Genomic DNA, 140,523 nt, shown 5'->3' with positions numbered 1-140,523 from the left:
AATTATACTCAACTAATAGTTTTTACTAATAATTACTCCTTCCATTCTAAACTATAAGACGTTTTTTTTGTTTTTCTAGATAAGCCACTTTTGTTATGAACTTAGATATAAACTATGTCTACAAACATAGTAAAAATAATTTGTATGTAGTAAAGACAATTCAAATGGATCTACGTCTTGTTCGTTTGGCTTATAAGCATATTTTTTTCAGTCAATAAACAGTATTTTTCTCTCATAACAAATTAGTCAAGAGTGCTTTCAGTTATGGTTTATTAGTTAAGCGAACATGGCACTAGTCTTAATCATCTACTCGTGCTGTAGTGTTTATGTGCGTATATAGTTTGGAAAACGGCTTAATGTGGCATTACGTACGCATCATTTCACTATCCACTGCCCAGAGCAGTTACCAACTATATCAGGGGATTCATTGCTCCAACAAGTGATTTTCTTATTTTACCTCTTCTTATAAAATACTGGGTATATTCTTGAGCATTTTGGTATTTATCAGAAGGCCCCGTACTCCCGTGTCCGGCTGACGCCAGTCTTCCGAGTTTTCCATCGGTACAGACTCTTTGTAATCATCTTCGTGACGCTTCGCTCGTTCTCGAAGGCTCCGCATGAGCCAGACCCCTAAGCAGCGCGTATTGCATCCCTAATCAGCAATCAGTACTTAACGCGTACAGCCAGTGGTAGGATAGTCCACTGGGACGCTACCCACTTGGGTTGAAATCCTGGTGTCGCACCTATTTTTTAGATTTTACAGAAAAATCAGGATACACGTACGCGTGCGCGTTCAGTGATACTGCGTATTTTCCGTGCACTGTAGCCCAGAGAGCCTCCCGATCTCTTCTTTGCACATGCACGATCAGTATGCGTGTAGTGTGAGTGTGGAGCGTGTGGTTGCAGTGCGTCCAAAGTTGTACCTAATAAAAAAAACAATCCAACACTCAACTATTGAAATAGTGGGGCCCACATGCTTGCATTAAAAAATGACACCACACCTTACTTCCTAGCTGGGAAAGCAATCATTTTTTAATCAGCTGGTCTGCTCGCACGCTACAGTGCTCGAATCAGCTGGAATCAGCCAGCGGAACGGCCAGCAGCCAATTCGAATTTGAATTCAAAAAAGGACGCAAACAGGATGGTGTTCCAGGCATTTGAATTCAAAAAAAGGCACCGGTAACCAATCCAATCAATTTATAAGTCTTGGAAAGTTCATTTGTACAACAAGTTGATTACAGACACAACAAACAACTCATGCAAATCCGGTTGAATGGCCTAATACACTTCTAGCAACCTGAAGACAGCGCACATCAAAGGGCTACAATGAAATCTGGGAACTTGCAAAGCCGGTTCCTCTGTGCCATCTTCCTTCCTTTGCTGCACCAATCAAAGGGCTACAAGGAAATCTGGGAACTTGCAACCTGAAGGACTGTATGCAGGTACTTGTCATGGTTGTTATGTCAAATATGATGAAGCAGTTATATACTTTCATATGTTGGAATGAATTCATCAGTAGGATAGACCATTGCATTCAGTTAAGTTAACGGAGCAGTAAGCTTGCATTGCAGATGTTTTGAAACATACATCAGTTCATTTCATTAACCTAAAATTACACCATATGCATTCCATGCAAGGCCACAAATTGCAGTAACGACATACAAATTCCAGTCAGGTACAAAATCACAGGAAAACGAAGATAGCCATGCAAAAGTCACATACCCAACCTTCCATCTTCGTCATGGCATCCTCCAAACCACATTCACCAACGCCTCACCCACCTGGCTGCACCTGCACATTCACAAACTAAGATTTGACCCATATAATGCACAAGTAAAGACTTGGTTACAACACTATATTAGCAAGCCCATCCACAAACCTGCTCCCCGCCATTCACAGCTGCACTCCTCGACACGTTTAGTCCAAGCGTTATCCAATCGCGTACATGACGCATATCATCAGAAGCATTTGCAGCAACCCAGTCAACTGACAATTGGGTGATTTCCCTCACTGGTCTTGGTGGTAACTTATCCCGCAAAAAATTATGCAGCCCAAAAGCAGCCAGGATTATCTTGTTCTGCTTTTCCCTAGGATAGTGAGGCACTTCTTTCAAAATTTTCCACCTTGCTTTGACCACCCCAAATCCCCTTTCAATCACATTTCGCAAACTTGCATGATGGAAATTGAACACCTCTTCGAATCTCTTGGGCCGCCTATCCTCAAACTGCTTCAGGTGGTACCTGGTGTTGCGATGTGGGCCCAAATAACCCATTCTCCTGCGTAACCCTAGTCGACCAAGTAGAACCTACCTACACAACACCAAACAAGTTCACAAAGGCAGAAACACAACATATTGCACAACAACAAAGAAATGTACTCCAACTAGTGCAGGCCAGTCAACTAACCTTCAGGTGGGTGCGGAAAAGTCGGTGTTGCCCACGCTTGCCTAAGGACGAACATGTCGTGTACTGCCCCCGGCATCCCCACACCAACATATGTGAAGTGCTGCTCAAAGTCGCATACTGCTACCACATTTTGGCTAGTATAGCCCTTCCTATTAATGAAATCATTGTGTACGGTCCGATCAATGAGTACCTTAACGTGTGTGCCATCTATAGCTCCAATGCAACCATCAAACAAAGGAGTGTACTTGAACTGTTTTTCATGAATCATTCTGTAGTGCCTATCTTTAGGCACTAGAACCGTGTTAGAAAAGGACACCACAGCATCCAACACTTCACCAAACTTGGTGCTAACCGTGGCCAATGCCCTACTAAATCTATCTGCCATATCGCGCTGTGATCGCCGTGTGCCCATAGCCCAAAGGAACATCCCTAACCCCTCTATGGTATCCATTTCTTGAGTCGCTTGAAGGCCATGGTTACTAACTAAAATGTTATGCAACTCCATGAAAGATTCAGGGGACATGCGAAAGTTAGTCTTGCACCTTTTGGGGTCAGCTAGGGTTTTCTGGACAAATGACGCACTGTTTCGTTCTTGGACACCTAACCCAGGAGGGTGCACTAGAACCTGACTCTCCATCGCAGCTACATATCCGCCATAGGCAGCGGCCAGCGCTGCCACATCCCAGAAATATGTGCTTAAGTCACTTGAATGTTCACTGGTGTCGTCGCTGTCAGCCATGGTTTCAGCAACCTGATTGACCACCACAAACAACAAACAACCATCTCAGATTACATATAGATTAATGTAGAGTCCAACCAATCTGTACATTTGGTTCACAACAAATTGTACAAGGTAGATGTTGCCTAACCTCAGTGGTGCGTTGTCGTGGTTGTAGTTGCTACCTAACCGAGGTCCGTTACTGCAAGACAGGAAAGCAACAAACGATCAGTCTTCAAGTTGAAGAAGGCTAAAAATAGAAATAACACAGTAACTATTAATTAGTTCAAGCAAACACTAAATCATACAACAATGCAGCACGATTATGACATCATATGGTCCACAAACCATTGCAGATTATTACAAACATAGTTCCAGACGCACTTAACGTTACATTGAGGAAAATTTAAGTACGAAACAGCATGCTGAAAACTGATTGTTCAACTACTACACACGAAGCATGTTATTAATGGTTGTCGGTCTGCATGCTATGCCTCCAAGTCCACTCGATGTACTTCACGCAATTGTCCCTTTCTTCAATGTTCTTGAACTGCACACGGCACGCCGGTTTTTGGAACTGATGTAATGCCATCATAAACAGCTCTGACCCTTCTGGCACACCATCTTGACGTAGGATCTGCATCACTTCTCTTTGCTCCTCTTGTTCACGGCTTCGTCCTCGCTCACGGGAACTCCTTGCAGCAATACTCTCTGATAAGCTGTGCATGTACTCGCCCAAGTTGCAAGACCTCTTTTTTAGAGGGCTCGTAACAACATGGTCCATGCTTGACCGTTTCACAGAAGTGCCGACACTCAAAGGGCCGATGTGTTCCTGTGCCATCCTTGGTGGAGTGCGTGCTGCATCATTAAGACCACCGGACCACATGAAAGTCCCTCTATCCCTGGTGTGGGACCCGAATAGAGTGAATAGCTCATCCAGGAATGGCGGTGGTGCGGCAAGGTCTTGAGGGTCAGTGGGTTCCTACAAGGATTAGTCATGTTAACCAATGTAACAAACGAACAGGCCTGCGCATCGTTGCATCAATTACCTCGTCTTGGCTGCCATCGTGGGGGCCTTTCTGAGTGTCCTCATTTGAGTCGAACCAATCATCATCACCCACAACACGACCCGTTGAAGGATCACGCCCGAGTCCAGTGCGGTTATTAAGTGATTTCCATGTATTGAACTTGTCTTTCAATCTACCCAATTTGTTGCTGACCTACCTGTTCATGTAGGAGAAGCCTGAATTGCTAAGCTCTTAGTACACGTTCTTCCAACCTTCCCTAGTTAACCCTTTCTAGGTGAAGTTGCATTTGTCCTTCTCTGCTATACAGAGGTCCAGCAACAACTTGGTAGTGGGAAGGTCCCAAGTGGCACGTTGGCGGTGCATCTGTTGGAAGTGTATTATGTCCACACTGATTTTGTATATTCGGTACGTATACAAGACATGCTATGAACCAGGCACATAACAGGAAGTACAAGATGCGGAATGTAAACGCATGTGAACTTGGCTTCGTTGGAAGCTTTGGTTTTCTGGGCCTTAGGTTGTAGCGCGCACCTTCCGGAGGAGAGCACGAGGAGGAGGACAAAAGTGCCAGTGTTGGGAACGAGGAGTAGCACCAGATGGATACGAGGTTCCTAGAGTGGACAGGACAACGCGGGGGGGGGGGGGGATTGTGAGCAACTAAGAAGTGTATTAGCAATTAGGGACGACGATTGCAAACAAATCTAAACCTAGACTAACCGGAGTCGTAAGAACAGCGGGAAGGGTGTGCTTAAAATGGTTACGTACTGGATCTGGCGAAATCGACGGCCGATGACAGGTCCAATGAGGCGACGAGGGCATGAACAACCAGATCAGACTTCAAATCGGCCGGATCCCGGACACGCAAGGATCCTGTTGAAACGAAAGCGGGATGTCAGAGGTCTTTGACGGCCAGATCTGAAGGGGGGAGGGACGGAAAAGGCGGCGACGACGATGAAATACCTCGAACAAACCAGCGGCGCCGCCAATCAACGACAGATCGACGGTAGGGACAGGCGACGGGTCGAGGGGGGGGCAGCGCAGATCCCGGCGTTTGAGGTCGATTGACGGCCGTAGGGTGTCCAGTTCGGGAGGTGGAGGCGTTGGGGGTGGCGGGGAGCGGCAGACGGAGACGCGCAGCGCCGCAAGGAGTGGAACCCTACCGAGCGAGCGAATGGGGGAGAGGGAAACGATATAGCGCCGTCGGGGCTTGTATACCAGCCGAACGGCGGGAGCAAGCCAGCCGAACGTCTATGCTGAAAAGGCCTTAACCATCAGCCGAATTCAGCCCGTATCAGCCAGCAGTGGAGCAGCCGAACGGGCTGTTGTTCGTTTAAAATAAATCTCCCATTAACCATTAGCCAAATTCAGCCTGTATAAGCCAGAAGTGGAGCAGCCGAACGGCCTGCAACACTCAACTATTGAAAGAGTGGGGCCCACATGCTTGCATTAAAAAATGCCACCACGCCTTACTTCCTAGCTGGAAAAGCAATCAACACTCAACTATCGAAAGAGTGGGGCCCACATGCTTGCATTAAAAAATGCCACCACGCCTTACTTCCTAGCCGCTTGCACAGACAACAGGTCATTCTACGGCCTGTTCGGCAGGCCCTAAACGATCGTGGATTATAAGCTGGAATAGTATTTTTCTCACACCAAACCAGCCAAACCAGCCAGCAGTAAATAATCTATGATCCAGCCCAGCCAGCCGAACAGGCTGCTAGTTCCCAAGCCCGGCCCTAGGGCAGGGCGAGCGGGGCAGCCCACGGCTCCACGCCAAAGGGCTCCACCAGGTATATATATATATATATATATATATATATATATATATATATATATATTATACTATTTACATTAAAATTTAGGAAGAAGAACGAGGGAACTCGAAGCTTTCATGATTGTGTCATCAAGGAAACGATTAAATGTGAATTGGTATCAGCTGATTTGGATGTGATATCAGAATTGGCTATTTTATAGATGACATCAGCATACGACGTTAATGGGCTATATTTGAGTGGCGTCAGGAAGATGTGTCGGACTCTACAAATAAGAAAAATTAGGGTCCATGTTATTATTAAGTTAGGAAGTTTTCTTTTATTCCAAAAATTATAATTAGTCATATTTGAGTAGGATTCATGTTTAGGTTCCGAATATAAATATTAGACCTTGGTTATTGTAAAAAAAGACAAACATTCAATCAATACAATCTTTTCGACTTTCTCCATCGCATTAGGAGTAGGAGTACTGTAGATCTCAACGAGTTCTTCAGTAAACAGGGCTGCATCGACTGATCGATCTCCAGTTTGCTTGTGAGTACCGTCACGACTTGTATTTTGCTTGTAAAGCTGCATCAGCTGATTGATTTTTTATGAGCCACAATATAAGTTAGTTATCGATCTATATCGTAGTTTGTAAAGCTGCATCAGCTGATTGATCTCTTACGAATCATAATATAGATCAAAATTATCGATCTTGTGTTGAATAACCTGTTATTTAATGCAATATCATTAGTTATCGAATCTGCTAAGATTAGTAAGATTTTCCTTGCTGTTTTTGGTTGATTCACCAGTTATCGATCTTGCTATAATTAATGTTTTATTAATTATAACAAAATCACCCGATTGAGATAGAGATAGATCAGCATTATATCATCTTAATTGGTCGTCCTCTGATCAAGTCACGTTTCAAATCTTATAATTGATGGCTTAATTCCGCTAGATCGGTTGTTTTATCTCTATTCCAATCAAACATAGTATACATCCAAAGACATGTTTCAATCTTGAATAAACTCACTAGTTAATGAGATCTAATCTAATGATACTACCATAGCTACATCAATTCAGTCGAACCTCACTGGTAAGACTTTAGATTAGAAATTATTGATTAGTGGTCTTGTTTATGATCAAGATATGTACTCTATTTGTTTGCTATGACTACATCGGCTATTTAGCCTATTTGCCTATACTCTCACGCATATAACATATTTTTATGAATCTGTCAACATATAGATGGTTTTATTGGTTCTTTTGCTTTAGTTTGTTATCATTATCATAGCTGCATCGATCTGATCGAACCTCATTGTTGATGATAATAGATTAGATTCAAACTGTTTGTAGATTCATCTATATTAGACAGTCGATTTGTTCGCATGTTATACTCTTTTTATGAATACGTTGGATATCGACTATTTAGTCGATAGCCTCATTGAATCGGCTATCTAGCCGTACATTTGGAACTGTTTGGTGCAACACCAACATATTCCACCTTAAATTACTGATAAGATTTTCTCTCCTTGTCAATTACAAGTCAAATTGACTGGCACTTTATTGAGTTTTCAGAATCGGTTGGTTCTATGTTGAAGCCAAGCGAATCTTTGGGCTCGTTCCACTCAGATCTTCTGGCTTGTTGTGTGTTGATCACATAGCCACATTTTTGTCAACATATACTTTGTATGGCTTTTGGTTTAGATTTATCCCAAAAATGGATGAACTTAATGTAGATAGGTTGCACGTAGATTACATAGGCGAGAGAGAGGAAGACATGCTGGGTGGCATGGGATGATATGATTATGTCAAAGTTTCTTGGTTGAATGGGCTTCTAAGATATGGGGCTATTCAATCTTGCTTTGTTTGCGAAGCAAGCTTGGCGGATCCTTTAGGAACTGGCATCTCTAAGCGTCCGGATTTTAAAGGTAGTTTATCTTCCACAAGGTGATTTTTTGGAGGCCAATTTTGGATCCGTCCCCTCTAAAATCTAATTTTGGATGGTAGGGAAGTGCTTCAACTAGGCCTGATGAGGAGAATCGGCATAGGTTCGCCTATGTCAATTTGGAATATGGACTGGCTACCGACTGAAAGTATACGGTGGCTAGTACCCAGCGCTCGCCCACAACCCCCCCACCCCCAAAGCTTGTGAGCGAGCTAATCGACAGCACATCGGCAGCTTAGGATCAAATAAAGCTTCAGAAATTGTTCACACAAGCTGATATTGATGTGATTCTTAATATCCCTCTGTGTCATCGGAGTCAACCGAATTTCTGGGCTTGGCATCATGATAAGACATGAGTTTTCATAGTGAGATCCACATATAGAATGCTTATTATGCAGCGTGCTTTGTCGAAGAATGCAGTGTGCTTTGTCGAAAGAGGAGTGGTCGTCCTCGTGGCAGGTCATGGTGCCCTCAAAGGTATGAATTTTTTATTTGGCGGCTCGCAAAGCACTCATTGCCATTGGCAGATGTTCTTCACCACAGAAATATGGCTGATCATGGCCAATGGCTTTATGTGGAGCCCTTGATTCTTGGAAACATTCCTTGCTTGAATGTAATATGGTGAGATGTGTATGGGCGTTGGAGAGCGAGGAAATCATCGAACACCTTAGGGAGATGTAGGAGAAAAACTCAAGAGGTTGGTTGGTGAACCTGTTTGAAACAATGCCCCATGCCGATCTTATTCGAGTATTGGTAACTATGTGGGCAATTTGGTATGCAAGAAGGAAGGTGAAGGCCTCGAAAACAAAGGCACGTGCATCAAGAAAGGTCCTAGAGATGAACACATGCACGCCGAGCGAAGCCAATGAACCATGTTACAGACGAATGAGAAGGAGCCAAAGCCCAAAGTTGAAGATGTCCGAAAGATTAAGGCGCTAGGAGCTAGAATCGAAGCCTCGGAAATTGGAACATGTATAGGTTAGAGTCATGCGTGTGCTCTTTTCTCCATGTCCTTTTTTCCCACAGGGTTTTTGGGATGGAGTTTTTAGTGAGCCGTGCACGTGCAAGTTGCAAAGGGCGATCCTTACAACCAAGGTTTGAGCTGTATTGTGCCTCTTCTTGTATGAGCATCTACTAATTAATTCATGTAGTATCAACCATAACCTAGTAGCTAAGTGGCTACTATTGGGGGAGCTTATATTCATATGGGCCAATTCCCCCTTAAGAGGGCCAATAGGGGTTGATGTAGTGTCTCATGAATTCCATCCCTACCAAGAGGGCGATTGTAAAATGTCATTGCCTATATATATAATGCCAAGAGCATAAGGGCAAGGAACTCTCCCCTCACTCACTATCTTGTTTCAACTATGTTACTTTCAGTTAATAATTGTTCAATTCCTCGTGTAATCAAGAAATTTGTCTCAAAAGAAATTAAATGGTTGACAACTTTATGCATCGAGGAACAACTTTTTCAATCTAATATGCATAATAAATTAGTTTATAAAAATGTTTTTGTATATATTTCATGTGTTTATTGGTAACATTATATAAATATGAGTGTTATTGATATGGTTACTTATAATAAGGGTCTCGATTTCGCTCTAGGTCTTAGAAAACTTAGGACCGGGACTGCTAGTTCCTATGTTCCCTTAGCGTGAGCCAATGGCCACTACGATATGATAGCGTTTGCACAGTAATGTCTTAGAATCGGACTATTGATGTTTGCTGTGCCAAAGAAACGTGCTGTGCATGGGGCCATGGGCACAGACAACAAAGAGATTGATGTAGGTACAGAAAAGAGAGCATGAGCGCAATTTGAGTCAAAGTTGACTTTCCGATCGAGACCGTTTTTATCCTCTGTCATGGGGATACCGCAGAACCCGGAGCTAAACTGCAGGAGGGAAAGCGGCGCCACGTCATCTGTTACCAGCAGCTAGAGGGGCAACATCACCACAAGCACCAACTCAATCGCATTCATCCCTAGCCAGAGCGAGCAGGATGGCCGGCCAGACCCTCCTCTCATGTCAAACGAAGCCACCAGCCACGACATGAGAGCGTGGGCTACCAACAATGCCGCCAAACACGGTAGATCCGATAGATGCAGTAGCACATACTGATTCCTGGACGGCGTCGAGCCCCTGCCCTACCTACGGACGCCGCATTGCCGCAAACCATCGACTCATAACCCTCAGGTAGATTATGTTCACCCGGTACCTAGCCGATAGGCTCTTGTTCGACCTCTCCAAGCATGGCAGCGACGTCCATCGCATCGACTACACCTTCAATCCCTCCCATAATGCATAATAAATTAGTTTATAAAAATGTTTTTGTATATATTTCATGTATTTATTGGTAACATTTTTATATAAATATGAGTATTATTGATATGGTACTTATAATAAGGGTCTCAATTTCGCTCTAGGTCCTAGAAAACTCAGGACCGGGACTGCTAGTTCCTGTGTTCCCTTGACATTAGACAATGGCCACTAGGATATGATGGCGTTTGCACAGTAACGTCTCAGAATCGGACTACTGACCTTTGCTGTGCCAAAAAATGTGTTGCGCGTGGGCCCATGGGCGCAGACAACAAAGAGATTGATGTGGGTACAGAAAGGAGAGGGTGTGAGCGCAATCGAGTCAAACCTAACTTTTCATGACCGTTTTCATTGCCGCAAGAGATTGACGTCGTGCCCTACCTGCGGACGTCAATCAAGTCGATGGTTTTCAAGAGAGGGTACAGAAAGAGATTGACGTGGTATACCGTAGAACCAGATTCAAATCAGCGTCACTCTCGATTCTCAAACCCCGGAACAAGGGCACCGCACGAACCGCCCTCTGCTCCTCCCCAAGCGAACCAACCAAAGCAACAACGCCTCACCTGAACCCTCCACACGACCATGCTGGTGGGGGGAAGAAACCCTCAGGTAGATTCTGTTTGCCCGGTACCTAGCCGGTAGGCTCTTGTTCGACCTCTCCAAGCATGGCAGTGACGTCCATCGAATCGGCTACACCTTCAACCCCTCCCACCATGGCAGCGGAGGTCTTACCAAAATCCACATGGAGGAAGAAGCGTTCCCAAAAGGGTAAGCTCATATTCAAGCTTCTTGACTAGGGATTAAAACAAATTGGATACGAACGGATATCACTAATACTACATTTGTTTTCATATTTCTGTCCAGATTTAAATTCAAATACGGATAGTGTCAACCAAGCCGGACAGAATACGATCGACATCATAAATATACGATTTGAGTATTCAGATATAGATATAGATACGGTATCAGATGTTGAATATCCGGACTCGGATACAGACAGATTTAAACCTCTCTAAACGGATTCGGTCTCGAATACGGTCAGAAAATATCTGTACCATTTTCACCCCTATTCTTAACCCACTATAGGTCAGAACCCCAAAGCCACCGCTGACCGCTAGGAAAGCGTCGCTGCACAAGGTGAGGAAGAAGAAGACGGAAACCGGTGATGGTGCCGTCAAAAACCCCGTGCGTCGTTGACTCAACCTGGAGGAGGAAGCTGGTGATGGCGGCGTTGGCGGAAACCCCCTGCTGGTGCGCTGCAGGCTCGACCTGGACAACGCCAAGGTCGACAGTGGTACACCGCTCGACTTCTTTAGCAGGGCCACACTCATGGATAGGGGTGGAAATGAAACAGATACAAATAGATTTCGGATATTGATTTTTTGCTCGACACGAATATAGATTCAAATATTCTCAGATATGAATACAAAAAGAGTAAGTCGGATTCAAATTCACATTTGGATATCTACTCAATTTAATTAATATCAAGTATCTTTCATTTCTCGGTAGTTTTGGAAGAACAATGTCATTATATGAGTAAAATTTAAAGTAAGAGTATATAACACACATAGCACATCGAATTTATCAACGAAATATTTTAATTGTTAAATATATAAAAATGGAAATCTATAAATAAATAATTATTTCAATCATATATAAAAACATTTACAAGTAAATTAGTAAATTAAAGTATGTAAACATATCGTTCAACAATAAAATAACAAAATAATGCATTAAAATATAATTTATAATAACAAATATATATATATTAAAACTAAATCAAGATAGTATTAAGCTTAATACATATTTAAATATTAAATTTCATATCATCATTAATCATTTGTCATAGAGGTAGCTTTTAATAGTTTCATCATGTGCATAATCCTCATGAATACGAATACAGAATTTTTTGAATGCAGATCTAGGATTGGATAGAGAAAAGCTACAAGAAACGGATTCGGATACATCCATTTCAGCATCATATCATAAACGGATGTAAATACGGATATCCATATTTAAGTTTTACTGGATATATGAATTCGGACAGCACGGATAACTGGACATCCATTTCCACCCCTACTCATGGACAACCTGAGATCCCTTGCCAAACTCACCTTGGGTGATGACGTCAAGAAGCCACCCTGTACGTCAGCATCGTCGAAGATCAGTCTGTGTTCCTACAGCCGAGCACAACTGATGGAGAACATGAGGTCCCTCGCTAAGCAAAACACCCTGCTGCTACCCCTCGCCGTCATCGACACCTCCACCACCTCCACGCCAGATGGGCTGGGCACCACCAAGGGCAAGAAGATGTGCACTACCACCCTTCACTGCGGCACTGCCACTGCGCGGCATTGTTGCTCTGGGGCACGGCACTACCGTGGACTGTGCAGGCTGTTCTGCACTTATTCTGTCCTTCCTCTCAAACTGCACACACTCATAGCCATTCACTATCTTTCTTCTATTTGTTATGACTCCTTTTGCGTGGCCGAGCCCATGTTTGATTGAGGGATGCCTTCCCTTCTTGTATTGTGGCCCTTTTGGTTCATCCACCTTCTTGCCACTAGCTTGAGCTTTGCCATCCATGCACCCTTTTCCTATAATCTCATTGAGCCTTGTAATCTCTTTTCTCATAGCCTCCATGTTTGCAAGGTTAGTGGAATAAACATTCAAATCAAGATTATAGCATTTTCCACAACCTTGGCTAGTAGAGGGAGTAGAGGTTTCCTTTGCCTTAGATGAATGTGAGTTGCTATCCCAAACAATGCCATATTGCAGCTCAAGTTCTTTGTGCTTTTCATCTAAGTCACAATACTTTTTCTTGAGAGCATTATGTGCTTTCTTTGTGATAGCATGGTCTTTTTGCTCTTTGGCCAAGGCCTTGCACAAGGATTCCACCTCACTTCTCTCTAATGCAAGAGCTTCCTTACTATCAATGTAGAGATCATCTTGTTTAATAAGAGTTTCCTCTCTAGATTCTAGCTCAGCTTGGATACTCTCTAAATCCTCCATTAGCTTAGTGATGAACAATTTGATCTTTCCACCAAATTTTAGTTATGTAGTTAATTTCTTCATGACTAGATCCATCATCACTAGAGCTATCACTAATATCACTACTAGAGATATCACTAGGTGGAGGAGGTTTGGCTTTGGATTTTACCTTCTCACCCTTTGCCATGAGACAAATGTGAGGGGAGTAATAGTCATCATCGGACATGTTGTTGAAGAGCCTTGGTGTAGGATGGCTTGTGAATGGTTACGGTTGCAATCTTCTCATCCTCTTCACTTGTGCTATCTTTAGTTGAGTCCCATTCATGTCCTATGTGAGCTTCTCCCATGTACTTCTTGCTCTTTCTATGGTCAGCCTTGTCCTCCTTCTTGTCCTTCTTGTATTGTTGTCTTTGATCTCATGTGGATATTTAGCAATGAAGTGTTCGGTGCTACCACAATTGTAGCATGTCCTCTTCTTCTTGTTTGGAAACTTTCTCTTCACTACCTTGTAGCCTTGCCTCTTTAGTCCCTTTTGATATCTCTTCAAAAAGAGAGCAACATCATCAACCTTCTCATATTGTCCATCATCACTTTCATCTTCAATTGATGATGATGTAGTCTCTACTTCTCTTGGACTTGCTTGATTGCTTTTGGCTTGCTTGTTGATCTTGGACTTCCTAGTAGAGCCTTGCTTACTTGATTTGTTGGCCTTGAGAGCTACATCCTTGATCTTCATGCCATCTAGCTTTGCTTGCAACTCACCAAGTTTATTCCTCTCATTTTCTTATTCTCTTTGCATGTCAAAGGTCAAGATCCTCCCAAATACATCATTTGGTGTGAAGTACTCAAACTTCTTCTTGTCTCTAATTAGAGTCACTACGGTCTCATTTCTTGGTGAATAAGCTTCTAACATGATTTTGACTACCTTGTGATCATCTAGCTCATCATCACCATAGCCTCTAATCTTGCCAACAATTACCATCAACCTAACAAACATCTCTTATGGCCCTTCTCCATCCAGAATCACAAACCGATTGAGCTTGGCCATCAACAACTCAATTCTTGCCTTCCTCACTTTGTCAACCCCTTCATGTGCAAGGTGCAAAGTGTCTCATATTTGCTTGGCAACATCAACACCCATCACTCTATTGTACTCATCACCATCCAATGAGCTAAGCAATACACTTGTGGCTTGACCATTGAGATGAATGATTTGCATTTTGGTTGGAGTTGGATTCTTGGGATCAACCAATGGCTCAAATCCATTACAAACAACCTCCCAAATGCTAGGGTGAAGACCTATAAGATAGGCTCTCATCAAATGCTTCCACTTGGCAAAGTTAGTCTCATCAAAATGAGGTAGCTTGCCCTCGGGTACATTGATGAAATACCTTCGATCATGGTTAGTCATAGGCATAGAAGAATAATTAAAGGATATGGCTACATATTTGTTGTTGGAGTTGGCTTCACCCTTTCCTTTCTTCTCCTTGCCCCCCATGGTCACTTGGTAGGACTCATCATCATCTCCGTCTTTGGAACTACTTGATATCTCACTTGATGTTGCATTGGTTGCCTTTGCTTCTTCTTCCTTCTTCTTCCTAGCTTCTCTTCTTTTCTTTCTTGCTTCTCTCTTGAGATTTCTTTCTTCTTTTCTTTACTTCTTGTCTTCAAGCCTTTGTTGCTCCTTCTTTTCTCTTGCTTCTCTTTTTGCTTTCTTTGTTGCCTTTCTTTTTCTTCTATCTTCTTCATATTGAGCTTTCTCACCATCGGTCATCTCAATCGGTGGGAGAATGGTGTTCCTTGTTGTAGATGCACTGAGCTCACTGTTGTCGGCCTCGTGCAGGCCTACGTCTTTCGGATCGATGTCCACAGGCTTCACAATACTGAATCCTCCTCCTGGCTCCATACCTCATGCGGTGAAGCGTTTACGAGGTAGCCTGCTCTGATACTACTTGTAGGATCTCTAGTTAGCCTAGGGGGTGAATAGGCCTGTTAAAACAAAACTTGAACAAATGTCAAATTCGACCCATGGCACTGCCGCTCTTGGCCCATGGCACTGCCACACTGTGGCACTACCGCACCTATAGACAACTTCGAATGACAGTTCAAAGTGTATGAATTGAAACTTAGATCGGAGAAATTACTGAGCTTCCTGCAGGTGTATGGATCATAGATCAATAGCTAGAAGTGGTAGGAGAAGCACAAGCAAGTATGAAGGGGACCGTGACGCCTAAGAGGGGGGTGAATTAGGCAACTTAAAAATCTACTTCTAAAATATGGCCTCTTTTTCTAACCCTAGCAAAACCTATGCAAAAGATAAACTATCTAAATGTGCAACTACAATTTTGCTAGTGTGTTGCTATCTCTACTGCAAAAGGAGTAATACAATCAATGTAAATGCAGAAGCTAAAGAGCAAGGTAGAGATATGCAAACTCCCATCAACGACTCTAGTATTTTTACCGAGGTATCGAGAAGCGCGCAAGCTTCCTCTTAATCCTCGTTGGAGCCCCTCGTAAGGAATCCCTCGCAAGGGCCAAGCTCTCGGTCGGGTAACTCCGTGGATAGCCTCAGGCCTTCCCTACGCGCAAGTGGGTCTTCGACGTGCCTTCTAGCAAGCCTCTCCCGGATGCTCCCCGCTGTCTTCACTATCAAGCTTCCGGCCGAAACGCCGCGGGGCTTGTCCCTCCGGTACACGGTGGCAGCCACACCACAAACACGGTTGGTGTGATCTCATAAGACTACAAGCCCCTCCAATGTACAACAATGGTGCACGCAAGCACCAAGTGGTAAAAGGTATGCAAACCTCACTAAACACTAGGCCTAAACCTAGAGCAAGCGCATAAGCGGTGGTCTAATCAACCTAAGGACTTCGCAAAGCACCTACGCTAATAACCTAATAAATCACTAAGCACTATGCATGTGGAGATCACTAAAATGGTGTATCAACACCCTTGGTATGTTTTCTCAACTCCACACATCTCATTTGGCCAGTTGGGGTTGTATTTATAAGCCCCACTAAGAAAGTAGCCGTTGGGGATGAAGTCCCGCTTTTCTGCTACTAACTGAACGCTGGAGTCGTCCTGATCGAACGTGTCCGGTTGTCCCAACCATTGGAGCTACGAACAACTGATCGGACGCTGCCAGCGTCCGGTCACTTGCCACCGGACACGTCCGGTTGCATTTTCGCTGCTCTTTACTCAATCGGACGCTGCTGTCTGCGTCCGGTCAGTTTGCCGCCAACGTCCGGTCAATGCTAAATGTGTTGCCGGACTGATGAACAGTGCCATCGGTGCGTCTGGTCATTTTGCTTGTTCAGCATCCGATCGCTGCTGCTGACACCTGCTGTTGCTGAGTCACTGATCGGAGCGTCCGGTCACTTTCTTTCAGCGTCCGGTCCAGCATCCGGTCACCTCTGTGAGTTCATTTCTTCGTGATCTTGCGTATGACTTAGTTCCTATCTTCGTGCTTGGACTTTGCTTGATATCTTAGGTCTTCTCTTGTGCTCCTAAGGTCTTGCTTAAGGTATTGATCATCGGATCATCACATCGCCTTCGTCTAAGTCACGTCTTGCATCCTATTGAACTACAAAACAATCACTTGCAAATTCATTAGTCCAATTTGGTTGTGTTGGTCATCAAACACTAAAATCTAAAGTAAATGGGCCTAGGGTCCATTTTTCTTACAATCTCCCCCTTTTTGGTGATTGATGACAACACGACCAAAGCAAGCAAATAATAAAAATTTGGAATTTAAAAACTATCTACTTGCTAGGATGCAATGCAAAGGACAAGATTATATGATGCTAAAAGATGCTCCTTGTAAGACTTTATAAAAACTTATCTTGCCATTGCAAATGTCCCCATGTGGTATTATGGATTTAAGCTTTGCTTCCTAGAAATTCTCCCCATTACATAGGCTAATCCATAATCCACTATTCTCCCTTTCTCGGACCATTACCACTTGTAGACACCACTTGTAGACCATTACCACTTGTAAATGATCTAGCTTTTGGTCCTACTTATTAATGCTTGCTTTTGGTCCTCTAAATTCTCCCCCTTTGGAATCAAACACCGAAAAGGAAGACATTAGTAGCACAAGGGAGGGTCAAACTTTGTGATCCTTTGTGTATAGAGTGAAGTAGATCATAAAATTTGACTCTCACATTATATAGACTAAGCTCCCCCTAAATATATGCATACATATGATAAAAGACAAAGCATATGCATAATTGGCAAATTTTTGCTCAAGGGAATTTAATCTATATAATGCATGGAGAACGCATATAAATACCAAAATGACATCAACATGATGATATCGGTTTAGAAATACCATATGTGGAAACCAATTTGATTTCTACCACTTGCAATAGGTGGTGGATATTTGAAGTATGATGCTTAACTCCGGGGACTCCATTTTCCTTGCAATGAGACTACTACACATGATAAGCTTGAAAAGATGTTAGTCTCAAAGCATCCAACTTGTAGAGTAACCTCCCCCTAAATTTGTGCACACAAGTATAAAATACTTGTAGGAAATATGCACATTTATTTTAGAATAAAAAATACCACATGAAAGATGACATCACATAAACATGAGAGTCATTTTCGAAGGCGATATTCGGGAGAGATTATTTACAATTTGGACTTTGGCACATATTAGATGAAAAATCAACAGACAAGCTATGTGTCGTGCTCCTACACGATTTTAAACCATGTAGGATTGCTCCAAGGAATAAGAATGGAACTGAGCAAACCTACCTTATGATATACCTAGTGTATGTATGACAAAAGATATAAGAATGCAAATGCAAACCTAGGCATAAAGAGTAACTAGATGCTTAAAGATACTAATTTGTAAGAAAATTAAATCTAGTACCGATGGAAGCAAATATAATCTAGTTACCTAACATGAGAAGGGGAATTTGGGTCCATAGTATTCACTAACCCACTTGGCAATAACTTTGTCCATCATGATGCACCCCATGAAATGCATCCACACTTTGCCAAGTCTCCAAATTCCCCGTAGTCCATTGGACTTCTTACTTCCCTTTCAGAATCCAAACCTTTTTGGTGCTCTTCATGTTTGAAATGATCTCATTTGACACCCAAAAGCGTTTGACCCCATTGTTGGCTTGCTTGTTCACCTTGATGGCCACCACCTTGTCATTTTTCTTCTTCAAAAGATAAGGTGTGGAGGCCTTTTTGTCCACCTTGTTGGTGTAGGTGTTGGAGAGCTTGCTTGTTTGCTTCTTCTCTTTCTTCTTTCTCCTCCTCCATTCTTCACCTTGCACTCATAGGACTTGTGACCTTCCTTGTGGCACACGTAGCAAACCATGGTTTGTCCTTCATCAAGCTTCTTCACTCCCTTGACGGTGTTATCTTGATGAAGTTGGGCTTGCTTTGCATTGCCTTTCACTTGAGTCAAGTCCTTGGTGAGGCGAGCTACTTCTTGCTTGAGTTGCTCATTCTCCTTTGCAACCTCTTGTGTGCATGTATCTACAACAACTTTCTCAACACAAACTTGGTTGCACAAGGATGAGTCTAAACATAAATCATTACAAGAAGTATAGGCATCCTTTTTAGACATATTAGAACTTTTCTTTTTAGATGCCTTGGTAGGGGTTGCACTAATGGCTTCAAGATTAGCAACTTTATTAGTTAGCTCATCACAATGTTTGCACATGGTTTCCATTTTAGCAAGCAAACTTTTATAAGCATCTTGTGAGCTAGCTAATTTTTCATTTTTCTTAACAAGTTGCTCATCATTAATTGTGCATGCATATGTTGTTGCACTAGCCTTAAGTTGCTCAATTTTAGTAGATAGTTCAACATTGAGATTAACAAAATTCTCATATTGTTCAAGCAAAGTTTTATATGCTTCTTGTGAACTATCTAGCTTTTCTTTTCTTTTTCCAAGCTTCTTTTGTTGACTAGTGCAAACTTTAGCATAATTGAGATTTTGTTGCACAATTTCTTCATAAGAAGGCATTTCATCATCACTATCACTCTCACTAGAGGATGAGCTTTCGTTACCTCATGCCATAAGGCACACACGAGAAGAGCTTGATGATGAGTGCTTGCGCCCTCGCCTCTTGTGATAGTGTTTTTCTTCACTTGAAGAATCATCCCTTGTCCTTATTGATGTGAGGGCTTGTTTCTTACATGCCTTCTTCTTTGTCTTGGGTGTGGGCTTATTTGGACAAACTTCCACAAAGTGCCCCAACTCGCCGTATCCATAGCATTCTCTCTTTCTTTGCTCATTTCTTTGATTTGTGAAAATGAGATCTTGAATTTGGATGGGCACACCCTTGACATTGAGCTTTTGGATCATCTTCTCCACCTTGTTGATTAGTTTAATTGATTCTTCATCAAGGTCAGAGGTGGAGGAGGAAGATTGATCATCATCACTTGAATCTTCATCATCATCATCATCATCCTCGTCCTCATCTTCTTCTTCATCTTCACTTGAGGAGCTTGAGCTTGAGCTTGTCTCAACTTGCTTGCCTTTCATCTTCTTTTTCTTGCCACATGCGAGAGCTTTGCCTTTACCTGATGAAGAGGCTTCTTCTTGACCCATCTTGCGTGACATTTCAAATGCCACTATCTTGCCAATAACTATGGCTGGGGTCATGGTGCTCAAGTCCTCCATGTTGTGAATGATGGTGATGATGCTTGCATATTTCTTTTGTGGGGGCACGGAGATGGTCTTCCTCATGATGTCCGCATCATCTAGATTTGTTAGTCCTATTGAATGGAGCTCATTGATAATTAGATTCAACCGAGAATACATATCATGAACAAGCTCATCATCATTCATTGTAAAGGAATCATAATTTTGTTTCACTAGACAATGTTTTTGCTCACGGACATTAGATGTGCCGTCATGGAGCTGTTGGAGTTTTAACCATATTTCATATGCCATATTTAAAGTGAACACTTGGTTAAACACATCCATGCTAAATGATTCAAACAAGCAATTTTTTGCTCTAACATTGAAATGAATTTCCTTTTCATCACTCATTGTGGGTTTATCGGGATTCTTAATGGGTTTCATCCCATCACGAGTGACTCTCCAAACTTCTAAATCAACCACCTCAAGGTAGCAAGCCATTCTAGCTCTATAATAAGGGAAGTTAGTGTTGTCAAAGTGCAGAGGCCTAGAGGTATCCATCCCAGCCACTATAAATAGCGTCGGCTCAACGGCGGTTAAGCCAAAGGTCTAAATTGAGCCAACTGGCTCTGATTCCAATTGAAGGGGACCATGATGCCTAAGAGGGGGGTGAATTAGGCAACTTAAAAATCTACTTCTAAACTATGGCCGCTTTTTCGAACCCTAGCAAAACCTATGCAAAAGATAAACTATCTAAATGTGCAACTATGATTTTGCTAGTGTGTTGCTATCTCTACCGCAAAAGGAGTAATACAATCAATGTAAATGCGGAAGCTAAAGAGCAAGGTAGAGATATGCAAACTCCTATCAATGACTCTGGTATTTTTACCGAGGTATCAAGAAGCGCGCAAGCTTCCCCCTCATCCTCGTTGGAGCCCCTCGCAAGGAATCCCTCGCAAGGGACAAGCTCCTAGTTGGGTAACTCTGTGGATAGCCTCAGGCCTTCCCTACACGCAAGTGGGTCTTCGACGTGCCTTCCAGTAAGCCTCTCCTGGATGCTCCCCGCCGTCTTCACTATCAAGCTTCCAGTCGAAATGCCATGGGCCTTGTTCCCTTTGGTACATGGTGGCAGCCACACCACAAACACGGTTGGTGTGATCTCACAAGACTACAAGCCCCACCGATGTACAACATTGGTGCGTGCAAGTACCACGTGGTAAGAGTTATGCAAACCTCACTAAACAGTAGGCCTAAACCTAGAACAAGCGCATAAGCGGTGGTCTAATCAACCTAAGGACTTCGCAAAGCACCTATGCTAATCACCTACTAAATCACTAAGCACTACACATGTGGAGATCACTAAAATGGTGTATCAACACCCTTGGTATGCTTCCTCAGCTCCACACATCTCATTTGGCCAGATGGGGGTTGTATTTATAGGCCCCACTGAGAAAGTAGTCGTTGGGGACGAAGTCCTGCTTTTCTACTACTAACCGGACGCTAGAGCCGTCCTGATCGGACATGTCCGGTCATCCCGACCGTTGGAGCCACGAATAATAGATTGGACACTGCCAGTGTCTGGTCGCATTTTTGCTGCTCTGGAACCTCTCTGTACTCGATCGAACATTGCTGTCCTACGTTCGGTCGGTTTGCCACCAGCATCTAGTCAATGTTGAATGTGTTGCCGGACTGATGAACAGTGCCATCGGTGCGTCTGGTCGTTTTGCTTGTTCAGTGTCTGGTCGCTGCTATTGACGTATGTTGTTGCTGAGCCACTGATCGGAGCGTCCAGTCACTTTCTTCCAGCGTCCAGTCACCTCTATGAGTTTGTTTCTTCATGATCTTGCGTACAGCTTGGTTCCTATCTTTGTGCTTAGACTTTGCTTGATATCTTGGGTCTTCTCTTATGCTCCTAAGGTCTTGCTTAAGGTGTTGATCATCGGATCATCACATCGTCTTCGTCTAAGTCATGTCTTACATCCTATTGAACTACAAAACATTCACTTGCAAATTCATTAGTCAATTTGGTTGTGTTGGTCATCAAACACCAAAATCCAAAGTAAATGGGCCTAGGGTCCATTTTCCTTACAAAGTAGATCGACCACAAACCCTAGAAATCACCTTAACAACAATATGAATGACAAGAACGTAAATCAAGCAAATGGTGACCCAATGATTTATCCTGTGGTTTAGCTCACCACCAAGGCTTGCCTAAGTCCACGTTGTTGAGGTTAGCCACTATGGCTTAGGGATTTGCAACCCTTCCTCATTCTCAAGTCAAGAGACCTAACTCTTAAGATGAGGGGTGAGTTTACTAGCTTCAAGAGATGGTTACAAACCTCCTAAGGCTACCACACAAGTTGGCAAGCTCCACGGGTGATGCTCTAGCCGGCTAGGAGCTTAGCTCCAAGAGTAACAAACACAATCGCCAGCCAAAACATGAACTAAGTGCTCTTTAGAGTTGGGGAATCAGTGAATCTGCTCTCTAATCAAGTTTGAGACCTTTTTTTCTCTCAAGGATTGATGGGGAAATAACAAGGGAAAGCTTGAGAGCTTTAGGGCACCAATGGAGGAGAGAGAGAGAGAGAGTGAGCACAAGTCTGTTCTCCATCGGTCTGATGGGATGGAGGAAGCAGAAGACCGTTGTGAGGGTGAGGGAGAGGTATAAATACCTCCCCTGGTCCCAATGGTCAGATAAGTCACGGTAGTGCCATGGCCTATTGTAGGGTCGAGATGGCGACTAGAGGGGGTGAATAGTCATTACTAAAACTTAATCATGTCGGCTAACCGAAACAAGTGCAGAATTAAAACTATCGGTATAGCCAAGACTACACCCCTCTATATATGTTCTCTAGCACCTCGCTAAGATCCTAATTAAGCAACAAAGGTGTCGGGCTAGCTAGAGCTCAACTAACCAATTCTAGGAGCAAGGTCACATAAACCTATACCACTAGTACTTGAAGCAATGAGGGAGCTCCTACACATGCTAGTAAGCAAAAGCACAAAGCCAACTAAGCTCACTAGCAATGCTCAATAACAAGGCAACCAATACCAAATTAGAGAGTGTAAATACTTAACTACACAAACTAAGCAATATGACAAACAAGGTTACACAAACCAAATTAGCCACGCAAGGGAGCTACTTCTATGCTACACAAGCAAGAGGGTAACTAGTGAGCTACACAAGCTAACTAATTACAAGAGAAACTACACAAGCACAATGTATATAAAAGTAATCACAAGCTTGTGTAAAGGGATTGCAAACCAATGGGAAGAACAAGGTTGACACGGTGATTTTCTCCCAAGGTTCACGTGCTTGCCAACACGCTATGTCCCCGTTGTGTCGACCGCTCACTTGGTGGTTCGGCGGCTAATTGGCATCACTGGCCAAGCCTGCACATCGAGCACCGCAAGAACCTACCCTAAAAGTGAGGGTAGCTCAATGACATGCTCAACTAGAGTCGCTTTTAGCGGCTCCTGTAGTGCGAGCACAATGCCCCTCACAAAGCTCTTCTCCGGAGCATCGCACAAGCTTCTTGCGGGCTTTGGCGGAGACCACCACCAAGCCATCTAGAAGGTGGCAACCTCTAAGACTAACAAGCACCATTGGCTTGCAACTCGATCACCTAGTGCCACTCGAAGCAACCTCATGATGCAATCACACTAGAATCGCTCTCTCACACAATCAGATGATCACTATCAAGCATATGTGAGATGGAGGGCTCCCAAGCACTCTTAAGCATGGACACAAAGTCCCCTGAGGTGCTCAACACGAGCCATGGCTGAGACCACCTTCTATTTATAGCCCCATAGGCTAAACTAGCCGTTACCCCTTCACTGGGCAAATTTCAAGACGACCAGACGCTCCAGTCAAATCGACCAGACGCACCCTGCCAGCGTCCGGTCGCTCTACTCCGTCCACGTGTCGCTCTATGTTCAAATGGAGCCGCTCGATCTCAACGGTTAAGTTGCGACCGCGCGCTGCACAGTGAATGACCGAACGCTGTTGCGCCTGAGTCTGGTCATTTCCAAAGAGCTCCCCAGCCTCTGTTTTGCGACCGGACACATCTGGTCCATCATGATCGGACACAGACCAGCGTCCAATTAGTTCTATGCCCACACACCTAACTCCAGCGCCGCCTACATCACCATACGTCAGCACTGACCGGACACAGACCCTGAGCGTCTGGTCACTCTTCGCGCCAACGTCCAGTCACAAGACTGAGACCGCACGCTCACTGCTGCCACTGACCGGACGTAGAACCCCAGTGTCCGGTCACTGTGTGACCAGTATCCAGTGCACACTATGAAACCCTGTCTTTTCTAAATAGGACATCGGTGGAACCGTTGGACTTCCGCACTCTACGGGCGGACACTCCGCCGATGGAGTTTCAAACCTTTCTTGCCTTCGTTCCATCACCAAGTTGATCTACATCAACTCCAACTTCATCTCCTTTGTAAATGTTCCAACACCACCAAGTGTACACCACCATGTGTTTGTGTGTTAGCATTTTCACAATCATTTTCCAAAGGATTAGCCCCTCGACTTGCCACGCCACTCAATCCTAGCGATGATGCAAAGTTAGATCACTTGAGTGGCACTAGATGACCGATACGCAAACAAGTTTGCCCCTCTTGATTGTACGGCCATCTATCCTAAACCCAGTCATAAACTTCTCTACACACCTATGACCGGTGAAATGAAATGCCCTAGGTTGTACCTTTGCCTTGCGCATTCCATTCCATCTCCTCTAATGTCGATGCAACACATGCACCAACACGATCAAGAATGATATGATCCACTTCATATCATCATGTGATCATATTGGTTCATCGATCCTGACTTCACTTGCTTTTCACCGTTGCCTTCGTCCATCGGCGCCAAGTCTTGCTTAAGCTTCACCGCCACGCGGTCCATCGCTCCAAAGCCTCCAACTTGCCCTTCATACTTGCAACCAGTCCATCAAGCCAAGTCATGTCTTGATCTTCACCTTGATCACATGACTCAATGTCATGTCTCATTTGCAATGAGCTCCTTCATCATCACATGTGTGAGCTTTGCAACATCTCCAAGCCATTTTCACCTTCATGGCATATGTTGCTCACACACATGTACCTGTGGACTAATCACATGTGTATCTCACATAAACACAATTAGTCCACCTAGGTTGTCACTCAATTACCAAAACCACACAAGGACCTTTCAATCTCCCCCTTTTTGGTAATTGATGACAAACTCTATAAAGATATGGAAATTAAGCTCTTTTGAATTCATGTTGCTTGCCCAAGCAATTTTACCATGTGAAAATGATTTTGGACAAGTAACACAAACCCAAAATAGTAGTATTAGCTCCCCCCTACATATGTGCTAGAGTGTTTGGTTTGAAGCTCGCACATATGCATAGATTGGAATTGTGGGAGAGTAATTACTACAAAATGATGCTAAGGTGTATAGAGTAAACCTTTGAAGTGTGATACCAATCGAAGTTGCACCTTTAAGTTCATCCTTAGCACCATGGTTAGCTAGATAACACTTGGAAATAAAAAGCACTAGATACCTCATGAGATCAACATTAAAAGTAAGGTACTAGCATTACTTGAAAGGCATACCAAGTGTCTAGCTATCATCCTATGCATGCTAGTTTTTATTTCATCAATCAAATTCTACAACTAGCATACATCACACAAGCATGCATATTGAATTTAAGAACTTATGCAATGCAAGCGAGCACATGAATATGCACATATCAAATGCAATTTATCATAGTTCATGAGCTTGCTCCCCCTACTTGTGTGCTTCGCTTGTCCAAGAATTTTGATCCATCTCTTTTCTTCAATGTTGCTCCCTCTTTGTCCATGTCCATGTCCAACCTCTACTTCAATATCTCAATCTCTCCCAAAGCTTTCATATCTTATCTTATCTCTCTTGTACAATCTTAATCTCAAGGCTTTCATATCTTTATACAATCTCTTCCCCTTTGTCATCAATTTCATAAAATGTGTGCTTCTTATTGATGCAAAGGTATGCATTTTGGGGTAGATGGTTGAGGCTTGAATCTTGCATTTTTTATGGACATCACTTGATTGTTGGAGTGACACCACTTGTAGATACCACTTGTAACTTGTACCACTTGTATCTTGTGTAGGGCTTTCTTGAGATACCACACATAGGATCTTTGATCTTTATATTAATTTGTGGGACACCTCCTCCTATGTGATAGCATGAGTCATCCATTTAATACACTTGAGCACTTGTAGGTGAGGGATGCATTCTTCATTTGATGGTCACTTAAAGTTGAGGATCACTTGTGGAACCATCATCTTGCATGATTGATACCATGTGTAGATGTAATACCACTTGAAAGAATCTTTTAGTATGGAACCACTTGTTGGATTTATCAATAAAAAATCATTTCTTGAACATTTGCTATCTTCATGAGTACCACTTATAGGATATCACTTGTGAGTTGATCTAGACATCACTTGTATATTCTTGATGAAATACTTGAGTCTAGATACCACTTGTAACAAATAAACTAGATATCTATTTGCATTGTTGTCTTGTGCTTGTACTCTTATCACTATCATGAGCTTCTATGGTTGACTTGAACTAAATTGATTTACCTAAGCTTCCAAGTATAGTTTGAACCAATGACAAGCTTCTTCACACCTCTTACAAGGGTTGTCTTGCCAATGTTGTACTTGTCTCTTGTTAGCAATCCAAATTAAATCAAGTACTTGGGTTCACTAGCTCATGAACAAATTCATATACTAACCACTAGATCAAGTAATCATTCAAGCAATAGTGGTAGGCTATGAATTTAAACATTTCATTTGTTATGCATGATCCTATGAAGCATGTACTATATGTACTAACTGCATACTAGTAAGGAATGAAATGATCATGCACATTACAATGATACCTTTGCTATGTTAGAGTAGAGGATAGTCACATAGATTCCAATTCATTACTCCAATAGCAATGTGAAGTCCAATTATAAGCTTGGTAAAGACCAATAGATACCATTTTGAATTCCATTATTCACCCATATGAAATGAATACCACTTATGATCAAGTGCACTTTCTTATTGTGGTTGGCTTGCTTCTTCTTTTCATCTTTACTTGCATAAGAGCATCAATTTGAGAATGCCACTTAAAATATCATGACTAGCTCTCTTTTAGGTGTTGCTTGCTTTTCTTGATCAACCCCTTTTGATTGCTTCAACTAAGCATCTCAAATATTTCTCAGATCACCACTTCCATGTTAGCCTTCTAAGTACCACACTTGGTTTACCTACTCATAGGTGGCAAGCCGCTACACTAGGGAGAAGTGACCTCTCTCCAAGAACCATTCTTGATACTCACTTGAAATAACTTGATTGATTGATCCAAGTGATGGACTTAACTTGATGAGTAACCTCGATTCCTTCTTTAAGTCCTTTTCTTTCTACTTGTTTAAGTCCATTTCTTTTCACCAAATGATTTCCAATAGTCACTAGAACTCAAACTTCATCTTCATCTTGAGCTTGGTCTTGATCTTCAATTTGAATACCACATATGTGCAAAGTACACTCCACAATCAAATGACCTTGTACTCTTTACTTGTCATGCTTCTAGATCATCTCAAAACCAAACTTAGGTACCTCAAACACTTGTAAACATGTTTCCAACTTGAGGACCTTTCAATCAAAGTGACTCTAGATCAATCCAACATTTATCACTTTTCTGGCAGATTCTGTACCCTTCAAAGAAATAAGCATATATCTCAAAGTACAAATCCAAATACCATGAAATTTGGTGGAGATATGCTTAACTAAGTTATCTAGTAGATGTAAAAATTTGAGCTTTGTTTGACTTCTAGATTGCTACCAGATTTCAATTCATCCACCACTGCTATATGCTAAAAACTGCTGCACTATAACTGACAAGATCTACTCCAAAACCAAAGCATCTCTTATCGAATTCTCATAAAATTTGTACAGCATCTTATACCATAAGTTTAGAGCATTTAACCAATTTTTATACCAATCCAATAAGTTTTGATCACTCAAACATGGCTAAGATCATAGCTCACTCAGATTTTCAATATAGGACAGATTTCAATCACTTGAGTTATACTTCATCAAATATAAATTAAACTTAAAACTAACTTGTTTTAATACTTCCATAAGACATATATCCATTCAAACCACTTATTAAAAGTCATCTTATGAATTTATCCAACACAAATCAATCAAAACTTGATTACTAAGCAATTATCCATTCAATCATCTTATAGCAAGCAACATTGCATATTTATCCAATCCAATCAACTCATATGCATCCAAATGGAATGATCAACAAGAGATATACCTTGGCTAGCTCATGATCATCCAACTAGCAAGCTTCAACTCAATTATTTGCAAGTCATCAAATATATCCAATGAATCACCAACAACTTGAATACGACACTTGTATGTTGATAGCACTTGGACTTCACTCAATTTTCACTTGGCATTAGGTTTGGATGTGCACTAGACTTCATATCTTGACTCAACATATGATGATCAATATGAAATCAATTGAATCAAGTCTCCAATACCGATGGTACCTACAATCAATCATCCACTTTTTGATGGTACCCAAATAAGTTTGGGTCCTCTCAAGTTAGGAGCAATATACTTAGGCATAGCCTTAGTATGAGTAGCGGGATGTTTTGCAATAGCAACCATAGAGGTACCATTATCATCCTTCCTAAGCATAGAATCATCATCAATTGAAATAGGCTTAGAAGTGTTACCTAGAGGACATGAATGTGCCATGTGTCCCCTTTCCTGACATGAGTAGCACTTTCTCTTTGATTGAGCCTTCTCTTCCTTGCTCATTTGGTGCTTCTCATTGCCTTGCCTCTCATGGATTGCTTGAGCCTTCTTCTCAAGCTTGGTAGGACACTTAGAGGCAAAGTGTCCCATACTTCCACACTTAGAGGCAAAGTGTCCCGTACTTCCACACTTAAAGCACTTGATGTGAGCATAATCTTTCTTCTCATCTTCATTCTTGCTCATCATCTTGGCATCTTGAGTTTGCATTGTATGCCTTGCCTTTTCACCCCTTCTTGTTTTCTTCTTCTTTATCATCAAATCACTACTATCTTCATGGTTGATCTTGATTTGCTCTTGGGGTGTCTTCTCTTGCTCAACTTGTGGCATTGGTTGAGGCTCTTCTAGTTGCTTCACCAAGTGCTTGGTTGGGCACATTGAGGTAAGGTGACCCTAAGTGCGGCACTTGAAGCACTTCACATGCTTGAGCCTCTCTTCTCTTTTATCTTCTTGAGCTTCTCAATGTTAGGGCAACCATTTGCAAGGTGTCCCGCTTCATGACACCGGTAGCACATAGTATGAGAGAGCTTTCTTTGTTGTAGCTTCTTCATCTTTCTTTCTCTCTTTATTTCGCCCTTTGTCATCTTCTTCTTGAAGCCAAGGCCACACTTGTCACCATAGTTTCTTTGAGTCTTCAACATGTGCTCAAAGGTGACTTTTGAGTTGTAGCACCTCTCTAACTTGTTGCTCAATTTCTTCACTTCATTTTTGAGCTCATTATTCTCCTTCAAAAGGTTAGTCTCACAAGATATAGAATTAGAACAAGCATCTATTTGTGAAGAACATGGCATTTCTAATAAATCATCATAAGAGGTGGATATATGCTTCTTGCCTACATCATAGGGGTTAGCAACAATATATGATTGATTAATTGACCCATGTAATGATCTCTCACTAGTTTCAGTTTTTCCATTAGAAATCTCCTTAGTGAGAAAAGCATGGTCTTGTACCAAGTTATCATGAGCAACACTAAGTTCCTTATGAGCCAATTTTAGCTCCTCATGTGAACAAGTAGTAACATAAAGTAGATGCTTTTGTTGTTCACATGTGTTCTTTAGAAAAGAGTTTTTATTTTTCAATTTCTTGGTTTTAGCCATCTCTTTTTCTAAAGCTTTGATTATGCAACCATATCTATCTAGAAGCTCCTCATATGAATCAAGATCAATCACATTTGCATTAGATACCTTAGTGTCACCTTGTGACATGAAGCAATGTGATATAGTTGGAGAGCTTGAAGAAACATCACTCCCATACCCCGAGCATGATGCATCATTATTACCATCAAGTGTGCATGGAGTAGCATCATCATTGGCATCACTTGTGGCATCATCAATCTTGTCAAGTGATCTTGTGATATGATCATTATCATCATCACTTGACCATGAGGTGGAGCAATCTTTCTCAATCACCACATTGTGATCATGATCGACACACTCATGCACCTCCTTCTTGGGCTCATCATCATCATCGGAGACCGTCCCATACTTCTCATTGAGATAACTCCAAATCTCATGGGCGGTCTTCATGTCAATGATCTCTCCAAAGATGTTATCATGCAAGGATCTATACATGATGTTAGTAGCTTGGATGTCGAGATCTAGGCATTTCTCTTGTGCTTGAGTTAGATTATCTTCATCCAACACATGAGAAAAGCCTACATCTACCATCCACCACATTTGAGGGCAAATAAACTTAAAATTACATATCATCCAATTTTTTCATCATGTAAAGTGTGTGCCATAAAAAATGTATAGACAATCAATATCTAGCCCATAAGCCACCATCCTCTCAGGTCAGTGAAGACCACAAATGAGAGACCTAGCTCTGATACCACTTGTAGGGTCGAGATAGCGACTAGAGGGGGGATGAATAGTTGTTACTAAAACTTAATCGTGCTGGCTAACCAAAATAAGTGTAGAATTAAAACTATCGGTATAGCCAAGACTACACCCCTCTATATATGTTCTCTAGCACCTCGCTAAGATCCTAATTAAGCAACAAAGGTGCCGGGCTAGCTAGAGCTCACCTAACCAATTCTAGGAGCAAGGTCACACAAACCTATGCCACTAGTACTTGAAGCAATGAGGGAGCTCCTACATATGCTAGTAAGCAAAAGCATAAAGCCAACTAAGCTCACTAGCAATGCTCAATAACAAGGCAACCAATGCCAAATTAGAGAGCGTAAATACTTAGCTACACAAACTAAGCAATATGGCTAACAAGGTTACACAAACCAGATTAGCCACACAAGGGAGCTACTTCTATGCTACACAAGCAAGAGGGTAACTAGTGAGCTACACAAGCTAACTAATTACAAGAGCAACTACACAAGCACAATGTATATAAAAGTAATCACAAGCTTGTGTAAAGGGGTTGCAAACCAACAGAAAGAACAAGGTTGACACGGTGATTTTCTCCCGAGGTTCACATGCTTGCCAACACGCTACGCCCCTATTGTGTCAACCGCTCACTTGGTGGTTCAGCGGCTAATTGGTATCACCCGCCAAGCCCACACATCGGGCACCACAAGAACCTACCCTGAAAGTGAGGATAGCTCAATGACACGCTCAACTAGAGTTGCTTTTCGCGGCTCTCGTAGGGCGAGCACAATGCCCCTCACAAAGCTCTTCTCCGGAGTACCGCACAAGCTTCTTGTGGGCTTCGGTGGAGACCACCACCAAGCCATCTAGAAGGTGGCAACCTCTAAGAGTAAAAAGCATCACCGGCCTGCAACTCGATCACCTAGTGCCACTCGAAGCAACCTCACGATGCAATCGCACTAGAATCGCTCTCTCACACAATCGGATGATCACTATCAAGCATATGTGAGATAGAGGGCTCCCAAGCACTCTCAAGCATGGACACAAAGTCCCCTGAGGTGCTCAACACAAGCCATGGCTGAGACCACCTTCTATTTATAGCCCCATGGGCTAAACTAGCCGTTACCCCTTCACTAGGCAAATTTCAGGACGACCGGACGCTCCGATCAAATCAACCGGACACACCCTGCCAGCGTCCGATCATTCTACGCCATCCACGTGTCACTCTACGTTCAACTGGAGCCGCTTGATCCCAATGGTTAAGTTGTGACTAGACGCTGCACAGTGAATGACCAGACACTGCTGCACCTGAGTTCGGTCGTTTCCAGAGAGCTCCCCAAGCCTCTGTTTTGTGACCGGACACATCCGGTCCATCATGACCGAACGTAGACCAGCATCCGATCAGTTTTATGCCTGTGTGCCTAACTCCAACGCCGCCTACATCACCATACGTCAGCACTGACCAGACGCAGACCTTTAGCGTTCGGTCACAAGACCGAGACCACACGCTCACTGTTGCCACTGACCGAACGCAGGACCCTAGCGTCCGGTCACTGTGTGACCAGCATCCGGTGCACACTGTGAAACCCTATCTTTTCTAAATAGGACGCTGGTGGAACCTGTAACACCCCAGGTGTTTGCCTTCCACATTTGCACTTGCATTTCATGGATATGAGCATCATTCATTCATTCACAAGCTTATATCACATGAAACATGTCTTTGAAACATTGCAACATGTTGTATATTTCATGTGTGTTGTTTCTTTTATGAAATGTAAAGTGTGCAACACTTAAGTGCAACATGTGCCACTCACTTAGTGAAACAAGGTTAGTTAATACTATGCAACAAGATCATGAAACATGTGAAACATGACTATGAAACATTTGCAACATTTCTTGTGTTTTTCATTGTTTCAGTACATATCTTGCTTGATTCTTGTGTGACCAATGCATGGTGTGGCTAAAAATGCTTGTAAGTAACTTAGTTACACATAGAATGTCTTTTGGAACATTGTTCATGTTGATCATTTTGCCTAATTAGGTTTCCAAGTCATGGTTGACCAATTTGGACCCCTAGAGCCCCTGTGTTTGACTATTTAAAAAGTGTAGCTTAGGATGTTTGCATGTCTGAGCAACCTAAAGCAAAGATGTAGAGAATTATATAAGGAACAAAAGTTATTTTATGACCATCTCATGAAAATGTGCAGAACATGCTCAAAAATGGCCCACAAGTCAGTTTTGAGGGCTATTTGGAAACTCAAAAAATTTCTAAGTCAAAAACAAGTTTTTAGTTTCATTGGCTTGACTTTGGGGATGATTTTACTCATGATTCTTTGGGAATTAGGTCTTGGTCTTTTAATAAGAATTGTAGACTATACGAAGGGCTACAATTTTCATTTAGAATGTTTTCGCTAATGACCAATGGATTAGGAGGATGAGGGCCATCAAGTAACGCTGTCAGGCTCGATAAGGTTAACTGAATCAGCGTTTCAGTCAAGCTACAGTGATCTCTGTTTCAGAAAATGCCCGACGCGTGTGTGCCGTGCGTCGCCGGTCGCCTGAGCTTGCTGCCACGCGCCGTGTGCCTCCTGGCGCTGCTGGCCGCGACAAGAGCACCCCACGCGCCTGCCCGACGCACTCGCCGCGCCATTTGCTTTTCCTTTCTCCTTCCCCGCGCGCTGCGCCAAGCCACAGCAGCCGTCCGCCATTACCGACCGTGCGTCGCCGTCGTCGTGCGCGTTTGCCACCGCGAAAATGGGTTGCCCCGTCCGCCTGTAGCCTCACCGTGGTCTCCTCTATCTTCTCCACCCCACCGTCGGTCCGATTGCGCCGTGGTAAGGGCAAAATCACAGCTTCGTCCCACCGCCGCCATGGCTGTTCTCGCCGGCGTTGTTGCTCCATGCAGACAACTGCCACCATGACCCTCCCATCCCCTCCTCTGCCTCACGCTAGATCCTAGGTGCACTGCTGAAGCTCGTAGCGCCTCCCGTTCGAGACGTAGCGCCGAAGCCTCGCCGGAGCCGGCCGTGCCGTGGCCGAGCGCCGCCGTGGCCATCGCCACCCCCTCTAGCTACGTCAGTAGCTGCAATAAAGGGTTCCCCTAGGTCTGCTTAGGGGAGGCGAACAAGTTGGCACCATTGCCTTCGCCGGAGAAGCCACCGGCGGCGAACTACGCCACCGGCCGTTCCTCCTCCCCTGCTTCTCTCGCTAACGCGCGGGCCCCTCTTGTCAGCACCGTGGCTGAGGCGGGAGCCCAGCGTGGGCCGCACCAGCGCATGTACATGGGCCACCGTTTCCTTGGGCTGGCCCAGTAGCTGTGTAGGTTTTTCCATTTTGTTTTGTTTTATTGTTTTTCACAGTTTTGGGTATAGATTCAAAAATATGTAACTCAAGTTTGGTAGATCCAAATGTGATGGTTCTAATTTTGTTAAGTTCCTGGTCATGTCTAGTATTTAATAAAAATATTATATGAGCACATGGTTTAGAAATTCTGGCTAAATTAAATAGGACTTTGAAATGTGTTTTTGGATACATGCAAACTTGTTTGAATTTTATCTTGAGTTTCTGTGGTCCAAAAATGATGAAATTTTGTGGGTAATCTATTATTGCTTAGTAGAATCTCTAGTTAAAATTTTAGAGCTAGTGCATGTATAGTTTTTGAGTTATAGAATTTCTTTTTATCAATGGATGGATCTTGTGTGAATTTTCATAATTTTTCTATAGATCCAGTATAGGTAAAATTTGGTGAGTAAGGTTCTTAGGCTAGAATGATGCTAGGAAAAATGTGAAATCTGTTGCTTGACACTTTTCATTAGGGTTTCCTAATTATGTCATTTTAAGCCATTCTGCCTTACCATTTTTGTGTAGGCTGTTGTACTTATTAAAATGGTGTGAAATTTTTATGGTAGTCTACTTAGGGCATGTAGTGTCTACTGTAATGTTTATAGATTTAATGGTGTAGTTTTCATATATGTTTACTATTTCCTCTAATTAAATAAATAAATTAAGAAAGGTATTAGAGGAAATGTTTTGGGAATGAACACCCTACTTTCTGGTGTTCTTGTAATATGTGTGACATGTGAGTAGATTTAGTTTTGTCCAATTATATGTTTACATCATGAGTTACTAATTATTTCGTTTGCATTATGTCCCTCTGGACAGATCTGGGGATTTTAGAAAGCTCCCCATGATATTTTGGTTTTCTGTGATTGTAATGAATACAAGAGTTGTAGATAATTTATGTATCTAGCTCTTATAAAAATTTGAGGGCATTTGGCCTAGTAATTTAGAAACTACAGCTGTTTAAAGTTAGGTTTCAGTTTTTGCTTATTCTCTGCCTTGTGAGGGTAGAACTCTGTTGATTGATGAATTCGACCTAGTAAAGGTTTGAATCATGCTCTGAGGTCTGAAAATGAATTGTAGACAATTTCATAAGCGTTCCAGATTGTCTTATTGCATGTCAATTAGATTTATAAATCTCCAGTTATGGCTAGTTTACTGTACCACTACATAGTCTCCATTTTGTTGAAATACAAATGCTTGAGTGTATGCTTGTGCAATGTTCTCGTTGATTGTTTAGGGGTTAGCCTAACTTGAGAATATGCTTAGGTGCAGGTGTTAGGTCATTAACTGAAGATGAGCAATTATACATTAGGTTGTATAAACTTGGTAAGTAAAGTGATTTGAATAGGGCTTAAGTTGAAATATGCAAACTACAGTGAACATGTGCATTCCCCGAGCATCCCTGACATTCGTTCATGTGCATCCATAATATTTATCTTGCACAATCATGCAATAGGTGTGCCGGAGGGAGTGACGTTGCTGGAGTTTGAGGGAGCCAACCAGGAGGAGGAGCCCGAGGTGTAGGAAGCCGACGAAGCAGTCGCCGCGGAGGAATTGCCCGAGTGCCCTGACCACCAGCCTTCCTCATTCTTGAAAGGCAAGCCCCAGAGCATATTAAGCCTCCCATATTTTTACAAATACATTGAGTATCTTTTATTGTTGATGATGCATTAAGTATAGGAATTGGTTGGAACCAATTGCTGCATTATATATCCTTCCTTGTCCAGATATCACACTGGAATCCTATTTAAGTTTAGGAACGGGTTAAATGCTTAGCCATGCTTAGTGCGGTAGAAGTCAGGTGATTTCCTGTCACTTGCGAGCTTTAGGATGAGGTGGATCACGGTTGGCTATATTTGCTATCGTGGAAAAGAACCATGTGAATAATGAATTAAGACCGGATGAGGTCTTGTGTAGGTTTGAACATAGTGACTCCGTCTGAGTCGTTTAAGGACCGATACCCTATATGTCCTCATGTCATGTTGAACGTAGCCTAACACTTAGCTGGCCGGATAAGTCATTCCGACCACGAAGCCTAGTAGCTCGACTCAGGCTAGGGACGCGAGCAGTGGCGTGCATTCTAGAGGTAGTAAGGATGTGCGGAGAGCTATTGGCATAAGTCCAAGGCGGGTTAGAGTCCCGAACAACCTTGGCAGAGTGGTTCTCTAAGAATGCCGATCTGTTTGGACTCGCGACTCCTGAATTGTACCAAAGGTGACTTGTTGCGACCCTGATGGGGGAAGCTGGGTTTGTGTTTAGGAATACCCCTCCAGCTGGATAGGAATCGATTCGAATCGCCGTCTCTCTCGGATAGTGAGAACTTGACTAAGCAGCGGCAACGTAGATTCAATTAATTTAATGATATGGTTAAATGGATGATGATGATAAGATTGCCATAATGAATACCTGATATGGTTATTAATGTTTGCACCTTAATAAAATGATTGCTTAGTACAGGTGCTAATATAGATGACATGATAATGGCTAAAAAGTCACTGCTAGTCAGGATAAGAGTTGATCATACTACTTATGCTTTTCTGCAAAAAGAAAGTGTCAGCCAGCTCCACTACATTAAGCTATGCATAATCCTTGGTGTCATTTGTTTGGTTTTCGATGGGTAAGTCTAGCTGAGTACATTCCCATACTCAGGGTTTATTTCTCTCTTGTTGCAGATAACCTTCTATATCAGGGATTTTGTAAGTATTGTCTCCACCCGACGGGTGATGAAGACTAGATCATGGGCATGATCTCCGTTCTCTTATCTGAATGCTTTTGTGGGCCGTGATCAGCAAACCAGTATGTGTATTTGAACTCGGTGTGTGAGTTAAACTATTTGCTTTCGCATGTTTACAAGACTTGTTTTGTAATAACGATGACTCTGTGATGATGTAACCTATTTGCGAACGTCTGCGAAATGTTGTAACGTACGATATGTTATGTTGAATTACTATGATCTTGGTTGTATGCAAGTTGGTTTGAAATCCCTCGAGATTTCGGTTGACTACCGGGTTTATATGGGCTCAAGTTCGAGAATTTGATCGTTTCGGCGATTGTTTTTGTACTTGTGCTCTTATAAATTGGTCGGTTCTGTGATAGAACCATCGGACTGTCCACACTCTATGGGCGGACACTCCGCCGGTAGAGTTTCAAACCTTTCTCGCCTCTGTTCCATCGCTAAGTTGATCCACATCAACTCCAACTTCATCTCCTTTGTAAATGTGCCAACACCACCAAGTGTTTGTGTGTTAGCATTTTCACAATCATTTTCCAAAGGATTAGCCCCTCAACTTGCCACGCCACTCAATCCTAGCGACGATGCAAAGTTAGATCACTTGAGTGGCACTAGATGACCGATATACAAACAAGTTTGCCCCTCTTGATAATACGGCCATATATCCTAAACTCGGTCATAAACTTCTCTACACACATATGACCAGTGAAATGAAATGCCTTAGGTTATACCTTTGCCTTACGCATTCCATTCCATCTCCTCTAATGTCGATGCAACACATGCACCAACACGATCAACAATGATATGATCCACTTCATATCATCACGTGATCATATTGGTTTATCGATCTTGACTTCACTTGCTTTTCACCGTTGCCTTCGTCCATCGGCGTCAAGTCTTGCTTAAGCTTCACCGCCACGCGGTCCATCGCTCCAAAGCCTCCAACTTGTCCTTCATGCTTGCAACTGGTCCATCAAGCCAAGTCATGTCTTGATCTTCTTCACCTTGATCACATGACTCAATGTTATGTCTTATTTGCAATGAGCTCCTTCATCATCGCATGTGTGAGCTTTGCAACATCTCCAAGCCATTTTCACCTTCATGGCATATGTTGCTCACACACATGTACCTGTGGACTAATCACCTGTTTATCTCACATGAACACAATTAGTCCACCTAGGTTGTCACTCAATTACCAAAACCACACAAGGACCTTTCACCTATCTACGGCAGTGTCGCTCTGCGGCATAGCCGCGCTTCAGGTGTGGCACTACCGCACCAAGCCAGACAGCAAGGGGTAAAGGAGTGTTGAGCTGGCTGTCTTGGCTGAACTTTGAGGATGCTTTAGTGTAGGATTGAGCCCTTGGTTGCACATATTGACTTAGGCATTGTGTCCTCCTTTATAGTACAGCTTTTCCTATACTCAAATTTAAAATATAAAATGAAATAAACCTCATTTGAGCTTGATGCCGTCACCTTTTGTGATTGGGGGCTCCTCCGTTATACATAACATCCTCTCTAATGATTCTCATGCTTGTCATCTCGACAAATCTCATTAGTTCTCTAATTGCATGGTCATTATTACCAAAACCCACAATTAGAGCTTGATTGCACTTACAGTTATGTTATGTTTCTTCTATGTGAACAAAACAATTACAATATGATACAAAGTTATTGCTCCTATAGGAACAGAGGAGGCCTTCAATGGATTGTAGATATGTAATGTAGTGTGGAACTCCTCACTATTAATTTTGTTATAAAGATAAAATCTTTAAAAATGTTAACAATAAATGCTATTAGTTAGCATATTTTTCTGCCCCTTCTCTTAGGGTTCATTAACCATATATACGTTCATTTAGTGTTTCTCATGAGATAAGATCAGACTTTTTAGATGGAGAGAAGTCATTTTGTTTTTCATCACAATCGATTATCTTCGGATTTGTGCATGGTATATATGTTGTAGAGAATTTGACAGCAGTAGCAGGCGTGCAACAAAATTATCTACTGCATCTCATAACACTAATGAAGATGAAGAGCAAAAATTAACCGGCAAGACGCACATGCCTGATTCAAGCCTGAATTCAGTGGAAGGCAATGACAGAGATAGAGCCCAGTGCAGTTAGATGTTGTCACTAGTGATGAAGGAGCAATTGCAAAGCTATGGATGGATGCATGATCAGAGGCAAACTTGTACATATTAACGAGTATGGATCGGGTAGATGAGTAACAAATAGAACTTGTACCATCCAGGAGAGTGGTAACTACTTTTGCGCAGATTTCACATGTGAAAAACAGCAGCAGGAACAAACTAAAACTAAACTAGTACCGTAAAGATGTGTTTATATTGTTTTATTTATCTCTACTACTACTACTAGCCACTGATTGAGTTCTTCACCCCCATTTTGTGGTGCTTTCCTCTGTCTAATCCATCATCCAAAAACAAGGAAGCGTCAAGCTTGATCCGGCCTGGTGACATTGGCATTGGTGCGACAGCAGCCTCACAGTGCCAACGTCGACTGTCTGCAGCAGGAAACAGAATGTGAAAAGAAGCATGCATACAGGCAGAGCAGCCGGATCAGAGCGGCCGCTCGCTCTCAAGTTCCTGTTCCACAGCGAGCAGCAGCCCATCACAATCCACACGCCTACTCCACTGTCCACTACAAAACCTTGCCTTCCTCTCCATAATTCACAATCGCCTGCCTGGCAGTTTGTATCATCGTAGTAGTGGGCTAGTGGTTCGATCGCCTCGCCGCAAGCACACGTCCCAGCCATGAGTTCCATCGCTGCCTGCACTCCCCTCGTCTGTGTTCTGCTGCTACTCCTGCATTGCCCGGTATGCGTGCCAACAGCACCTGTAGATCGTGATGGCGCAGCATCGGCGTCAGGGGAAAGGCTCCGGTTCCAGCCACGAAAGCTGCTGCAGATCGTGGACGCAAGAGCAGCGCTGTGAACGCTGCTGCTACCGTGGTGGCAAGGGAGAGCTGTGGCCTCGGCGTCGGTGACAGCCTGAAGAAGCAGACGCCGAGCAAGTCGAATCCAAGGCAGAATTAGAAGGAGCTGAAGAAGCCTTCTGATTAATCCAGACAGAATTGACAGAATTAGAAGGCTTCTTCAAAACAGAAAAATCTCATACCGACCGCTTTCGGATTGATTATAGTACCGTTTCTGACCGTTTTCATCCTCCATCACGACAGAACCCACAATAGCGCTTACATACGCGACCACACTAGATGAGCCTGCTTGCGGACGCCGCAAAACATCCCACTTGCAACTCTATATCTACGGTGTAGTGTATGATGATGAAACCATTTTAACCCTCGGTCACCATCTATATTAGAAAATTTTGCAAGTTTCGCGACGCCCTACCGGCCAGATTGTGAAAACTGATCCAATGTATGAACTCTGGAAGCAACGGCAGTTGCAGAAAACTACCATTGCAGAAAATATTGCATCTAGGCACAAGAGACAAAGCAAAGACCTAATCAAGAACATTACGGTGAGATGGACTGAGATAAATAAAGATATGAAAACATCAGTTCAACACACATATATCACCAACTATATTTCTAAGTTATCAAGTACCATGTTTTCCTTCTGATACTGCTTCAAGCAGGACAAACAGCTGCTTGATCACAATATCATCCTTCAAATTTACTAATTTAGGACTTGTTTACCTATTCAAACCAATCGGCCTGAATAGCAACGGCCTCCAGCACCAACGCTATCACCTCCCAGGAGTCGAAAGGGAAACCTTGCCTCGTGTAGCCATTAAGGGTGGTAGCACTCTTCTTCAAGAGCTTGGCAAAGGCACTGCTGTTAACATTATCAGTCCTCGTGGTGGCCTCTAGCAAGTTGAGCAATGGCCAGTACCTTTCGACACGCCTGGAGAAACCTTTGATTTCACTGATTTACTAAGGGGCAATGTCGGTCCATGGCTTAACTCCACTGCTGTATAACCTGTAGAGTATTGGCACTATATGAGATTATGTGTTTTAGAATATGCACTATTGATTAACTGAAAATTAAATATGTGCATAGATTGACAGGATCCTCAATCGATTGCATGGCTACCTTTATACCCTTCATAAAATAGGAGCACATTTCAGTAGTCATGATATTATGACATGACAATGACAGTCTATGTATTGCTTCAAAAGCAAGAGCATCAACAGTGAGCAGCTTGACAAATAAAAGTGTTGGCAGCTGCTCAAAGGTAGATATCATTGAGGAAATTTCTAATGAAGTTCTTTGATACAAGAGAAAAAGAACATGCACCAATAGCCTATTGCAGAGAATGTTCCACAAGGTCACAGGGCAGAGCACTTCTCTACACAACAGGACGGCCCACAAGGATGGATGCAAACACTTGCCAGGTGTGACCTACACAAGGCATATGTATCTATATGTTCTCCGGTGTACCTTGAGTAAATTTTGGTAGCTGCACCAATACTCTGAACACAGGTAAAATAATCATGAAACATTACTCAAATATTGGACACAGGTTACCTCTTCAGGATTCATTGGAATGTTACGATCAGCATCATTTTCAGTTGGCGCGCTTGGATCACGATCATCTACATAATCTATGTCAATATTGGATCAACTTCAGTTGGAAAGCTTGGATCATGATCAGCAAAATGGTTTATGCTAATATTGTATCACTATGATCGATCAAATGTTCAGACATAGGAAGTTCCTTACTAGCTTGTAGTAGAAACAGAAAATGCAAAAACATAAATCCACCCCACCTGTAGCATCAAGCCAGCTTATTATGATCTTGTACTCCTGAACTCACATTGTCTTGGATCTCATACTAAGTTCTCTGGATCTGCAACGAAATGAACATATTTTTAGTAAATCAAACCGAGATGCAACCAAAGGCGACCTGAAAGGAAGGGGCTGCTGCAGCAGGCGGACACAGCATTCCCACGTCATGGAAGAAGCTGCGGCCGAGGTGAGCGTGAGGCAAAGGAACGGCGACAAGGCCCACACCATCACCCTGGGTAGCATCATGCACAGGCCTAAACAGTACCAGCCCACACCGCGCTGCCGAAGATCATCCACTGCGTGCGCCGTCACACAGCACCGCCGGTCCGCCGCCATGTGCGAGGTCGCGCCGCCCTGAACAGCCAACTGTAGATCCGCTCGCCACTGCCCGTGCAGCTGTGGATAGGTTCGAGCCGCCCAAAGTCGACACCGCACACGGGCTGGAGCAAGCCCGGACCGCCGCTGCGCCGTCCACAGGCATCCCATCGTCCCTGGATGGTGTGTGAAAGGTAAATGGTCTCCCGCCGCGCATCAGCAAAAGCAAATCTGGCCTCGACCGCTCTACCTCGTAGCCCTGCACGCCATGACCCTAGTGGACGCTTGAAGCGCGGGCGGGCGCCTGCCGGTAGCAGCGAGCGGGGCGGCGGCGATGGGAAGAAGAGAGAGAAAGGAGAAAGAAGAATGAGGGGTCGGGGTGGGAGCGCTGGTCACTGGGCAACGGGAGGGGGTCTCTGCAAATTTGCACGCGGGCGGTTTTATGTAAAAAAACATGTCTCTCGTGCAAATTTGCACGCCAGGCCGCCTCCGTGCGCCCGCAAAACTCTCTCGTGTGAGGTTTAAGGAACCTGATCTCTTGCCCGCGAGGAGAGATCGATCCGACTCCGAGTTCTGCAATCTGCATAGCGGTGTGGAGCCATGGAGGAAGCCCGGTACGATACGTACGTAGCCGCCGGTAGCCGCTTCAACCATCTGCTACGTTCGACCCCTCCGATCATGGCTGCGATGTCGATTGAATCTTCTACGCCGCCTTCGACCCCTCCGATCATGGCAGCGGAGGTCCTCCCACGATCCAGATGGAGGAAGAAGCGTTCCCAAAAAGGCAAGCTCAAATTCAAGCTTCTTACCCCACGGAAGGTCAGGCCAAAGCCGTCGCTAACAGCTAAGAAAGCGTCGGTGCGCAAGGCAAGGAAGAAGAAGACAGGAGCCGGCAGTGATGGCGCTGTCGAAAACCCCGTGCGTTGTAGGCTCGACCTGGAGGAGGAAGCTGGCGATGGCGGCGTCGGCGGAAACACCCTGCTGGTGCGCCGCAGGCTCGACCTGGACGACGCCAAGGTCGGCAGCGGCACACCGCTCTGTTGCTTCAGCAGGGCCACGCTCATGGACAACCTGAGATCCCTCGCTAGGCTCACCTTGGGCGACGACGTCAAGAAGCCACCCCGCACGCCAGCATCGCCGAAGATCGATCTGCGTTACTACAGCCGAGCACAGCTGATGGAGAACCTGAGGTCCCTCGCCAAGCAAAACACCCTGCTGCTACCCCTCGCCGTCGTCGACACCTCCATGGCAAATGGGCAGGGCACCACCAAGGGCAAGAAGAAGAAGGCGATGCTGACAAGACGGGTGGCCAAACTTGTCCTGAAGCCTTACAAGAGCAAGCAGCGGGCTGATGCCGCTACTGATGAAGATGAAGACGCCATCGTTGCTGATGACGATGACCCCATCGCCATGGCGCTCGCCATTCGCAACGAGTCCGCTGGAACGGAGCTGATGTACGTGCCGCACTGGGGGTTCGAGTCCGTGGTGCTTCCCGACGCGAAGACGCTGCGGCAGCTGGTGCGCATCACCCCCGCGATAGAGGCGGCATACAACGAGCTGGTGCGATCGGACGAGACGTGCTTGGGCGACGACCTGGACGGCGTCCCTGAGGGCCCTGAGCTGGAAGAGGAGCGCCAACGTTTGCAGGTCTTGGTGGATAAGTTCATGGGGCCTGCACGCGCAATCATCGGTAACATTCATGTATCATTAATTATATTCCTGTGTTCATAACATGTATTATTTGTGTTTTTTTTAGTTATTAACATGAAGGAAGCCCTAACATATATTTTCATGTGTAGTGTTTGAGTTAATTAACACAAGGAAATCGATCCTGAGATATATATTTTCGTGTACACACACAGGTAAAAGGGAGTTTTCGAATTGGAAAGGATCCGTACTTACTAACGTGGTCGGCACGTTTCTAACACAAAATGTCACTGACGTTACATCAAGGTAGGCTAAACTCAAATCTATTCATTTTTTATATAATTATTAATTAGTTTTCAAATTAATTGCTTGGACAATCCTAATTAACTACCATTCTGGATTTTTCAGCAATGTTTTCATGAACATTGCTGCGAAGTTCTCCTTTGCGAAGAATGGAAGCAATGCCGGCCAAAGTACAAATGTACCTTTGATAACAGATTGTGATTCAGGAGTGTCTAAACGACAGTGATAATAAGCACATAAACCAGCTCATTGCATCGCTCAGAACAGGAGAAATATCAAATTGGGACAAGGACAAAGAGCATATAAAGGAGGTGTTGAAGGAAAGGTTTGAAGATTCGACGGCTAAGAAAATTTTACAGGATATTAAGTCTTTCCTAGAGAACGATACTTCTCATTGGAAATACCTGCTTGAGGAAGCCTACAAAAATGGGTATCAGAAGGAGGAAACAGATGAAACAATTGATTGGGAGGCTCTACTGCACGCATCGTTTGGTGAAATTGAAGAATGCATCAAGGACCGTGGAACTCACTGCCTGATGGCATTCAGAATACTGGTACGTATTCACAAACCGTACCATATAAAATTCCAATGCATGCCTTCTCTTTTTATGACACCTAATTTTTATCTAGCACGTTTTGTTTTGAATGCTAGCTAGTATTTCTAACATGTATACCAAGATTTCTAACTAGACTAGCCAATGCCCGTGCATTGCTACGGGTGACAAAACTATGTTAATCAAAGCTGTTGGTCCCATAAGAAGGGTTTTCGAAACAATGTTGGCGCCAATAATAAAGTTAAAGCAACTTGCTACCAACTGAAGCTAGCTGTCTCCCTATTGAGTACATCAGAAAATTTCACAAATGGCTATATCAGCTCATTGTTCTCTGACAGGTTCAATTTGGGTAACTGCTGAATGCACTTGTGCACCAGTCTCCCCATCTTGGGATAAGGGGTTTGTTCACCAAGTTCTTATGATGACAGATCATAGTACCTATCCAATGCCAAATCATTTTTCTCCAGTTTCATCAGATCTCCCTGTCCGCTAGTTGAGCCCATCCCCTCTTCAGAACAATCTCAGACAATGCTCCCAAGAGATGACCAGCACTCTGCATTACAGAAGGGGCGAAATGGAGTACAATATAAGCAAGAAATTTAGGTTCAAAAAGTGTATTAAGTAAGGTGAAAGCATGCAAACGAATTATAAAGTGTAATTGACAGAAAAAAAAAGTGCTACCTATCTGATGTATACCATATCAGAACTAAGAGAAAGGCCTTCCAGTTTGAACCTTGATGTATACCATATCGGAATTATAAACTGTAATCGACAGGAAAAAAAGCTTGCGGCAGAACATTGATCTTTGCGCTAGGATCCTCCAAGCTCCCTTTCACAGGAATCAGCACACAGTCCAAAAGCTTTGCCAGTTTCATTTTCTCATCTAGCTTGCACCAACATGCTCAAATTATCACTCAGAGAAAACAGTCAGCACATCTCAATATCCCCCATTGTAGGCTTTAGGCACTCATTGTCGGAATAGTTCTATGACTAATATAGTAATAACCAGAAATCCTTGCCAGGCCAGTAATTTGAAAGTATCCAGTTTTCCTATCATACTTTACCAAATTGTTCGAGTCTCATGGACTTGCAGCAAAATGTATCTGCAGCAGACCAAAAAAATCCATAAGATCAAGAGCAGAATGGGCAGAGATAATATGTTGTAACATCGACTATATTTGTAACCCATCACCCATGTTAGACACCCTTAGAATCACCTGTTTTTTTTATGCATAATAAATATGCATTAGACCATCATTTCCCAACCACCACTGCCGCAAGTATAAGATCTGTAGGGGAAAAGCTCCTGAACAACAATAACACATTAAGCCTAATTAACTTGCAGCAAATTCAGTGATGTCAAATAGGTAGCAAATTAGCACCAACATTTACAGGAGACCGACTTGTGCCAAGCATGATTCAGACGACATGTAAAACAAGATTTTTGAGAAGGTTCTTATGTGGCTCTATTACATAAGATATCTATTTGCATATTCCATTTTGTAAACTGTAACCACCCTAACATAATACCAATCAACAATAGACTGCTGGAAGTATAAGAACTGTTATGAACTTTTCAGTAAGAAGCTAAAGACATGAAGTTTTAAGTTCAAGAAAAATGACATTTCGGTGTCCCTCAAACCACCTATGCATCCCATCATCGTTCACCAAACCCCTTTATGCTCTTGACCACATATAAGAAAACAAAAGCATGAATTAATTAGAGATTTAATCACAACAATGAAGCATTACAAAAATCACAAGAATCATGCAGCAGCTCATTGGGTCCCCAGTCTGCTGTCAGTGTGCTGTGCACCTTAAATGCAGGCAAAGTATGCTCATGTTTCAGTGTCAAAGTTGACACTAATGCACCTTAACTAATATCAGGGTTATAGGTGAAACTTGAAGGTTTCAGTTGTCAGTTTTAACATAAACAAACATAAGTTACCTGCCAAAGATGCAAGAGAGTGGATACACATTTTCAGCTCCTTAATTATTGTGGATAGCCACTTGCTACTAATCATCTACTGGTTTGATTAATGCAATGAAGTCCTTGATACACTTGCTGTTCAGCACAATATTGTCATGAACAGATTCAACCATGCTAAAATCCGGCAGCCATCAAATAACATGTATTAAATATAAAAATGAAATGGATCCTCCTAATAACACTAATCTACCAGGAGCCTTGCTCATCTCCCACGAATCAGGCTGCTGGAGTTGCCTCCGATGCAGCCGGCCATCGGAGCAGCTCTCAAGGTGCTCTCGCGGGTCACTGGAGCCGCCCTCGCCATGCTCGCGCGGGTCGCTGGACACTCGCATAACCTTGGAGGTGTGCCTGTTGGGGCCACCGCGGGGGCTGAGCTCGCCCGCTGGGGAAGAAAGGGCATCTGGATCCAGTCTCACCAGGGTCACTTGTGTCTCATACTCCACAGGGCTGTGGTCCGCAACTGCCGTCTTGCTACAAAGACGAAGGTGGAGGCGACAAGGTGTGTTGTGGCCCTAGGGTTCGGGGAGGTGAGTTAGGGAAGGGATCTGGAGGATGCTGGCTGCGGGGAGAGCATGGAGCCGCCAGATGGCGCGATAAGCACTGAGCGATGGCAGCGACGGCGGCGCTCGGCGTCGGGGGCGAGGCGAAGGGCGTGGGGGGCTCGCGTTTTTTTGATGAGATGAGGACTGGCTGTCGCGGTTGATGGAGTCAGGTAGGTGCGTGGGGTCGGGGGCGGCAGGGGGTGTGAATGATTCGGTTTCGTCTTAATAGGAGTAGAGATAATAATTTTACAAAACAAACTATATTAAGGCGCATCCAAGAGATCATGGAGACATTTCAATCTAGACTAGATATTTTTATATTTGATTTTTTTACAAGCATAACAGCTAGTAGTTAAAATGTCAATTTCTTGATTCTTTTTCATTAATTTCACAACTTTGTTGCATTGTCCTTATGAAAGCATAATCTTTGTACAAAGTAGTACTCCTTCCTTACATTTCATTTTGTTTGTTGTAATGAGGTTGAAACTAATTCTCTAGTCGATTAAATGAACATAAAGTGTATTATCTGATATTGTATACTTTCTACAGTTTTTACTCATTCGGATCAAGAGAGATCAAGGAAGCATTGACCTCGAGTGGCTTAGATACATCCCCCGTGCAAAGGCAAAGTAAGATACATATATTTATATACTCATATTAGTGCTTTGTAAGCTTACACAAAATATGTGATTCTTTAAGGGACTTCAGCAAAGTAAGACAAATACATTTATAAAATCGTATTAGTGCTTGTAAGCTTACACAAAATGTGTCTCTTTAAGGGACTTTAATTTAAAGAGTAGCGACGCTAAGATATTCATTTTAGTGAATTGATACTAAAGATTTATATTTTTGCAAATAAAAAAATTAGGCACAGAATGAATAAGTATTTGTATTTTCTTTTTGTCCATTCATTCAGGAAGTACCTACAGAGTATAATAGGGATTGGATATAAAAGTGTTGACTGCATCCGTCTCCTATCACTGAGGCACAGAGGATTTCCGGCAAGCTACCACTTCCAAATTGAAATAGTTATTGTCATAGGGGAGTGCATTTGGAACTGACAAAATTATGATAAATTCTTATTATTATTTTAGGTTGATGTAAATGTAGCTCGCATAGTGACAAGGCTAGGATGGGTCCCACTTCAACCTTTAGGTGATTCTATACAGTTCCATATGGTGGACAAGTAAGATCATCTTTTAGTTTTTGCTGTGCACATTTACATACTCGAACTTCAATATTCCTCATTGCCATCTTTTGTCCATTTAAAGAGAACCTGTCATGGCTAAAATTCAGGAGTATCTTGAGCCCTTATTCTGCAATATTCCTTCACACATACGGTAAGTTCTCTAGTTTGAACTGTTAATTTAGTTGCTTTCCTAGAACTTTGTACATGGAATACTATAATATATATAATCTAATATATGATGACAAATATAGGTATGAATTGCATTGCCAACAAATAACATTTGGAAAGGTATGCAAATTGATTTATTTATTTTTTTTGGAAAGGAATGTAAATGGATTTTTGTTTTGTTTTCTCAGTACTGATGATGTGGCTTATTTGCTATGATAGTTAATATGCGTCAAAAATCGACCGAATTGTGGCGCCTGCCCATTTACTGAAGATTGCAAGTACTACAAAAGTCTCTTTGAAATGTTAGTTTCAATATCCACAGTCTATTTAATACATCATTGGTACTATATTGTTGCATTTATGATTTTTCTTTAGCTGAGAAGCTAAACATATAAAGGTTTCAACTAGTGAAACTAAATGTAAAGTTTTCTATTCATCCTACTTATTTATAAAGGTACAACATTTTAATTTGTCTTTTCATAAATATCCATTATTAAGTACACTTTGTTCTAATGAAGAAAATAATGCAATGTGGTGTTTCTTAATAGAGCCAGGCACGACGCCCTTCTGAAGTATAGTCAGCAGGATGAAGGAGGGCAAACAGACATGGTTGAAAGAATACATGATGCTGTAATGGTCAAACCAAGTCATGAACACATGTATCAGTGCCAAATTGAAATGGGAAAAAGTATAGAAAGGCATAACACCGAGCCTATTATTGAGATACCACCAACTCCACCACATGAATACCCAGAATCATCAAGTGAGGAAGAGTATGAACAAGAGTATCAGGAAGAGTATGAACAAGAGTATCACAATATTGTTGATATAGAAGATGTTGTTCCATGCTATGATGTAGCGTTTGATATTCGGCCAATGAAACCTACTGAACATGCAACGACAGGGCCATCACAAGGAACAGATATGATTTTGATCCATCCACATGACAACCCAATCCCAATTCAAAGGAGATACAATCTACGAACAGAGTACCTTGCGTATGGCATGATTTCTGTTTCAATTAAGTCAACAGAAATATGTTATAAAATACCTCAAAAATATGCACATCTATTTTCTGATATGCCACTTTTGCATTTTGTAGGTACATAATCCCAGATGGGCATGAAATCTTGGACACGGTTAGTAGTTGTTAGCTTCATTCTTCTATTCTTTATAATTAATTATGAACTATGCATTATTCTTTATGGAAGTAACAAACTGATAATGACAAATTGCTTGGATTACTAGTTTGAACCAAGGGTTCATGGTGATTGCAACCCGTACCTCTTTATAATTCGTGATTACGATGACCATAGTGTGAATGCTACAATTCTGGTGAGTTGGTGTGCTTTAATCTCATCTACCACTTATTATAACCGTCCGCTTTTGAAAATATTACAAGAACGATGCAATCTTTCTCTTGGGAAACTCCAATTTCAAGATCTATGAATAATTCAAAACTACTTTATTTCATAATAGATACCTTGCCGGACAGCAAACAGAGAAATATTCCCATTGGATGGTACATACTTTCAAATAAATGAGGTAGTACACTATTTTCCATCCTTGTTCTTCTAATAAAGTCACTACTCTATATATATGTCTTCTTACATACACAAAACTAAACTGTTTGATGTTGACTAACTAAATATAGCATTCACTTTTCTAGGTGTTTGCAGATCATTCATCTACCCGTTCACCTATACAAATAAAAAGGGATATTTTTTGGAACTTCAGAAGGTGTAGGGTGTACTTTGGCACATCATTAACTACTATCGCCAGAGGTATATTATTACTTTCAAATAATATGTGATGAACAATTGTTCAATAAAAGCACTAATTGCATTGCATCATTTGCTCAGGTCAAACGCAAGAAGGAATTCAACGTTTATATCATTCAGGTATATAGTTATGTTCTATTTCTTCTATGTGAACAAAACAATTAAAAGATGATACAAAGTTATTGCTTCTATAGGAACAGAGAAGCTACAATGGAGTGTAAATACATAATGCAGTATGGAACTCCTCAGTATTAATTTAGTTCTAAAGATAAAATATTTAAAAATGTTAACAATAAATGCTTATTGGTTAACATCTTTTTCTACCCCTTCTCTTAGGGTTCATTAACCATATATAGACTCACGGGCGCTTGTGTTCATTTGGTATTTCTCATAAGATAAGATCATGACTTTTTAGATGGAGAAGTCATTTTGTTTTTATTCACAATCAGTTATCTTCGGATCTGTGCAGGGTACATATGTTGTAGAGAATTTGACCGCAGTTCTAGGCGTGCAACAATATTATCTCCTGCACTTCATACCAATACCACTAATAGAGTACAGCAAAGAACCGGCAAGAAAAGGCACGTGCCTAATTCAAGCCCGAATTCAGTGGAAGACAATGACAAAGATAGAGCCCAAGTGACGAAGGAGCAATTGCAAAGCTGTGGATGGATGCATGATCAGAGGCAAAGTTGTACACATTAACGAGTAGGGATCGGGTCGAGGAGTAACGAATAGAGCTTGTAGCATCCAGGTGTAACTACTCTTGGGCAGATTCCACGTCTGAAAACACAGCAGGAGGAATACAAACTAAACTAGTGTCATAAAGCTGTGTTTATATTGTTTTATGTATCTAGTACTACTACTACTAGCCACTGATTGAGTTCTTCACCCCCATTTTGTGGCGCTTTCCTCTATCCATCATCCAAAAACAAGGAGGCGTCAAGCATGATCCGGCCTGGCGACATTGGCATTTGTGCGACAGCAGCCTCACAGTGCAAACGTCGACTGTCTGCAGCAGGAACAGAATCTGGAAAGAAGCATGCATACAGGCAGAGCAGCTGGATCAGAAATCCACATGCCTACTCCACTGCATTGCATGCAAACCTTGCCTTCCTCTCTATAATTCGCAATCGCCTGGCAGTTGGTATATATCATCGTAGCAGTGGGCTAGTGGTTCGATCGCCTCGCCGCAAGCACGCGTCCTGGCCATGCGATCCATCGCTGCCTGCGCTCCCCTCATCTGTGCTCTGCTCTGCTGCTACTCCTGCATTGCCTGTCTGCGCGCCAAGAGCACCTGTAGATCGTGATGGCGCGGCATCGGCATCAGGAGAGAGGCTCCGGGGCTCCGGTTCCAGCCGCGGAAGCTGCTGCAGATCGCGGACGCAAGATCAGCGGCCACACAGCTGCTGAACGCTGCTGCTACCGTGGCGTCGGCGTCGGTAACAGCCTGAAGAAGCAGACGCCGAGCAAATCGAATCCAAGACAGAATTAGAAGGCTTCTTCAAAACAGAAAAATCTCATACCGACGGCTTTCGGATTGATTATAGTACCGTTTCTTACCGTTTTCATCCTCCATCAGTCCGTGGCCCACCTTTCTTTAATTTTCCCTCCCATTTTTGGAGTTGTAATCCGTAACAGGTTCCAAGAGCTGATGGCCTCATCCTTGTTCTGCTTTCTTCGATTCGTTCTTCCAGCTTTGACGTGATCTTAACATTTCCCATGGAAGCCCATGGGAATATGGGATGAAGGCAGGAAGCCTATTTTCTCTTCCTACCTTTAACTTGAGTTTTGATTCATATATACAGGGGAATTTTATTTCTCCTCTTGCTTTTCTCTACTGGCTCAAGACTTGTTAAACAATCTCTCAACAGTTCTTTGTATTGTGCCTCCTCGCACGGTCGCACCCGTAACTTGAGTTTTGATTCATATATATAGTGGAACTATATTTCTCCTTTTGCTTTTGTCAGAGAAGCAACTCCAACAAGTTAACACTTGTCGGCCATGTTTGTTTCTCTTATAATCCGTCTTTTTCAGTTTATTTTTTTAGTCCGTTTTTTTCAGCTCGTTTTTTTAGTCAGAACAATATTTTTCTCTCACAACAAATCAGCTAAAACAGTGTTTCGGCTTGTTTTTTCAACGAAGTGAACGGGACCGTCATTAAGAAAAAAAGTTAACACTTCGCTGGAGTCATGTGAACTGAAAATTGCCCGTGGTCAGGAGCAGTTAGTGTCTTACCACTGTTGTAATACTTCTTTTTATATATTATTATCATTTGTTGGCAAGTTGCAGTCATCGAACTTTATTGTGTGCCAATAGATTCCTAGAATTTTTTTTTGTCATAGCAAATATCAACTTAAAAAGGGAAAATTGGTTTCATAGCATGGAGAGATCATGATATTTGGAAAATACCATCGAAAGAATGGACTGTTACCTACAATTGCCGTGAATCCCTCCATCGAGACACCTTTCTTCCCCAATTTAGCGGCCTAGATGGACATGAACATGCTGATGGGCAGCGACACATGCCCTGCGCTGCCACTCATGGCAGCAACGTTGAGGTGCTTCTTCTCGCAGATGGCCGCGGCGGTCATGCCGACGATGGAGAGGACCAAGCCGATGCCGATCTTCTCCAGGTTCGTGAGCCCCTGCCGGCTGGTGATGAGGCTCCGACAGAGCGGGCAGAAGACGCGGTCGTAGAAGGCGGGGGTGAGTCGCGCTCGTCGAACTAGTCGGTGCCGAGCGCGATGAGGTAGAGGCACACGTACAGCACCCCCATCTGGAGCCCTGTGGCCTCCTCTCATGGCACAGCCACGCCGCCGTTGGGTCCGCACGGCGGCGGCCGCAGGTGCCTAACCTCCGTGGACACTGCCAGGAGACACATGCGCACGCCAGCAAACAACTCTGGCCTGGAGCCACGACATGTCGCCAAAACTGCTGTTGTCCGCCGGCATGGCCGGCTCTCGGTCCGCCATCGCTGTTCCCGTGGGTGGAGACCACCAGCGCCTCGGCCAAGGGTACCACCACCTCTGTCAGGACTGAAAGCATCTAGGCCCCTAGTTGGGTTTCGGTGATTAATGACAATACAAGATTACTATGACTAACGTGTGTTTTGCAGATGCAATCAAGTTAGGTCATGGTAATGGGGATCAATTGGGCAATTGAGGTGGTCATGCCCCTACGATGGAAATCATTTCGGTTTTCAAAGGATGGACGACAAGGTTAAGGATGACTAGTTCTAAGTGTCGATTGGAGTTGGAGTGACACTTAGAGTAGTTTAGGACTTTATTTTTCCTTTGGCCGTACTATTAAGGGGGTATGGACGGGTAGCTTGACCTAGATGAGTCTAGTGAGTTAGATGTGGTGCACACTTGTTAAAACTAGCACTAGGTAGCTCCTACATATGCCTAAGATCCAATGGAGCAAACTTCATTCACATATGATCGAGAGTTGGAAGTGAATGGAGGGTCAAATACTGACCGGACGTTGGCTCCGGTGCGACCGGACGCTGGCTGTAGGGTCCGGTCAGTTCATTTGACCAAGGAGATTGCGTCTGGCGCGACCGGACTCTGGAATGGTCAAGTGACCGGACGCTGAGGTCCAACGTCCGGTCGACTCCAGTAAGGTTCCAGAAGAGAATATCTGCGACTAGACGCGTCCGGTCAGTACTGACCGGACCGTGGGGGTTCAGTGTCCGGTCGAATACAGTAAGGTTTCAGTGAGGGTTTAATGCGACCGGACACGTCCGGTCAGTGGTGATCGGACCCTGCCAGCGTCCGGTCAACACTTAAACACTGGTGTGCGGGTTGAACTGACCGGAGCGTCCGGTCACCCCACAGTGGCTCATAACGGTTCGTTTTTTAGGCTGCCTTATAAATAGAAGCTCCACTCGTGTGTGGAGTCACTTTTGCTCATTCCAACAGCTGAGAAACACGTTTGTGAGTGCCAAGAAGAGCAAGGTCCTAGTGAGGTGATTGAGATTTGAGAATCTAAGAGAGTAGCATCATTAGTGAAACAAGAGTAGCAAAGTGTGCATCCACCGTTCTCATTAGGCTTCGCGTGGTCAAGTGAGAGTTCATGCTTGTTACTCTTGGTGATCACCATCACCTAGACGGCTTGGTGGTGATTGGGAGCTTGGTGATCACCCGGTGGAGCTTGTGGGTGACCCAACTCAAGTTGTGAGCGGTTATGGGTGATTCACCGCGATGGAGTGTCGAAGAATCAACCCGTAAAGAGCACTTGATCCTTGCGCGGATCAACGGGGAGCTACACCCTTATGCGGGTGCTCCAACGAGGACTAGTGGGGAGTGGCGACTCTCCGATACCTCGGCAAAACATCGCCGCGTTCTTCTCTCTCCATTTACTTTGAGCAATTACTTTGAGCATTTACTTTGAGCAATTCAATACTTGTTTTTACATTCATAGAATTGCCATGCTAGAGTAAGTTTGGAACATAGGTTGCAAGTCCTTTGTGCGTTAGATTGATAGAAACACTTTTCTAGGCACAAGGGGTTAATTGGGCTAACCGTAGGATTTAATTATTGCAAGAAAATTTAGAATTAGCCCAATTCACCCCCCTCTTGGGTATCTTGATCCTTTCAAGGACTTCTTCCGACCGCGGCTCACCTGAACTGGGCAAATCCGCACCGGTACGCTAGATCCCGCAGCCGCTAGGTGCGCCATTCCTGCTGCTCGCCATGGCCGCCGCGCGGGGAACTCCCACGGACAGCTCCAACTAGGGCCGCCCCCACCAAGCCAGCTACACCGCCGCGTCCGCCACCACCGCACACACCTTCTTCGGCTGAAACTCCATCGGCAACCCTGCTTCACGGGGCCGCCTCTGTCCTGCTCGACACCGGCCATCGACGTGTGCTGCATGGTGAGCCGCCCCATCCGTTCCTTCTGAACCCCGCACAAGTCGTTCCTAGAACAGCCCCTCTAGCTCCCCCACGCACCTGACGTGTACCTGAGCCAACTTGTAGTCGTCGGGTTCGCCAAAAGGGACTCTGAAGATAATCTCTTAAAATGGAAATAATGAATAGTTTCTGTGTTGTAATTCCTTTCAAGTACCTAGTTTTCAGCCTTGAATTCTCCCGAGTTTTGGATAATATAATGATTTACTCTGAACTTAAAACTCGTGGGTAACATATGCTTGATCTAAGTCTTGGTAATTGACGGATATGATATAAGAAGGTCTGAGCTGTTGTTTATCTTGTTCCAAGTGACACCAAAGTTCTGAAGATTTATCTTTTAAAAACACAAAAATCCTACATGATGAGTTCATGTATGACAAAGTTTGAATTCCCACCAGAGCCACACATATTATTTAGGCTAGGAAAACTTCCACATATATGTTGCTTACTTTTGCATTGAGTTTTGTCAAGCTTTGTTGACCCTTATGAGAGATTTGTCATGCTCTTAAAATCAAGATCACATACACACCACCCAAATATTCACTACTCCTACACTGGAAGTAGGCGCAAAAACATGCCTTCCATTTAGATCCAACAAAAAATGTTCTACTCCTACACTGGGGGTGAACACAAAAATATGCTTGTTAGGTTTCTACTCCAAATAAATGCTCTAAGTTCTTGTTGCTATCTCTCAAAAGTTTTGTTGCAGAAAAGAAGCAAGGGCTATGCAAAAGTTATTCATAAAAAAAGAGAGAGAGAAAAAGAGTTGAGAAAAAAAATAGACACAAAAGTGTCCGAGATATTTAAAACAATGGGTGCTCAGATGCTCGCCTGAAAAAAAAAGAAAGAGAGATGAATAAGATAGCCCTAGTTCTCTAGCAATTGTTTCTAAGTTTCAAAAGAGAGATATGTTTTTAAGGAGCAAAGTAGAATTATAGGTTAGCCACCATATATATCCACCACATATATCCACACACAGGCACATCTTGATTTGATTGTATGACTCAACTCTCTTTAGATCCATTGTTTGACTTTACAATATATGTATTGCAAGTATGCTCTAGCTTTCTCCCTACCTATGAACTCCACATAAGCCTTAGTGGTAGGAAGAGAAAAAGGCATAACATCTTTATTGCCTTGGTAAGGATCCACAAATACCTCATATATTGAGAGACTTGATAGTGTCATACAATAGAATCTCTTAGTTTTATTTTGAAAACTTATAAAAACTCCTCAACAATGGTTGAACAAAGAACTTGAGACATAGTGCTTGACTTGATCGTTCTGTCTTTCAATTGCTCAAGACCCAAGTGAAGGCTAAGAAGCCCCATGTTTGAAGGTAATATGGGTAAGTTTGAAAGTCAGATCAGTTTATTCTAATCTGGAGGAGAATTTTTTATTGAACACCCATGTACTTTTGAGGCGTGAAAACATTGTAGCCACTCCTGATCCATTACTGAGTTTGGCTTTGCTCAGGGACTAGCAAAGGTTAAATGTGGAGGAGCTTGTTGACTGTCGTTAACATCAATTATAAACCATCAACATAACCTGCATTTATATTTAATTCCATCACCAAACATAGGTATAGGGGTTTAAACTAATGAATTCAACAAGCTTTGGTAAATATTTGTATGCAGGAGGATTTATCCAGAAAATAGCTCTCAAGACCACTGTCATACATTCCAAACATGCAAACTGACGACAACAAGTGATTTAACCCGCGAAAACTGTGAAAGACAACTCTAGAAGGTTCCAGAAGACACCACACCAAAGCTTGGGTCAAACGGCCACGAAAGTGGGCCGGCCAGCCTAGCCCATAGGTTGGCCAGCCACAGATAAAGGCTTTCGGCAAAGAAGGATACGGCAGAATAAGCTGTGAGGTTTGGATTGGACAAAGCACAAAAATGCCTTTCTATTTTACTGTTGTTTTTTACAATGAATTCTTTCATTTCTAAGACCCGTTGTGTGAGCTACGCGGTTCTACTTGATTTGTCAAATCCGGTAGATTGGTATTCCATTGCAACATTCTAAACCAAGCCAAATTACACTTAAGGAAGGCTTATCTATGATTCAAACTAAAAGCTAACCCTGTCACGGAGCCCGCTCGCCCTCCACCGCCTCGTACTGCTTTCTATGATCTACATCGTTGATTCTAAGGCAGTTTTAGGTCGGTTCATCTAACGGTGGTCGGGAGACTTGACGCGGATCGATGACGTGGCAATTCCTTGCCCCCTACTCCTCCTAGAGTTCTTGCCCATTACTCCACCTCGATTCCTTGGCCGCTACTCTACCTCTGGCCTATATATAGCAACCCCTACCCCCTCCCTCACTAGATCCTAAAACCCTAATTCATATCCTTCTCATCAGGATCAGAGCTAGCTCTCAAGATGTAGAAGTAGAATAGCTCTAGTTGAGAGTTAGGGAGAGTTGACGCATGCTCAGGTTCTAGAGAAATCTTCGAAGCTCAGGTATATTTTTGTATCTTACCTTTGCAAGACTTATGCTTTAATATAGTTATCTTCTCTATTCAATTTTATGTCTTTCATGTGTATGGTTAGTATAGTTATCATATCTTAGCATGGGATCTTCGTTTGCATCGAGTGCTCTAGTTATTATATGTGATTAGAGTAGTGATTAATAGTGTAGACATGGTGTCTAGACTATGAGTTACCTGAGATTGCACCCAACCTCACGGATAGTTGTGGTAGCCCTAGGTGGTGACAGCCCTGATGGCCGATGTAGTCCACCACGTTTGGGTTGGTGTTTGTAGGACCATAGTCGGAGCTTCCTAGTCCCTTTCTCATCCCTTTTTGTGGCTAGTGTTCCAATGTCCCAAAGTGCTATTGTGTGTGATCGCTATATCTACCCATGCTTTAGTTATACCCTCTAGTCTAAACTAGAATAGAACTGAAGTAATAGAGAAGTATTTTGGAACCTTGAACTCAACCGTTGTCCTCTCAATTTAGCTAGACTGCTCATTTATATACCATGGAATTCTCTTATGTGTGTTATTATTCCTAGAAATCACCTCAACAACAATATGAATGACAAGAACGTAAATCAAGCACACGGTGACCCAATGATTTATCCCGTGGTTTAGCTCACCACCAAGGCTTGCCTAAGTCTACGTTGTTGAGGTTAGCCACTAAGGCTTAGGGATTTGCAACCCTTCCTCATTCTCAAGTCAAGAGACTTAACTTTTGATATGAGGGGTGAGTTTACTAGCTTCAAGAAATGGTTACTGAAAGCATCTAGGCCCCTTTGTTGGGTTTCGGTGATTAATGACAATACAAGATTACTATGACTAATGTGTGTTTTGTAGAGGCAATTAAGTTAGGTCATGGTAATGGAGATCAATTGGGCAATCAAGGTTGTCATGCCCCTACGATGGAAATTGTTTCGGTTTTCAAAGGATGGACGACAAGGTTAAGGACGACTAGTTCTAAGTGTCGATTGGAGTTGGAGAGACACTTAGACTAGTTTAGGACTTTGTTTTTCCTTTAGCCGTACTATTAAGGGGGTTATGGATGGGTAGCTTGACTTAGGTGAGTCTAGTGAGTTAGGTGTGGTGCACACTTGTTAAAACTAGCACTAGGTAGCTCCTCAATATGCCTAAGATCCATTAGAGCAAACTTCATTCACATATGATCGAGAGTTGGAAGTGAATGGAGGGTCAAATGCTGACCAGACGCTGGCTCTGGTGCGACCAGACGCTGGCCACAGGGTTCGGTCAGTTCATTTGATTAAGAGATTGCGTTCGGTGTGACCGGATGCTGAGAGGCAGCGTCCGGTCGACTCTAGTAAGGTTCTAGAGAAGGGAATCTATGACCGGACGCGTCCGGTCAGTGATGATCGGACCCTAGGGATTCAATGTCCGGTCGAGTACAGTAAGCATATAGTGAGGGTTTAATGCGACCGGACGCGTCCGGTCAGTGATGACCGGACCCTAGGGGTTCAGCGTCCGGTCGAGTACAGTAAGCATCTAGTGAGGGTTTAATGCGACCGGACGCGTCCGGTCAGTGGTGATCGGACCCTGCCAGCGTCCGGTCAACACTTAAACACTGGTGTACGGGTTGAACTGACCAGAGCGTCCGGTCAACCTGACCGAAGCATCCGATCACCCCACAGAAGCTCATAACGGTTCGTTTTTCAGGCTGCCTTATAAATAGAAGCTCCACTCATGTGTGGAGTCACTTTTGCTCATTCCAACAGCTGAGAAACACGTTTGTGAGTGCCAAGAAGAGCAAGGTCCTAGTGAGGTGATTGAGATTCATGAATCCAAGAGAGTAGCCTCATTAGTGAATCAAGACTAGCAAAGTGTGCATCCACCGTTCTCATTAGGCTTCGCATGGTCAAGTGAGAGTTTGTGCTTGTTACTCTTAATGATCGCCGTCACCTAGACGGCTTGGTGGTGATTGGGAGCTTGGTGATCACCCGATGGAGCTTGTGGGTGACCCAACTCAAGTTGTGAGCGGTTTTGGGTGATTCGACGCGATGGAGTGTCGAAGAATCAACTCATAGAGAGCACTTGATCCTTGCGCAGATCAAGGGGGAGATACACCCTTGCGCGGGTGCTCCAATGAGGACTAGTGGGGAGTGGCGACTCTCTGATACCTCGGCAAAACATCACCGTGTTCCTCTCTCTCTATTTACTTTGAGCATTTACTTTGAGCATTTACTTTGAGCAATTCAATACTTGTCTTTACATTCATAGAATTGCCATGCTAGAGTAAGTTTGGAACATAGGTTGCAAGTCTGTTGTGCGTTAGATTAATAGAAACACTTTTCTAGGCACAAGGGGTTAATTGGGCTAACCGTAGGATTTAATTATTGCAAGAAAATTTAGAATTAGCCCAATTCACCCCCCCCCCCTCTTGGGCATCTTGATCCTTTCAATTGGTATCAGAACCTCGTGCTCACATTTTAGGCTTAACCACTTAGAGCAAGATGTCTCATGGGGATGGACCTCCTCCTATCTTTGAGGGAGATGACTTTCCATATTGGAAAATCCGCATGGAGGCGTACTTAGAAGCTCTAGACGTTGGTATTCTTAGAGCCGCCTCACAAGGCTTTCCAAAACCTCGAGATGCTACTAACTTACAAGGCGATGAGGTTAACTATGAAAAATGGAATGCAAAGGCTCAAAACACCATCTTTAGAGGCCTTTGCAAAGATGTGTTCAACCACGTAAGGAACCACAAAGGCACCCATGCACTATGGTCAGACATTTGTGCGCTCCATGAGGGAACCAAGAGTGAGCATGAGGAACGCTATCATCTTGTGATTAAAAAGCTAAATTCATTTGAGATGCTTCCCAAAGAATGTGCTAATGAGATGTATTCACGTTTGAATCTTCTTGTAGAGGAAGTCAATGGGCTTGGACTTACTCAAATGTCACCATCCGACGTTGTGAGAAAGATCTTGAGTGTCCTCCGCATTGACAAATATGGGCATATTGTGACCGTGTTACACCAAGGTGATCTTTCCACTGCTACACCGACACAAATCTTGGGAAAGATCAATGCTCATGAGATGTACATACACATCATGCCACAAGATGGCTCATCCTCTACCAAGAAGAAAGAGAAGGACTTAGCATTCAAAGCTAGCCAAGACAAGGGCAAAGCAAGACTTGAGTATGAGAGCTCAAGTGATGAATAAGATGAAGATGAAAATCTTGCTCTCATGATGAAGAAAGCCGCCAAGATGCTAAAGAAGCTAAACAAGAGTGGCATCAAGTTCGACGGCAAGAAGAAGAAGTTCTTCACAAGCTCTAGAAGAAAGCCAATCTCCAAAATGGATTGCTTCAATTGTGGTAAACTTGGTCATTTAGCACATCAATGCCCCAAGCCCAAGAAAGACAAGTTCAAGAACAAGAATAAGGGCAAGAAAGATGACTCAAGTAATGAAGATGAAGATGAGAAGAAGAAGAAGAACAAGCCTTATAAGAAGAGAGATGGCAAAAAGAGGGACTTCCACAAGAAGAAGAAGAGTGGAAAGGCCTACATCGTCGGTGATTGGCTCATGGACATTGATTCATCTAGTGGATCATCCAATGATGATAGTGACAATGAGAAGGTGGATGCCATTGCTATTGATCTTCCATCTTCACCGCCACCATCGCCATCATCCTCTACACACCTATGCCTTATGGCCAAGGGTGAATGCAAGGTAACTAATAATGATGATAGTAGTGATGATGAGTAAGCTAGTGATGATGATAGCAATAGCGATGATGATGATTCACCTTCATATGATGATCTTGTCAAAATACTAAGAAAATACACTAAGATCATTAGAAAGAGTAGAGCTAAAAATGAAAAGCTTGATGCTAAAAATGATTCACTCTTAGCAAAGTGCGATACATTGGAAAAGGCTAATGATGAGCTTAGAGAAACTAATGATGCTATATCATCCAAACTCAGGGAGCTCAAATCTTCTAAGAAAGAGCTTTAAGATAAACATGATAAACTTGAGTGGGTGCACAATGAGCTCATCACTAGCCACAATAAGCTAAAAGATGAGTATATAACTCTTAAGATCAATCATGATACTCTTGTTATTGCTTAAGAATTTTTACCAAATGGGCCACATGATGCTACTAACCATGTTGTTAAGATTGATATAGCTACATCATGTGATGATTTGATTGATGAGAGCATTGAGCAAGGATCTAGTGGCAAAGGCAAGCAAGTGGTTGAGTGCAATGACTATGATGAATATGTCAAGCTCAAGAACACAAATGAAAAGCTCATGAAAGATCTTGAAGAAATGAAAAGCCACAACACCATTGTGCTAGAAACTCTTGATCATGACAAAGAGTTGATCCTTGAGAATGAGAAACTCAAAGAAAAAAACAAGAAGCTCAAGGAAGAGAAGAAAGATGATGCTCTAAAGGAAGAAAATAAGAAGCTCAAGTTGGAGAAAGAGCATCTCAAGATTGGGTTGAGCAAGTTTGCTAGAGGCAAGCACCTCCAAAGTGAGCTACTCATGAACACCATCATGAAGATGGATAAAAGTGGCATTGGATATATGGCAAGTGTAGAGAAGAAGAAGGCTCAAGTTCAACAACAACAATCAAAGCCAAAGCCAAAGCCAAAGAGATGTTTTGAGTGTGGACAAGAAGGCCACTATGCTTATGAGTGCCAAACTCCACCGCCACAACCCTTGCCCAAGCATGCTAGACCCTTTGCCTTCAATGCTCACTACATGCTTAGAAAAGACTCTAGTGGAAAGATGAAAGTCATGTTCCTAGGACCTCCTAACAAGAATAGGCCTAAGAAGATTTGGGTGGCTAAGTCACTTGTTGAGAAGGTGAAGGGCCCTCAACAAGTTTGGATTCCTAAAGCTTGAATCTCTTGTGTGTAGGTGAACTGTAACACCCAAAAAATGACATTCTTTTAAAATAGCTAAATATGATTTATTTATGCAAATATGTGTGCATTAAAAGATAGGGAAATAATAAATTTTGTGGAATTAAAATTTAAAAATAAGGTTAGAAACTTTTTGATGCATACATGCTGCTGCATATCATTTTGTGAATGTTAGGAATTTATTAAATATTTCAAAAAGAATTGAAATTTGAATTTAAAAAGGGATTTGGAAAATAGTAGAAAAAGAAAAGAAAAGAATCATTTTTCCCCTCCCTTCTTGAACTTCGGCCCGCAGGCCTTCTCTCCTTCCCCCGCAGCCCAGCGCCAGCCGCCGGCCCAGCACCGCTGCCGGCCTAGCACAACCGCCAGCCCAGCCACCGCACCTTCCTCATGCCCGCAGCCGCTGACCGCCCGGCCCCACTTGTTGGGACCGTCCCCTTCCCCGCGCGGCTCGGCAACCGCCCGCGCTCGGCGTCTGAGCAACCACCGCCCACGACGGGTGGTCATGGGAGCGTCCCCCCTACTCCTCCGCCTTGTTAAATAGCAGCCGAGCCCCCCCCCCCCTTCGTGCCCCCTGCTGCTCCCCATTCCATTTTCTTCGCACTCGCCGTGCACGGAAGCCGTTGCTACCGAGCCAAAGGTGGCCGGGAATCCGCCGTCCACACCTTCGCACGGACCGCCGCCGCCGAGCTTCCCCATCCTCATTCTTCCCCGCGGTGAGAATCCCCTGGCCTCCCTCTATCTTTTGGTACCGCTAGTTTCATTTTTCTTGGCTTCTAGATGCCCTAGCCGCGAGCTCCACAAGCTTTGGCCACCGGCCATGGCGGCCACCACGCTACCCGCATCTTCCGGCCACCGTATCGGCATGGCCGAGACCCCCTACTTCCCCCGCTTACCCCGGTGCTCTCAGTTTCTCATTTGGTGAACCCTAGCCCCCTAACCACGCGTGCCTGAGACCTCCGCGCCGCCGGCCATGGTGCTTTGCCGCCAGCGTTACTGTGCCGGCCGGGTCTCTCTCTCTTCTCTCCCCTTGTTCGATTCTAGCCATCCGTTTTCAGATCAGCGGTCAAGATTAGAAGATACCTCTTCGGAGGTCAAATAGCTAAAGAGACCCTCGGTTTACATCTAATTGAACCCGCAGTCCAAGGCGTAGTTCCCCGAATGCGCATTCTCGTTTGGAAAACGTAAACTTCATGGCTTAAGTCAAAAATACGTTTTCAGTATTTACAGAAATGCCATTTGAACTGTTTCGCTTATAAAATTGTCGTTTTAGCTCCGAATTGATCCATTCAAATCGTGTTAGCTTCGTAATTCCATAACCTACATGTTAGAACCACTGTTAGTGAAGTTTGGAACTTTTTAAATTCATGGTTAGATTTAATTAAATATATTGCTATAGGAAACCCCATTTAAATCATAGCTTTCGCATTTTAGCTCCGTTTTTCGTGAATTTCGCGTTGACGTGATCGTAGTGAGACGTAGATTATTTTCACAAACATTTTATCTTGTTTTCTATACTGTCGGTGTATTGTTCTAATAATAGGAATGTTTGCTTTGCATGAATGCTTTTGGAATGTTGTATGTTGCCGTGTTGGTCGTGTTCAGACGGTGAGGAGAACGTTGGAGATCAGGAATTCTTCGACGACCAGCAGGACCAGCAAGAGTTTGTGAACCAAGGCAAGTATAGCATGGGCCTACCTTGATGTCCTATTTCACCTTAATCAATTACTCATTTGCATGTGTCTAATTTTGATACCCGTAAGGACATCCTAGTGATTGTATATCCTGTTCCTTGTCTCCTATGGGTTAAATGCATATGGGTAGATTGCTAGTGCTCTAACTGAACTTGATAAACATGATGACGAATGATTCTATGGGACTAAGAGTTTAACATGAATTATATCAACTGTTCCATAGGGCGAAAGTGCAAATGACCTTTGATCATGTTGCTCCCAGCCCTCCATAAGGACTTATCTATCGGCAAAAGCTGGGACTGACAGTGCAACCGGGAGAATCATATGGCTCTGACTTTAGCTCAGTAATAGGATCTTTTCTAGCTAGTTAGAGGTTACCTTTTTGGCGCAAATGGGGCTTGCCACGTTGGGTATAGGGCTGCCTCTGTTCCTATGAGTATAGCCGCGATAGATATGTGCCATAGGAAAGGGGGGTTCCTACATCTGCTTGCCAAGGAAACCTAGCAGCCCTAACTTGTTAGGGAAACCTATGAAATGGCTTCATAGTATACCCTGCCCGCTCACCTTGGTAGTGACATGGGAGTAATTAACCTGGGCATATGGGGATCACGACTTGCGGTGAATGTGCACCACCTCTGCAGAGGGTAACAAACTATTATAACAGCCGTGCTCACGGTCACGAGCGGCCCGGAAAACTCGCAGAATAACTGGATACTTGATGATGTTCATTTAAGATGTTCTATGATGATATATGATACACTTTACACTGATATATGTTCTTATGGGATTAAATGGGAGCTTAAGCATAATTTGATAATATCTGATAATAAAAGCTTGTCGTACTAAAAATGCTAACTGCAGTAAACCAGAGTCAATCCTTTTTGAGCTTCATAACCCCATGTTAGCTTGTTAAGTACGGGATGTACTTACACTTGTTTATTTTCTTTATTTGGATAAAAATCTCGGATGGGTAACAGATGACAACGGGTATGAGGATTTCCTGGAGGATTTTTAGGCTTGTGGTCAACTAGTTGACCTTCCCTGTGATGAAGCCCACGAGAGTTTATTATCTTTTATTTTTCCGCCGTGTGATGTAAGACTAAGTTGTATTATGGATGTGATGTAAGAGACACCATGATGATACTTTATATGATTTGTCGACTTGTGTGTGTGACTGTTTCCTGGGCACACATGAGTATTGTGCATTCAATTTTATCCTTAAAATTGGGTGTGACAAATTGGTATCAGAGCCGTGTTGACTGTAGGACGCAAGCCTAGTTAGAAAACGGTCGTTTTAGCATCTTTGCTCCTATGGTTTCTTGCTTACTGTCTTATTCTTGTTATTTTATTAAAACATTTATGCTTTTCATACCTTAATCTATTATTTAAAATTGTTGATTCTAATTCTATCTCACTTTAAATCTATAGATGTCTCATAATCTGAAGACTGCTCGCCTCAGCACCGCCGGCTATTGTGCCATGTTCACCCTGCGTGCCCCACAGGCGGAGAGGGAGATTGTGATCATCTCCGACGACGAGGAGATGGCTACACCAACGCCTACACCTGCTCCTACACTAGTCGCCGTGCCAGTCTATCCTGTTGTAGCTACACCTGAGGAGTCGACGGCTACTTCCCCTACACCTGCACCATCCCCAGTTGTTCCCGTGGTGGAGGAGGAGATTGGCTGGAAGTGCAAGTACTACTTCAAGCCAGCCCCAGAGATAGCCTACTACCACACCCTCCTCACTCACGTGCTGGACGACTACTACCCCGACTTGCACGCCTCCATCAGCTACCACTACGCCGAGTACTAGCATCCATTGGAGGCTACCTTCTGGAAGGTAGAGCTGGTGGTCACCGCTTGGAACGATATCAAGAATGGACATGAGGTGGAGACTGTCCACTGTGCCCCTGCCAGGAGAGCCCATGCTTTGGATGGCATGGAGGATGCATCACAGAACGCCTACAACCACTACCATGGTCGTCGCTTTGAGGCCATGAGGGAGGATCACTTCAGGTTCCTTCCTCGAAATGATCATGAGGGTGTTTGGCAGGTTTTGGCTCCACCAGAGAGTGACCCAACTTTGGAAGCAACGGTGCAGCATATCCACGCTATGCAGGGGGTGGATGAGGAAATCAAAGGAGAACTGTGTGCATCTCAGAGGGCTTAGAGACGTCTTCAGAAGCAAGTGGATGAACTTCGAGCACAACTTGGGCAGCCTTCGATCTACAAGAAGAAGCGCCAGTCCTTCACCATGATTGACACCGCTCCATAGGTGTTAGGTGCCTTGATCTAGATTACCACGTCGTTAGTTCGTGTTTCTTATTTAGTCTTGTTGGTCTTGTAAACTTGGTTGATTAGATGTTTAATTTGTGAACTTGGTTGATTTGGTATTTTGCTTGATTGCTGGAAGTTTGTGGGCATGTCCACAACTTCCTTAGATTGGAACTTTAAGTTTAGAATGAAATCTTAATGCAGATGTCTCGCTTTATCTTATTTCTGCTGTGCTGATTTCTGGAGCAGCCTATGTTCTTTATCTGGTATCTTGGAATCTGGGTTGTCAAAAATTCTGAAATTTTTGTGGAGATAACTAGACCTCTGTATCTTTCAAATGTCTCTGGAATCACGTCAATATCTGTTCATGTTTGTGAGATCTAGCTGACACAAGTTGATGTTCCTGCGCTGACTGGAACCCAGAACAGTTTTGGTTTAGCTCTACTTTTGACCATGTGCGTGTCAGAATTTGTAAAAGTGATCTAAATAAAAGTTGTAGCTGATCTTCTAAGCTTTCTAACAAATCTTGGTACACCTCTATTGGATCTGTGAAACTCGAGTTATAACAGTTTTACTGAACTGCTGAATTTGAATCTTGTCCAGAAAATTCTCAGCATTGTTTCTTATCTTTTGTAAGCACTCTATAATTGGAAAAATCTCTAAATTTTGCATATTTGTTGGAAAACAGATGGCCGCAAGAGGAGGAAGAGGCAGAGGTCGTGGTCATGGGCGTGATGCTCTCATAAATCCACCACCGCCACCTGTGACCATGGAACAAATATTGGGGATGCAAGCGCAGCTAATGCAAGCTATGATGCAGCGCTTGGACAATGAACCTGCATGAGGTCCACCGCCTGTTCAGGTCAGAGATAAGCATGGGGAGTTTATGAAAGGTCGACCACCAGTGTTCACCCATGCCTCAGACCCTATGGAGGCAGATGATTGGTTGTGTGCTATGGAGAAACAACTAAACATAGCACAATGCAACGACCTTGAGAAGGTGTTGTACGATTCCAGGCAACTCCAAGGAGCTGCTCAGGATTGGTGGGAATCATTCCAGTTTGGACGTCCCAACAATGCTCCTATAATCACTTGGTAGGAATTCAAGGACAATTTTCGGTCATACCATATTCCTGATGGACTAGTGGAATTGAAGCAGGAAGAATTCCGATCCCTCAAGCAAGGATCAATGACTGTGGCGGAGTATCGGGACAAGTTCGCACAACTATCATGCTATGCTCCAAATGACATAGCGGATGACAAGGATAAGCAACGCCATTTCCTCAAGGGACTCTATGATGGACTGCAGCTCCAGCTGATGTCTAATACATACCCTAACTTCTAGTCTTTGGTGAATCGCGCTATCGTGATTGACGATAAGCGCAAGGAGATGGAAGCTAAGAAGAGAAGGCTCCAAGGGCAAGCTTCTAGAAGCAACACTCGCCCATGTGCTTATCCCCAGCAAGGTTTCTAGTAGCGAAATCAAGGACCAACTCACTAGGGAAACCGTGGTTAGTATCCTCAGCGGAACCAGTTCCAGCAACGCCCTCAGTACCAGCAACAGTTTGGGAATCAGCGTCCCCCGCAATAGACCAGCAATCTTGCAACATGCCAAGGAGTGCCCAACAATGCTCCTATGAAGAGTGGTGCACCCAATAATCCCAATGCCTGCTACCGATGCGGAGAAGTAGGTCACTATGTTCATCAGTGTCCTAAGAAGCAGAACCAACAAGCACCTCAGAACCAGACCAACAGTCAGAAGTTCAACGCCCGACCACCTCACACTACGAAGGTGAATTATGTGTCTTCTGATGCAGCTCAGGAGACACCTGAGGTCATGCTGGGTACGTTCAGCGTCAACTCTATCTTTGCTACCGTACTTTTTGATTCTGGTGCTTCGCATTCTTTTATCTCCCAAGCTTTTGTTAGAATGCATAGCATACCTTTGTGTGCTATGAAAAAACCCATACTAGTAAATTCCCCGAGAGGTAGTATGCCCGCTTCTTATTGGAGCCTCTCAACTAGCATTTCCTTAAGGGGGGTAGACTTCAAAGTGAAGCCTATTGTGTTGAGAACAGCCAGAATTGATCTTATTCGGGGAATGGATTGGATGAAACAACACCGGGCAGTGATTCAGTGTCAGGAGAAATCTGTGGTTGTGACATCACTCAATGGAGATAGAATCTGTGTAGAAGTGGTAGTGCAAGCTCAGCCTACAGCCACAGTGAATCAGCTAGATGGTGAAGTCAATGAACAAGATCGTGTCGTGGAGGAGTTCCTGGATGTCTTCCCTGATGACTTGCTAGGTATGACACCTGACCGAGACATTGAATTCATTATTGAATTATTACCTGGAACTGCACTAATAGCTAAACGTCCATATAGAATGGGAGTTAATGAATTAGAAGAGCTTAAGAAACAACTAAAAGAGTTGCAAAAAAAAGATTTCATACGCCCCAGTTCTTCCCCGTGGGGGGCACCTATGATCTTTGTGGATAAGAAGGATGGTAGTCAACGAATGTGTGTGGATTACCGCTCACTTAATGAGGTTACAATCAAGAATAAATACCTGTTGCCTAGGATTGATGATTTGTTTGATCAGTTGAGAGGAGCACATGTGTTCTCCAAGATTGATCTCCGCTCAGGGTATCATCAACTTAAGATTCGAAACTCGGACATACCCAAGACAGCATTCACTACACGGTATGGATTATATGAGTACACTGTTATGTCTTTTGGATTGACCAATGCACCTGCATACTTCATGTATCTGATGAATAAGGTGTTCATGGAGTTTCTAGATAAATTTGTGGTAGTATTCATAGATGACATACTAATATTCTCCAAGACTGAAGAAGAACATGCTGAACACATAAGGTTGGTCTTGCAAAAGCTTAGAGAACATAAGTTGTACGCTAAGCGGAGCAAGTGTGAGTTTTGGTTAAGGGAAGTCTCTTTTCTAGGTCATGTAGTCTCCAATGGTGGAATAGCAGTGGATCCAGGCAAAGTGCAAGATGTATTGAATTGGAAACCACCAACCACTATAAGTGAGATTCGTAGCGTTTTGGGATTAGCTAGATATTACCAAAGGTTCATTGAAGGTTTTTCCAAGCTAGCCAAGCCTATGACAGCTCTGTTGGAAAAGAATGCTAAGTATGTATGGTTGGATAAATGCCAGGCAAACTTTGAAGAGCTAAAGAAGAGATTGACTATAGCTCTAGTATTAATCTTGCCCGATTTAAGCAAGAACATCTCTATATATTGTGATGCATCCCGTTTGGGTCTTGGATGTGTGCTTATGCAAGAAGGAAGAGTGGTGGCATATGCATCTAGACAATTGAGGAAGCATGAGTTGAATTATCCTACTCATGACTTGGAATTGGCAGCTGTGGTTCATGCTTTGAAGATCTAGAGACATTATCTAATTGGACATAAGAGTGATATCTATACTGATCATAAGAGTTTGAAGTATATCTTTACCCAATCATATCTGAATCTGAGACAACGTCGTTGGTTGGAATTGATCAAAGACTATGATTTGGAAGTGCATTATCACTCGGGAAAGGCAAACGTCGTAGCTGATGCACTTAGCAGAAAGAGCTATGCCAATGGACTTCAGATAACATCTATGTCAGCAGAGTTGTGTGCTAAAATGAAGTATCTCAATTTGAACCTAGTCACTAATGCAATGGAATTGGTGATAGAGCCTACTTTGGAACAAGAGATACGCAAAGGTCAATTGGAGGATGAAAAACTTAAAGAGATAGCAGAGAATGTAGTGCTTGGAAAGGCACCCAGATTCAGAATGGATAAGAATGGTACTCTTTGGTCTAGGAAAAGGATATGTGTACCTAAAGTGAAAGCTATCTGAGATGCAATTCTGCAAGAGGCCCATGAGTCTGCTTACTCTATACATCCCGGAAGTACCAAGATGTACTTGGATCTCAAGGAGAAGTATTGGTGGTATGGTTTGAAGAGAGATGTGGCAGAATATGTGGCTTTGTGTGACACTTGTCAAAGAGTGAAAGCTGAGCATCAAAGACCTGTAGGATTACTACAACCAATGAAGATTCCTGAATAGAAATGGGAAGAAGTTGGTATGGATTTTATTGTAGGACTGCCCCACACTCAAAGAGGTTATGATTCAATATGGGTAATAGTGGATCGACTCACCAAGGTTGCTCATTTTTACCAATCAAGACTACCTATAATGGTGCAAGATTAGCAGAGTTGTACATGGAAAGAATAGTGTGCTTACATGGTGTTCCCAAGAAAATTGTGTTGGATAGAGGCACCCAATTTACATCGCAATTCTAGCATAAAGTACATAGATCTTTGGAAACAAAGTTGAATTTCAGTTCTGCTTACCACCCGCAAACTAATGGACAGACTAAAAGGATCAACTAGATTTTGGAAGATATGTTGAGAGCTTGTGCACTTTAGTATGGTGATAGTTGGGATAAGAGTCTGCCTTACGTAGAGTTCTCGTACAACAACAGTTATCAGAAGAATCTCAAGATGGCACCTTTCGAGGCGTTGTATGGGCGTAAGTGTAGAACGCCTTTGTTCTGGAATCAGACTGGAGAAACTCAAGTGTTTGGACCCGATGTCCTTAGAGACGTGGAAGAACAAGTGAGAATGATTATAGACAATTTGAGAGTAGCTCAGTCCCAACAGAAGAGTTACGCTGATACTCGCAGAAGAGAGCTGACTTTCGAGATTGGTGATTATGTGTACTTGAAGGTGTCACCAATGAGAAGTGTGAGAAGATTCAATATGAAGGGAAAATTAGCGCCAAGGTATATAGGACCTTTTAAGATCCTAGAGAGACGTGGAGAAGTAGCTTATCAGTTGGAACTGCCTGAGAGTTTGTCAGGTGTGCACGACGTGTTCCATGTTTCCCAATTGAAAAAGTGTTTGAGGGTACCAGAAGAGCAGATTCCTTTGGAAGAACTTGCTATCAAGGAAGATCTTACTTATGAAGAGTATCCGATAAAGATCTTGGAAACTGCCAAAAGAGTTACAAGAAGCCGAACTGTAAAGATGTGCAAGGTGCAGTGGAATCGATATACAGAGGATGAGGCTACTTGGGAAAGAGAAGAGGATCTGAGAAAGACTTATCCCTAACTATTTGAGTAAGCAATCACCCGAATCTCGAGGACGAGATTCATCTTAAGGGGGGTAGAATTGTAACACCCTAAAAATGACATTCTTTTAAAATAGCTAAATATGATTTATTTATGCAAATATGTGTGCATTAAAAGATAGGGAAATAATAAATTTTGTGGAATTAAAATTTAAAAATAAGGTTAGAAACTTTTTGATGCATACATGCTGCTGCATATCATTTTGTGAATGTTAGGAATTTATTAAATATTTCAAAAAAATGAAATTTGAATTTAAAAAGGGATTTGGAAAATAGTAGAAAAAGAAAAGAATCATTTTTCCCCTCCCTTCTTGAACTTCGGCCCGTAGGCCTTCTCTCCTTCCCCCGCAGCCCAGCGCCAGCCGCCGGCCTAGCACCGCTGCCGGCCCAGCACAGCCGACAGCCCAGCCACCACGCCTTCCTCGCGCCCGCAGCCACTGACCGCCCAGCCCCACTTGTCGGCGCCGTCCCCTTCCCCGCGCGGCTCGGCAACCGCCCACGCCCGGCATCTGAGCAACCGCCGCCCATGACGGGTGGTCATGGGAGCGTCCCCCCCACTCCTCGGCCTTGTTAAATAGCAGCCGAGCCCCCCCCCCCATGCGCGCCCCCTGCTACTCCCTGTTCCTTTTTCTTCGCACTCGCCGTGCACGGAAGCTGTTGCTGTCGAGCCGAAGGTGGCTGGGAATCCGCCGTCCACACCTTCACATAGACCGCCGCCGCCAAGCTTCCCCATCCTCATTCTTCCCCGCGGTGAGAATCCCCTAGCCTCCCTCTATCTTCCGGTACCGCTAGTTTCATTTTTCTTGGCTTCTAGATGCCCTGGTCGTGAGCTCCGCAAGCTTTGGCCGCCGGCCATGGCGGCCACCGCTCTACCCGTGTCTTCCGGCCACCGTATCGGCATGGCTGAGACCCCCTACTTCCCCCGCTTACCCCGATGCTCTCGGTTTCTCATTTGGTGAACCCTAGCCCCCTAACCGTGCACGCCTGAGACCTCCGCGCCGCCGGCCATGGTGCTTTGTCACCGGCGTTACTGTGCCGGCCGGGTCTCTCTCTCTTCTCTCCCCCGGTTCGATTCCAGCCGTCCATTTTCAGATCAGCGGTCAAGATTAGAAGATACCTCTTCGGAGGTCAAATAGCTAAAGAGACCCTCGGTTTACATCTAATTGAACCCGCAGTCCAAGGCGTAGTTCCCCGAATGCGCATTCTCGTTTGGAAAACGTAAACTTCACGGCTTAAGTCAAAAATACGTTTTCAGTATTTACAGAAATGCCATTTGAACTGTTTCGCTTATAAAATTGTCGTTTTAGCTCCGAATTGATCCATTCAAATCGTGTTAGCTTCTTAATTCCATAACCTACATGTTAGAACCACTGTTAGTGAAGTTTGGAACTTTTTAAATTCATGGTTAGATTTAATTAAATATATTGCTATAGGAAACCCCGTTTAAATCATAGCTTTCGCATTTTAGCTCCGTTTTTCGTGAATTTCGCGTTGACGTGATCGTAGTGAGACGTAGATTATTTTCACAAACATTTTATCTTGTTTTCTATACTATTCGTGTACTGTTCTAATAATAGGAATGTTTGCTTTGCATGAATGCTTTTGGAATGTTGTATGTTGCCGTGTTGGTCGTGTTCAGACGGTGAGGAGAACATTGGAGATCAGGAATTATTCGACGACCAGCAGGACCAGCAAGAGTTTGTGAACCAAGGCAAGTATAGCATGGGCCTACCTTGATGTCCTATTTCACCTTAATCAATTACTCATTTGCATGTGTCTAATTTTGATACCCGTAAGGACATCCTAGTGATTGTATATCCTGTTCCTTGTCTCCTATGGGTTAAATGCATATGGGTAGATTGCTAGTGCTCTAACTGAACTTGATAAACATGATGATGAATGATTCTATGGGACTAAGAGGTTAACATGAATTATATCAACTATTCCATAGGGCGAAAGTGCAAATGACCTTTGATCATGTTGCTCCCAGCCCTCCATAAGGACTTATCTATCGGCAAAAGCTAGGACTGACAGTGCAACCGGGAGAGTCATATGGCTCTAACTTTAGCTTAGTAATAGGATCTTTTCTAGCTAGTTAGAGGTTACCTTTTTGGCACAAATGGGGCTTGCCATGTTGGGTATAGGGCTGCCTCTGTTCCTATGAGTATAGCCGCGATGGATATGTGCCATAGGAAAGGGGGGTTCCTACATCTGCTTGCCAAGGAAACCTAGCAGCCCTAACTTGTTAGGGAAACCTATGAAATGGCTTCATAGTGTACCCTGCCCGCTCACCTTGGTAGTGACATGGGAGTAATTAACCCGGGCATATGGGGATCACGACTCACGGTGAATGTGCACCACCTCTGCAGAGGGTAACAAACTGTTATAATAGCCATGCTCACGGTCACGAGCGGCCCAGAAAACTCATAGAATAACTGGATACTTGATGATGTTCATTTAAGATGTTCTATGATGATATACGATACACTTTACACTGATATATGTTCTTATGGGATTAAATGGGAGCTTAAGCATAATTTGATAATATCTGATAATAAAAGCTTGTCGTACTAAAAATGCTAACTGCAGTAAACCAGAGTCAATCCTTTTTGAGCTTCATAACCCCATGTTAGCTTGTTAAGTACGGGATGTACTTACACTTGTTTATTTTCTTTATTTGGATAAAAATCCTGGATGGGTAACACATGACAACGGGTATGAGGATTTCCTAGAGGATTTTTAGGCTTGTGGTCAACCAATTGACCTTCCCTGTGATGAAGCCCATGAGAGTTTATTATCTTTTATTTTTCCGCCGTGTGATGTAAGACTAAGTTGTATTATGGATGTGATGTAAGAGACACCGTGATGATACTTTATATGATTTGTCGACTTGTGTGTGTGACTGTTTCCTGGGCACACATGAGTATTGTGCATTCAATTTTATCCTTAAAATTGGGTGTGACATGAACTACAAGACCAGTGGAAGTCATTGGGTTATTGATAGTGGTTGCACTCAACATATGACCGGTGATCCTCGTATGTTCACCTCACTAGATGAAGAGGTAGATGGACAAGAGAAAATAACATTTGGAGATAATTCAAAGGGCAAAGTTAAAGGATTGGGTAAAGTGGCAATATCAAATGATCATTCCATCTCCAATGTGCTATATGTTGCCTCATTGAGCTTCAACTTGCTATCCGTTGGACAATTGTGTGATCTTGGCTTCCAATGTTTGTTCACCGAGAAGGAGGTTGTTGTATCCAAGGTAGATGATAATCAAGTGATATTCAATGGATTTAGATACAACAACTTATATCTAGTGGACTTCACCTCCAAAGATGCAAATTTGAAGACTTGTCTATTCACCAAAACAACACTTGGGTGGCTATGGCATAGAAGACTTGCTCATGTTGGGATGAGCTCACTCAAGAAGCTTATGAAGAATGATTTGATGAGAGGGTTGAAGGATGTGAAGTTTGAAAAGGACAAGCTTTGTAGTGCATGTCAAGCCAGCAAGCATGTTGCAAATACTCATCCAACCAAAGCTTTCATGTCAACCACAAGAGTGCTAGAATTCCTACACATGGATTTATTTGGACCAACAACATACAAGAGTTTGGGAGGGAATCTCTATTGTCTTGTGATTGTTGATGACTATTCAGGGTACACATGGGTATTCTTTCTTTATGACAAATCTGAAGTTGCATCTTGCTTCAAGAAGTTTGCCAAGAGAGCTCAAAATGAATTTGAAGTGAAGCTCAAGAAGATAAGAAGTGACAATGGAAAAGATTTTGACAACACAAACATTGAAGCTTATTGTGATGAAGTTGGGATCAAGCATGAAGTCTCCGCAACTTATACTCCTCAATAAAATGGTGTAGTTGAGAGGAAGAACCGAACTTTGATCACTCTTGCAAGGACAATGCTAGATGAGTACAACACCCCCAAAGCTCTATGGGCGGAAGCAATCAACACCGCATGCTATGCATCAAACCGCCTATTCCTTCAAAAGTTCCTTGGCAAGACACCTTATGAGTTGCTAAATGGGAAGAAGCCGGACGTCTCCTTTATGGTGTTTGGTTGCAAATGCTACATCTACAAGAAGTGGCAACACCTAGGGAAGTTTCAAAGACATTGTGATATTGGTTTTCTTGTTGGTTACTCATCAAAGTCCAAAGCATATAGAGTATTCAATCATGGCACCGGCTTGGTTGAAGAAACATATGATGTGGAATTTGATGAATCTAATGGCTCCTAAGGAGCACATGAGAATCTTGATGATGTAGGTGATGAACCATTGAGGGAGGCTATAAAGAACATTCCAGTGGGAGACATCAAGCCAAAAGATGATGAAGATGATGTACAAGTCATTGATCAACCTTCTTCATCAAGTGTGCCACAAGATGGTGAAAAAGATAGGAGAGTAGAAAATGAAGATACTCATATCTCCCATGAGCAAATGGTGGTACAAGCACAAGATGTTGATGCTCCACAACCTCCTCCTCAAGTGGTCAATAGAAGAAATACACCTCTTCTACAAGATCATCCACAAGATCTCATCATAGGGAGTCCATCAAAGGGTGTAATGACTCGATCTCAAAAACTTACTTCATTTATTGCTCATCACTCTTTTGTCTCTTGCTATGAGCCTACTAAGGTAGAAGAAGCTCTTAAAGATCTAGATTGGATCAATGCCATGCATGAAGAGTTGAACAACTTCACTCGCAATGAAATTTGAACTCTTGAAGAGCGACCAAAAGGCGCAAGAGTCATTGGAACAAAGTGGGTGTTCCGCAACAAGCAAGATGATCAAGGTGTTGTTGTGAGGAACAAGGCAAGACTAGTTGCAAAGGGGTTCTCCCAAGTTTAAGGTTTGGATTTTGGAGAGACCTTTGCACCGGTTGCAAGATTAGAAGCCATCCGTATCCTACTTGCATATGCATCACATCATGAAATGAAACTATATCAAATGGATGTGAAAAGTGCATTTTTAAATGGCTTTATTAATGAACTAGTCTATGTTGATCAACCTCTCGGGTTTGAAGACCCTAGATATCCTAATCATGTTTATAGGTTGTCCAAGGCACTATATGGGCTTAAGCAAGCCCCAAGAGCTTGGTATGAGCGCCTTCGGGACTTCCTCATTGAGAAGGGCTTCACCATTGGGAAGGTCAACACCACACTATTCACCAAGAAGCTCGAGTATATGTTGATGATATCTTCATTTGTCAAGTATATGTTGATGATATCATCTTTGGATCATCAAATGAAGACTCATGCAAAGAATTTGGTGAATTGATGTCAAAGGAGTTCGAGATGTCCATGATTGGTGAGATTACATTCTTTCTTGGTTTTCAAGTCAAGCAAATGAAAGAAGGCATCTTCATCTCTCAAGAGAAATACACAAAAGATCTTCTCAAGAGATTCAAGATGGATGAATGTAAGCCAATCAAGACACCAATGCCGACAAATGGACATCTCGACCTAGATGAGGGAGGTAACCCGGTTGATCAAACTCTCTACCATTCCATGATTGGTAGCTTGTTATATTTAACCGCATCTAGGCCCGACATCATGTTTAGTGTGTGTATGTGTGCTAGGTTTCAAGCTAGTCCTAAGGAAACACATTTAATTACCGTAAAAAGAATCCTTAGGTATCTTAAGCACACACCAAGCATTGGCCTTTGGTATCCCAAAGGAGCTATATTTAAATTGGTTGGCTATTCTGACTCGGATTATGCCAGTTGCAAAGTTCATAGAAAAAACACATCCGGAGGGTGCCATTTGCTTGGTAGATCACTTGTGTCTTGGTCCTCCAAGAAACAAAATAGTGTGGCTTTGTCCACCGCCGAAGCGGAATACATTGCCGCGGGTGCTTGTTGTGCACAAATTTTATACATGAAACAAACTTTGCTAGACTATGGTGTAGTTCTAGAAAAGGTACCTCTTTTGTGCGACAATGAAAGTGCGGTAAAACTTGTAAATAATCCGGTTCAACACTCTCGCACCAAGCACATAGATATCCGCCATCACTTTCTAAGAGATCATGTTGCTAAAAATGATATATCACTGGAAGGTGTAAGAACTGAAGATCAATTAGCGGATATCTTCACTAAACCGCTAGATGAGGCTACATTTTGTAGATTACGGAATGAGCTCAATGTACTTGGTTTTAGTAACTTCACTAAAAATTGAGCTTGTGTTGTCCCTTGCATTCATTGTAATATACAACATGTTTGATTTTTGGTAATGCATATAGGGCTTGTCTAACATGGTTAAGATAACCGCCGAAAAGCGTGTGAAGAAGCTTAACCTTGGATCAAACTTGACAAGCAACTAGATTTACTTACAAGTATTGCATATGCAAAGATGTTGTTTTTGTCGTTTTGTTCCATTTGCCCCCTTATTGCCTATTTTCTTAAAAAGAATTATAGCCTAAGGCAAAATAGTTTGAAAAATATGAGGGTTTGAGAGAGGTCACTCACATCAGTCCCAATTGGTGTTTATTTGGATCTTATTCATGTTGGGACTTGATTGTGAACAGGCAGCGCAGAGGAACATTGATGATTTGCTGGAAAAGAGTGACCAGACGCTGCACCGGACTCTGCAGTCCAGTGTCCAGTCAGTTCACAGGAGGTGAACTACTGCTGAAGGAGTCACCAGACTCTGCCTTTCAGTGTCCGGTCAGAAGACAACTCAGCGTCTGGTCATTTGAAGAAGAAATAGGCTGAGTTGATCGGACCCTTCCTGCGTCCGGTCATGGACCACCGGACATGTCCGGTCGTGATTCCAGAGGAATTGGACCTCTCTAGAATCGACTGGACGCTGGGTGGTAGCGTCCGGTCGCTACCACCAAAGCGTCCGGTTAGTAGATCTCGTGCGACATCAGGACTCTTCTTCTATTTCCTATTCTGTTGCGTTGGGGGACCCATATAACCGCTAGTGTCGTACCTTGCCCCGCATCCGCCGTGACCTAGCCCTAGCCAGCGCCGCCACAGCTCCTCCACACCAGCCACCGCCATGCCCTAGCCGATGCCACCGCAACTCCTCTCGCCAGTCTTCACCGTGCCGCCGTGCCCCTTCATTCATGCTTTGCCCCACTGAGCAGAGCCACCACCAAGCACCACCGCTGGTTGCCCGCGCTGTTCCAGTACGCCACCGAGTTGCCAAGCTAAGCTCCACAGCCCAACCACTCCTACGCCGCCGCCTCTTCTAGAGCTGGTGCGTGCTCCCGTCCACGCCGACGGCTATCAGCGTCTCCCTAAGCCATTGCTCTCCTTTGGTCGACTGTGTTTTTGGTAAGGCAATGTCCTCAACCATGTTGTTTTGTCCATAACCTAGATCAATTTCTTAACACTGATTTCAAATCACATCTAGGGCTGTCAATTCATTCACTACTCAAAACCCTAACCCTAGCCGGTTCTGAGGTTTCCCCCACATGACACGTCTCTTCTTCTCTCGGATTGCCGGTTCATCAGGTAGAAAGCTTGTCGCCTCAATTTCATACCTACATTGCTTGCTTCCTAGGGGTTTTGCATCTATTAGATATATTGTATTTATTTGTATATCCATCTATTCCATCATGCAGCGAGTTGGTGCCGTTGAGGTTCTTGTGGTAGTTGTCAGTCAACTCGGAGCCAAGCTCGCGAGTACGGATCGAGGCCAAGCCTCAAAAGTGTCAGTGGACAGTTGATCTTAACAGCGGCAGTTTTTCTCTTGTCAGATCAGATGGCTCGCACCAAGAACATTGGTGGTGGTCCAGGAGATGACAATCGGAGGCCCCCGCCTCGCTTGCCCGCAGGAACCAAAGGCAAGGCGATGAAGTAGGTTACATCTAAGAAGCGCAAGTACCCTGACGTAGAGACAGCGAGAGCAGCAGCAGTCGCTGAGGCCGCAGAGCGTGTCGAGAGAGGCGGCGCTCGTAGTGGTGTTGTCATTGTAGATCCATAGCTCACACCAGCATAGAGGGCAGCAGTTGAGGAGGCTAAGCGTCATCATGGTGATCCACCTGGGACTATCATGATGGTAGGACGTCGACTGGCTATTGAGGAGCCTCGACCTCAGGTGGAGTCCCAGCAGGAGCCACACCAGTAGCCCCCACCAGCAGAGCCTTAGCCAGCTCAGGAGACTCAGGAGGGCCAGCAGGCCGAGGAGACCGAGCAGGCACCCTAGCTACGCCGCTCTGGTCGTACCAGTGCTATAGTTCCACCGAGGCCAGCTACATAGCATAGGGGTTCACACCCACCGCCTAGACCACAGGGTCCACCTCCAGTGGTACATCTTGACTTGAGGGCCGCCATGGCCAGGCAGGTTCAGCAGCTGAGGTTTGTTGAGTTTGAGGTGTGGTTCCCTCCGAGGAGGGATGAGAGAGCAGTAGAGGGTTTCTATACACCGCTCTAGGAGGATTTCTACAATGCTTATCTCAACAGTGGGGCAGTGTTCAGATCTTAGTGGGTATGCAGTATAGAGTCTATTGTGGCAGCAGCCGGAGAACATATCCACCCCTACTTGTCATATTTGCCGGGGCTGACAGATCTAATTGGCCAGACTGGACTATATGTACCATCTTAGGTTCGGCAGTTTTATGCTTCGCTCTACGTTGACCCACAGCATAACTCCATACACTTTGCATTCAACGACAGAGACTATAGGGTGATGAGTTTTAGGGCCCGGGAGATACTGAGGCTATAGGAGCAGCCTATTAGGTTACATGAGGTATGTTATGGACAACAGGAGCCTCCCAGGCGTCCACATGGTGGTTTGGTGCCCCCTACAGACCTTGTGCGCCATTATTTCAAGGAGCCCTTTGGTGAGGGGTCGAGGAGGAACCCCAGTGACCTTACTCCTACAGCTCGAGTGCTAGAGGCTATCATCAGGAGGACACTACTTCCCAGGTTGGGATACAGAAAGGGTCTGACTCGCCTATAGCTCTATCTCCTTAATGCCCTGATGTAGCAGACCGTGATCGATATTTGGGACCTCCTTCTATCAGAGATGGAGGATACTATAGCTGAGGGCTTCAATGGTCGTAGGCAGCTTCCATATGCACATTGGATCACTTTCCTGATGCTTAAGGCTGTTGAAAGGTCCTTGTTTGGTTTTAGTAATTGAGTGACAACCTAGGTGGACTAATTGTGTTTATGTGAGATACACAAGTGATTAGTCCACCGGTACATGTGTGTGAGCAACATATGCCATGGAGGTGAAAATGGCTTGGAGATGTTGCAAAGCTCACACATGTGATGATGAAGGAGCTTATTGCACATGAGACATGACATTGAGTCATGTGATCAAGGTGGAGAAGATCAAGACAAGACTTGGCTTGATGGACCGGTTGCAAGCGTGAAGGGCAAGTCAAAGGCTTTGGAGTGATGGACCGTGTGGCGGTGAAGCTTGAGCAAGACTTGGCGCCGATGGACGATGGCAACGGTGAAGGGCAAGTGAAGTCAAGATCGATGAACCAATATGATCACGTGATGATATGAAGTGGATCATATCATTGTTGATCGTGTTGGTGCATGTGTTGCATCGACATTGAAGGAGATGAAATGGAATGCGCAAGGCAAAGGTATAACCTAGGGCATTTCATTTCACCGGTCATAGGTGTGTAGAGAAGTTTATGACCGGGTTTAGGATAGATGGCCGTACTATCAAGAGGGGCAAACTTGTTTGCATATTGGTCATCTAGTGCCACTCGAGTGATCTAACTTTGCATTGTCGCTAGGATCGAGTGGCGTGCCAAGTTGAGTGGCTAACATCCTTTGGGAAATGATTGTGAAAATGCTAACACACATACACATGGTGGTGTACACTTGGTGGTGTTAGCACATTTACAAAGGAGGTGGTGTTTGCAGGGTTGAGATGGGTTTGGGTCGGCGCTTTCGGGAAAATGGAATGCCTATTTTCTATTGTGCCGGATGCAAATTCTTGGTGGTTAGCACATTGGAGCAAGGGTGAAGAAGTTAGAAGTGAAAACAAGTTGATAGCGAAGATGCTAGCGTCGGTCAACTGACCGGACGCTGGATCTGAATGCACCGGACGCTGGTAGGCTGCATCCGGTCAGGCTGACATATGATGAAGCAGTAGCTGGAGAGTGACCGGACGCTGGTGCTGCGTCCGATCGCGTTCGACCGAACACGTCCGGTCATGCTCGGGAGCTTACTAGAAATGACCGGACGCTGAGGGTCCAGCGTCCGGTCAGTTGAAGCTGCTGCGTCTGGTCAGCTCAATTAACCGTTGGAATCGGGACACGTGGTCGTCTACGAGCGACCGGACGCTGGGGTCCAGCGTCCGGTCAACACGACCGGAGCGTCCGGTCGGCCCAACCGTTGCCCAGTGAAGGGGTAACGGCTAGTTTAGCCCTTGGGGCTATAAATAGAAGTGGCCTTCGGCCATGGCTAGGTGGAGCACCTAAGGGGACTTTGTGTCCATGCTTGAGAGTGCTTGGGAGCCCTCCATCTCACACATACTTGATAGTGATCATTCGATTGTGTGAGTGAGCGATTCTTGTGCAATTGCATCGTGAGGTTGCATCGAGTGGCACTAGGTGATCGAGTTGCAAGCCGGTGGTGCTTGTTACTCTTGGAGGTTGCCACCTCCTAGACAGCTTGGTGGTGGTCTTTGTCGAAGCGCGCAAGAAGCTTGTGCGGTGCTCCGGAGAAGTGCTTGTGAGGGGCATTGTGCTCGCCCCGCGGGAGCCACGAAGAGCAACTCTAGTAAAGTGTGTCACTGAGCTACCCTCACTCAAGGGGTAGGTTCTTGCGGTGCTTGACGTGCGGGCTTAGCGAGTGATGCTAATTAGCCGCCGAACCACCAAGTGAGCGGTCGACACAACGGGGACTAGCGTGTTGGCAAACACGTGAACCTCGGGAGAAAAATCATTGTGTCAACCTTGTTCTTTCCGTTGGTTTGCACCCCCATTACACAAGCTTGTAATTACTTTTATACATATTAAGCTTGTGTAGTTGCTCTTGTAATTAGATAGCTTGTGTAGCTTGCTAATTACCTTCTTGCTTGTGTAGCATAGAAGTAGCTCCCTTGCGTGGCTAATTTGGTTTTAGTAACCTTGTTAGTCACATTGCTTAGTTTGTGTAGCTAAGTTTTTGCGCTCTCTAATTAGGCATTGGTTGCCTTGTTATTGAGCATTGCTAGTGAGTTTTGTTAGCTTTGTGCTTTTACTTACTAGCATGTGTAGGAGCTCTCTTGTTGCTTAAAATACTAGTGGCATAGGTTTATGTAACCTTGCTCCTAGAATTGTTTAGGAGAGCTCTAACTAGCCCGGCACCTTTGTTGCATAATTGTTATCTTTGCAAGGTGCTAGTGAACATATATCATGGGGTATAGTCTTGGCTAGACCGATAGTTTCAATTCCGCATTTGTATCGGTTAGCCGACGTGATTAATTTTAGAAAAGACTATTCACCCCCCCCCCCCCTCTAGTCCGCCATCTCGACCCTTTAGCTGTGCAGGTTAGGACCCTAGAGATGGTTGCCGAGTATAAAGGTGCCACCATAGAGTTTCCAGCTTATAACATGGCACAGAGGATCAGGCACAGCACACCACAGGCACCCACTCAGCCTAGCCATCATCTAGATGTTCCAGAGTCAGTAGCTTAGCAGGATGAGATCATCAGAGGCATAGCCGCTACTGAGGAGGAGCAGCTTGAGGCACAGCAGAAGGTGACAGAGTCTAGTGATAGTTCAGATGACGACTATCTGTCGATTCCTCATATGCCTCCACATAGACACGATGCAGAGGCCAACAGTTCCAGCTAAGCTCCACCTGCACCGCAGATGGACCCTGCTTTGATTGCCATTCTTAAGCAAATGCAGCAGGATCAGGCACGATAGGCTCAGGAGACAGCTGCCAACTTTGCACAGTTTCAGGCTTGTCAGGACGAGTTCCAGCGACAGTAGCAGATCCTCCAGTAGCAGCAGCAGCAGATGCATCAGCAGCAGTTACTCATGCAGCAGCAGCTTATGGAATTTATGCAGCATGTAGTAACAGCACTTGGGGCCCCACAGCCACAGCTTTCGCCCTAGCTTGCTCAGCCTGCCACCACTACGACGACTCCAGCAGTATAGCCCAGTGGGCTTTAGAGTCAGGGACAGCCTCCAGCTTCGTTTGCTTCACCCACAGTTCAGGTGTCACAGTGGTTGTCCTCACCAGTGATAGCCCCGCAGTTCACACCATATCATATGGGCTTCTCACTGGATCAGTCTTCCTCGCTATTTGTGCCTAACACGTCAATCTCTAGGAGTCTTGGAGCATCCTTCAGCGAGTTGACAGGCATGCCTACACTGCCACATATGCATACCGCCAGTCCTTCTATAGCAGCCCCTGTCGCCGTGACTACTCAGAGGCTCCCTTCGTCTGTCGCCTCTTTAGATCCTACGACAGACGTACCAGCAGCATCACAGGCAGCACCTACCCTAGCTTAGACCCAGACAGCTTTAGAGACGCTTCCAGCCACAGAGGGTCAGTCAGTACAAAGCTCAGGGTCAGATGATGATGGCGCCCAGTTTCATCTTGCTCCTCGTACCTCAGCGCCCGGCTCATCCACTGCAGCCCTGCCGACCGACCCTTAGGTTTTGGTGTTTGATGCCAAAGGGGGAGAGGGTTCCAGTATGTAGACTCAGGGGGAGCTAGTTATCTATTATTAGCTTATTATATACATTTGGAGTTTTATTTGTGTGATACACTATTACTATTATGCATTCGTGTGTTACTTTCATGCATATTATTATATCTATGTGATAGTGATATCTACGTGATTGTGATATATGACATGTGTGTTCTCTAATTTACATTATTTATATGTCATATCACTTGTGTTATGCTCATTTGCCTTTGCTTCCGCATTTATACTCTGATGCAAATGAGCTTTGTTACTTGTACTCATGCTTAATTCATATCCTTTGAGTACATTGTGTTGGCTTGGGTCATATAAGCTTGACTAACACTTTTGTTCTTATCGACAAAAGCTTATATGAACCAAGCCCATCAAAAACCTCACTCTTTCACATACTCGAGGTGGTATTGTCATCAATCACCAAAAAGGGGGAAATTGAAAGCATCTAGGCCCCTTTGTTGGGTTTCGGTGATTAATGACAATACAAGATTACTATGACTAACGTGTGTTTTGCAGAGGCAATTAAGTTAGGTCATGGTAATGGAGATCAATTGGGCAATCAAGGTTGTCATGCCCCTACGATGGAAATCATTTTGGTTTTCAAAGGATGGACGACAAGGTTAAGGACGACTAGTTCTAAGTGTCGATTGGAGTTGGAGAGACACTTAGAGTAGTTTAGGACTTTGTTTTTCCTTTAGCCGTACTATTAAGGGGGGTATAGACGGGTAGCTTGACCTAGGTGAGTCTAGTGAGTTAGGTGTGGTGCACACTTGTTACAACTAGCACTAGGTAGCTCCTCAATATGCCTAACATCCATTGGAGCAAACTTCATTCACATATGATCGAGAGTTGGAAGTGAATGGAGGGTCAAATGCTGACCGGACGCTGGCTCCGGTGTGACCGGACGCTGGCCGCAGGGTCCGGTCAGTTCATTTGATCAAGAGATTGCGTTCAGTGCGACCGGACGTTGGAGTGGTCAAGTGACTGGACACTGAGAGGCAGCGTCCGGTCGACTCCAGTAAGGTTCCAGAGAAGGGAATCTGTGACCGGATGTGTCCGGTCAGTGATGACCGGACCCTGGGGATTCAGCGTCCAGTCGAGTATAGTAAGCATACAGTGAGGGTTTAATACGACCGGATGCATCCGGTCAGTGATGACCGGACCCTGGGGGTTCAGCGTCTGATCGAGTACAGTAAGCATCCAGTGAGGGTTTAATGCGACCGAACGCATCCGGTCGGTGGTGATCGGACCCTGCCAGCGTCCGGTTAACACTTAAACACTGGTGTGCGGGTTGAACTGACCAGAGTGTCCGATCAACCTGACCAGAGCATCTGGTCACCCCACAGAAGCTCATAACAGTTCGTTTTTCAGGCTGCCTTATAAATAGAAGCTCCACTCGTATGTGGAGTCACTTTTGCTCATTCCAACAGCTGAGAAACACATTTGTGAGTGCCAAGAAGAGCAAGGTCCTAGTGAGGTGATTGAGATTCGTGAATCCAAGAGAGTAGCCTCATTAGTGAATCAAGAGTAGCAAAGTGTGCATCCACCATTCTTATTAGGCTTCGCGTGGTCAAGTGAGAGTTCATGCTTGTTACTCTTGGTGATCGCCATCACCTAGACGGCTTGGTGGTGATTGAGAGCTTGGTGATCACCCGGCGGAGGTTGTGGGTGACCCAACTCAAGTTGTGAGCGGTTTTGGGTGATTCGCCGCAATGGAGTGTCGAAGAATCAACCCATAGAGAGCACTTGATCCTTGCGCGGATCAAGGGGGAGCTACACCCTTGCGCGGGTGCACCAACGAGGACTAGTGGGGAGTGGCGACTCTCCGATACCTCGGCAAAACATCGCCGCGTTCCTCTCTCTCTATTTACTTTGAGCATTTACTTTGAGCAATTCAATACTTGTCTTTACATTCATAGAATTGTCATGCTAGAGTAAGTTTGGAACATAGGTTGCAAGTCCGTTGTGCGTTAGATTAATAGAAACACTTTTCTAGGCACAAGGGGTTAATTGGGCTAACCATAGGATTTAATTATTGCAAGAAAATTTAGAATTATCCCAATTCACCCCCATTCTTGGGCATCTTGATCCTTTCAGTTACAAACCTCCCGAGGCTGCCACACAAGTTGGCAAGCTCCACGGGTGACGCTCTAGCCAGCTAGGAGCAAAGCTCCAAGAGTAACAAACACAACCACCGGCCAAAACATGAATCAAATGCTCTTTAGAGTTAGGGAATCAGTGGATCTGCTCTCTAATTGAGTTTGGGACCTTTTTCTCTCAAGGATTGATGGGGAAATAACAAGGAAAAGCTTGAGAGCTTTAGGGCACCAATGGAGGAGAGAGGGAGAGTGAGCACAAGTCTGTTCTCCGTCGGTCTGATGGGATGGAGGAAACAGAAGACCATTGTGAGGGTGAGGGAGAGGTATAAATACCTCCCCTGGTCCCAATGATCAGATAAGTCACGGCAATGCCGCAGCCTATCTGCGGCAATGTCAGGCTTCAGGTGCGGCACTGCCGCACCAAGCCAGACAGCAAGGGGTAAAGGAGTGTTGAGCTGGCTGTCTTGGCTGAACTTTGAGGATGCTTTAGTGTAGGATTGAGCACTTGGTTGCACATATTGACTTAAGCATTGTGTCCCTCTTTATAGTATGGCTTTTTCTATACTCAAATTCAAAATATAAAATAAAATAAATCTCCTTTGAGCTTGATGCCGTCACCTTTTGTGATTAGGGCTCCTCCGTTATACATAACATCCTCTCTAATGATTCTCCTGCTTGTCATCTCGATACATCTCATTAGTTCTCTAATTGCATGGTCGTTATCACCAAAACCCATAATTAGGGCTTGATTGCACTAGCAGGCGTGCAACAAAATTATCTACCGTGTCTCATAACACTAATGAAGATGAAGAGCAGAAATTAACCAGCAAGAAAAGGCACATGCCTGATTCAAGCCCGAATTCAGTGGAAGGCAATGACAGAGATAGAGCCCAGTGCAGTTAGATGTTGTCACTAGTGATGAAGGAGCAATTTCAAAGCTATGGATGGATGCATGATCAGAGGCAAACTTATACATATTAACGAGTATGGATCGGGTAGATGAGTAACAAATAGAACTTGTAGCATCCAGGAGAGTGGTAACTACTTTTGCGCAGATTTCACATGTGAAAAACAGCAGCAGGAACAAACTAAAACTAAACTAGTACCGTAAAGATGTGTTTATATTGTTTTATTTATCTCTACTACTACTACTAGCCACTGATTGAGTTCTTCACCCCCATTTTGTGGTGCTTTCCTCTGTCTAATCCATCATCCAAAAACAAGGAAGCGTCAAGCTTGATCCGGCCTGGTGACATTGGCATTGGTGCGACAGCAGCCTCACAGTGCCAACGTCGACTGTCTGCAGCAGGAAACAGAATGTGAAAAGAAGCATGCATACAGGCAGAGCAGCCGATCAGAGCGGTCGCTCGCTCTCAAGTTCCTGTTCCACAGCGAGCAGCAGCCCATCACAATCCACACGCCTACTCCACTGTCCACTACAAAACCTTGCCTTCCTCTCCATAATTCACAATCGCCTGCCTGGCAGTTTGTATCATCGTAGTAGTGGGCTAGTGGTTCGATCGCCTCGCCGCAAGCACACGTCCCAGCCATGAGTTCCATCGCTGCCTGCACTCCCCTCGTCTGTGTTCTGCTGCTACTCCTGCATTGCCCGGTATGCGTGCCAACAGCACCTGTAGATCGTGATGGCGCAGCATCGGCGTCAGGGGAAAGGCTCCGGTTCCAGCCACGAAAGCTGCTGCAGATCGTGGACGCAAGAGCAGCGCTGTGAACGCTGCTGCTACCGTGGTGGCAAGGGAGAGCTGTGGCCTCGGCGTCGGTGACAGCCTGAAGAAGCAGACGCCGAGCAAGTCGAATCCAAGGCAGAATTAGAAGGAGCTGAAGAAGCCTTCTGATTAATCCAGACAGAAGACAGAATTAGAAGGCTTCTTCAAAACAGAAAAATCTCATACCGACCGCTTTCGGATTGATTATAGTATTGTTTCTGACCGTTTTCATCCTCCATCACGACAGAACCCACAACAGCGCTTACATACGCGGCCACACTAGATGAGCCTGCTTGCGGACGCCGCAAAACATCCCACTTGTAACTCTATATCTACGGTGTAGTGTATGATGATGAAACCATTTTAACCCTCGGTCACCATCTATACTAGAAAATTTTGCACGTTTCGCGACGCCCTACCGGCCAGATTGTGAAAACTGATCCAATGTATGAACTCTGGAAGCAACGGCAGTTGCAGAAAACTACCATTGCAGAAAATATTGCATCTAGGCACAAGAGACAAAGCAAAGACCTAATCAAGAACATTACGGTGAGATGGACTGAGATAAATAAAGATATGAAAACATCAGTTCAACACACATATATCACCAACTATATTTCTAAGTTATCAAGTACCATGTTTTCCTTCTGATACTGCTTCAAGCAGGACAAACAGCTGCTTGATCACAATATCATCCTTCAAATTTACTAATTTAGGACTTGTTTACCTATTCAAACCAATCGGCCTGAATAGCAACGGCCTCCAGCACCAACGCTGTCACCTCCCAGGAGTCGAAAGGGAAACCTTGCCTCGTGTAGCCATTAAGGGTGGTAGCACTCTTCTTCAAGAGCTTGACAAAGGCACTGCTGTTAACATTATCAGTCCTCGTGGTGGCCTCTAGCAAGTTGAGCAATGGCCAGTACCTTTCGACACGCCTGGAGAAACCTTTGATTTCACTGATTTACTAAGGGGCAATGTCGGTCCATGGCTTAACTCCACTGCTGTATAACCTGTAGAGTATTGGCACTATATGAGATTATGTGTTTTAGAATATGCACTATTGATTAACTGAAAAAATTCTAGATGGATAAATATGTGCATAGATTGACAAGATCCTCAATCGATTGCATGGCTACCTTTATACCCTTCATAAAATAGGAGCACATTTCAGTAGTCATGATATTATGACATGACAATGACAGTCTATGTATTGCTTCAAAAGCAAGAGCATCAACAGTGAGCAGCTTGACAAATAAAAGTGTTGGCAGCTGCTCAAAGGTAGATATCATTGAGGAAATTTATAATGAAGTTCTTTGATACAAGAGAAAAAGAACATGCACCAATAGCCTATTGCTGAGAATGTTCCACAAGGTCACAGGCCAGAGCGCTTCTCTACACAACAGGCCGGCCCACAAGGATGGATGCAAACACTTGCCAGGTGTGACCTACACAAGGCATATGTATCTATATGTTCTCCTGTGTACCTTGAGTAAATTTTGGTAGCTGCACCAATACTCTGAACACAGGTAAAATAATCATGAAACATTACTCAAATATTGGACACAGGTTACCTCTTCAGGATTCATTGGAATGTTACGATCAGCATCATTTTCAGTTGGCACGCTTGGATCACGATCATCTACATAATCTATGTCAATATTGGATCAACTTCAGTTGGAAAGCTTGGATCATGATCAGCAAAATGGTTTATGCTAATATTGTATCACTATGATCGATCAAATGTTCAGACATAGGAAGTTCCTTGCTAGCTTGTAGTAGAAACAGAAAATGCAAAAACATAAATCCACCCCACCTGTAGCCTCAAGCCAGCTTATTATGATCTTGTACTCCTGAACTCACATCGTCTTGGATCGCATGCTAAGTTCTCTGGATCTGCAAGGAAATGAACATATTTTTAGTAAATCAAACCGAGATGCAACCAAAGGCGACCTGAAAGGAAGGGGCTGCTGCAGCAGGCGGACACAGCATTCCCACGTCATGGAAGAAGCTGCGGCCGAGGTGAGCGTGAGGCAAAGGAACGGCGACAAGGCCCACACCATCACCCTGGGTAGCATCATGCACAGGCCTAAACAGTACCAGCCCACACCGCGCTGCCGAAGATCATCCACTGCGTGCGCCGTCACACAGCACCGCCGGTCCGCCGCCATGTGCGAGTTCGCGCCGCCCTGAACAACCAACTGTAGATCCGCTCGCCACTGCTTCCGTGCAGCTGTGGATAGGTTCGAGCCGCCCAAAGTCGACACCGCACACGGGCTGGAGCAAGCCCGGACCGCCGCTGCGCCGTCCACAGGCATCCCATCGTCCCTGGATGGTGTGTGAAAGGTAAATGGTCTCCCGCCGCGCATCAGCAAAAGCAAATCTGGCCTCGACCGCTCTACCTCGTAGCCCTGCACGCCATGACCCTAGTGGACGCTTGAAGCGCGGGCGGGCGTGCCTCCCTGGAGGCGCCTGCGGGTAGCAGCGAGACTGGGGAGGCGCCTGCCGGTAGCAGCGAGCGGGGCGGCGGCGATGGGAAGAAGAGAGAGAAAGGAGAAAGAAGAATGAGGGGTCGGGGTGGGAGCGTGGTCACGCGGGCGGTTTTATGTAAAAAAACATGTCTCTCGTGCAAATTTGCACGCCAGGCCGCCTCCGTGCGCCCGCAAAACTCTCTCGTGTGAGGTTTAAGGAACCTGATCTCTTGCCCGCGAGGAGAGATCGATCCGACTCCGAGTTCTGCAATCTGCATAGCGGTGTGGAGCCATGGAGAAAGCCCGGTACGATACGTACGTAGCCGCCGGTAGCCGCTTCAACCATCTGCTACGTTCGACCCCTCCGATCATGGCTGCGATGTCGATTGAATCTTCTACGCCGCCTCCGACCCCTCCGATCATGGCAGCGGAGGTCCTCCCACGATCCAGATGGAGGAAGAAGCGTTCCCAAAAAGGCAAGCTCAAATTCAAGCTTCTTACCCCACGGAAGGTCAGGCCAAAGCCGTCGCTAACAGCTAAGAAAGCGTCGGTGCGCAAGGCAAGGAAGAAGAAGACAGGAGCCGGCCGTGATGGCGCTGTCGAAAACCCCGTGCGTTGTAGGCTCGACCTGGAGGAGGAAGCTGGCAATGGCGGCGGCGGCGGAAACCCCCTGCTGGTGCGCCGCAGGCTCGACCTGGACGATGCCAAGGTCGGCAGCGGCACACCGCTCTGTTGCTTCAGCAGGGCCACGCTCATGGACAACCTGAGATCCCTCGCTAGGCTCACCTTGGGCGACGACGTCAAGAAGCCACCCCGCACGCCAGCATCGCCGAAGATCGATCTGCGTTACTACAGCCGAGCACAGCTGATGGAGAACCTGAGGTCCCTCGCCAAGCAAAACACCCTGCTGCTACCCCTCGCCGTCGTCGACACCTCCATGGCAAATGGGCAGGGCACCACCAAGGGCAAGAAGAAGAAGGCGATGCTGACAAGACGGGTGGCCAAACTTGTCCTGAAGCCTTACAAGAGCAAGCAGCGGGCCGATGCCGCTACTGATGAAGATGAAGACGCCATCGTTGCTGATGACGATGACCCCATCGCCATGGCGCTCGCCATTCGCAACGAGTCCGCTGGAACGGAGCTGATGTACGTGCCGCACTGGGGGTTCGAGTCCGTGGTGCTTCCCGACGCGAAGACGCTGCGGCAGCTGGTGCGCATCACCCCCCCGCGATAGAGGCGGCGTACAACGAGCTGGTGCGATCGGACGAGACGTGCTTGGGCGACGACCTGGACGGCGTCCCTGAGGGCCCTGAGCTGGAAGAGGAGCGCCAACGTTTGCAGGTCTTGGTGGATAAGTTCATGGGGCCTGCACGCGCAATCATCGGTAACATTCATGCATCATTAATTATATTCCTATGTTCATAACATGTATTATTTGTGTTTTTTTTAGTTATTAACATGAAGGAAGCCCTAACATATATTTTCATGTATAGTGTTTTGAGTTAATTAACACAAGGAAATCGATCCTGAGATATATATTTTCGTGTACACACACAGGTAAAAGGGAGTTTTCGAATTGGAAAGGATCCGTACTTACTAACGTGGTCGGCACGTTTCTAACACAAAATGTCACTGACGTTACATCAAGGTAGGCTAAACTCAAATCTATTCATTTTTTTATATAATTATTAATTAGTTTTCAAATTAATTGCTTGGACAATCCTAATTAACTACCATTCTGGATTTTTCAGCAATGTTTTCATGAACATTGCTGCGAAGTTCTCCTTTGCGAAGAATGGAAGCAATGCCGGCCAAAGTACAAATGTACCTTTGATAACAGATTGTGATTCAGGAGTGTCTGAACGACGTGATAATAAGTACATAAACCAGCTCATTGCATCGCTCAGAACAGGAGAAATATCAAATTGGGACAAGGACAAAGAGCATATAAAGGATGTGTTGAAGGAAAGGTTTGAAGATTCGACGGCTAAGAAAATTTTACAGGATATTAAATCTTTCCTAGAGAACGATACTTCTCATTGGAAATACCTGCTTGAGGAAGCCTACAAAAATGGGTATCAGAAGGAGGAAACAGATGAAACAATTGATTGGGAGGCTCTACTGCACGCATCGTTTGGTGAAATTGAAGAATGCATCAAGGACCGTGGAACTCACTGCCTGATGGCATTCAGAATACTGGTACGTAGTCACAAACCGTACCATATAAAATTCCAATGCATGCCTTCTCTTTTATGACACCTAATTTTTATCTAGCACGTTTTGTTTTGAATGCTAGCTAGTATTTCTAACATGTATACCAAGATTTCTAACTAGACTAGCCAATGCCCGTGCATTGCTACGGGTGACAAAACTATGTTAATCAAAACTGTTGGTCCCATAAGAAGGGTTTTCGAAACAATGTTGGCGCCAATAATAAAGTTAAAGCAACTTGCTACCAACTGAAGCTAGCTGTCTCCCTATTGAGTACATCAGAAAATTTCACAAATGGCTATATCAGCTCATTGTTCTCTGACAGGTTCAATTTGGGTAACTGCTGAATGCACTTGTGCACCAGTCTCCCCATCTTGGGATAAGGGGTTTGTTCACCAAGTTCTTATGATGACAGATCATAGTACCTATCCAATGCCAAATCATTTTTCTCCAGTTTCATCAGATCTCCCTGTCCGCTAGTTGAGCCCATCCCCTCTTCAGAACAATCTCAGACAATGCTCCCAAGAGATGACCAGCACTCTGCATTACAGAAGGGGCGAAATGGAGTACAATATAAGCAAGAAATTTAGGTTCAAAAAGTGTATTAAGTAAGGTGAAAGCATGCAAACGAATTATAAAGTGTAATTGACAGAAAAAAAAAAGTGCTACCTATCTAATGTATACCATATCAGAACTAAGAGAAAGGCCTTCCAGTTTGAACCTTGATGTATACCATATCGGAATTATAAACTGTAATCGACAGGAAAAAAGCTTGCGGCAGAACATTGATCTTTGCGCTAGGATCCTCCAAGCTCCCTTTCACAGGAATCAGCACACCGTCCAAAAGCTTTGCCAGTTTCATTTTCTCATCTAGCTTGCACCAACATGCTCAATTATCACTCAGAGAAAACAGTCAGCACATCTCAATATCCCCCATTGTAGGCTTTAGGCACTCATTGTTCTATGACTAATATAGTAATAACCGGAAATCCTTGCCAGGCCAGTAATTTGAAAGTATCCAGTTTTCCTATCATACTTTACCAAATTGTTCGAGTCTCATGGACTTGCAGCAAAATGTATCTGCAGCAGACCAAAAAAATCCATAAGATCAAGAGCAGAATGGGCAGAGATAATATGTTGTAACATCGACTATATTTATAACCCATCACCCATGTTAGACACCCTTAGAATCACCTTTTTTTTATGCATAATAAATATGCATTAGACCATCATTTCCCAACCACCACTGCCGCAAGTATAAGATCTGTAGGGGAAAAGCTCCTGAACAACAATAACACATTAAGCCTAATTAACTTGCAGCAAATTCAGTGATGTCAAATAGGTAGCAAATTAGCACCAACATTTACAGGAGACCGACTTGTGCCAAGCATGATTCAGACGACATGTAAAACAAGATTTTTGAGAAGGTTCTTATGTGGCTCTATTACATAAGATATCTATTTGCATATTCCATTTTGTAAACTGTAACCACCCTAACATAATACCAATCAACAATAGACTGCTGGAAGTATAAGAACTGTTATGAACTTTTCAGTAAGAAGCTAAAGACATGAAGTTTTAAGTTCAAGAAAAATGACATTTCGGTGTCCCTCAAACCACCTATGCATCCCATCATCGTTCACCAAACCCCTTTATGCTCTTGACCACATATAAGAAAACAAAAGCATGAATTAATTAGAGATTTAATCACAACAATGAAGCATTACAAAAATCACAAGAATCATGCAGCAGCTCATTGGGTCCCCAGTCTGCTGTCAGTGTGCTGTGCACCTTAAATGCAGGCAAAGTATGCTCATGTTTTAGTGTCAAAGTTGACACCAATGCACCTTAACTAATATCAGGGTTATAGGTGGAACTTGAAGGTTTCAGTTGTCAGTTGTAACATAAACAAACATAAGTTACCTGCCAAAGATGCAAGAGAGTGGATACAAATTTTCAGCTCCTTAATTATTGTGGATAGCCACTTGCTACTAATCATCTACTGGTTTGATTAATGCAATGAAGTCCTTGATACACTTGCTGTTCAGCACAATATTGTCATGAACAGATTCAACCATGCTAAAATCCGGTAGCCATCAAATAACATGTATTAAATATAAAAATGAAATGAATCAGGCTGCTGGAGTTGCCTCCGATGCAACCGGCCATCGGAGCAGCTCTCAAGGTGCTCTCGCGGGTCACTGGAGCCGCCCTCGCCATGCTCGCGCGGGTCGCTGGACACTCGCATAACCTTGGAGGTGTGCCTGCTGGGGCCACCACGGGGGCTGAGCTCGCCCGCTGGGGAAGAAAGGGCATCTGGATCCAGTCTCACCAGGGTCACTTGTGTCTCATACTCCACAGGGCTGTGGTCCGCAACCGCCATCTCGCTACAAAGACGAAGGTGGAGGCGACAAGGTGTGTTGTGGCCCTAGGGTTCGGGGAGGTGAGTTAGGGAAGGTATTTGGAGGATGCTGGCTGCGGGGAGAGCATGGAGCCGCCAGATGGCGCGATAAGCACTGAGCGATGGCGGCGACGGCGGCGCTCGGCGTCGGGGGCGAGGTGAAGGGCGTGGGGGGCTCGCGTTTTTTTGATGAGATGAGGACTGGCTGTCGCGGTTGATGGAGTCAGGTAGGTGCGTGGGGGTCAGGGGCGGCAGGGGGTGTGAATGATTCGGTTTCGTCTTAATAGGAGTAGAGATAATAATTTTACAAAACAAACTATATTAAGGCGCATCCAAGAGATCATGGAGACATTTCAATCTAGACTAGATATTTTTATATTTGATTTTTTACAAGCATAACAGCTAGTAGTTAAAATGTCAATTTCTTGATTCTTTTTCATTAATTTCACAACTTTGTTGCATTGTCCTTATGAAAGCATAATCTTTGTACAAAGTGGTACTCCTTCCTTACATTTCATTTTGTTTGTTGTAATGAGGTTGAAACTAATTCTCTAGTCGATTAAATGAACATAAAGTGTATTATCTGATATTGTATACTTTCTACAGTTTTTACTCATTCGGATCAAGAGAGATCAAGGAAGCATTGACCTCGAGTGGCTTAGATACATCCCCCGTGCAAAGGCAAAGTAAGATACATATATTTATATACTCATATTAGTGCTTTGTAAGCTTACACAAAATATGTGATTCTTTAAGGGACTTCAGCAAAGTAAGACAAATACATTTATAAAATCGTATTAGTGCTTGTAAGCTTACACAAAATGTGTCTCTTTAAGGGACTTTAATTTAAAGAGTAGCGACGCTAAGATATTCATTTTAGTGAATTGATACTAAAGATTTATATTTTTGCAAATAAAAAAATTAGGCACAGAATGAATAAGTATTTGTATTTTCTTTTTTCCATTCATTCAGGAAGTACCTACAGAGTATAATAGGGATTGGATATAAAAGTGTTGACTGCATCCGTCTCCTATCACTGAGGCACAGAGGATTTCCGGCAAGCTACCACTTCCAAATTGAAATAGTTATTGTCATAGGGGAGTGCATTTGGAACTGACAAAATTATGATAAATTCTTATTATTATTTTAGGTTGATGTAAATGTAGCTCGCATAGTGACAAGGCTAGGATGGGTCCCACTTCAACCTTTAGGTGATTCTATACAGTTCCATATGGTGGACAAGTAAGATCATCTTTTAGTTTTTGCTGTGCACATTTACATACTCGAACTTCAATATTCCTCATTGCCATCTTTTGTCCATTTAAAGAGAACCTGTCATGGCTAAAATTCAGGAGTATCTTGAGCCCTTATTCTGCAATATTCCTTCACACATACGGTAAGTTCTCTAGTTTGAACTTTTAATTTAGTTGCTTTCCTAGAACTTTGTACATGGAATACTATAATATATATAATCTAATATATGATGACAAATATAGGTATGAATTGCATTGCCAACAAATAACATTTGGAAAGGTATGCAAATTGATTTATTTATTTTTTTTGGAAAGGAATGTAAATGGATTTTTGTTTGTTTTCTCAGTACTGATGATGTGGCTTATTTGCTATGATAGTTAATATGCGTCAAAAATCGACCGAATTGTGGCGCCTGCCCATTTACTGAAGATTGCAAGTACTACAAAAGTCTCTTTGAAATGTTAGTTTCAATATCCACAGTCTATTTAATACATCATTGGTACTATATTGTTGCATTTATGATTTTTCTTTAGCTGAGAAGCTAAACATATAAAGGTTTCAACTAGTGAAACTAAATGTAAAGTTTTCTATTCATCCTACTTATTTATAAAGGTACAACATGTTAATTTGTCTTTTCATAAATATCCATTATTAAGTGTTACGAACGACGTATAGGAATATGAAGTAAAGAATCAAACCACAGAGGAGACACACGATTTAACGTGGAAAACCCCTCCGATGTGAAGGGGAAAAACCACGGGCACCAGCCAGCAACAATCTCACTATCTCAAGAGTTTTGGGTTACACGCCTATGGCGGCTTACAAGAGAATCAAGTCTCCACGAAACCCTAGCAAGGGTATATATATCGTACCGTACCGCGGGGGGGCTCCGCCCCCCGCACCCCCCGAACACAGGGGCGAGACCCGATGGGCCGGCTTCAGACTCCGCTACGCTTCGGCCCAAGCCTCCGGCGACGGGCCTCCGCTTCGCTCCGTCAGAAGCCTGGCCTATATCCTGGAGTGAATTTGGAACAACTCCAACAGGTATATATCATCGTAGCAGTGGGCTAGTGGTTCGATCGCCTCGCCGCAAGCACGCGTCCTGGCCATGCGATCCATCGCTGCCTGCGCTCCCCTCATCTGTGCTCTGCTCTGCTGCTACTCCTGCATTGCCTGTCTGCGCGCCAAGAGCACCTGTAGATCGTGATGGCGCGGCATCGGCATCAGGAGAGAGGCTCCGGGGCTCCGGTTCCAGCCGCGGAAGCTGCTGCAGATCGCGGACGCAAGATCAGCGGCCACACAGCTGCTGAACGCTGCTGCTACCGTGGCGTCGGCGTCGGTAACAGCCTGAAGAAGCAGACGCCGAGCAAATCGAATCCAAGACAGAATTAGAAGGCTTCTTCAAAACAGAAAAATCTCATACCGACGGCTTTCGGATTGATTATAGTACCGTTTCTGACCGTTTTCATCCTCCATCAGTCCGTGGCCCACCTTTCTTTAATTTTCCCTCCCATTCTTGGAGTTGTAATCCGTAACAGGTTCCAAGAGCTGATGGCCTCATCCTTGTTCTGCTTTCTTCGATTCGTTCTTCCAGCTTTGACATGATCTTAACATTTCCCATGGAAGCCCATGGGAATATGGGATGAAGGCAGGAAGCCTATTTTCTCTTCCTACCTTTAACTTGAGTTTTGATTCATATATACAGGGGAATTTTATTTCTCCTCTTGCTTTTCTCTACTGGCTCAAGACTTGTTAAACAATCTATCAACAGTTCTTTGTATTGTGCCTCCTCGCACGGTCGCACCCGTAACTTGAGTTTTGATTCATATATATAGTGGAACTATATTTCTCCTTTTGCTTTTGTCAGAGAAGCAACTCCAACAAGTTAACACTTGTCGGCCATGTTCGTTTCTCTTATAATCCGTCTTTTCTAGCTTATTTTTTCAGTCAGAACAATATTTTTCTCTCACAACAAATCAGCCGAAATAGTGTTTCGGTTTGTTTTTTCAGCGAAGCGAATGGGAACGTCGTTAAGAAAAACAAGTTAACACTTCGCTGGAGTCATGTGAACTGAAAATTGCCCGTGGTCAGGAGCAGTTAGTGTCTTACCACTGTTGTAATACTTCTTTTTATATATTATTATCATTTGTTGGCAAGTTGCAGTCATCGAACTTTATTGTGTGCCAATAGATTCCTAGAATTTTTTTTTGTCATAGCAAATATCAACTTAAAAAGGAAAAATTGGTTTCGTAGCATGGAGAGATCATGATATTTGGAAAATACCATCGAAAGAATGGACTGTTACCTTCAATTGCCGTGAATCCCTCCATCGAGACACCTTTCTTCCCCAATTTAGCGGCCTAGATGGACATGAACATGCTGATGGGCAGCGACACATGCCATGCGCTGCCACTCATGGCAGCAATGTTGAGGCGCTTCTTCTCGCAGATGGCCGCGGCAGCCATGCCGACGATGGAGAGGACCAGGCCGATGCCGATCTTCTCCAGGTTCGTGAGCCCCTACCGGCCGGTGATGAGGCTCCGGCAGAGCAGGCAGAAGACGCGGTCGTAGAAGGCAAGGGTGAGTTGCGCTCGTCGAACTAGTCGGTGCCAAGCGCGATGAGGTAGAGGCACACGTACAGCACCCCCATCTGGAGCCCTGTGGCCTCCTCGCATGGCACAGCCGCGCCGCCGCCGGGTCCGCACGGTGGCGGCCGCAGGTGCCTAACCTCCGTGGACACTGCCAGGAGACACATGCGCATGCCAGCAAACAACTCTGGCCCAGAGCCACGGCATGTCGCCAAAACTGCTGTTGTCCGCCGGCATGGCCGGCTCTCGGTCCGCCATCGCTGTTCCCGTGGGTGGAGACCACCAGTGCCTCGGCCAAGGGTACCACCACCTCCGTCCGGACTTCTTCCGACCGCGGCTCACTTGAACTGGGCAAATCCGCGTCGGCACGCTAGATCCCGCCGCCGCCAGGTGCGCCATTCCTGCTGCTCGCCATGGCCGTCGCGCGGGGAACTCCCACGGACAGCTCCAACCAGGGCCGCCACCACCAAGCCAGCTACACCGCAGCGTCCGCAACCACCGCGCACACCTTCTTCGGCTGAAACTCCACCGGCAACCTTGCTTCGCGGGGCCGCCTCCGTCCTGCTCGATGCCGGCCATCGATGCGTGCTGCATGGTGAGCCGCCCCATCCGCTCCTACTCAACCCCGCACAAGCCGTTCCTAGAACAGCCCCTCTAGCTCCCCCACGCACCTGACGTGTACCCGCGCCAACTTGTAGTCGTCGGGTTCGCCATTGTCACATGCCGCCGCCGTCGCCCCCGCGCGGGCACGGGGCCATGCCCCTATGAGCCATATCTAGCCGCGCCGCTGACATCGATAGGTGCGGGTGTGCGGCCGGCCACCGCGAATCCCGCCGGCTGGTCAGTCACCGCCGCCGTGCCCTCCCCAGGGCGAATCAGGTTATGCCCGTACCTGGCGTGTGTGCTATGTTTCTCGAAAAAAAAAGTCTACATGCCCTCCCTAACTGGTGGCGTTTGGATATAGGGATATAGGAAGTGGGACAAGAAAAAGGAAATAGATGAACGGCTGGGATTAAATGAGGCGTAAAGAATAAATGGCTAGGATACAATATTACCCTTTGGAGAGATGGGATATCCCTTTCCCCATCCCTATGCCAGTGCCATCCAAACGCCACTTAGGTTCACTACCGGAAACAGAAACTTTGTCGTGTGCTACAGGCACTCGGCAAAGGCTTTGCCGAGTGTAACACTCGACAAACAGCACACGACATCTACAGTGTCGGCAAACAACTATTTGCCGAGTGTTTTTTTATCGCGCACTCGGCAAATGGTTTACCGAGTGTCTCGGCAAAAAAAACTGGTTTGCCGAGTGTTTTTCCAAAATATACTCGGCAAAGGATTATTATTTATCGAGTGTTTTTGGAAATTACACTCGGCAAACCTATTTTCCAAAGAAAAAAATAATTTTTTTCTCAGCACACCACGCCGCCCGCCGCCACCACCACGCCGCCGCTCCTGCTCGATACAGTCACGAACACACTAAGGCCCAGTTTAGGTGCAATTTTTTTTGCAAAATGAACACTGTAGCAGTTTTGTTGTTATTTGGCAATTAGTGTCCAATCATAGTCTAATTAGGCTTAAAAGATTCGTCTCGTGGATTTCGTCTAAACTGTGTAATTAGTTTTATTTTTTATTTATATTTAATGCTTCATGCATGTGTTTTCGTATTCGATGTGACGGAAAATCTTGAAAAATTTAGCGTTTTGGGAGGGAACTAAACAGGGCCTAACAGAGAAGAAGCAAGAACGAAAAGAAGAAATAGGAGCGACCAAAAATCTGATGAAAACCAAGCTAAAACTCCATAAAACGCTCCCAAATTTTGCACAGATGCAATTCAACCTAGCACGAACCTATTCCCCAAAAATCATTGCCTGGGATTGACCCAAACTTTGAGAAATTGAGATCAAACTCAAGAACGAAAAAGGGGAAAAATTAGAAACACAGTGAACGAATTTTATAGTTTCGATTTAGGAATCCCGAAGGACAACTGGAGGATTCGGGCCTCCATTCCCAATCCAAAATCACAGGTGAAACGAGCAGAGGCAAATCGAGCGATAGCAGGCGAGCGGCTCTGGGCAGGGGCAAACACCGCTTGGCTGAGCGGGATGGACGAGATGCTCGACGCTTGAGGCCTGCTGCTGAACGCTCGGCCACTGGTGAGTGCTCCCTGCCTGCTGGTGGTGACTGGAGACAATTCCGGTGGCCTGAATCAAGACCTGGTGCACCACGATGTCAAGCACAGGGCAGAATAGGAGGGAGAGAGGCTAGCTGCCAGCCACGAGCACCCACAGCAAGAACCGCTCAAGTGAGCTCGCTTGGTCCCTGAGTACTTAGCGTGGGTAGTGCTACCGCTGGGCTGCTGGACAGCTGCTCCTGCTCGATACAGTCACGAACACACTAACAGAGAACGCTTGGTCCCTGAGTACTTAGCGTGGGTAGTGCTACCGCTGGGCTGCTGGACAGCTGCTCCTGCTCGATACAGTCACGAACACACTAAAAGAAGCAAGAACGAACAGAAGAAAAAGGAGCGACCAAAAATCTGACGAAAACCAAACTAAAACTCCATGAAACCGCTCCTAAATTTTGCACAGATGCAATTCAACTTAGCACGAACCTATTCCCAAAAATCATTGCATGGGATTGACCCAAACTCCGGAAAATTGAGATCAAACTCAAGAACGAAAAAAATGGAAACACAGTGAACAAAAATCACAGCTTCGAATTAGGAATCTCGAAGGACAACTTGGAGTCTAAGACTCGGATGGAGTGGTGGAGCTGGCTGGCGTGGTGGTGGTGGCGGCCGGTGGGGGACTTGGAATGGACTAGAGGAGGGTGGAGTGGAGAGGCGGGCAGCACAGACGTAACAGCACAGACTTCCGGGGTGCGTGAGTTATAGTGCTAGAGCTTCGCCAGGTGTGCTGGCACGTAAAACAGTGTTTGTCGGATCTGGACACTTCGTAAAGTTTTTTATTTTTTATTTTTTTTCTTCTCTTTTTTTCTAGAAAGAGTATTTTTTTCTTTGCCGAGTGTCCTAGATCTAAGCACTCGGCAAAGTTTTTTTTCATTTTTTTTCTATTTCTTCTTTCCCAGAAAAAATATTTTTTTCCTTTGCCGAGTGTCCTCTAGGTACTCGGCAAAGTTTTTTTTATTTTTTTTCTTCTCATTCTTTCACAGAAAAAATATTTTACTTCTTTGCCGAGTATCAAAAAAAACACTCGGCAAACCCCATCTTTTGCCGAGTGTTTTTTTTTGACACTCGGCAAACCTCCTCTTTACCGAGTGTTTTTTTTCCGAGTGTTTTTAGCACAGCACTCGGCAAAGAACTTGTTTGCCGAATGCCCGAGAGAATACACTCGGCAAACATAAAAACACTCGGCAAATTTGATGTTTCCGGTAGTGGTTGTCTATATAGGGCTTGTTTAGTTCCTCCCCCTAAAATTTACTCCGATGTTTGGACATATCCATAGAGTATTAAATATAGACTAAAAATAACTAATTACACATATTGCGACTAATTTGTGAGACGAATTTTTTAAGCCTAATTAGTCCATAATTTGATAATATGGTGCTACAGTAAATATGTGCTAAAGATGGATTAGTTAGGCTTAATAAATTCATCTCGCGGATTACTAAGAATTTATGTAATTTATTTTATTATTAATATACGAACGCTCCATGTGACACCCGATATAACATCTCTAAACTTTACTCACCCGTAACCCCTGAACTAAATCAGGTATCCTACACACTAAACTTCGTAAAACTGGGCAAATAGCCCTCTAGGTGGTATTGGAAGGTGGTTTTGCTGATATGTTAATTCTCGCTGGCTGGTTTTCATGATGTGATATCTAGGCCCACCTGTCATCCTCTATGACAACTTCATTCACAACTCCTGCTCTTCCTCCGTCTTCTACCGGACCTCGCTCCCGCTACGGTCGTGTTCTCTGACGTCACCGACGCTGCTCACGGACCTCGCCCCGCACGGGCCCGTCCATGCCGCGATCTGGGGGTGGCGTTCAGGACTCGTGCTGCGTCGACTACTACGCCATGCTGCACACACTCCAGGCCGCGCGCGGGCTCAGGCCGCCCACTTCGTGCTCCTCTCCGCCATTTGCGTCCAGAAACTGCTCCTCGAGTCCTAGCTCGCCAAGCTCAAGTTCGTGGAGGAGCTGGCCGAGGAGGCCGCGCGGGCCCAGCCTTCACCTCACGGCGTTCTTCAAGAGCCTCGACGTCAGATCGATATCGTCAGGAACGCAGCCGTACGTCATGTTCGGCGACGGCAATCTTGGCGGGCCGAGGACGGCGCTCAACACCATGTCGGGCAACTACATTAGCGCCCATTCTGGCCAAGCGCATCTATGGGATTTCGCACACCTACGCGCACGTGGGTGGTCCCAATTTTGTCCAGAGGAAGGCCGGGGCGGTCGGGCCACATGCCGCGGCGGGCACCACCGGGGGCGGCGACGGAGCACGCGGTAGACGGCCGGGAACGGCGGCGGCTCGGCTCGAAGAGGAGCGCGACAGGTGCAGCATGCTACGAAGGAGGCCATGGGTGTCAGCCAGAACTCTCTCCGGCGAGATTCACGACTCGGGCGAACTTGCTCATGAACTCACCAGAACGCTCAAGAACACAGGAAACAAACTGGGTTTTTGGTGCTATAACCGCGACAGCTTTTCTCATTGTATTAAGCATCTATTTATGTACATCTCGAACCTAAAAATAGAAAGAAAGGAAAGGAACGAGCGAGCTAATCTCGCCGTCCCGCGCCATGAACACCATGATCACACCACGCAGGCCACCCACAATACAGGGACGCGCTCAGGAGGATTACTTTCCAAACCGAGATCGTCGCTATCAATGGGGACCTCCGCTGGAGCAGAGCAAGGGCAGAGGATGGTGCTCGCAGCGGGCTGCCCGCGTGCATGCGAGCACCTGGCGTGGCGGCGTCCAGGGCGTCATCGATGGCGGGGTAGGCGGCAGGGCTAGTGCCCCCGGCGTGAACGGGCTCGCCGAGCGTGCGCGAGTGACAGAGGAGATCGAGGCGGACGCAGCTGTGGTGATGGTGAGGGAAGTGGCAGCGTGCGCAACCGGGAACGTACATGAAGACGAGTTCGAGCTCCCGTGGCAAACGCGCAGGTAGCAGCCCCCGGGGACGCCATACGGGCGGCTCCTGGCATGCATGCGGTGAAAGGTGGCAATGGCGCGAGCTTAGAGGTCCGGCCATGGCGACGGCAGACTCAAACAGAGAGAGAGAGCGCCAGAGGGGTTCAAAGAGAGAGAGAGCGACGCTGCTAGGAGCCCTAGAGGCCGCGTCATCAAAAGACAGCCACCGTGGAGCGCCACATATGTAAAACCACCTAGCAAAACCACCCAGGGTTATTTGTCCGTTTTTACAAAGTTTAATATGTACAATATCTGGTTTTATAGTTCATGGGGTTACTTAGACCACCCTCAATATGTCAGGGGCTTACGTAAACTTTTTCCTCTGTTTCTCTGAAATGGGGGAAGAAATGTGCCTCTAGACACGGATTCAAGCCAACGGGTGGCCTCGGTGATAGTCGGTGATATTTTAGGTGACGGACGATTTGGATGGTATATTTTCGGAAGGTCGTTTGTTAATATGAAACTAATTTTTCTACTTAAAAAAGGGTAAATTGATTTAGTCTTCAACTTGGAAGTGAATCGATGTAGAGTCAAAAAAATCATTTTGCTTGACATAATTATACTTTGCATATAGTACATGATGAGTTAAGGTGTTCCTTCGAATAATAAAAATTTCTTGCAATTATGAGATGTTGGACAAAAAAAAGAGATTCATCTCACAGGATTCAGTTCTAGATCTTCTCTCTTGCATGGAATCTCATTTGTCTCAAAAATATTTTTTTTCAGCAAACAAACAACCAAAAACCGAGTTTTCCAATAGAGCACATATATATTTCGTCAAAAATGCTTAAAAGAGAGGCTATGTGTCTTTGTATGGAAGTTTGAAAGGAAAATTCAACTCAACAATTACCAAAGCCACAATTCTGCATTGCCATTATACCTCAGAACAAAAAGGCTGGTTATTCAGCTCAATGTTTCTTTAATTCATGTAACTCTTGCACAGTTAACTAACGATTAACCACTACAAACATGCAGTGCACTTTAGCAACAAAGCATGGCACATATGGTGGAAGCAGGTTGAGATGCTTAGTACCATACACAAATGCAACGAAGTACAGATTATAGCATATGCATAGTTTTTTTCCATCAGAGAACATATTGTTTATCAGTGAACAAAATGTTTTTTTTTCATTCTAAGCTCTATCTTCAATTCAGTAGAGAGATGATTTCAGAAATGCTAAAATGGTCGAGGGCCATCATGATCAAGATTGAGAAGACGTGTAAGCATAACTGAACCCTGCAACTGCAATTAGGGACACTTCTATGCACGGGCCTGCATATATGAAATCCAATGCAAAAGAAAGAGATGGCAACGGGTACGTCCCCAACGGTTATTGGCAGAACGTTCTCATCCCCGCGATATAAAATCTATCCCGTCCCCGTCCCCGTTCCCGCTCGCGGGGATAGATTTTCCCCGTCCCCATCCCCGACCGGGGATTTCATACCCGCCGGGTACCCGTACCCGCGCACACACCCGTGTATAATCAATATTACATGCCACAATTACACAACAAAATGTCTAGTGGGACAACACTTCCAGTTTAATAAATGCAAAATAAATAGAGATTCAGAGAATACAAGTATGCAGCATAAGGTCTTAACTGATTGATAACAAGTTCAATGTCTAGTAGCCTAACATATTACACATCCACTGACCATGTTCCATCCCATCAAGGCATCAACAATTCGACACCAAAATACAGACATAGTTAGCCCAAAGGCTTAGTCACTCAGTCATAGTAGCAGCCAGTAGGCATCAAGTTCTAAGCAGCAACACAATACCGTAGTGTTATTACACATTACAAACCAGACTATTACATAAATAGTTAGTGGTTGGGTTGTGTGAGCACATAACAAAAATGCACTTGCAATTGCACGCCAGCTTGATTGTTGATCCTGCCGAAGGGAAGCATCCAGTGAAGGTTGGAGCGATGGATTCATAGTTTCAGCTCCTGCATAAGCATGAGAAATGAGTAGTTAAGTAGGCAATCTTGAAACAATGAAGCAAAAAAGCAGAAATGGAATGTTTTTAGTCCAGAACAATTACCTGAAGTCCCTCTTGAACTTCAGATCTACTGAATTGGTAACACCAGTTCAAACATAAGCTACTACAAAACACTAAATTGGTAACTTATACCACTAAACTTGCACATAATAATAAGACAAACAATATTCATCATCATCAAGTTTAAAAGCTTCAGATCTGAGTACTGGACCCTGGAGAATTAAAATTTTTGTGGCCAGGCTTCTCGGCTGCGGATATCTTCAAGCAGCGACGCTTGGGGTCAGAACCTTTCGCCTGTGGTGGTCGGGGAAGCCGCTTGGGGTCACCAGCTATGAAGGTGGCTTTGGTCGACAATGGCGGGGGGCCTTTTTTCTTCTCAGCAGCAGGTGCAGGGGGAGCTTTCTTCTTCTCGGTTGCAGGTGCAGATGGAGCATCCACCAACTCCTTGGATGCGGCTGCAGCTTCGTTTGTGACGACCGGATCTGACAGTAGGAGGTCGATGATGACCGGATCTGGCGGCGGTGGTGGTTCAGTAGCGGCAGCGTCCCATGAGGAGGGACGGGGTCAATAGAGGAACACTGCAAATGACGGGTTAATTCGTCAAGGAGGAAGAAGAGCTTCACCGGGCAACGTCTATGGCGGCGAGCGACGACGACAGCCAGGTCCGCACTCCATGAGCAGCCAAGCAGTGTCGTAGTGAAGTGGAGACTGGAGAGCGGCGAGGGCGATGGGAAAGTGAGAGGGGCGAGGCCGAGGGCGACACGAATACGGAGTTGGGCTACGGGAGCAGTGCGGGTGCGGCGACTGAAAGAGATAGGGATGGGAGAGTTCTGTGTAAATTAGGGTTAGCATCCCTTTTATATGAGCCTAACTGGGCTTGGCCCATCATATGTTAACTTGGCCTATTTCATATATCATATACATATACACATATATTGTAGCACAGCGGGTTCCCCAGCGGATAACGGGGACGGGTATACAGAGAACGTCCCCATACCTGCCATCCCCGTTGGGGATAGATTCTTACCCATTTAGATCCCCGCAGGTATAGATATCATCCCATCCCCGTCCCATAATGGAGCAAATACCCGTTGGGTTTCGGGTATCGGGTACCCGTTGCCATCTTTAATAGTGCCACTAAGGTTCAGAACAGATGAACTCTGAATCTCTGATGATCCAGTTCTGTACTGATAAAAGAAAACACAAAAAACAGGGGGTATACGCGCGAAAAAGCCTTGTACCCTATCCCTTCGGCTTCCTCGCAGTCACGGTGCCGCACTGCTTCCTCTTCCCTTTCCGTGTTCTGTTCGCCAGCGGCCCAGCGCCCTGCTGCTGGAAGTGGAAGCTTCCATTTGTTCATCTTCTTTGCCTCGACCCGCCTTCTTCTCAGCTGCTCCCAAGACCCAAGGTCCCAACAATCCCCACGACCCATTTGCTTCATTTGCACCACCGGCCTCTGAGCTCACCATCCCTTGCAGCCCAGAACGCGCACCAAATGCTTGAGACATTGTCACAATGGCCGCTGCGTCGTACCTAGCCTCCTACTCCCGCGCTTCGCCAGCACCGGCAGCGGCGGCTGCGTGCCCGTGCCCGTGCCATGCCGGGCCACCTGCGCTGCGGCCTCGGCCTCGGCGGCGTCGGCCCCGTCCGGCGCCCCTCCGGGTGTACGCCATCTCCGACCAAGACCGGCTCCTCGCCGCCCTGCGCGAGCAGGCGGACCCCGAGGCGGCGCTCCGGGTGCTGAACTCGGCGCTCGCGCAGGAGGACTTCGCCCCGAGCTCCGCCGTGTACGAGGAGATCATCCAGAAGCTCGGCTCCGCCGGCGCGTTCGACCTCATGGAGGGGCTTGTCCGGGAGATGCGGCGGGAGGGGCACCAGGTCAGGGTTGGCGTGGTGCGGTCTTTCGTGGAGAGCTACGCGCGGCTGCGGCGGTTCGACGACGCCGTCGACCTAGTTCTGACCCGGCTAGATATCTTTGGGGTTCAGGCGGACACGGCGGTGTACAACCACCTCCTCAATGTCCTTGTCGAGGGGAGCAAGATGAAGCTCCTGGAGTCGGTCTACAACGAGATGGCTGGTCGGGGGATTCAGCCTGATGTTGCGACACTCAACACGCTCATCAAGGCGCTGTGCCGGGCGCATCAGGTCAGGACCGCGGTCTTGATGCTGGAGGAGATGTCGAGCCTTGGTTTGGCGCCTGATGAGACCACATTCACCACCTTGATGCAAGGCTTTATTGAGGAGGGAAGCATTGAAGCGGCTCTGAGGGTGAAGGCGAAGATGATGGAAGCTGGATACTCACCAACAGGGGTAACTGTTAATGTTCTGATTAATGGCTACTGCAAGATGGGGAGAGTGGAGGATGCGCTTGGCTACATACAGCAAGAGATTGCTGATGGATTTGAACCTGATCAGGTCACATATAATACTTTTGTTCACGGGCTGTGCCAGAATGGACATGTCAGCCATGCCTTGAAAGTCATGGATCTGATGCTTCAGGAGGGCCATGACCCTGATGTTTTCACCTACAATACTGTTATCAACTGCCTCAGTAAAAATGGAGAGCTTGATGAGGCTAAAGGAATTGTAAATCAGATGGTGGATAGGGGTTGTTTGCCTGACACCACAACATTCAACACTCTCATTGTTTCTCTGTCCTCACAGAATCGTCTTGAGGAAGCATTGGACCTTGCGCGTGAGCTAACTGTGAAGGGGCTTTCTCCGGATGTCTATACTTTCAATATTTTGATCAATGCCCTTTGCAAGGTAGGAGATCCTCATCTTGGCATTCGGTTGTTTGAGGAGATGAAGATCAGTGGATGCACCCCTGATGAAGTTACATACAACATTTTGATTGATCACCTTTGCTCAATGGGGAAGCTTGTAAATGCTTTGGATTTGCTGAAGGAGATGGAATCCAATGGTTGCCCTCGGAGTACAGTGACATATAACACAATAATTGATGCGTTATGCAAGAAAATGAGAATAGAAGAAGCTGAGGAGGTTTTTGATCAAATGGATGCACAGGGTATTTCAAGGAGTGCTGTCACATTTAATACGCTTATTGATGGCTTGTGCAAGGCCAAGAGGATTGATGACGCAACAGAACTTATTGAACAAATGGTGAAGGAAGGATTACAACCCAATAATATCACTTATAACTCTATTCTAACACATTATTGCAAGCAGGGGAACATCAAGAAAGCAGCTGATATTTTAGAAACTATGACAGCAAATGGATTTGAAATTGATGTTGTCACATATGGAACACTCATTAACGGTCTATGCAAGGCTGGTAGGACTCAGGTTGCTTTGAAGCTTTTAAGAGGCATGCGAATTAAAGGGATTAGGCCTACTCCAAAAGCTTACAACCCTGTCATACAGTCTTTGTTTAGACGGAATAATTTAAGAGACGCCCTTAATCTTTTCAGGGAAATGACTGAGGTGGGTGAGCCTCCTGATGCCCTAACATATAAGATTGTTTTCCGTAGTCTCTGTCGTGGTGGAGGGCCTATCAAAGAAGCTTTTGATTTCTTGGTGGAGATGGTGAATAAGGGTTTCATGCCTGAGTTTTCATCCTTCCGTATGCTAGCTGAAGGTTTATTGAATCTGGGCATGGATGATTATCTTATTAGTGCTATTGAACTAATTATAGAAAAGGCCAAATTCAGAGAATCTGATGTTTCTGCGATAAGAGGATATCTCAAGATCCGCAAATATTATGATGCACTGGCAACTTTTGGCCGTCTCCTAGAGATAAACAACCCTCAGTGGATGTATCGTTGATACAGCATGCCTGAGAATGTATCATGTAAATGACGGAATAGATGAAAAAATTTCTGGTTGCTAGATTGGCTTAAACTTTTGCAGCAGTGGTGTAATAGATGTCTATCTCATTGCTCTGTAGGAATGAAGTCAGCAGAATATGGGATGCTCTCTTGCTTCTGGAGAGCTGCTTATCTTCATGTCCACCGTGAATCCTCTTTTGAGGCTCCTGTATTTCTTGGGTAGCTAGCTAATGATCACAATATTCTTGCTGCTCTTTAAGTGATGCTACATTTATCATTACTTTTCTTTTAATGATTAGGGAGTCTTTTCAGGATTTTTATTTTTCACATCCAGAAATTTTACGGGCAACAGATTTTAGCTATCTTACAATGTGTTCTTCATAAACTTTTGTGAGTGACTTCATATTAAGCGTTTTAAGGTGGTTGATAAGACTACCTTACATCCTAGTAGAATCCCCGCAAAAAAAAAGGGTCTAATAGGTAGATTGATACCGGTGGTCACATATATACTTGTATATTTAATGAGGGCATCGTAAAGTAGATTATCAGTATAGAGCATTTTGTGAGGTGAGAGGTTCAACTGAGTATATTATCTGATTCCTTCTCCTTCTCGCACTACATGGACTGCATGTCTGGTGTCTATGATCAGTATCAGTGTCATGTGTATAAAAATAGCTGATTTTCATGACTGTTCCCATCTACCATTGTGATGTTTGTATTCTTAGAACATTTTTCGGCTGGTTATGTTTGTGTTTGCATGTTCGGCAGAAGATACATCGATATGATTACACTGAAACCGGTTCAGCCACGGCGGGCACTGATTTTACTCGCAAATCACTTCATCCCTGTTCAGTGGCATCACTGCTCAAAATAGTAACAGATGAGTTTCGGGGTTTCTTTACTTTTTTATACCAGCATAAATTTGTCACTACCCTGGGCCATGACGATATCAAATCAAGGCGTGAAAAGAGATCTCGGATATTAGAGGAGGGAAGCTGACTCTCTTTACTCGACGTTAGTCATTGTTTGAAATTAAATTAATGTTATGCCGTCTTCGACTTAAAGCCACTTTGGAAGGGTTCTCAGCAGCTCTGGCTCCTGAACTCTTGCAGTCAGTGTTTATGGCAACGGTTGTTGAAGCCTTTCTTTTTCAATTCTCTCCTCCGACTAAAAAATCCAATTGGCCATGCTCTTTCTTTTAGTCGGAGGAAAAAAAATCTTTCTTATCCCTTTGAATTATTGTCACAGCTCAGGTTTCATCCACGAACGCAAAACCGTGTATTGTGGGTCCCTAAATACGTAAAACCATTTGTTGGACCACCCCACACTGTTTTAGCTGATGCGGCAGCGGTTTTGACCAGTCAACACAAGACATATAAAAAATAAAAAATCTACAAAGTTGTAGAACATATTGAGATGAGAGCTACAACTTTATTGTTGATCACATCAACATCTAAGATCATTTGAAAAAATTTAAAAAAATGAATTTTAAAATTAGAGAACTTAAAACGAATACTTGTGCCTCTAAACGATCTGAGATAAACAAATTATCAACTACAAAGTTGTTGATCTTACTTTGAACTATAACTTTGGTATAGACTGTGTCACATCCGAGGTTATTTGAAAATTTCAAAAAATTGAATTTTAATGCTTTAAAATATGTTAACTTAAACAAATATTTGAGCCTCTAAAATATATTAAATTAAAAAGTATCAACAACAAAGTTGTAGATCGTGACGACCTCTACAACTTTGATATAAAGTGTGTATTAATGCAACTTCATAAAAAAGTTTTGTGTATTTTTATATAAGAGAAAGGAGAAGGACCAAATGATGGATCGGTCCCACTGCCACGTCAGCAAATCGCCTAAGAAACCACTTTAAAATAGTCAGGGGATATTTTGTCCGGTTTTAAAAGTTGAAATGTGTCCGTTGTTCTTGTTCGGTATTAACTACTCTCTGTTCAAGTTATAAGTCGCTTTGACTTTTTTGGTACATCCATTTTGCTATGCATCTAGATAAATAATATGTCTAGATACAAAGTAAAATGGATAAACCAAATAGAGTCAAAGCAACTTATAATTCAGAACTTAAGGAGTATTAAGTTTGAGGGAGTCTTTCAAATTCAATGATTAGTTGAGGTGAATTGGATTTTTTTTTTTGAACGAATAAACTTTTTCCCATCCTCTTAGTGCGATTCATTGAAGATTGAACCAAGTAAGCGGCCCAGGTACTTGTTTCTTAGCTAGGATTCAGCCCATTAGTAGCCCATTAGCGAGTCTTCTGTCTTCTCTTCCACCTTTGTCCGTTGCCTCAACGCAAGTCTAAACCCACGGACCCGCCGGCCTCCTGCCCTCCAGATCTGCCCATCCGCCATGGCGCCTCCACCGCACCGCCACCTGCTGCTGCTGCTGCTCCTCCTTCCCCTCGTACTCCTCGGCGGCGCACCCGCCGGAGCCGATGACCTTGTCTCGGAGCTCCAGTCCCTCCGCGAGCGGTCCCCGTCCGGCGTGATCCACCTCACCGACACCTCCGTCACCCGTTTCCTCTCCGCCCCCTCCGCGCGCCGCTCGTACTCCGTGCTCGTCTTCTTCGACGCCGCTTCGCTCCACTCAAAGCCCGACCTCCACCTGCCTCAGCTCCGCACCGAGTTCGCGCTCCTCTCTGCCTCCTTCCTCGCCCACAACCCCGATTCCGGCGACCTCTTCTTCGCCGACATCGAGTTCGCCGAGTCGCAGCACTCCTTCCACCAGTTCGGCGTCAACTCGCTGCCCCATGTCCGCCTCATCCGCCCCGAGCACGCCATCCTGTCGGGATCCGAGCAGATGGACCAGTCCCACTTCGCGCGCCTCGCCGACTCCATGGCCGAGTTTATCGAGTCCCGCACGGGCCTCGAGGTCGGGCCCATCGTCCGCCCGCCGTTCCTCTCCCGCAACCAGATCATCCTGCTTGGCATCCTCTTCCTCATCTCCATCCCCTTCATGATCAAGAGGATCATCGATGGGGAGACCCTGCTGCATGACCGCCGTGTCTGGATGGCTGGGGCGCTCTTCGTCTACTTCTTCAGCGTCTCTGGGGGCATGTACGGGATTATTAGGCACACGCCCATGTTCCTCACCGACCGCGCGGATCCCAACAAGCTCGTGTTCTTCTACCAGGGGTCAGGGATGCAGCTGGGGGCTGAGGGGTTTGCTGTCGGGTTCTTGTACACACTAGTCGGTCTCATGATCGCTGGGGTGACACACTTGTTGGTAAAGGTGGAGAGCTTGCAGACGCAGCGGTTTGCGCTGCTCGCTGTCATGGCGATCGGGTGGTGGGCTGTTAGGAAGGTGATCTACTTGGATAACTGGAAGACCGGCTATAGCATTCATACTTTCTTCCCAAGCAGCTGGAGGTGAAATTCTTGCCTGAGTGAGATGGATGCTTCTTCCCTTTGGTTTCAGAGGTATGGAATAACATCCCACCTTTTTCCAATTCTGTAGTTGGCATATTGGTTGCGATTGTTGCGTTAGCATCGGGGTGACCCTGAGTATAAATGATTTTGTCTTAGGTTCATAATTGAGTAATTCATACATGTGTTTTAAGCAAAAGATGTACTGGCTTGAAAATCCAAAAACAAACTTGGGTTGATGATAATCCAGCATTTAGATAAATGGTGTGGAGCATCTCCATATGAAACTGATTTCTTTATCTCCAATTACTTGAAGTAATTTGCTTGGCAGTTAGCATGCATTGTTAAAAAATAATTGTAGTATCCGGTACACTATTGACCAAAAAAAATATTTGATGATGCATTGATATCCAGTGAATTTTTTAGCGTTGTGTTTTCTTGTGTTTCCTGGGTTAGGTTTCTGTCCTAGCAAACTGGACAGAGAACTGATTTTAGAATTGGATTCCATTCCTTACCCTTGATTTGAGCTCTCCATTTCTTTCTGTTCTTTCATTCCATCTTTAAAAATCATATGCATTAGCATGTGTACATGCTATGCCCTACAATGCTTTGTTTTTGAGAATTCTGTTACTTTGTAGTATCTTTCTTGTGCTGGTGGCTGTATCCTTGTGGAGACATGTGTGCGATCATGCGTATGGGTAGTTGTAGCATCTTTCTTAGATGCTCATAGTTGTATGTCAATTGTGTTTATTTGGGATCAGTGTATTCCTTAGAAGAGGCTGTTTGTCCCATGCTCTCCAAGGCTCAGTTCTACTCATATGGCGTGCAATATTTGTTTTGCCTGAACAAACAATGTTATTGTTACATCAAAGTTCTTTTAGGGCTCGTTCGGCAGTGGCCGGACCAGGTTTCGATCCTGGCCACAATACTCCAGGCGGCTCCGTTCCACCCGGAGCAACGCCCCGGAACGGCCCGTTCCGAAATAAACGAACGGGGCCTTAAAGATTTGAGATGCGCGATGAGGATGCCAAAACTCATGGAGTTTGAAAGATTCTTTTATCAAGAGGATGCAGTGTGCATATAAAGATTCAAATGTGCTACTTTTGGTCACATGCCTCAACTGAAGCCTTTTAACGCCAAGCATACAGTGCTATTTGTCTGTAGCAGGATAGTAATTATGAGATACACTAAAAGGTTATATTTTCATAATTCAAAGATAGTTAAACATTTGTTTTCTTAATATTCAGGGGAAAAAAGATACACTAAAAGCAACATGTTTGGATTACGTTAACCAGGATATGAACCCTATTTCTGCACAGTTTCAACTATTATGGCTTGGCAATTTCATTCAATGTCATGGTGGTGGCATCTGGGTTGGGACTTGGGACACAGTCCAATCTGGTGCCCAATGATTGGCTGTTCCATATTGATACCGCTTGCGGACCCCTTGTGAGGCTTCAGTGACATTTACTTATTATAAAATTGAGCTTATGACAGTGAGTAAATTAAATTTCTTAGAGTGCTTTGTTGCTAACGGTATGGAATAGATGATAGAAATGGTAACGGTGTGAATTCAAATGGTATCAAAGTTACCTGAAAATTCAATGCTATTCTAACTTTCTAATATTAGAAAGATAAAGACTACAGAGCTATGAGTAACAATCTGTGGTCTCTTGTATATTTCCCCAATCAGCTGTCTCAAAGTTTCTAAGTTGTATTATGTCAATCTGTGGTTCAGCACTTTAAGTAGAACATGTATACCGAGTCCTCTTATATATTATCCACACTCTTTCAGGTCACACTAGTTTTAACTTTCTGAGGGCAATGAGATACCACTTCGAAAACTGAATTTATAATCCTACATTCAGAAAAATAATGTTAGGAAACATTTTCTGAATTTTGGATTACAGAATTCAGTGATTCTATGAAACATGTGCCTTTTCAACCGTCATGTGAGGTTAAAAGAAAAACTGTAGCAACTATCAGGATGCTATCCTGAATGGATGATTTTACCTTTTTAGTTTTGATAGTATTTTTATCACTATTTAGTATGATCTAGATTCTAGAACTAGAGAAAATGCTACCACTTAAAAACTGAATAACTTGAGTGACAGGCAGTGAAATAGTTAAAATGAGATTGTTGACTTTTCCTATTTGTGGTAGCCATTTTGGATCCGTAGGAGATCTGTATGATTTATAAATGGGGTGTTGAGGAGTAAAAAATAAATTTGTTGGGGAGCATGAAGTTCAAAAACTTGGATGATTTGATGTTGCGTGTACTGTGGGTATCACTTGTTATTAATTATTACCTCATGCAAGCTCAAACCAAATAAATATATCATTGTGTGCAAAAAGTGCATCAGATTTTTAACATATAATGTGGACTTGGAGGATTATGGCCATCAGTGTATTCCCTTGAGTTATATACTTTCTAGCTAATATTTTTGCTTAGGTATGCTAAGGTACTTTCCAGTATCTAGTATGAACTTGAAATTTAGCAATAGAATATCATGAAGCTATGACTTCTTTTTGTTATTGATGCTCTGACCAGTGTTCCCTGGAGGTGCCAGTGCGAGTGAGGGTGTCAGTGTCCAGATTTGGGTGCAGATGCCCAATCCGGCGAACTCTAGAAAATAGGATTTGGGGTTTGTCTAATATAGTAATTATTATGATTGTTAATTAGAAAAGAAAATAAATTCATTTACACAATCTTGTGTGCAATCTTTTATTATCGTGTCACGTTTAACTAATCCATATGGGCAAATGCATCACAAGTTTAAAAAGGAGAGAAAAAAGAACAGGAGAGGGAATAAAGAAAGATATATGCTATTGGGTTGCCTTTTACAGGCCTACTCAGTCCACCTAAACAAATCTTGCCCTAACCTTCACTACGCCTCCCAGGGACACATCTAGTAGCTGCCACCGCTCCCTCCTCTTATTGCCAAGACTACATCTCTGATCTCTTGTGCCCATCGCAGAGCTGCTGCCGCCATCCCCTTGCATCTGGGACTAGAAAATTGATTGCCCCTGCCCTTCTCATCTTCAATGGTGCTCTTAATTTCCCTAGGAATCAGATGTTGCTAACTTAGCGGACTGGAAGGGCAAGGCTGAGGACCTGCGGTTCTTATCATCTTTAACGCTGTCTGACTCTTCAGCCCTTCTCCACTTTTCATCCTCCGTGCTCAGTGGTTGGCCATCCTCCAAAGAAACCTGTTTGCCTCCGGTACTGCTCTGGCGTGTCTGATACGTGTTGCCCTGTGTCGAGCATGAATTGACACTGCAAAATTTCTTTGGGCATGCGTATCCATGTAACATTGTTCTTGATCAAACTTTTTGTGTGAGTTCTTGAAGCTACCACATGCTAAGGTGGCATTAGCATGTATTGAAGCTACCACATACTTTCCAGGAAGTGATTGTTTTGTTCACTTTTTGTGTGATATTATGTGATTTTACTTGATACTTCTTTCTCAAGGAAATGAGTTCTAAGCTAAGAGGCAATATTCAAGTGATTGTGAAATTTAAATTGGAGATGCAATTTTGTGAAAATAGTGTGCAGTTATTTCTAGTTTTCCTCTTTTAGTTCTTATACTACTGCTGACAAGTATTTCATGGTGTGCTTATTTAATTTCAGGGTCTGAAGTCGTCCAAATTGACATGCCAAAAGTTTAAGATTGCAGTTTCTCAGCTGCTCTAGTATGAAATAGAGAGAGAACTCAAGTTATTTTAGCTGAACTTGCAATTCTGTTACTCAAAAAGAAAAGTCTCAATTTTGAACTCCTATATATGATGTGGTACTTTTACTTGGTTGAACAAGACAATGATCAATGTTAGTTGATCATGCCCTGCTTACATCTTTTGGATGATCGCTGCATTGAATGATCTGGTCCGGAAGTTCTGTATGGACTTGTGGACTTGTGTTTGTATCCAGGGAAATTTTGTTCATATGGTGGTATCTGAATGGCGAGGCTGTCGTACAGATATTTTTAAAGACGTTATCTGCCGTTCTTGATGTAATGTGCATCTTACAAAGTTGAATTGGCGGTTAGTACCAAACAACTCTTACAGGAACCAAGAGCTCTTAAGTCAGGGCTTTTATTTTTTCTAATACTCGAAGGCTCCTCTACTTTTGGAGAGCCATTTTTCTTGGTTCAACGCCATCAAGGATTCTAAATCAGGGTCTCTACTTTCTTATGGCATGTGGAATATGTTCATCATTTACATATCGTTTTCCCTTTTTCCCCTTCCACATCTCATTGATCGGGCGTGGGTGTGGCAGTGGCCGGAGCTTGTGGATGTTCTAGAGCTAGCCATCTAGGGATGGCATGGTTGAGGCCAACCGAGATTGAGCTCGGGAAAGAACAGAGGTGGAGGTCGGCTGGAGTAGGGAGGAGACGACCGAAGGTAGGGTTTTGTCTAGGCACCCAAATCCGGGGAGAAAAAAAGGGGAGGGGGGGCGTGTGAGAGATTGGGGGGGCTGATCCGGCGAATGAGCAGGGCAGAGCCGGTGGCGGTGGCTCAGCGCATGGTGAGAAAAACGTTGGAAACTGGAAAGTGAAGGCCTTGGGTTTTATTGTCATGGGTAGTGTTACCAAGGTTGGCACATAAGCTTTTCTAAGTTAAACCTTTTTAAGTTTAATCAAATTAAGTTTAAAAGAGTATAAATATTTATATCGTAAATAAACATATTACTTTTTTTTATCGACATGTGGCTTCAATAATAGCACAGTTGCTTCAGCAATAGCTTTCCATAATCTTCTAAAACATAAATAAGCAAACACCGGCTCACAGCCGATATATCTTAAGGGCTTTATAGATCATTCTTATCCTAATATGATGGGACATCATCATATGGAAGGAACAAAATCTGAGGTATTTTTCTTCTTTTATTTCTTATCAGTACTCACTTTTTAGTTTTGTACATTCTTTTTTGGCCTAGGCCTCTAAATATATCAATACAAAACTGGCTAAACTCCTACGTACAAGCTTTATGTTAAAAAAACAAATACACTAGACCGAAAATAGAAATGCACATATTTCTTGGTCAACGTTGCGAAGATGAACAGGCCGTTGCATGGTGTGTCCCCATAATCAGATTGGAGACAGCTTTGCAAAGTTTTTTTTTTATCAAAACAGCTTTGCAAAGTCGACACCTGATTGTCGTAGGATTATTTATTTGAAAGAAAGGACAAGGACAATGTACTTACAGTGGCATTTGTTTTCCGTTTCCATGGCGTTCCGATTGACAGCATGGAATGAAAAGATTATTTAAATGCTTAAGTAAATCACCCTGTTCGCTTGTTGGTTTCAGCCAGCCCAAACCAGCCAGTCAACAGTGTTTTTCTCTCACAACAAACCAATACCAGCCAGTCTAAACCAGCCCAGAAACCAACCAGATTTAGAGTTCCATTCCATCTCGTGGAATGCGCACACATTCCCAGATTACCTGCCTCCTGCCGTCGACTCCTTGCTGCAGCAAATCTTCATCCGAATGTCACACAACAGCTCACGAGTAGCAGCTGATGCTGACTTGTGCTGAGATCCAAACTACACATCTCACTTTTCAAAGAATCAATCAATTTTAAATTATTCTAAATTTGTAAAAATAGTAATAATATATTTTTAAATAGATTTGCTATAAAAATATGTTACATGATCAATCAATCTAATAAATATTAAAGTATTATATATATATATATATATATATATATATAGGGAGAGGCTATTCAGTAGCCGGCTACAAAATAAGTTATTCTGTAGCCACTTCCATTTACTATAATTTTATATACTAATTTACTATAATGTCAATACATATTTACGATAGTTGGGTTACTATAACACATGGGGATATTTACCATAACGTTATTTTAAACCACTTAGTAAGGAGTTACTATAATCTCGTAAATTAACATAGTAATTATCATAACTCAAAGTGGCTACAGAATAAGTTATTCTGTAGCCAGCTACAGGATAGTAGTTCTAATATATATATATATATATATATATATATATATATATACACACACTTGAGTCACACACAATATTAAAGTATTTTTTTATATAATCGCCATGGTGTTCTGAATGATATCCCTCGCGCTGCTCCTAGACACTTGGGGATGTTTGGTTGCACGGACTAAATTTTAGTCCATGTCATATCGGACGTTCAGATGTTAATTAGGAGGACTAAACATGAGTTAATTATAAAACTAATTACACAGATGGAGACTAATTTGCGAGACGAATTTATTAAGCCTAATTAACCCATCATTAGCACATATTTACTGTAGCACCACATTATCAAATCATGGACTAATTAGGCTTAAAAATTCGTCTCACAAATTAGTCGCAATCTGTGTAATTAGTTATTTTTTAGTCTATATTTAATATTCCATGTATGTGTCAAACATCCGATGGGACAGGGACTAAAATTCGGTCTAAAGAACCAAACAGACCCTTGAACTGGTAGCGGCAGCAGTAGCCGGTAGCACGCTGCCTTTGAATGATTGCTATGGTCTATGCGTCTTGTTCGCTTGACTTATAAGTCGTATTTTTCAGCTAACGAATAATATTTTTCTCTCATGCCAAATCAGTCAACAGTACTTTTAGTCGTGGCTTATCAGTATCAGACAACAGAACATGGGTCTATGGACGAGGGCGACGATGGCGTCAAGGCTAGTGAGGCGTCACCATGTTTGACCTCGGGGAAGTTTCCGAAACAAGCCTAAACAAATGGCGAAGCTGAATGTGTGACTGCGATTTCATTATTATCAGACAAAACAGAGGTAGGAATACAAAGACTCCACCCTAGGAGTAGTAGTAGGTAGTAACATATCTTATTGGCTACAATTATTAAGTGTATTTTTCTACTAGTCTCACTCATCAGCACGTCCAGCCTGCCTTTGGCGAATACGACGACCTCGTCCAGACGGCGCCGCGCCGGGCCATCTTCCCCCTACCTCTGCCGTTTCCATCCGCGGTCCAACCACAACAACTCCTGGCCGTTTCAACCACCCGCGTGGCCGCGTCACTCGTCATCACCACCATCTTGGCTTCTTCCCATTCCCCTCGACCTGCGCACTGCACGCCTAGCTGCCTGCTTCTTTATAAGCCACCCACTGTCCGCATGCTCGTCTCCCGCTCCCGCTCAGTCTCTTGCAATCCAAGGTTCAGAGCTCTCCAGCCGTCCAGCGCAGCCATGGTTCTTCATCAAGCCGCATTCCTTGTGGCACTCGTCGCCGCCGCCTCCACTTGGTCGTCGTCGGCGGCGAGCTCCTGGACGTGGACGACGAGCGCGCCCGCCGCATCGTGCTCCGGCGCGGGAACCTTCGGGGCCGACAGCGCGTTCGCGGGCAACCTCCACCGGCTGATGTCCCTCCTCGAGGCCAAGGCCCCCGCCGCCGGGGGGTTCGACATCGCCACGGTGGGCGCCGATTCCGGCGGCGGCGAGCGCGTGCACGGCCTCGCGCTGTGCCGCGGCGACGTGGCGCGCGCTGCGTGCGCGCGGTGCATCCGGTCCGCGCGGTCGCACGCGCGGCGCGTGTGCGCGCACAAGACGGACGCCGTCGTCTGGCTCGACGCCTGCACGCTCCGCTACTCCTCGGCCCCCTTCTTCGGCGAGGTCGACCGGGACCACCGCGCCTTCGCGCCCGACGTCGTCGCGCTCCGGGGCGCGGCGGCGGCGGGGTCGGCCGAGCTCGACCGGGACGTCCCCGCCCTGCTGAAGCGGCTCACCAGGACGGCGTACCTCTCGCCGCTGCTGTTCGCCGCTGGGGACGCCGTGACAACGGCGGCCGGCGGCCAGCAGCAGAGGCTGCGCGCCATGGCGCAGTGCACCAAGGACCTCTCCGGCGGGGACTGCAAGGCCTGCCTGGAGGCCGCCATTGCGCAGCTGATGGCTAGGGGGTGCGCGCCGGAGGGCGGCAGGGTGCTGGGCGGAAGCTGCAGCCTCAGATACGAGCTGTCCCCGTTCTTTGACTCCTAAGCCTCCATAGGTTTCACCTGTAATGTAATATAATATAATCTGTAAATTTGCGGTCAAGTTTGTGCACAGTCGAGATTCCAAGGGAATCAAATCAAATACAACAAAAAGTGGGGGTGTTCGCTTTATTTCCGGTTGCTGTTCCTCGATAGCCAACTCTGCTTACAAACCAATGCCAGCCACGTTTCGAGGATCGATTTCGTTCCCAGTCTCTGTACAGTGTATTTCACCAGCGATGATAGAATTGTAAATTCTTAAAGCCTAAAACATTACCAATGTATCCTGAAATAGATGTTCAAGATTGTGATATTATTCGTCATTGAAAAATAGCAATCCGCCAAAAGGCCTCTAGTCCAACCGGTTAGAGCGTCTCGGCGGCACTCCTTAGGTTTTGGGTCCCACTCCCCGTGGGAGCGAATTTCAGGCTGTGGTTAAAAAAAATTCTCGTCTGTCCCATGCCAAAGCACATGTCTAAGGACCGGCCTGGTCTCACAGGGCGACGGTGCCGCTGTGTAAAGGTGGGGTAGGGGTTCGAGGGTTTTCTGGGCCTGCGTGAGAAGGTCTTCTTCTTAATGCAATGCCTGGAGTGGTCATACCATCGTAGGTCCAGTTTTAAAAAATAGCAATCCGGACCTACCTTTTCTAAGTTTGTCTCCAACTAGAGACCCATTGTGGAACCTATAGCCTCCAGCAGAGTACCTATATGGAAAATCCATTTTGGGTGCCAGGAGAGGCATAACCCAAATCGGAGTATCCTCTCTCCTGGAGACCTATTTGCAAAAAAGGGTTATCTTTTGGATCTTGTTTACCCATAGAACAAATGAGTCTTGTATTTTAGGTCGTGGTTATTGAAGACAGTCTATAACTAGCCGATATAAACAAAGCTCTGATGATAGAGGGTGCTAGAATGAACGCCCGAAGAAAAGAAAAAGAAACCGAATCCGTATATTTAGCGTGCAATACATAATTTGTTAAAACTACTACAGCAGTACAACATACTTCAGCATTTTCTAGGTGTTCCTTTTTTTTGTTTCAAATGGGTGATTGGTTTTTTTTAGTCTTATCAATCTTTAATATTTAAGTCAAAGTAGATGATTCCGCCATAATTTACTTCCCACAATGCATTGTACATCTCTCTTTATTTCCTGACCTATGCTCGTAAGAGTGATTACAATGTGAATGTGCATCTAACCATGGCACAGAGTCGAATCCTAAGAGGTATTGGAACAAATGAGAAATTTCTAAGTCGCTCAGTTAACCCCCGTAACAAGATGTACATTTCATTATAATGCACGAACATATTTGTTAGTTTAAACAATCTCTAAAGAAAATCAAATTAGCAACCAAAAGTCCCATCCAATGTCTCCTAGCCCAAAAAATGCCGGCCACCTAGTAGTAAATAATCATTGAGAAAATACTCAATTAGACTAGATAACTATCCTCCATTCTAAATTATCCGTCAATATTGCAATAGAAAAGCTAGGAGAACTTATAATTTAGAACAGAAAAAATATTAGATAGAACTCTAAAACCGACCATTTAACCATCATCCATTCGCAGAAGCCGGCACTCCGAAACTGTTGAAAAGTCCAGCGGTGAAAACTTTCCATAAACACATCGGAGAAGATTATTCTTGGCACGCGCGGCTATTATGATGCGTGTAGCCACGATTGCTCCAAGTAGCCCATCCTGTACCCATGTCAAACAGCCCAACAACGCTGGTTGGTTTCTGAGCTGATAAGTCAGGCTGGTGCTGATTTGTTGTGAAAGAAAAATACTGTATCATTGTTGATAAGCCTTGGCTGAAACCAATAAGCATCGGATGTTTGACACTAATTTAGAATATTAAACATAGACTAATTATAAAATTAATTACATAGATGGAAACTAATTCACGAGACAAATCTATTAAGCCTTATTAGTCCATAATTTGACAATGTGGTGCTACAGTAAACATGTGCTAATGAGGGATTAATTAGGCTTAATAAATTCGTCATGGTAATTATTCTCCATCTGTACAATTATTTTTGTAATTAGCTCATGTTTAATCCTTCTAGCTAGCATTAAATATCCGATATGACACGACTAAACTTTAGTCCATGAACACCCCTTAAGTAGGATCACAGGTTCTCCTAGGATAGACTGACATTCTGACATAACCTGTGAATTCGTTGGCACACACCAAACGGTTGGCGAATTCCAGGATACACTGACTCACTGGCATAGCCTAGTAGCTCCGTCCATGGTCATCCTCCGAACTAGAGATGGCAATGGGGATCGTGATCCGATATCCGACGGGTATTTACTCCATTAGAGTTTAAATATGGACTAAACACACTACCCACGGGTACGTAAATGGACCAAACCCTTCACCCATCGGGTATGCGGGTATGGGTATGTTCTAGCAGTCCCCGTAACCGTTTACCCATGGGTGAAAAATACTCGGCTATTTGAAAGAGATCAATGCTCCGTGGTTAGACTACACATTCTGAAAAATAATGTAGGTAGAGAGAAACAAATATGCTTGCCAGTAACCTTGTCATATTTGGTGCAAAAACCATAGCAATGTTGCGAGCATTCATCTTGTTGTAGCTTTCATTTTCCACCACATCTACCATGAGATTGATGGCCCATTCAAGCAATACTGCTTCAACAGGAGGTAGGATACTTGCAAGATGGCTACACTCTTCTTCAGTGTTGCAGTGCATCATTTGTTCTGGAGTCAATGAGTCCAATACTCCACTTGGAAGTTTCCGAAACCATGTCTATAATCAATAACTTCTACATTAATCATGACTAATGTAGAGGAGAAACTAAATGAAAAGGAATCTTAATTTACAGAAGATATTATTATATGTTATTATTTATCTAATTTTATGTGCTCTGGTTAGTGGTGGTTGCTGCTGAATTATTGATTTTTATGTGCGTGAATAAATTGTTGGCGGATATGGGTGACCCGACGGGTATGATTTACCCGGCCGGGTATGGGTCTGGGGAAAATTCCCCACCCATAACGGATATGGGTATTCTGACGGTACCAAATTTTTATGGCGGGGATGGGTCTGGGGTGGCCATACCCGATGAGGATTTACCCATTGCCACCCTTACTCCGAACCAAACACAAGATAAGCCTTTCGCTTTCTTCCTCTATATATATGAAAAGCATGATCTTCCATTCCATTAAGATAAATAATAATCGATCACATAATTTCTTCCTGTACAGAGAGCATTTTTGCAACTTTTTACCACTCCACAGATGGAGTAAACCCCAAACTCATATGTCGCGAAAGCCTCTAGCTGCATCTCAAGTTCTTCGATCTTGTAAGTTTATTTACTTGGACACATGGAAACTACAGACAAATTTGAGGGATCAATGAACCAGCCCATGAATCGATTCTTTGATTTTATTTTTCCTCTATATACGACCGAGGTAATGTGGAGCATGCTCCATTGATTAAACCATCAGGTAATTCCTTCCAGTCCAGCGAGGAAGTGAGCATTTCATGCCAGCAGATACAGTTCCCTAATCTTCTGTATAGTTCCCCACCACTTGACCATTACAAGTTGTTTGGCGAGCTGACAATATGGGCAGCAGTCGCCGCATTCTGTAACTTCCAAACTCAACATGCACCAAAATGCTACCATCTACCATCGCCGTGCTCCAATCTGTGCCTCTTCAGGATCTGGAAGGGAAAGATACAAGTCTCTGTTGTGTAGGATCTTGTAGACACTGATACTACACTCTACAGTTCAGAACTTCCACAACAACAACAAAAAATGTTCAATGATAGTATAACTTAATATATTCCAGACTGATGCACCTCGAAGAAATCATAGCAGTGAAAATTGACACACGTAGGGGCAACAAAGAAGTGAGCACAATAGGGTCCTTATTTAAGAAACAATGACAGAGTGGTGCACTCAATTCCTGCATTAACAATTTCAAGTCATGCATCCAATTATTCCAAGTTAGATGAACATTACATGTTGACTTAAATAGTTTAGGACCAACCTGTTGCAATGATAATGTGCAAAGCTCAACCCAATCACTAGCAGAACTTATACACAACCGTCTTTTCAAAAATGTCTGCTATTCCTTCAAAAAAATGCAATGATAGCTGTAGACTTTATCTGCGATATCCGTACCATGAACCTAATGCTAGCAAGTATTTTCTAAAGTACCTTGCTTTGCATTCTTCACTAATACAGTACCATGTAAAACTAACTTCTTCAGAATCATTAACAATTGAAGCACAATAGGGTGCTTATTTTAACATAGAGTATTTTCTGAAGTACCTCCCTTTGCATTCTTTACTAATATACAGTACAATGTAAAACCCCCATTTCAGAATCATTAACAATTGATGAACAATAGGGTGCTTATTTAACAGAGTGCTTATGTCTACGCAACAAGGCACTGATGTGACATGACAGCAAGTACACATTGTATTATTTGCTTTAGCATAATGAACATCCTGATCCATCATGATGCATAAATTTCAAACAGTTCTGAACTTCCCATGGTCATAGTTTATCTTCCACGGTTCCACTAGAAAGTGTATGCATAGCTGTTGATAATTCTCGATGGTACAATCAGTCACACTAATATATGAGTATGACTTCTGCACATAGAGATCTTAAAAACTAAGCTTTGGCAGAGAACTCAAATGAACATTGTTAAGATAAATGTGAGACTCAAAATCAGCTTGGGAGATCACTTCCATCAAGTAGAGCACAGGTAAAATCATTGTCTGCAAGCTCTATTTTGTCTGCCTTCACAACAGCATCTAGTTGAAGAGGTACAAAGCTCCGACCAGGGCCATAGAAATGAGGAAAATAATTATTATCATCACTTGCCTCATAAATTAACCCATCTGCAAGCTGAGATAAACAAGAAAAAAAATAAACAACAAGCATATGAAACTCAGTACGCAATACATAATAAGTTATTATCTGAACATAATTATTGGCACATTGAATTGACAAAGCTATATAATAGAAAACAGCAATAACATGACTTTTTCTTATCCATGTAGACAAACAAATAATTAACTTGTGTGCATGCAACCTCCCATAAAAATAAGTAGTAAACAAGAGCAGTAAAGCATTGTAGATCTAAATTATACAAAAGAGGTAGTTATGAAGTAACAAATCAACAACTGATAGGATTTAAATATACCTTGGAAGCATCAATTTGCAGTAGGTATAGATCATTCCTTCCCAGGAAGAAGTTTTTTAAAGTCATCTTCACCTTCACCAGGTCCAAGAATTAAACAATCTTCAGTTCACGAGAAAAATTATATGAGTGACAGCATGAAAAATGAAAGGAATCACATTCAAGTAAAATCAAAAGATAAGTTGTCCAGCTTTGATTACATATAGAAATAGTAGTCAAGAATAGAAATGACAAAAAAATACGTTGAGTAAACATAATGGAATTCATGCATCTTGTAGGACCTGGAAAGACTAACATTTAAGTTTCGAACATTGTTGGCAATAAATAAACAATGTACTTACTGATGGAGTAATGATATTCAAACAATTATGTGGGATAACATCTAGAGTGCAATAATATACATATATCAGAAGTGAGCAGAGTATTTTAAGAGAATAAAATTGCATAGTTCAATGATTTCTGGTAAACCATACTTCAATTTCAATTGTTCTTTAGAATAGCACAACAAACTGCTAGATGTCAGTCTCCTATAATATATCAATACAGGAGGAACTTATTATGATAAAAAAGAAAACAAATTACAAGAGTAAACAAATACAGAATGAGTTGGCAGGCCGCAGGCATATCCATTTGCAAGATTTCATCATACTATACACAAGAAATGTCTTACTGCAGTTACAGGCTCCAGCAGGCTTACAGATAAAACCCATTATGTACTCTGCATCTTAAATAGTACATACAACATATTTAGTATTATCTTACGGTCAATTGACAGTCATCCTATATAGCATCAACCGCCAGTGCCAACTAACTATGAACACCTGGGCATATAAACAGATTAAAAAAAAAAGAAACATGCCCCCAAACCTCTACCCTGAGTTCTGTAACCAACAAATCCCATCAAATCAAATCAAATGGATAAATTCTAAAATAACATAGCGCAAACTAAAACTAACTGTGCATCGAATGGCATCTGCAGACAACAAGGACATGCTCCAAGCCATAGATTCCAGAACTGGATTGACCTATCCCAAGTACCACACAAATCAAGAACACAAGAGCAACCCAAATCTGTTCCAGCAAGCGGATAGCTCTCTACGGAATTACGGATCGTGGAAATTTTAGGCAGGGCGTAGGCCGGAAGAAATCAAGCCATATTAAGGTGGGGTTACCTTACCTGGCTTAGGTCGCTGAGATGGATGCAGCCGGTGGAGTGGTCGAGGTCGCCTCCGAGGGTGGTGCCCGTGCGCTGAAACTCCGTCCACTCGTCGGCCGTGCTGATCCGGTACACGAACGCCGGCGGTGCCGGCTTTGCCATCGCTGGTCTCTCTGCTCTCTCTTAGGAGACGACGGTCCAAGAGATTCGGACGGCCCAAGCGGCCCAGCGTCTATCTTAACCGTGCTGTGCTTGTGGACTTTCCTATTTTCAAAAATTAAAATCATCTAATCCAAGTTAATCATCGTATAAAACTCACGCTTCGGCACCCGCAACAGCAACCTCTCAATAGCCTTAGCTTTTAACAATGACTCGTATGCCTAGCTCTTAATCAAAAGCTAGCTTTTCTTTCTCTTGCATTAAAATATGCCAAAAATACTTAGAGCTGGCTTATGAGCCAACCACTACGGGTGCCCTAAGTGCTTCCAGAAAAACATGCAATTATAGTACAGTGTCATGGTTTAATATATCAAATTTGATTAATTATAGATAAAAGAATATCAATATTTATGATATCAAATAAATACCGTTCAATTAATTACAAAATGTATTTTCTTAATAAATTAATTTGGAGTCACAAATATGAATAGTATTAACTAGAAATTTGGTCAAACGTAAACTACTTTTATTGGCACGTAACCTGCAGTTACATGTTTTCTTGGACAGAGGGAGTACCTTGTAGTAAAAAAGTTCTTATATAATCTGAAATTATAATATGTCCAATATATCCGTCTTCTTATATCCTATACACTTTTATTATAACACATAATATGTTAAGCACCCCTATAGAAAGCAGGAATTTCACGAGAATTTACATGAATTAATTTATTTTTCATAGGAGAAATGCTAAGAAAAGAAAATTTGCTATGTTCCACATGAGGCTCCGTCCGGTTACCCCAGAACGGGCCATTCTGTGCGAGGATTGGTTCTGGCATTATAGAAAGTAGTGGTGAAACGGTCTGGCCGGAAACCAATCTCATACAACCGAGCGAGGTCTAAGCAGGAACAGTGGGGGGTCTTGCCTTGATTATCTACAATTGCCACCCTAGTTCATGCTACGGAAAATTTTATAGGTGACAAAATTCCAATAAAACTGATAAACCCATTTATTATTGAGATCAGGTAAAATGTATTTTTGACCAAAAAAATTCTAATTCTACTAGTCCACCTATATGAAAGTGCAATACTGGCTCGTATCAATATTACTATGTGCTAGTTCTTTATGTTAAAGGCTTTAGAGGCAATTGAACTTCCAAAGAAATTGAGTTATTTTATGTTTTTATTTTGACTGAGAAATTTTCCAATAAACCCATATATCGGTGACTCTGGTATTCGACCGAACAGCTCTCGATCTTCAGTTCATGACTGGTTTGCTGAACATGAGATGCACACCAAGCTTCTTCGCACTCATTTGCTTGCTTCTCGGAATCACATGAAGGCTAAATCTGATGATAACCACATAACAAAATCATGAATGTTAAGTCGGAGATCAAGTTCTCCTGAAGCACAAACCGTATGCTCAAACTCTGATGATGATCAAATCCTTACCCCAAATTGATTTCGAGTTCGTTGACCCCTTCAAGATCTTGGAGTGCATTGGTGCTGCCGCGTATAAACTGGAATTGCCAGATGGTTCACAATGCAAGTTCACCATGTATTCCGTATCTTGTAGCTCAAGCGCTTTACTGCTAATCATTCTCCAGTTTTTGCTCAGTCGCCACCACAGGTCATTCTGGACAATCCAGCTCAGGTCCTTCAAGGACGGCTCGTCAATAAGGAAAGGAAGCTGCCTTCCTCCATCAACAAATGACCTTATATATATATATATATATATATATATATATATAGGGAGAGGCTATTCAGTAGCCGGCTACAAAATAAGTTATTCTGTAGCCACCTCCATTTACTATAATTTTATATACTAATTTACCATAATGTCAATACATATTTACGATAGTTGGGTTACTATAACACATGGAGATATTTACCATAACATTATATTAAACCACTTAGTAAGGAGTTACTATAATCTTGTAAATTAATATAGTAATTATCGTAACTCAAAGTGGCTACAGAATAAGTTATTCTGTAGCCAGCTACAGGATAGTAGTTCTATATATATATATATATATATATAACCTAAAACGTTCCTAAATCTATATAGTGCTGTAAAATGGAAGGTTTTCTCGAAACGTGAAACTCCAGCATATAATTAAGGCAAGAGGGTAACCATGAGTAATAATTGACACATGCGCCATCACATACTAGCGACATCGCTAGTTGACAAAGGCACATCTCTTCCTGATCTCCCCCTGGTCGCCGGTGAGCACGCCGACCCTGCCCATGTTCACCATGGACGCCCCAAAGTCCCTGAGGAACGTCGCCTCCTCCGACGACGACCCGGCGGCGTCCCTGTAGCGGTACACGAGCGCCCGCGTCTCCTCGTTCCTGAGCAGCGCCTCGTCGGAGTGGAAGAGCGCCCTCCGCTTCACGACCAGGCCGTAGTAGGCCGTGTCGAACGTCGTGGAGCTGCCCGGCACCATCTCCAGCTCCGTCGTGTTGTCCCTGCGCCTCCGGCACTGCTGCCTCAGCTTCGCGGCGTACGCGCCGTCCAGCGTCGGGTCGCTGTCGCTGTGCGCCGTGTAGTTGCGCAGACGCTTGGCGATCGACGGGCAGTGCGACTTCCCGATCGCGTGGGCACCTGGATGCATGGCACAGCACGGTTTTCAGGTCATCTCCAAGGAAACATTTTCCAAAAAAATAAAATAAACATACAGTAAAGTGAACTGATTCTTTTTTTTATACTAAGTGAACTGATTATTGAATGGCGTGCCCTTCTTCACTTTTGGGGAAAAAAACTTAAAGGACTTTTTTCAAAATAAATGTTGAGTAGCTAGTCTGCACTTTTACTACTTAGGAAAAAAAAAACCCAACGTTTTCGGTATGATAGAAAATTTTAAGCCATTTTTTATCTTCGTCAAACCAAAAGTCAACAACTTTTAACAAGTAGATCTGACGGTACTAATATGTAATATTTTTCTATTTTTTTTCTACTTTTCGTCTTCTTGAAATAAAAATGCAGTAGGGGACCACCCCTCCTGTTTGTATTTCCGTTTTTTTAGCATAATAAGCTGCATTTCCTATATTTCAATTTCAGATTCAGTGAGCAGTAGTAGTACAAGTGTGCGACGCAGGTGTAGGTGGCTAGGTGCAGGTCTCTCTATCAGCCAAAGAAAATCAATTTCACTTAAAAAATCGTACTATAAGCTGAAATGCAGTTGTACAATTTAACAAACAAAGTCCATCGAACATACCTGAGAGAACAGCGAGATCCTTGACGCTGAGGTTCTTGGAAGCGAACCTCCTGATGAGCTTGCGGATGCCGTCCATGGAGTCCGGCAGGTTCTTGACGGCCTCCTTGGCGCTGGAGACGCGGCCGTCCCGCCTGCCGGTCTCCACCTGGTAGAGGTTGCCGTCCTTGCTCCACCCTCCCTTGGTCACCGCCTTGGTGGCCTGTTTGTTGGTTTGGACTTTGGAGTCAGCCATTGCTCTGCTTGGAGGAAGGAATTGAAGGAATGAATCAGCCATTCAGCGAGCGCACGTACCAGGGAGACGGCGTCCCTGGCGGCGATGGCGAGGATGTCGGCGCAGGAGACGGTGCCGGGGCAGCGCTTCTCCAGCGCCTTCTTGATGTCGTCGATGACGTCGAAGGCGTCCAGCGTGAGGTTGGGCTTGGCGTCCTTCTCCGCCGTGTTCCCCTTGGTGGAGTTGATGAGCACAGACCCCTCGCAGCCCTGCAGCAATGGCGATTGGCCAGTGGGGAGGGTCAGGGAACCGGGAACAGGGAACATGGAAAGGATTATCAAAGTATCACTCGATGACCAAAGTGAATCAAAGTATCACTCGATTGAGTTTGTTTGAACTGGAAACAACATCCAACAAATTAAAGGAGACGCTTTTGAGAGATTCGCGTGTGGAATCTTTGCTTTCTGCCTCTTCTCCAGATAAAGTTTCAGAGACGCTTTTCTTTCTTTTTTTAAAGAAAGGGAACAAAGTCTCAATCAGGTTAGTTCGTGCACAACTACTGACTGAAAATCATTACAACCTGCATTGGATACCACTGAATCCTGAATGAAGAAAAGAAAAGGGCCGGGCACATCGCAATGAGACCATATACTACTACTCTATACTCTTAGAAGAAGACAGCAATGGAAGAAGTGGAAGCGTACCCTGACGAAGCAATCGTGGAAGTGAAGCCTGAGCAGGGGCGCATTGGCCGTGGGATCCTCGTGGACGGCCCTGGCGACGACCCTGCGGACGATCGCCTCGGCGTCCGGGCACGAGTCCTTGTAGAACCCGACCCTGAGCTTATTAGCAGCGTCGCCGCCGTAGCCGTAGCCGTAGCCATGGGCGGCTGACGAAGCAGCCACGACCAGCAGGGGAAGCAAGAGGAGGAGAGCAGGAGGAGGAAGAACCGGCCGCGCTGCCATGGCAGTGTAGCAGTAGCACAAGCGGCGCAGGCTGCTGCTGCAGGGAGAAGGAGACAAGAAGTCGGTTGCTTATTAGCTTTGCCACCCTGCTTTGGCGGGCTCGAGCCTCGCGCTGCAGCGCTTGATCGGGCGGCCGCTGGATGTACGTTATATAGGAGTAGACTAGAAAGCGATGGATCACTGGAGTGGTAGTGGAGTGTGGATGGATGCCACATCGGTCCACGAGATCTCGGGCAGCGCTGCGAGCGTCGTTTCTCCCGTCTGTCATGGCCGCACCATGCCATGTGATGTGATTCGCCATGGATTTCCGGGTTCTTAGCTAGTACTAGGAATGGGTGTACCGTGTACGTATACGTATACCTGCCACGGACGGGATGTCACTGCTTGCTTATTCTCGACTCACGAGAGATGTCAATTGATGAGTCTTCCATCGTCTTTTACCACTGCAAACACAATTGTCTGATTTCCCCTACTGTAAACACTGCAGACGAAGAATACAGGTAGGAGTATAGCGAGTTCCAGTTTACTGCTCTTTACTGTCGCGCATCATCGTGTGAATGCGATAGTTGTCAGTCTGACGAACAGATCAGTGATCTATTGGGGCCTCGTTTAGATCGTGAAAAGATTTCAACCCGATGAATAGTAGCACTTTCGTCTTATTTGATAAATATTGTCCAATTGTGGACCAACTAAGCTCAAAAGATTTATCTCGTGATTTCCAACTAAACTGTGCAATTAGTTATTTTTTTTACCTACATTTAATGCTCCATGCAAACGGCTAAAAATTGATGTGATGGAGAGAGAGTGAAAAAACTTGGAATTTTGAGTGTATCTAAACAAGGCCTGGTTTGGATTATAAACGGTGCTTTTTCGGCCGACGATCACTATTTTTCTCACATAATAAATTAGCCAACGATATTTTCGATCGCAGCCAAACGAACGGAACACGTACGGGTATCAATAAGGACGGTGGTAGCAGTATCACTGAACACAGAGTTTTACAGGTGTGATTTACCAATGATTTTACTACTCCTACTGTAGGCTTGTTTAGATGCTAAAATTTTTGGCAAAATGTTACTATAACATTTTCGTTGTTATTTGACAAATAGTGTCCAATCATAGTCTAATTAGGCTTAAAAGATTTGTCTCGTGGATTTCGTCTAAACTGTATAATTAGTTTTATTTTTTATTTATATTTAATACTTTATGCATGCGTCCAAAGATTCGATGTGACGGAAAATCTTGAAAAATTTTGCAAAATGGGGTGGAACTAAACTGGCCCTGAGAACATTGCACGGGAGATGTTCCTGACAATGCAAGTACGGAGTAGAAGTAGCTAGGGTCGGCACTGTATACTTTATACAGGTTAAACTAAAGAGCAGATCGATCAGGCTGTCAGAGCTAGCAGTGCTTATTAGAATTATGGTGACGGGATCGGGCTTCTCAAGGGCCCAAGTGCAGATCACGTGGTCGGGGAGGAGGGATTTGCTTTGCTGGAGCTCTATGATTCGTAGTCTCATTGCTGCTGCCCCGATCTTATCTGATCTGCTGCAGGCCAGCAGCTTGTACGCATTGTTTAGGGCACATTTGACCAAGTTTTTACTGCTGTTTGCTCTTCATCAAATGGGGGAAAGTAGTAGTTTATGGTCTGTTTGTTTGTCTTCAAAGTTGTAAAGTAATCATCCTATACAAGCTCCCCCAGTGTTCACTAGATCGAAGAAAAAGAAAGCAACAAATTGCCCCAGGCCACCCCCAGGGGATGAGTTGTGTTTGACTTTCTTTCTCCAGCAGAAGCAACTCGCAGCACTGATCTATCCCTTCGTTACTTGATCAGATTTCTAGAAGAAAAGAAGGGGGATACCAGATCTCAACTGAGCTGTACCTGATGACTGTGATAAACAATGTGGCCTTACTGATATTCAGCCTGTTCGATTGGCTGGTTCATATCGTTGCTGGTTCATGAAGAAGTATTGCTAGCTGGTTTGTGTGAAAGAAAAATATTGTTCCGGCTGAAAATTTACGATCATTTACGACAAGCCACAGCCAAACGAACAGGCTGATTATCAGATTCCAACATAAATGTTAATAATATATAATTGCATTCAGATTCTGTAGATTATACCTAGTGATGACAATCGCACCCCACGTTCCCAAATCACACCTCCCATCCTGGAATGTGCGAGGCCGATTTTTATAAAACCAGGAGCAGGATGAGAATATATAACGATCAATAGTAATGTTCTAGTACTCCCCCCGTCTAAAAAAAGATAATGTCATTTTATCATAATGGTGAGTCAAGACATCTTAATTATGACTAAATTTGCATAGAAAAAAATATCAATATTTCTAATATCAAATAATATGTCATTAGTTTTTCATTAAATATATATTTAAATAGTATACCTATTTAGTGTCATAAATAATAATACTTTTTCTTGTAAATTTGGTTAGGATTTAAATAGTTTCACTAAGGAGATACTCAGCCTATTCGTTTGGCTGTGGCTTGTCGTAAACGATCGTAAATTTCCAGTCGGAACAATATTTTTCTCTCACACAAACCAGTCAGCAGTATTTTTTCACGAACCAGCAACGATACGAACCAGCCAACCGAACAGGCTGACTAGAATTCTATCTTTTTGGGACGAAGGTAATAAATGTGAAAAAAAGTAAAAAAAAAAAAAAGGCAACATCACGAGCCTTCGAACCCATCCTATCCTAATGAGGAACAAGTATTCCTAACTACCAAGTTTTTGTTGCAGCTCCAGTTAGGAACTTGTTAAAACCTACTTGAGCTAATGTGTCCAACTAATTGAAAAACTACGAACTGAGATCTTGAGTGATTTATTGTTGAGTCTGGTCTAAATAAATATACCCCAGGGCTACGCATGAGGGAATCCTAGGTACAAGTTAGCTAGAAGTTATGAAAAATTAGCTACTAGTGTAATAATAATGGGAAAATTGGTTTCATAGCATCGAAAGATCACGACATTCGAAAAATACCATCGAAAGACATCTGTTACGTAAAATACCACCGAAAGAATGAACTGTTACCTTCAAATAGCATTCCGTCACGGTGGCCGCTTTTGTCGTGAATTCCTCGTTGAGTCACTATTGTTCCCCCATTTCAGAGAAACAGAACACACATGCCAACGTTCGGGCACAACCCGATTCGCCCTAGAGAGGGCACAACGGCCATGACTGACCAGCTGGCGCCCTTCGCGGTGTCCGGCGACACCTATCGATGTCAGTGGCGTGGCCTAATATGGCTCATAGGAGCATGGCCCCGTGCCCGCGCGGCATGCAACAAGGGAGACGGCGACGACATGCAGCAATGGCGAACCCGGCGACTACAAGGTTGGCGTGGGTACACGTCGGGTGCGTGGGGGTGCTAGAGGGGCTATTCTGGGCATGGCTTGTGCGGGGTTGAGTAAGAGCGATGTGGCAGCTCATCATGCGGAAAAAACAAGCGTCTACGGCCGGCGTCGAGCAGGACGGAGGCGGCCCGCGAAGCAGGGTTGCCGGCGGAGTTTCGGCCGAAGGAGGTGCACGCAGTGGTGGTGGACGTGGCAGTGTAGCTGGCTTGGTGGAGGCGCCTCCGATTGGAGCTGTCCGCGGGAGTTCCCAGCGTGGCGGCCATGGCGAACAGCAGGAACAACGCACCTGGCGGCGGCAGGATCTAGCGTCCCAGAGTGGATTTGCCCAGTTCAGGTGAGCCGCGGTACGCTCGGCCGAGGCGCTGGTGGTTTGCACCCATGGGAACAGCGACGGCGGACCGAGAGCCGGCCATGGCGGCGGACAGCAGCAGTTTTGGCGACATGGCGTGGCTCCAGCCCAGAGTTGTTTGCTATCGTGCGCAGGGGTGAGAACATGCTGGCGGAGATGGTGGGGCACACGGCTCGGCAGTGGTACGATGGTGCCAATGATGGGGAACGGTGGTGGTGAGAGCTGAGAGCTGATCGGCGGCTCCGAGCTTGGCGTCCAGGCATAGGCACATGCGAGTGGACTAGGCACAGGCAACCGTCGTCCCGGGTCTCAGCCATCGCGAGTACTCCTATATGCATGCACGCAAACTCGATTGCTCTTGCATGCGCCGTGGGCTCATTGATAGATGATCCATGCACGTACGCACAGTCGCACACATAGCACTGGTCTCCTGGCAGTGTCCACGGAGGTGAGGGCGTGAGGTAGCTGCGGCCGCCGTCGTGCGGACCCGGCGCGGCTGGGCCGTGCGAGGTAGCCACACGGCGTAGGGCATGTGTCGCTGCCTATCAGCGTGTCCATGCCCAACCAGGCAGCTGGGTTAAGGAAGAAAGGCGTCTCGACGGAGGAATTCACGACAACAGCAGCCACCGTGACAAAATGCTATTTGAAGGTAACAATTCGTTCTTTCGGTGATATTTTACGTGACGGACGTCTTTTGATGGTATTTTTCGAATGTCGTGGTCTTTGGATGCTATAAAACCAATTTTCCCAATAATAATCCTACGAGTTAGTTACTAGTGTAATCACTTGTCAAAACCTACAAGTTGTGAAAAAATAGCTAGGGATTAGGGAATCCACCGTTAGCTAGGGATTAGGGAATCCACCGTTGACGTGTGTACAGTGGATTTACGTGGGTTCATGCATAGTACAGAATTAATGAATACATAACATAACTTGCTCTTTGTGCTAATAATTTGTTCATCGTTGCATTGTTCTGTTGCTTGGTAGATGGCGGCCGGCTTCAGGCCGGCGGTGACGTTTGTGTGCATGCGTGTGGAAGTGGGCATCCTACTGTAGAAAACGGGAAGCTAATTAAGGTCTCGCTTGTTTTGATTCAGAAAATAGCAAGTTTGTGTAGAGGATTTGGCAACAAGCGAATACAGAAGTACTAGTATATATCTTCCATGAACAACAACGGTAGAAGAAACCCCTAAGGCCCCCTTTAGGGCCCGTTCGTTAGGCCAGGAAAAGAGTCCGGAAGCGTTCCGGCTGGACAAAGCTTACACAAATTAAACATCCGATCCTAGCCGGATTACATCCTGGTCACGGTTCGCCAGGAACCGAACATGCCCTTAGGGAATTTAGAATGAAAACGTGGGATTTTGATTCCTATAGGAATGGGCACGGTAGTGCCCTTTGGTTGGTAGGATTGTGCTATAGGAACTTTGGAGGAAAAATTCCTTTGGAAGACATTTCACAAGTGAAACATGGGAAACAAAACATCCACTCTGATCTCATTTTTTTCATCGCACCGCGCGTAGGACCGAGGTAGAGAGATGATTTGACTGAAGGAACACATTAAGTGATACAGATTGGATACAATAGTGTAGGACTAGCTCACATGTATTTACTTCGCTTACCTCAAGAAGTCAGTACATGCACTGTTGTTTCCTGCATTTTTCCTACACTCATCCAAACACCCATTCCAATAAAATTCCATATTTTCCATTCCTCTGTTTTTCATATGTATTTCTATCATGTTCCTATATTTTTCCTATTCCTTTATTTTTCTATCCTACCTTACAAATGAGGCCTAAAAGTTGGAGCAAAGGAGTGGAATATGCTGGCTTATGAGTGTAGTGCAGCAGGACTGCAGGATCATCAGGACCGGCCGGGACCAGGATCCACTCGTTATAGTGCAGCCTTCTTTTCAGACAATGCCGAGTGATCGGTGGAGTGGATAAGCTCTCCCGTAAGAAAGGCTGAGCAGCAAGCATTCACGTGGTTGTTTTTGCTGTTGAAAAGCGCCCTTTCTTTTCACTTTTTCCCAGCTTTCCCTCAGTTGCCAAACAAGCGACGACCATGGTCCCTTTTGTTTTTGCATTTTGCACAAGAAACTATAGTCGTTTTTTTTTCTCTTGAGTTGATATACTCCGTCCGCCCATGAAAGAATGCAATTCTCGTTTTTCGAGAAGTCAAACCGTTTGAACTTTGACTAAGTTTATATAAAAAAGTGCAAACATTTATGATACAAAATAAGTATCACTAGATTAGTTATAGAATATATTTTTATAAGAAATTTATTTGGAGACATAAATGCTAATAATATTTGTTATAAACTTGGTCAAACTTGAGCTTCTTTGACCGGCACGCATCTCATAATTATATTCTTTTGCAGACGAATGTAGTACTTTATACTGTACTCTTTAGAAAAGGTGTGTTTGGTGTATATGCTTCAATATAATAATGGTCTAAACTAAACACCTTCATTTCTAACAGAAAAAGTTCTTAATGAACTGTCTTTTTATAGTCTTGCTGCTGTTTGCGGCACTGCTCTTTCTTGTGCAGAAAAAAAGTGCTCCAATCCTAAAAGTAACTGTTTGCTGTGTGAATAGCAAATGACAGCACTAACTTCTCTGAAGTTTGTATGAATTGCAATTAACATGGATGTGCCCCCAACTTCTCTGAAATTGGATGATGTCTTGGATATATACATTACCTGGGAAAGAAAACCCTTGGAGAAAGGGGACAATTCATACAAGGCCAGAACACATTACTGAGTGCTGCTGCTACATGTATATATTTGAGAAAAATCTTGTACGATTATATCCGGATGAAATCATTGCCCATTTGTACCTAAATATATTACTATCTTGTTTGTTTCCCAATTTTTAGTTCCAAAGAAGAGATTAAAATACACGGCAAGTCTGGAAACTTGCCTGGATTTGCCCTGATGAACTAACCCCTAAGGACACTAATGGCATGTTTGGTTTACCGGTTGGTTCATGCAGCGCGGGTCAGTTCCACGTGAGTCCATCCGGTGAATTTTTGTGGAACCAAATCGCTTCTAAGAAACTGATTTCTTGGCTAGTAATGCCGTTCTGGAATTGGTCTATCATGACTGACCTAATTGAAACTGAATCCCCATTCTTGAGTTTTTTTAGTAATCGGTTAGTTTCTATTTCTAGATAACTAAAATTTCTAAAAGATTGAAGAACCAATCAGTTCGGTTTGGTAGACCGAATGCCCACCCCTATCACTAATCGGGTTACATGAGCTTTGTTGAAGTTATTGTAGACCGAATGGTAAAAATGAGGGACAACAGAAAAGTAGAGTGAGTGAAGGAGGTTGGTGGTGAGAGATGATGGTCGGAGAGAGAAATTTTCACTCTTTAATATTAGGTAGGTACAAATATAGATAGATATGCTCTTTAATATTAGGTATAGATATAGATATAGACTAGCATAAGAATGAGGAACACTAGAAAAGTAGAGTGAGTGACGGAGGTTGGGGTGAGAGATGATGGACCGATATAGAAATTTTCACTCTTTAATATTGTAGATAGATAGATAGATAGATAGATAGATAGATAGATAGATAGACAGACAGACAGATTAACTGGAGGTACATTAGCGAGCATTACGGGGAGCTTCAATCTGATTTCGCCAAGCTGAGCGAGATTTTTATTAGAATTTATATATAGCTCTACAGCCTGTTCGTTTCGTCGTAAATGATCGTAGATTATTTACTGCTGGCTGGTTTGGTGTAAGAGAAAAATACTGTTTCAACTTATAATCCACGATCGTATACGAGCAAGCGAACAGACGGCTAGTTATTAGAATGTTTATCTGGGTGTAGCTCTAGAGAGCATGCCATCAATGCTGGACATTGTTCGATTTACTCATTGAGGGCATGTTTAGTTCCAAAAAATTTTGCACAGTACCCATCAAATCGAATTTTGCGGCATATGTATGGAATACTAAATGTAGACAAAAAAAACTAATTGCACAGTTGGGTGAGAAATCGCGAGACGAAACTTTCAAACCTAATTAGTCCATAACTAGACACTAATTGCCAAATACAAACGAAAGTGCTACAGTAGTTAAAACCCAAAAATTTTTGCATCTAAACATGCCCTGAATAAAACAGGCAACCTCCTTTTCTAAAAAAAAAAGTCATGACAAAGGAGTCGTTGATCGACTACAGAAGTCATACCATCACGTAATACCCTGTGGAGCGAGGAAGACATAAAAGAATAAATGAATGATAACTAGATCAGCATCAGCCTACCCTTACTGAAAAAGAAAATACTCCACCAACGTAGCTACCCATAAAAGATCCTTGTTTTCTCAAAAAAAAAAGATCCTTGTTCCATTAGATTTTTTTTCTAACACAAGCAGGTAAAGAGCACCAAAATATTTGGATATTCCCAAAACCGCTATGTACCATCCACTGCGAGAGTATGTTCAATCCTCTTAATTCACAACCAACGCAAAATGGCCTTTTGATCCCATGTAGGTTGGGCTGGGGTAGACTAGAGATGAAACCACACAAATCACACAAATAGAGGGCAAAAATTTAATAAAAAGGTATTAGGAATAGTAATAGAAGTAATAAGCACATAGAACTGATAATATTTTTCCTTGCCTCCATATTAAGGTACGGATGATCAAGGTTCAACTACTCTAGCCCATTTCTATTTTTTCAAACCCTAGCTGTAGGGAAGAAAAGTAGCCAATGAATCAGTATAGCCATTGTGCCTGAGACCTCTAAATTATTAGTTCAAATCAACTCATTGCAACTTTCGACCTTCACTACAAGCTCAGACAACCTGTTTTCAACGAAATCTGCCAAGAGGGCATCTCCAGAATGCACAAGGAACGCTAGATTGTCTGTAAGCTCCAATGATGGCCTATGAGGATACCCATTTGCAGAACTAGCACTGCTCTTGGAACTCGAAGCAATGTCATAGCTCCCATGCATCTGCTTGCCGTGCGAGCCCTATGCGCACAAATAACAATTCCTCCATCTCCATCAGCCTGCTGGCGCTCTCCCTGTG

At 44.1% G+C, this 140,523-nt stretch overlaps 7 protein-coding genes and 2 long non-coding RNA genes across 10 annotated transcripts; 5 read left to right on the top strand and 4 right to left on the bottom strand.

The window, feature by feature from the left end:
* Positions 1 to 40,064: 40,064 nt before the first annotated feature.
* Positions 40,065 to 41,859, bottom strand: LOC136483602 (uncharacterized). Its single transcript, XR_010765530.1, has 3 exons — positions 41,273 to 41,859; positions 41,031 to 41,107; positions 40,065 to 40,481 (listed from the first exon to the last, which is right to left on the bottom strand). It is a non-coding gene; the product is annotated as an uncharacterized lncRNA (long non-coding RNA).
* A 2,124-nt stretch (positions 41,860 to 43,983) lies between these two features.
* On the top strand, positions 43,984 to 50,565 carry LOC136483590 (DEMETER-like protein 2). The gene is made up of 14 exons (XM_066480711.1): positions 43,984 to 44,110; positions 47,192 to 47,271; positions 47,559 to 47,643; positions 47,737 to 47,828; positions 47,914 to 47,982; positions 48,083 to 48,119; positions 48,219 to 48,301; positions 48,548 to 48,997; positions 49,102 to 49,138; positions 49,248 to 49,334; positions 49,479 to 49,544; positions 49,669 to 49,783; positions 49,862 to 49,900; positions 50,250 to 50,565. The coding sequence occupies exons 1-14, from the start codon at positions 44,093 to 44,095 to the stop codon at positions 50,483 to 50,485; spliced, it is 1,494 nt and encodes a 497-aa protein (XP_066336808.1). The 5' UTR covers positions 43,984 to 44,092; the 3' UTR covers positions 50,486 to 50,565.
* A 37,681-nt stretch (positions 50,566 to 88,246) lies between these two features.
* LOC136483583 (uncharacterized) lies at positions 88,247 to 90,203 on the bottom strand. The gene is made up of 4 exons (XR_010765517.1): positions 90,036 to 90,203; positions 89,450 to 89,961; positions 89,208 to 89,284; positions 88,247 to 88,646 (listed from the first exon to the last, which is right to left on the bottom strand). It is a non-coding gene; the product is annotated as an uncharacterized lncRNA (long non-coding RNA).
* A 1,260-nt stretch (positions 90,204 to 91,463) lies between these two features.
* Positions 91,464 to 97,321, top strand: LOC136456620 (DEMETER-like protein 3). Its single transcript, XM_066456535.1, has 10 exons — positions 91,464 to 91,488; positions 91,662 to 91,752; positions 91,856 to 92,303; positions 95,323 to 95,402; positions 95,689 to 95,773; positions 95,867 to 95,958; positions 96,044 to 96,112; positions 96,213 to 96,249; positions 96,348 to 96,430; positions 97,198 to 97,321. The coding sequence occupies exons 1-10, from the start codon at positions 91,464 to 91,466 to the stop codon at positions 97,319 to 97,321; spliced, it is 1,134 nt and encodes a 377-aa protein (XP_066312632.1).
* A 9,681-nt stretch (positions 97,322 to 107,002) lies between these two features.
* LOC136483576 (pentatricopeptide repeat-containing protein At3g53700, chloroplastic-like) lies at positions 107,003 to 109,658 on the top strand. The gene has a single exon (XM_066480693.1). It carries the CDS (start codon positions 107,243 to 107,245, stop codon positions 109,511 to 109,513), a length of 2,271 nt encoding a protein of 756 aa, XP_066336790.1. The 5' UTR covers positions 107,003 to 107,242; the 3' UTR covers positions 109,514 to 109,658.
* Positions 109,659 to 111,818: 2,160 nt separating this feature from the next.
* On the top strand, positions 111,819 to 116,891 carry LOC136483566 (probable dolichyl-diphosphooligosaccharide--protein glycosyltransferase subunit 3). Its single transcript, XM_066480684.1, has 2 exons — positions 111,819 to 112,959; positions 116,537 to 116,891. Exon 1 carries the CDS (start codon positions 111,890 to 111,892, stop codon positions 112,910 to 112,912), a length of 1,023 nt encoding a protein of 340 aa, XP_066336781.1. The 5' UTR covers positions 111,819 to 111,889; the 3' UTR covers positions 112,913 to 112,959; positions 116,537 to 116,891.
* Positions 116,892 to 119,833: 2,942 nt separating this feature from the next.
* Positions 119,834 to 121,095, top strand: LOC136483561 (antimicrobial ginkbilobin-2-like protein). The gene has a single exon (XM_066480678.1). The coding sequence runs from the start codon at positions 120,026 to 120,028 to the stop codon at positions 120,881 to 120,883; it is 858 nt and encodes a 285-aa protein (XP_066336775.1). The 5' UTR covers positions 119,834 to 120,025; the 3' UTR covers positions 120,884 to 121,095.
* Positions 121,096 to 125,244: 4,149 nt separating this feature from the next.
* On the bottom strand, positions 125,245 to 127,433 carry LOC136483554 (uncharacterized). Of its 2 annotated transcripts, none has more exons than XM_066480662.1 (3): positions 127,234 to 127,433; positions 126,060 to 126,131; positions 125,245 to 125,761 (listed from the first exon to the last, which is right to left on the bottom strand). In XM_066480662.1, the coding sequence occupies exons 1-3, from the start codon at positions 127,372 to 127,374 to the stop codon at positions 125,582 to 125,584; spliced, it is 393 nt and encodes a 130-aa protein (XP_066336759.1). In that variant the 5' UTR covers positions 127,375 to 127,433; the 3' UTR covers positions 125,245 to 125,581. The 2 variants fall into 2 exon arrangements, 1 of the variants encoding a protein (XP_066336759.1); XR_010765507.1 differs by having other exon boundaries at positions 125,684 to 125,761; positions 126,060 to 126,158; positions 127,234 to 127,373.
* Positions 127,434 to 129,288: 1,855 nt separating this feature from the next.
* Positions 129,289 to 131,861, bottom strand: LOC136483549 (peroxidase 27-like). Its single transcript, XM_066480651.1, has 4 exons — positions 131,502 to 131,861; positions 130,878 to 131,066; positions 130,587 to 130,785; positions 129,289 to 129,973 (listed from the first exon to the last, which is right to left on the bottom strand). The coding sequence occupies exons 1-4, from the start codon at positions 131,760 to 131,762 to the stop codon at positions 129,549 to 129,551; spliced, it is 1,074 nt and encodes a 357-aa protein (XP_066336748.1). The 5' UTR covers positions 131,763 to 131,861; the 3' UTR covers positions 129,289 to 129,548.
* Between the last annotated feature and the right edge of the window lie 8,662 nt (positions 131,862 to 140,523).

Source organism: Miscanthus floridulus, chromosome 1, assembly GCF_019320115.1.
Source record: "Miscanthus floridulus cultivar M001 chromosome 1, ASM1932011v1, whole genome shotgun sequence".
NCBI classification, from domain to species: Eukaryota; Viridiplantae; Streptophyta; class Magnoliopsida; order Poales; family Poaceae; genus Miscanthus; species Miscanthus floridulus.
The sequence above is the reverse complement of the archived record's forward strand: the minus strand, read 5'-3'. Positions and strand labels throughout refer to the sequence as shown.

Excerpts from the sequence above, each read along its gene's own strand:
- LOC136483566 (XM_066480684.1), top strand. The coding sequence starts at position 111,890 with ATGGCGCCTCCACCGCACCGCCACCTGCTGCTGCTGCTGCTCCTCCTT.
- LOC136483549 (XM_066480651.1), bottom strand. The coding sequence starts at position 131,762 with ATGGCAGCGCGGCCGGTTCTTCCTCCTCCTGCTCTCCTCCTCTTGCTT. Across the intron at positions 130,786-130,877 it reads CCAGGGACGCCGTCTCCCTG|GCCACCAAGGCGGTGACCAA; the intron begins GTACGTGCGCTC and ends ACCAACAAACAG. Across the intron at positions 129,974-130,586 it reads GGATCTCGCTGTTCTCTCAG|GTGCCCACGCGATCGGGAAG; the intron begins GTATGTTCGATG and ends CCATGCATCCAG.
- LOC136483576 (XM_066480693.1), top strand. The coding sequence starts at position 107,243 with ATGGCCGCTGCGTCGTACCTAGCCTCCTACTCCCGCGCTTCGCCAGCA.
- LOC136456620 (XM_066456535.1), top strand. The coding sequence starts at position 91,464 with ATGGGGCCTGCACGCGCAATCATCG. Across the intron at positions 95,959-96,043 it reads CAGTTCCATATGGTGGACAA|AGAACCTGTCATGGCTAAAA; the intron begins GTAAGATCATCT and ends GTCCATTTAAAG. Across the intron at positions 96,431-97,197 it reads TACAAAAGTCTCTTTGAAAT|GAGAGAGGCTCCGGGGCTCC; the intron begins GTTAGTTTCAAT and ends CATCGGCATCAG.
- LOC136483590 (XM_066480711.1), top strand. Across the intron at positions 47,644-47,736 it reads TGAGGCACAGAGGATTTCCG|GTTGATGTAAATGTAGCTCG; the intron begins GCAAGCTACCAC and ends TTATTATTTTAG. Across the intron at positions 49,335-49,478 it reads GTGTGAATGCTACAATTCTG|ATACCTTGCCGGACAGCAAA; the intron begins GTGAGTTGGTGT and ends ATTTCATAATAG.
- LOC136483561 (XM_066480678.1), top strand. The coding sequence starts at position 120,026 with ATGCTCGTCTCCCGCTCCCGCTCAGTCTCTTGCAATCCAAGGTTCAGA.
- LOC136483554 (XM_066480662.1), bottom strand. The coding sequence starts at position 127,374 with ATGGCAAAGCCGGCACCGCCGGCGTTCGTGTACCGGATCAGCACGGCC. Across the intron at positions 126,132-127,233 it reads ATCTCAGCGACCTAAGCCAG|GTGAAGATGACTTTAAAAAA; the intron begins GTAAGGTAACCC and ends GACCTGGTGAAG. Across the intron at positions 125,762-126,059 it reads TGCAAATTGATGCTTCCAAG|CTTGCAGATGGGTTAATTTA; the intron begins GTATATTTAAAT and ends TGTTTATCTCAG.